General features: G+C 42.3%; 1 long non-coding RNA gene across 1 annotated transcript; it reads right to left on the reverse strand.

The window, feature by feature from the left end:
* Nucleotides 1-53586: 53586 nt before the first annotated feature.
* Nucleotides 53587-116425, reverse strand: LOC143817933 (uncharacterized). Its single transcript, XR_013224213.1, has 4 exons — nt 116343-116425; nt 116166-116258; nt 108397-108490; nt 53587-53654 (listed from the first exon to the last, which is right to left on the reverse strand). It is a non-coding gene; the product is annotated as an uncharacterized LOC143817933 (long non-coding RNA).
* Nucleotides 116426-136302: the final 19877 nt, after the last annotated feature.

Consider the following 136302-nt stretch of genomic DNA (forward strand, 5'->3'; position numbering starts at 1 on the left):
AGGCATAATTCTCTGCCCTGTTGAGGGCAGAGCAAAGTACTGCAGCGCACAGGTGCTGGGAAAGGTCAGAGAGGCCCGGCGCCTGCTCACTGCAGTACTTTACGCTGCCCTCAAGAGAGCAAGTCAGTACGCCTTGGCAGGAGCCGCGACAGAAACAAGGAAGAGGACCAAATGAGATGACAGATTCCCTTTAAGTTGCTTCACAGCTTAGAAGCCTGAGTCGGAGAAAAGAAGTGACAAAACATAGAGCATGTGCACAGCAAGTTGTTTTGACATTGATGTGCATATGTTCATTGTTTTTGGCATTTTTTTGTATTCTGTCAGGCGAGTTCAAGATGTGATCTGCCAGAAAAAGACGACGTGTGCACATACTCCTTAGGATTCATTCAGGCGCCACTTTTTCTCACGTGTGAGAAATAACGAACCAATTATTTTGATCAGACTTTAATCAAAGTTTAATCAGAGTTGGTCTGAGTGTCATCATTTTTTTCTCATAACTGTAAAAAAAATTTCTACACCTTTTCCAATGTGATAGTCGGTGAAAATTTGTCCCTACAATTTTTTTCATGGACTCATAGACTTGAGTTGGTGATTTTGATCTGATGCACGCATTAAATTTTGAAATTTCTCTGGATTTTATGTGAAATACGAATGCCACATGAATGGCCTCGTAAACTATCACAGGTATGAGTGCTATGGTTAGCACTTGTGTGAGAACATCGGACGTCTGAATGAGGCCAAACTCCCCAAATCTGGATGCCAATAATCTACAGCAGTTTCCAATCTCTTACCTGCAGGTTTATTTATTGCTGTGAAATACGAATAATCCTTATTTTATCCCGTAGATGATAAACTGTTCATTTACTGTCAGTAACTTTCTCACATGATGTTTAACAGGTTAACCGGTAGACGCCTGCACTGAACTCATCTGGCAGTTCCCATATCTACACTTTCGTGACTGGGTTACAAAAATACTGGAAGCTGAAGCTGTGCGAAAGCAAATGAACACTGTCAAGAGACAGAACGCACCATCTAAATGTCATTAGGCATAAATTCTTATGGGCGTAACTCTCTCAGCTGTTCCTCTGCGCCCAGAATATGTCTTTATTATCTTATGTAATGTTATATGGTTTCGTTCTACAAGGGAATTCTGGGTAACAATATACCATTACACATATCAGATGTATCTTTCACGACATCCTGTATTACATAATTTAACCATTCACTGTATCAACCTCCCAATTTGTGCTGATTATAGAGAATTACTTAACCACTTTAATCTTAGGAACATTGTATCTATAAGCAATTTCTGTGATTCTAACCAGAACCTAAGGGCGATGTAAGCAAAAAAATATATAGGCCGCTATGCTAGCAATAGATATACAGTGGCATCTAAAAGTTTGGGCACCCCTGGTAAAAATTACTGTTATTGAATTTATGAATGGTTAAGAAAGTTGAAAAATAAATGATATCTAAAAGGCCTACAGTTAAAGATTACACTTTTGTATTTTAGACAAAAAAATGTTATTTTTTTACATTTTAAAAATTACAAACAGGAAAATGGGCACCCTGCATGGTTCTTAGCAAGTAGCACTTCCTTTTACAAGTATCACAGCTTGTAAATGTTTTTTGTAGCCAGCCAAGAGTTTTTCAATTCTTGTTTGAGGGATTTTCATCCATTCTTCATTGGAAAATTCTTCCAGCTCTGGGAGATTCCTGGGTCGTCTTGCATGCACTGTTATTTTTAGGTCTAACCACAGATTTTCATAGATGTTCAGATCAAGGGACTGAGGGCCATCGTAAGACCTTCAGCTTGCGCCTTTTGAGGTTGTCTATTGTGGATTTTGACGTGTGTTTAGGATCATTATCCATTTGTAGGAGCCATTCTCTTTTCAAAGTCAGCTTTTTTATAGATAATGTCATGTTTGCATCGCAAATTTGTTGACATTTCAGTGAATCCAATCTTCCCTCTACCTGTGAAATGCTCCCAGTGCAATACGCTGCAACACAACCTCAAATCATGATTGATCCACCTCAATTCTTAACGGGTGGCGACGTGTTCTTTTGGTGAAATTCTGAGCCCTTTTTTCTCTGTACATACCTCTTTGATCATTGTGGCCAAACAGTTCTATTTTAACCTTATCTGGACTTGTTTCCAAAATGTATCAGGCTTGTTTAGATGTTCTTTTGCACATATGTGAAGCTAAATTTTATGGTGAGGACACATGAGATGTTTTCTGCTGATGACTCTTCCATGAAGGCCATATTTGTGTAGGTGTCTCTGAATAGTAGAACAATGTATCACAACTCCAAAGTCTGCTAAATCTGTCTGAAGGTCTTTTGTAGCCAAACAGAGGGTTCTGATTTGCCTCTCTAGCAATCCTACGAGCATCTTTCACTCAAGTTGTTTGGTCTTGCAGACCTTATATTGACCTCCACTGTTCCTATTAACTGTCATTTTTTATTACATTTAGAACTAAGGAAAGGGCAACTTGAAAACGCTTTGCTATCTTCTTATAGCTTTCTTCTGTTTTCTGGGACTCCACCATTTTCATTTTCATAGTGCTAAACAGCTGCTTAGAAGATCACCTGGCTTCTGCTTTATGCTACAAGGTTAGAGGAGGTTGGGTTTTTATGAAGCTGAGAAATTTGCAATACCTGGCCTTTCCTAACGATGACCTTGATCAAGTCATAACCCTAACAGGCTAATTAAGGACTGAAACCTTGTTCAAGGTTATCTGATAACACAAATCTCCAAGGGTGCCCAAACCTTTGCAGTGGCCCATATTCCATTTTTCAATTTTTAAAATGTAAAAAAGGACAATATATAATTTTTTTTGCTTAAAATGCAAAGGAAATGTGTCATCTTTAACTTTAGAACATTTAGAGACCATATCATCTTCAACGTGCTTAACTGTTCACAATAACAGTAATTTTGACCTGTTGTGCCAAAACTTTTACATGCCACTATAGAATGTTGGTATAATGTCAACGCTTGTCAGTGTCACTCCATCTCTTTCTTCAGGACAACCACAAATGAAGGCACTGAGCAACAAACATGCCGTTAAATACATTAAAAAAAATTGAAAAAGGATGCTAGTTACTTGGGCGTAATCTGAGGTATCACAGGAACCATTTCTATTTAAAAGTTCTGCTTTATTTCAGTCCTCATAAACCACATCAGGAAACTGAAATACAGCCCTTGACCAGCACAAAGTAAAATATAAAGCAAAAGGTTCATACAATAGTGCTGATTAGCCCGCCTGGCTTAGAGTCCAGCTTCTTAGTCCTTTAGCAAAGACCCTCATTCCAGGAGATCAGCACACATCCATATACACAGACATGTGTGAGAAAAACAGGTCTCATTTTACAAAATTATCCTCAACCAGGGGTGGAGATATGTTGAGCAGTTGTCCTCAAACGTTTACATACCTCTGCAGAATTTTTGCTTTCTTGCCGATTTTTCAGAGAATATGAATGTTAACACCAAAACTAATTGCACCCCAAAACATCCAAATGACCCCTATCAAAAGTCACATACTCTGGTTATTTTGGCCTGATACCATGCACAGAAGTTGGCACAAATGGTTTTTTTATGACTACTAAAGGTAACATCCTCACCTGTGACCTGTTTGCTTGTAATCAGTGTGTATGAATAAAAGCTGAGTGAGTTTCTGGGATCCAGACAGACTCTTGCATCTTTCATCCAGCCACTGACGTTTCTGGGTTGTGAGTCATGGGGAAAGTAAAAGAATTGTCAATGAATCTACGGGAAAAAGTAGTTGAACTGTATAAAACAGGAAAGGGATACAAAAAGATATCCATGGAATTGATAAGGCCAGTAAGTAGCGTTCAAACTGTGATTAACAAATGGAAAATCAGGGGCTCTGTGAAAACAAAACCACAGTCAGGTAGACCAACAAAAATGCCAGGAAAATTGTTCAGGATGCAAAGAAAAACCCACAAATAACAACAGCTGAAATGCAGGACTCTCTGAAAACTGGCGGTGTGGCTGTTTCAAAATGCAGAATAAAGAGGGACTTGAAGAAAAATAGGCTGCATGGCTGAGTCGCCAGAAGAAAGCCATTACTGCACAAATGCCACAAAGTATCTCACCTACAATACACAAAACAGCACAGAGACAAGCCTCAAAACTTCTGGAACAAGGTTATTTGGAGTGATAAGACCAAAATTGAACTTTTTGGCCACAACCATAAACGTTACTTTTGGAAAGAGGTCAACAAGGCCTATGATGAAAGGAACACCATTCCTATTGTAAAGCACAGATGTGGATCGCTGATGTTTTTGGGAAGTGTGAGCTACAAAGGCACAGGAAACTTGGTCAAAGTTGAAGGAAAGATGAATGCAGCACGTTATCAGCAAATATTGGAGGCAAATTTGCACTCATCAGCCTGGAAGCTGTGCATGGGACGTACTTGGACATTCGAACATGACAATGATCCAAAACACAAGACCAAGTCGACCTGTCATTGGCTACAGCAGAGCAAAGTGAAGGTTCTCAAGTGGCCATCTCAGTCTCCTGACCTCAATATCATTGAACAACTCTGGGGAGATCTCAAGCACGCAGTTCATGCTAGACAGCCCAGGAATTTACAGGAATTAGAGGCTTTTTGCCAAGAAGAGTGGGCAGCTTTACCATCTGAGAAAATAAAGAACCTCATCCAGAACTACCACAAAAGACTTCAAGCTGTCATTGATGTTAGAGGGGGCAATACACGGTATTAAGAATTGGGGTATGTGAACTTTTGATCAGGGTCATTTGCATGTTTTGGGTTGTAATTATGATTTAAAAAGAGAAAACACAGTAGTTTGACAATAAATGGCTTCACCCAACCACTAACCATGAGTGGAGAAAAATTTTGCTGTTATTATTCATATTCTCTAAAAAAAAAAAAGGCCAAGAAAGCAAAAAGCAAAAATTCTGCTGGGGTATGTGAACTTTTGAGAACAAATGTATCTATGCTGTCTATCTATCTATCTATCTATCTATCTATCTATCTATTATCTAGCTCTTACCTATCATCTATTTCAGCCCTTTATTTCTAAACGACAATAAACGACTTATTCTCTTTGAGTGATTAAGTAATAAAGATAATTAAAATGACTAATAATTAAAAATAATATAAAAGGAATTAGTCCATATCTATGTATAGATAATTCTAGCCACTATAGGAAGCACAGTCTCTATCTTCTGATTATCATGAAGTGATGTGTAATTTGACTTAATATTAAGTCAGACACAAAAATGATATAAAAATAATGAAGGTTACTTCAGAGTCGCTGGAGGAACATGGTGTCTTGCCAGAATGATGTCCTCATCAAGTAGAAATATGTGATCAGAAGTCTAGCAGATGCTGGATGGAGCCAGACAGCATTTAAGAAATTGTGGTGAAATACATAGTTTCCATCTTAACAGCTTTTTTTTCTTTAATTTATCTTTGTCACCATAAGTTCAAAAGGTTCATTATTGTGTCAACAAGAATAAGATCATTTCCAAGATCATCATTTTATTGAAATCTATCTATCTAGTATCTATCTATTTATCTATCTACGGTATCTATCTATTATGTATCTCCTGTCTATCTATCTATCTATCTATCTATCTATCTATCTATCTATCTATCCCTCTATCTATCTATCATCTATTTATCTATCTATCTATCTATCTATCTATCTATCTATCTATCCGTCATCTATTTATCTATCTATCTATCTATCTATTTATCTATCCATCTGTCCATTGACTGCTGAGTACTACGTTTTCATTTTTCTAAACACAATAAGGTATTGGTACTTGTATGGATATTCTATGCAATACTAAGCATGATACATAAGGAACAATCAGTTTTATGCCATGAGTAGCACCGATAGATCTGACAATTAACTGTGGAATCTTTCTATCCTGTTCCTTTCGCACATCATTGTCTGCTGCAATTTCATGGAGTAACATCCTTTCGATAGAAACATCAAAAGAAACAAAAAAACAACCATTCATAAGGTAAAAACCTAAGTGAAGAGCATGCCTAAGCACAATCAAAATGACTTACGTTATTGGACTGTGATAGTACATGCGGCATTCAGACACAGAACTAGTTATTAAGATACAAGGAAATATCCAAGTCCAACATAGACGAGGAAACCAAAAACTTCATACACAACAGGCTCAGGACATATGAAGCAACAACATAATAAGAGCTAAAACAAATATTTCACCAGATGTCATAAAACTCCTTCCCTTTACAAATCCCAAACAACTGTCAGTGTTATGCTCAGTATAAACATTTTTGCTTCTAATCTGCATTCCACCCCATAAATTGAAAACATTTCTCTCCCAACCAACTTCCATAACTGCTTCTTTCTTCGTGGATAAGTTAATTAACTTTCTTTTAAGAGGAGGTTTTCTAAAGTCACAAATCGGGGGCAGCGACCCTGTAAGTCAACTGCACTGATGAGGGGCAAGAACAAGAGTTGGTCAGATCAATTCTCGGTACTTTGGTCCATCGGCAGAGTCAGTATTCTCTAGCTGCTGGAAGACAGGCTCACAAATTTCTTACCCATCGGGATCTCCGATTATGGGTTTATGTGATGCCATCATTGTAGCATGATGAACAGATAACATTCTGTCCAGCTAATCAAATAATGTTGCGTGGATCCCGGTAAGTGAAGGATTCACAAGCCTAGATTCTGCTGAGCTAGCCAATGGATTGCAAATGTATCCACCCATCTCTAGTAAGAACCCTATAACATTTGTATGTGGATGGAGATATTTTCTTCTTGCAGAGGACTCTGGTTGGGTTAAAAATCCTAAGTCCTATGTTAAGGTTTATTAAAGGTTTGACATATGAGGAAGGAACTAGAGATAAGCGAATTGATTTAACGTAAAGTGAAGTCATGTTGAATTTTTAGGAATTCCCTTAAAGGAATCTGTCACCCTATTTTTCGCCTATAAGCTGAGGCCACCACCATCAGGGGCTTATCTACAGCATTCTGTAAAGATAAGAAAAACAAGTTAGATTATAATCACCCAGGGGAGGCCCCGGCGCTGTCCAGTCTGATGGGCGTCGCAGGTCCGGGTCCAGAGCCTCCCACCTTCATACGATGTTGTCCTCTTCTTTGCTTCTTGTCATGGCTCTGGCGCAGGCGTACTTTGTCTGACCTATTGAGGGCAGAGTAAAGAACTGCAGTGCGCAGGCATCGGGAAAGGTCAGAGAGGCCCGGCACCTGCGCAATGCAGTACTTTACGCTGCCCTCAACAGGACAGATAAAGTACGCCTGCGCCGGAGCCGCGACAGGAAGCAAAGAAGTATGGGAGGAGCTGGACCCAGACCGCGATGCCCATTGGACTGAACCGCACCGGGACCACCCCTGGGTGAGTATAATCTAACTTGTTTTTCTTATCTTTCTACAGAATGCTGTAGATAAGCCCCTGATGGCGGTGGCCTTAGCTTATAGGCGAAAAATGTGGTGACAGATTCCCTTTAAGTCAAGAAATTCAATCAATATGAAATTCACTTTGTGTAAATTGGCTTAAATGCTATTTATTACAGAAGAGTTCATCAGGCAAAAACAGGATCACCTGAACTCAGGAATGGTTGGGCAGCTTCTCCATAGAGGCATGCAACTAAGACATCATGGTATACCACAGCCTATCAGGAGGGACTATTACAGTTTGTATAAAAGTTGATGCAGAAAATGCAGCAGACATTTTATGGTCAATCTGGAAAGTTAGAGAACGTCACAGCAATATTGAGATAAAGCCATAAATCACTGAATAAAGTGTAGATATAGTGTCTGACAGTCCAGCTGTTTAAATAAGTTATAGAGTGATAAAAAAAGAAAGAAGCCTAAATAAAGCATTTAAAAGAATGAACAAATGTATTTCTATGTGCAAATGACTTGCTGTTTATATGTTCAGTCTTTGGTTACTTTTATCACCCATTCAGGGTTCAGAAAATGTGGAGCAGTTAAAAAAAGTAACATGTTCATTTTTGGGGGTTCATCTGGTCAGAAGCCACCTGCTTTCTTAATAGAAGATGTAATAAAAAGATGCAGGTAGAGGAACTCTCCGAAAACGAAGGCAAAATGGCCGGTGAAACCACTTCAGGAAAAAAGACATCGGCTTTTCTACATTGTCCCGTTTCTGGTGGTGGAGCCATCACGTATTTTAAGGTGAAGCATTTCACGTCAGGAAAATGCTGACGGTCTTTTTCCGAAGCCTCTTTGCTGTTGTTTTGACATTACTGTGCGCTATGTTCATTTCTTGCGACACTTTTGAAAAAGACGTTGCGTGCGCATACTCTTACAGTGTTTTTTTTGCTGCATTTACAAATTCTTCATGGATGTGTTCATAGTGATTTTTACAGGTAAAACATTGACCTGAACACTCTTTAGGTGTCTTTTTCTTGGAAACCACTCACTAGTAGTGTTGAGCGATACCTTCCGATATTTGAAAGTATCGGTTTGGATCGGCCGATATCCAAAAAATATCGGATATCGCCGATACCGATATCCGATACCAATACAAGTCAATGGGACACAAATATCGGAAGTGATCCTGGATGGTTCCCAGGGTCTGAAGGAGAGGAAACTCTCCTTCAGGCCCTGGGATCCATATTCATGTGAAAAATAAAGAATAAAAATAAAAAATATGGATATACTCACCCTCGGACGAGCCCTGGCTGTCACCGCAGCAAGCGTCTGCCTCCGTTCCTAAGAATGCAGAGTGAAGGACCTTCGATGACGTCGCGGTCACGTGAGCGGTCACGTGAGCGGTCACATGAGCGGTAACGCGACCAATCACAAGCCGTGACGTCATCGCAGGTCCTACACTCACTGCATTCTTAGGAACGGAGGCTGCCGGTTGCACCGCTGCGAGCCAGGGGCCGTCGGAGGGGTGAGTATATCCATTTTTTTTTAATTCTTTATTTTTTACATTAATATGGATCCCGATCCCGATTCCCGATATCGCAAAAATATTGGAACTCGGTATCGGAATTCCGATACAGCGAATATCGGCCGATACCCGATATTTGCAGTATCGGAATGCTCAACACTACTCACTAGTTTATAAAGTACAATTTAAAAAAAATTGTTTTTTGGCAAAGACATTGCAAAAAAATGACACAAAAGATGCTCTAAAAGTCACTTCAGAATAACTTGCATAGTTCATAGTCTTTTTGCTGAGTTTTTTGAGCAGAAATTCTTTAAATCCTTTTCAAAAAAATAAAAGTGGTGTTTGCACTCCAAAAACTCAGCAAAAAATAATATCAGTGTGAATATTCCTCCATATTAACTAGAGATGAGTATCCCATAACAGTTGTCTGTGGATATACGGTATGTTTTTTTTTTATAGAAGGACCAAACTCTGATTGATTTGGTTAAATATTCTAAATGGTGGGCCATTTATATGGATACACCTAAATAAAATGGGAATGGTTGGTGATATCAACTTCCTGTTTGTAGCACATTAGTATATAGGAGGGGTAAAAACTTTTTAAGATGGGTGGTGACCATGATGGTCATTTTGAAGTCGGCCATTTTGGATCCAACTTTATTTTTTCCAATGGAAAGAGGGTCATGTGACACATCAAACATATTGAGAATTTCACAAGAAAAACAATGGTGTGCTTGGTTTTAACATAACTTTATTCTTTCATGAGTTATTTACAAGTTTATGGCCACTTACAAAATGTGTTCAAAGTGATGCTTGGAAATGCGGAGACAAGTTGTCAGAAGTTTATAAAATAAAAGAACAATTTACATTTTACTCAAAAATATACCTATAAAGAGAAAAATCAGTTCTCTTAATTTTTGCCAGAGCTGTAGATGTGAGAAAGACAAGATAAAAACAGTCTCTCTTTGAAAGGTCATCCCCTCGGATTATCCTTCCACATCTAAGGATACTATTTTTTGCTCCAATAAACCTTTCATGAAATAAAATGCATATTTTTGGGGGGTTTGATTATGACCATACATCACAGTGACGTAAACAGTAATATATGAACTGATCCCAGAATGACCTTTGGTTCTTATATCCAGGTGCTGTTCATTGAGTAAACCTTCGCTGGAGATTTGGACTTTTCTAATTAAGAGGACAGTTTACTAAATTATTACCCTGAAATTCGGTAGTTCATATTCATATACCTATCTACAGTGATTAATTTCCTATTTTTTATGGTAGTACTTTAGGAATAAAACTAGGGTGTTCCCCAGGACTCCTGTTTCTTCGAATGATCCTATAATGTGGATACTTGGGAGAAGACTGAGCAAGTAAACCTCAGGGCTTCAAACACCAGAAACTTTGCCGTAAAGCACATTCCTGTTAACCGCTTCATGACCATCCGATGTACATAAACGTCGGCGCTTGCTGGACTTTCTGCAGCGCCAACGTTTCTCTACGGTTGGTGGTCTCCCAGCACTTAGGACCCTCAGGGTCCTGCAAGCACTGCGATTCCTGTGCAGAGCTGTTGCTCTGACAGGTGACATAATCAGGACCTGATTAGATCAGGTCCCAATGATGTTAACCCTTTGCTATCTTCTAGATGCTGCGATCGCGGCATTTGGAAGATAGCAGAGGGAGACCCCTGCTATATTCAACTCTCCGACACCCCCCGTGATGAGATCTGATCACATCACGGGCGATCCGTGTTGCCCCGGCAGCAGGAGGTCACATGACAACCTCCAGCTCCAGTGGCTTGTTAGGCTGTCACTACAGCCCCCTTCTCCCTGAGTTCCAGGCCTCATAAGAAAATAAGAAAAAGTCTATATCTTGCCGGTGTGATTGGTAGAGCAGGGAGCAATGGCTCTCTTCTCCACTACAGCTGTTAACAGCATTGTTATCCAAGTATTGTGATCAATGTAAGTGAGTCAACTTTGCAAATTTCTTATCACCTAGTTTGTTAGAAAGAAAGAAAGAAAGAAAGAAAGAAAGAAAGAAAGAAAGAAAGAAAGAAAGAAAGAAAGAAGGAAAAGACCATATAATTTTCTCATGGTGGCCTACCATGAGGCATGGATGAAATCCTTACATTATGGTAATAATGACCTAGTTTGAGTTTTCTGATAATGATAAAAATGATGAATTGTTACTTGGAACAGAAAATAATATCAGTTCAGATAGTAATTACTAGTAATTACTAAAATTACTGGATAAAAGTGGTCATTGTCATAGTAATTGTCACAAATGATCTGCAGATTGTGGTGGTGAGTTTTAGAACCCATGAATAATTCAGTGCCGGAGTAGATTCATCTCAATAATATTATATCAGAGATTAGAAGAATTTCGATACGTAAGGAGATTTTTGGAGGATGAAGAAATAATCATAAAATAATTCACTAGGGGAATACACTGTTCCTGTGATGTCCCGAATACATGGTTCCTATGAACACCCCATTAAAGAGATGACATCAGTCTCCAAATTCTTCTCATTTTATGTGGAGGCTTATAATAATAAGAGATTATTTGCCGTCTCTTCGGATTTATTCAAGCTTTTACTGTCAACACAGAAATCCGACTAATTCTACACAGCTCCGGGGTCTTTCACACTTTGGCCTCAGATTTTTGTCAATCAAGTCCTGGCATCCTAATTGCATCGCATTGTTGGCTTACTTGGTTTTATATGGAGTATGGAATCAAGGTGAAACATTATCTGATCGCTAAATTAGGCTCCTAGCAACTGGAATTTCTTTTTTTTTGCCTGTGTGAGTAATACATTACAAAGTATGTATCTCTTACCCGTGGCTGTTTCTGTAGAGCAAAAGTCAAGTGGTCGGAAACATTGGGGTAGTCATTAGATAGATTAGAAGAAAAAAAGAAGAAGATGTAAAAGATAAAGATAACAACTTGTCATGGGAGAATCAGAAACAATGATATCGGCAATAGGCTAGAACAAGAATCGGCAATAAATGAAAAGTCCACTTTAGTCAATCCTTTTTTATTAAAAAGGTTTTCCAATGATGAAGCAATAACTTGGGACCTAGAGGAATCAGTGGAGTCTGCGCCTGGCACAAAATGGTTATTCTTCCTGCAGATCCACCACAGTTGTTTTGAGGACTTGCACAGTGCCAACAGAAATACATTTGCTGCCTATGCACCGTACCAATTACAGTAATTGGGTCTTCCAATGATGGACGTCTATTCTCTGGATAAGACCTTGATCTATCAGTTTGGAATATATATACATTTTTTTTTTTTTTTATATATAGTCCGAGACCTGCAAATTTTATCAGACTACAATATGTTATATATGAAATTTTGGCAAAATATTTCACTTAAAAAAAAGATTTCTCACCTCCAATGAATGCCCTTGTGACAAAGAAGAGAGGGAACTAAGGGCACAAGTTTGTAAATCAGTAATACTTTGTACACACCAGCTCAAGTGAAGTAGCATGCATGGGTAACAAGTGCCTACTTCATTCATAGATGCATGTCAGTTAAAAAGGGTGGTACGGACCTTTAAGATGATGTCCTATCTTCAGGACAGGTCATCAATATCTGATTAGTGGAGGTGAGACTCCAAGAACTCAAAAATCCCCCACCAATCAACTGTTCCTGAAGATGGCGATGTCGGGTAGTCCTCAGTCACACAGCTGCTCAGTCAATCAGTTGCGGTTGGGTATTGCATATTCACCCCATATTCATTTGAACAGGTACCGTGAATAGTTGATCGGTGGAGTTCTGCAATCAGATATTAAGGACCTATCTGAAAGACAGACCATCAACGTAAAAGTCCTGGACAAACACTTTACTGACTTAGGGTACTGTCTCACAGTGGCACTTTGGTCGCTACAACGGCACGATCCGTGATGTTCCAGCGATATACTAACGATCTCGCTGTGTCTGACACGCTACTGCGATCAGGGACCCCGCTGAGAATCGTACGTCGTAGCAGATCGTTTGAAACTTTATTTCGTCGCTGGATCTCCCGCTGTCATCGCTGGATCGGTGTGTGTGACACCGATCCAGCGATGTGTTCGCTTGTAACCAGGGTAAACATCAGGTTACTAAGCGCAGGGCCGCGCTTAGTAACCCGATGTTTACCCTGGTTACCATTGTAAATGTAAAAAAAAAAAAACACTACATACTTACATTCCGGTGTCTGTCACGTCCCTCGCCGTCAGTTTCCCGCACTGACTGTGAGCGCCGGCCGTAAAGTAAAAGCAGAGCACAGCGGCGACGTCACTGCTGTGCTGTGCTTTACGGCCGGCACTGACACAGTCAGTGCGGGAAGCTGACGGCGAGGGACGTGACAGACACCAGAATGTAAGTATGTAGTTTTTTTTTTTTACATTTACAATGGTAACCAGGGTAAACATCGGGTTACTAAGTGCGGCCCTGCGCTTAGTAACCCGATGTTTACCCTGGTTACCCGGGGACTTCGGCATCTTTGGTCGCTGGAGAGCTGTCTGTGTGACAGCTCCCCAGCGACCACACAACGACTTACCAATGATCACGGCCAGGTCGTATCGCTGGTCATGATCATTGGTAAATCATTTAGTGTAACGGTACCCTTAGGCAAATCTTATCACTGGCGTGCACCTCTTTGCACATCGCCAGAAATGTTACTTCAGTTAGGGACTGAACTAAGATGCAGGCATAAGTTAAAAAACTAACAGGTGTAACTTTTCAAGGAATTGTTGGCTGGGCTTCCCAATGCCCAATCCCGCCATGCTTAAATTTTGTTTTTGATTGTTCTGTGGAGGGTAGGCGGATGGAGTTATGTGTTTCCTATGTGTTAAAAAGTGTCCCCTCTGATTTACATTAGACAATATTTACTCTCAAGTTTGAGTCAGTCTCAAATACTTTAGGCAAAAAAGACAAAATATCAACCATTTGTGTATTAACCCCCCACTTAGAATACTGTGCACAGTTCTGGTCTCCGGTGTATAAGAAAGACATAGCTGAACTGGAGCGGGTGCAGAGAAGAGCGACCAATGTTATTAGAGGACTGGGGGGTCTGCAATACCAAGATAGGTTATTACACTTGGGGCTATTTAGTTTGGAAAAACGAAGGCTAAGGGGTGATCTTATTTTAATGTATAAATATATGAGGGGACAGTACAAAGACCTTTCTGATGATCTTTTTAATCATAGACCTGAGACAGGGACAAGGGGGCATCCTCTACGTCTGGAGGAAAGAAGGTTTAAGCATAATAACAGACGCGGATTCTTTACTGTAAGAGCAGTGAGACTATGGAACTCTCTGCCGTATGATGTTGTAATGAGTGATTCATTACTTAAATTTAAGAGGGGACTGGATACCTTTCTGGAAAAGTATAATGTTACAGGGTATATACACTAGATTCCTTGATAGGGCGTTGATCCAGGGAACTAGTCTGATTGCCGTATGTGGAGTCGGGAAGGAATTTTTTTCCCCATGGTGGAGCTTACTATTTGCCACATGGGTTTTTTTTTGCCTTCCCCTGGATCAACATGTTAGGGCATGTTAGGTTAGGCTATGGGTTGAACTAGATGGACTTAAAGCCTTCCTTCAACCTTAATAACTATGTTACTTGTTACTTGATACATTTCCCTTTTTTGTGGGATAATTAAGTTATCAGAGCAACAGCTTTCACAAAAAGGAATGCCAGCTTTGATTCTTCATTGCCTTTGTGCCTATTCTTTGACTTGTTTTGTGTGTTTTCAATCTGATTCTCTCACGTGAAATAACATACATTCATTTGACCCCGGTCTCAAAGAGAATCCATTTCTTTAGTTGTCCTATATTATCCACATGGTTGTCCTTTATGACAGAGATTTTATTCTGAAATTACCTGGACTATAATGTCTATAAAAAAGGAAGAAAAATAGAATATTTGTGGATGTGGTCAAGAAAATAAAGACGTGATTACGCGAGGACACTGATACAGATAATGGTGGCAGGATGGAGAAGACTTCTTTTAAGAACTAACTGCTAATCAGAGCAAGTGGCAGAAAATTTCCATGATGCTCTTGGCATCCTGACTCCACCGCTCCATGGTTCATGTCTGAAAGTTACAATTGTTTTAGTGTCTTATGGACTTCACTGCAGTATTTTTACCCCATGCTCATTACCCAACTGGCTGCTCAACCAGAACTCATGAATGTCTCCCATCCCCATGGATGGTCAGCATACACAAAAAATTGTGAAACAAAAAATTCACTCCTATCAAAGTTTTTATCCTCTTAATATATTGCAATCATCGCATTATGTAGCACTGTGTACTTACAATTGCTCATTTTGCCTTTCTACCTAGCTAATTCTTCTCTTTTCTCTGCTCTATGTAGAAATAGGAACTATTTTGTCCCTACATTTATCATTTCCCTCCTGAACTCCTGACCCAGCTGCGCCCTCCTCCACCTTCCACTGACTTTTGGAGTGATTCATGACTCATACAGGGAAAATTGACCTCCTGTTTCTATATAAAGCTTAGAAGGATTCAGCTTGTCAGTGTTTAATCACGTGATGTCATAGACCCAATGGAAAAAAAGAATAATTAACTCGGCAGAAAGGAAAAATGAACAATTGTAAGTACACAGTGCTGTATAATATAATTATTGCAATACATTAAGAGGATACAAATTTTGATGTGAGCGCTTCTTTAATTCTAAAACTGTAGCCATAATTACTTAAATTAGCAATAATAAAAATTATTATTTTTCTTTGTATTCATTGTAAAATATGAAATTTACAGCGAGCATGGAAAGCTGATGGGAATAATTGCCTGTGCGACACTGATGACTTCACCTGGCAATTGTAAGAAATAAGTCAATTAATTTTCACGAACAATACAGCGGTAGAATTACATTATAAAACGCTGTTAGTTTAATTGTGTCGATGATTATGTAGAGGAGGCCGAGCAGAAGGTAATGGGTCTCATGTATTGAATAAAAAATCCCTTTTTTTGCATATTTTATGTATCTTTACTTTGATTTAAAAAAAAAAAAAAACATTTAAAGTAAACTTAACTCAAAACTAGCTTTTTTGCAGATAGCGTATATCAGGAATCAAAGTAAAACCTACTTATACATCTATATTGTGTATTTGCTGAATAAAAACAAATGGGGGTTCATAGTTGTAAATCAAAAAAGAAAAAGAAACAATCTTTATCTGATCTGCATCCAATTCCAAACTCAAGGTCTCTCATACAGTTTCGAAAATTTTACTTTTCCCCACCCCTTAAACTGTTAAAAAACGGTATAATATAGACATTATGAGCAAGATAAAAAAAACACATGGTGAAATGAATTTTATCTATTTCCACTTTAGATCATCCTAAAGGTGTTTCGGTAGAGTTTAAAGTCAGGGCTCTGTGCGGCCGGTCACGTTCTTCCACCAATCTACCCCCAACCTTGTCTTTATGGACCTCGCATTGTGCACAGGGCAGAGTTATAAAAAAAAAAGGGTCTTCCCCTAAATGTTCTCACAACGCTAAACGCCACAATTGTACAAAATGTTTTGTACTGAAAGATCTTCAGTGGAGCTAAGTAATGTGGGCCAACTCATGAAAAACAAGCCTGTAGCATTATCCCTAAATCAGGAAAATTTACAGCTGCCACAATGCAGTCATGTGGGTAACGTTCTCCTGGCATTCCCCAAGCCTAAATTCTTTCACCAGGTGCCAGGTAGAGAAGTGTGATCTGTGACAAAAACTGTAATCTCCTCCTGAGTCCATTGGTGGCGGCTTTACACCACTCCATCCGACGCTCAGCATCGTACTTGGTGATCTACGGCTGCATGGAGCTGCTCCGCCATGAAGATCCAGGCAGGGGCGCAGTGCTTGTGATGATGTTAATATCAGAAGAGATTTGTACTCTGCAGTTATGGAGTCCGCAGGGCGTTGGTGACTTCTCTTCCCTCTGCTCCTCATGACTCAGTCCCCCGCTCTGTAAGGTTCCCTGCTCTGTAAGGTTACGTGGCTGCTGCGGTTCCTTCCACTTCTCAAAAATATCACGCATAGTTGATCGGGGAAGATTCAGGAGGAAGAAATGTTATGAACAGATTTGTTACACCGGTAGCTCCTACTACAGGACTGAGCTGGTATCAGTGAGTCCTGCACCTCCATCCATTCTGTCACATGTTAGTAAAGGCAGACGCCATGAGGAGGGGTTGGGACGGGGACGGGGGATGGATGTTATACACAGGGATGAGGGGCAAGATTTTACACACTGGGGGCAATGGGGCCAGATGTCATACACCAAAAACAATGGGGCCAGATGTTATACACAAGAGAAAATGGGGCCAGATGTTATACACCAAAGACAATGAGGCCAGATGTTTTACACTGGAGACAATGGGGTCAGATGTTATACATCAGAGACAATGGGTCCAGATGTTATTCACTGGAGACAATGGGGCCAGATGTTATACATCAGAGACAATGGGGCCAGATGTTATACATCAGAGACAATGGGGCCAGATGTTATACATCAGAGACAATGGGGCCAGATGTTATTCACTGGAGACAATGGGCCAGATGTTATACATCAGAGACAATGGGGCCAGATGTTATACACTGGAGACAATGGGGCCAGATGTTATACATCAGAGACAATGGGGCCAGATGTTATACATCAGAGACAATGGGGCCAGATGTTATACATCAGAGACAATGGGGTCAGATGTTATACATCAGAGACAATGGGGCCAGATGTTATACATCAGAGACAATGGGGCCAGATGTTATTCACTGGAGACAATGGGGCCAGATGTTATACACCAGAGACAATGGGGCCAGCCAGCTTTTATACACCGGAGAAATGGGGCCAGATGTTATACATCAGAGACAATGAGACCAGATGTTATATACCAGAGACAATGGGGCCAGATGTTATACACTGTAGACAATGGGGCCAGATGTTATACACTGGAGACAATGGGGCCAGACATTATACACTGGAGACAATGGGGCCAGATGTTATACACTGGAGACAATTGGGCCAGATGTTATACATCAGAGGCAATGTGGCCAGATGTTATACACTGGAGACAATGGGGCCAGATGTTATACACCAGAAACAATGGGGCCAGCTGTAATACACTGGAGACAATTGGGCCAGATATTATACATTAGAGACAATGGGGCCAGCTGTTATGCACCGGAGACAATGGGGCCAGATGTTATACACCAAAGACATTTAGGCCAGATGTTATACACCAGAGACAATGGGACCATATGTTATACACCAGAGACAATGGGGCCAGATGTTATACACTGGAGACAATTGGGCCAGATGTTATACACTGGAGACAATGGGGCCAGATGTTATACACCAGAGACAATGGGGCCAGATGTTATATACCAGAGACAATGGGGCCAGATGTTATACACTGGAGACAATTGGGCCAGATGTTATACACTGGAGACAATGGGGCCAGATGTTATACACTGGAGACAATTGGGCCAGATGTTATACACCAGAGACAATGGGACCATATGTTATACACCAGAGACAATGGGGCCAGATGTTATACACCGAAGACATTGGGGCCAGATGTTATACATAAGAGACAATGGGGATAGATGTTATACACTGGAGACAATAGGGCCAGATGTTATACACCGGAGACAATGGGACCAGATGTTGTACACAGGAGACAATGGGGCCAGATGTTTTACACCAGAGACAACGGGGACAGATGTTACAAACCAGAGACAATGGGGCCAGATGTTATACACTGGAGAAAATGGGGCCAGATATTATACACAGGAGAAAATGGGGCCCAATATTATACACAGGAGACCATGGGGCCAGATGTTTTACACCAGAGACAATGGGGCCAGATGTTATACACTGGAGACAATGGGGCCAGATGTTATGCAGTGGGGACAGTGGCGTTAGATGTTATAGAATGTGACTAAGTAAGAAACCTGAATTAAATGATTAACAGGTGTGTCCCAATACTTTTGTCCATATAGTGTATCAACATGTATGTGGGTGTTGGACAATATGGCTATTAGCCATTAAGTTATATGGGCTAATTTAGACTTCTCACCTTGATTTATGTATAACCCAATATCAATACTCTGCTTACCAAATTCATCATAATGCAAAAAATAAAATCCCCCAAAAGATATTCCCATAAAATAAAATCCTTAAAACATTTGTTTTTTTCTGCGGTATCTCCTGATACATTTCTCACTCCTATACTTCGTACACTCATGACTAATCTCCGTCTTATTATAGAATCTCAATCATCGCGTGGTAATTATAGCAGATTCTTATATGGGCATTTTGCATGTAAAAAAAATGTAAAACATATTTGTTCTTATTAAGCATCATTGGAACAGCACGCAATGCCCCATTACAAATATATAATGCTGATACGTAGCATAAAATGGTCAACCTTCCTAATAACTCTCAAGCCTGAGCCCGGTAATTTATGCTCTTCAGTAGATGAAAGTGCGGCCAATGCTTCTCGTTCACAAGACAGAAATGCCATTAACACAGCGGGAGATACGTACACAATCGACTCATGTATTTTTTTCTGATTATACATTTATTATACCCCTGGAATTTCACAATAATCACCTATTCTGCCTTTTTAATATCTGGTATTAGAAATGAATTATGACCCCCATCCCAGCCAAAAATATAAGCAGCAAATGTAGCGGAGGGGGGTCTGAGAGTAGATGAAAGTTTTCATGCCATCTGGTGCGTCCGTCAACATGTGACCAATTAAGGACGATTCCATAAAAACTCACTGTCATCAAAGCCATGTATTTATACAGTGTGTCTACATTCCTCATCTCCTTCCAGTTGCTGTATGTCTATAGCGGGGGCTTATTCAATGTATCCTTCCCAAAATGTCAGGAAATATGATATGGCAGTTGCGAAAGAAATGAAAATAGAAAGGGAGAGGAACGTGAAAGGAGTCGCGAAGCGTTGTCATTTAGCTGCAGACATTTATCATATATTTCGTGCACTGCAGGAATTTCTGACATACATACAATATATATATATATGTATATATATATATATATATATGATATAAATATGCATAATTGCCAAAATGTTATGTGCAATAATAACTATAAAATATATATTGCTAAATACCCAGGCAGATTAGTCATTCAGATGCCTGGGAGACTCGGGTGATGATCTCAGTGGATGATGGTGACCGCAAGATTTGGATGTCACATGTCCGATTTGAATAATCGGGATGTGGAGTAAAAGGCATCCACAGCTCCTCCAAGTCTTTAAAGGAGTTGCCTACTACTCAGATAATGCCTTCCCAATCCCTATGTTTCACTCTTGTAATATACTAATGCCTATGCTCTTCTGTTCCGGCGGTGTCAGCTCTGGCTCTCCCAGGGATTGCGTGACATGTTACGTCATGTGATCCCTGCAGCCAATTAGCACTGGCTTCACTCAGGTGTCACGCAACCCCTGGGAGAGCCACTGTCGACACAGATGGAACAGCACAAGAGGTGAGTAAAGGAAAGGGAGAAACACAGGGATTGAGATGGGATTGTCCTTGTAGTGGAAAAATCCTTCAATATATTCCCTATAATGATGAGTGGATTGCTTGTTAATCAAATTCTCCAATTTGCGCAGAATTTTCCAGAAAATTGTATTTGTTGTGAATTGATTGCTTCTTATTATTTCCTGAAGCCTCACCAGATCCCAGTGCCGTGACCTTACAATACGCAGTGACCCCCGAGGCCTAATCTTAGCCAGAAGTTAGTGAAGAACAGGCAGATGAGGTCCATAAGAGAGCTAAAAGAGGGAGCCGCAGAGACGATCAGTGAGTATTGGTTTCTTTTTACCATTTGTCAGCCATTTTTGGTTTTTCGACCTGTTAGAGAGGGATCACCTAATGGGGTTCCCCTTTTTGCCTTTCCATGTCAGTCTATCCTCCCCAGGTCATTTGTTCTCCATTGGTTTTCTAACACTCAGATGACACTTTTAACAAACTTTGACAAAAGTTTGAATTGAGCGTCATTTGCAGAATCGTCCCAATTCTCTAGCATGAGAGAATAGACACTGGTGTCCGCGTACACAAACGTGGAGAGAAGAAGGCGGAGAGCAGAGAGAGTCATCAGAAGCTCTGAGAGATTTGTAACACAGCAATCAGCTACATAAAGAACTTACAGACACTCTTCAAAAGCAAAATGGTGGACTATTATTTTTAATGCAGTCTATTTAGAAAGTTGCTTAAATTTGCATTTAGGAAGCAATTAAAAAAAATTGGGGAAGGTGTACATTTCATTAAAATCTTTGAAGTGGGGAACCATCCTTGTTTATAGCAAGAGAAAATCTGTCGTTGCCATCTGAGGGACACACTAGTGCATTGTTTGCCATGTGTAATCATGGTGGCTCAGTGGTTAGCACTGTTACCTTGCAATGCTGGGGTAGTGGGTTCAAATATGACCAAGTGTTAATAATTTTTTTCCATGTAGCTTCCGACCAAAAAAAACAAAAGTCAATTGTTTCACTATCAAATAGGCCCTAGTGTGTCTGCATATGAATAACAGCATTATATATCAAAGGACGTAGATTGCAGTACAAGATAGCAGAAAGCCACCAATATTCCCAACAAAAAAGGTACTATCGCCTTACACCTGAATGGGCCCCATCAACCTCGTGGTCCCATAGCAGCCACTATGGATGTAGTTACACCCATAAGAAGGGTCTCTATTTACTAAGATCAAGCAGAGATCCGGAAAACAATTAGGAATTGGGCATTAAAAGGCCACATGTTTCCATTATACTATGAATACCTTTAATTTCCTGAAATTAGAATATCCTTTTTTTCCGTGCTTGAGGTTTTAGCTGATTTGCTTTGGCAGAAAGAGATGAAATGTCATCCATTCTACACTCGTACCATATATGTATCTGCCCATATATACAGAGTTTCACAGTCACTATCACTATCAAATTGGGGCTCAGGAAGGAACAACACCCCTTCTTACGTAGATTCAGGCAACGTTTCATCCTGGAACAAGACCCTGCCATTGACCTCAAGCCCAGACCACCCTTGTTATTTGGTACACTTGCTGATAGCTATAGGTGTACTTCCAATAGACAGAAAATTTATGGAATATTTTCCTTGCCTAAATAGTTCCACCCTTTCTTCCTTGCCAACAATAAGGCTCGCATGCAATGAAGAACATATTTCTAAAGACTGTTAACACCCAGAAGATTCTTGTGTTTAAGAGTCGAGGAAAATCTCCACCTCATTTAATCTATAAATTCCATCCTTACTAAGGCTAAAGGAAATATTTGGCCTGATTCGAAACATTCCTCAAATCACAAAGTATCTTGAACAATTTTCCTTCCAAAGATATGTTGACTTAAGCAATTCACACACCAGGCTGGGAGCAGATCTGATATTACTGAGGGCTGTAGACCGATTGATTCCAAATAGCAACATAAATGTAGAGAGTGTGTTTTGGTTGGGACTCACATAGTTCATAGGAAACGGGTACATTCTTCTGTGAATTCAAAGAGCACTTTACATTGTTGCAAAATGAAGCCAGGAGAGAAGGCACAAATTTACAGGTAAACGCTAGGAATTGTCCGTATAATATATATGTATTTGTATATATACAGAGCGGGAGAAAGAAGTATTGAACATGTCATCAACCAATTTTCTAAGCAAGTATATTTCTAAAAGTGCTATAAAATTCTTACCAGATGTCAGTAACAACACATCCAATCCACACAGGCAAAGAAATCAAACTATAGATGTCCATAAATTATACTTTGTGTAATAATGAGAAATATCACAAGGAAAAAGTATCGAACACGCTTACAGAAATTTTTTGAATACTTCGTACAAAAGCCATTGTTGGTGATTAGAGATGAGCAAACCTTTCAAGGTTTGGTTTGGTTCATTGAACAGATCGATGAACATACCAGAACTTGAATTAAATGGGAGGCAAAACAAAACACATAGATAACACCTTTAGAGGGGCCAAATAGCTTCCCAAACAGCTCAAATTAGGGGTACACCCCAGGAAAAGTATAATATACACCAGAGTATAAACTGAGCAGCATGTTTGCATCAGACAGGGCTTGGACCAGCATTTCTAGATGAAACTTTGATCAGTAAATGGTGGATGAGTGACAGGTGTAGTCCTGGTACACTGAGAGCTCTGCCAAATTCAGGCAACACACATGAAGGAGACTCAACTTGGAGTCCAAACATTTCCAAAAATTAGGGGCAGACAACAGTAAAAGTGGCTTCAATTGACCCACAGCAGAAATTTGCAAATGACATAGCAGCAGTCAGCCATGTGCCATGCATGAGGTATCAGGGTTGGGGACAACATTTCCAGGCTTGAATTTAAGCTTAAATTAAGATGAGATGGGTGAAGGACCAGTGTAAATCTTCTTGATCAGAGCCCTGATACCTCATGCAACAGCTCAAATTGCTTTTTTGCTTAGCCACGCTCAGTTGGCACAAATGGCAGCTTGATAGACCACAAATGTGAGAAAAATTAAGAATTAAAAATTTAAGGATAGAAACACAGGTAGTTGACTGATCAATTCACAGACAGTAGAAATTTCATAATGGCACAGCAGCAGTCAGCCAAAGGCCATGCATGAGGTATCAGGGCCTGAGCCAGCATTTATTGTTTTTAATTTAAGTTTAAATTAAGACTAGGTGGGTAAGGGACCAGTCTAAGCCTGCTTTGCTGGGAACCCTGATTCCTCATGTAACTAAAACTGTTTTTCTGTTCAGCCACACTCAAGTGGCACAAATATCAGCTTCACAGACTATTATTGTTGGAAACATTGAGGGATAGTAACACACGTAGTTGTCACGGGTGTTTCAGAGGCAACAGACAGTCGCTCTGCATCTGGCTGCATAAGGTCTCTGCGTTTGACATTGCAGACACCTTCTCAATCCTTCTGGCTTTTAAAGCCAGTGGCAACCTCCCTCCTGCTCTAATTGACACACCTGGACCTGGATGTTTAGGGTATGTTTCCACGGGGCGTAGCGGATACCCCACTCCGCCCAAAGCGCCACCCCCTGTTGTACGCGCTGTGATGCCGGATGTGTTCTTTGAACACATCCGGAATCACAGCATCGTATTCATAGACTGGGTTATTTATCTTGCAGAGACATGCTGCAGTCCATAAAGACGCGCCGCAAGTCCGGTTATGCAGGACCGCCGGATGCAGCCATGCATGCATAATGGAGACGGGATTTCATAAAATCCCCTCCACTATGCTGTAACATCGGGACGCTGCGGATTGGACGTTGCGGCTGCACGCAGCGTCCAATCTGCAGGAAATCCTGAACGAATCCTTAACGTGGAAACATACCTTTATAGATTGTCAGTCTGCTTCAGGGAGCCACCAGTGATGTTCACATTTTCCCTTGTTAATGCTTGGAGCTGTAGTAGTCGGCTTACTTCCTCTCTGGTGCTCTTGGAGGACGTTTGTTGTTACCTCTCTGGAGTCTGCTCAAGCTAAGTTTCCTCCCCCTTGCTTGTCTCCAATATAGGGACTTTAGGGGAGGTAGGGTGCTATTAGATCTGCCTAGGGGGTCTCCACTCCCCCTTTCCCTAGCGTTTCGGCTTCCTTCCCCTATTCCCCTCGCGTTGCACTTAGTCTTCCCACACTGTGTGTATCAGTAGTTGACTGAAAGTAAGTGCAGTCCTAACAGTCTGGGATCCCTACTGCTACAGAGAACACACATGAAGGAGACACATCATTGAGTCTCCACATTTTAAAAAATTATTGTCACACACCGCTAAAGCGGCATCAATTTACCCAGAGTATAAATGGTATAATGGGCCTCTGGCACCCCTTCCACTACAGGCGACCCACCAGATAGAGACTCAACTTGGAGTCTCCACATTTAAAAAAAAAGTTTGTAACATCAGCAGCAGTTGCAACAGCAGGCACCGAAGCCACGACAAAGGTGTCACAGACTGCAGTAACGCGAGATCAATGCATCACACTAAAAATTACACCATCACCTAGTCTGCCCAGTCTGTGAATCGCAAATCCAAATGAGCTACATTCGTGCCGAATTTGAGATTGGCGAACATTTTCTGAACAGGTTCGCTCATCTCTATTGGTGATGACAGTTTCAAGGCGCCTCCTGTATGGAGAAAGTAGTCGCATGCAATGCTCAGGTGTGATTTTGTCCCATTCTTCCACGCAGACACTCTTCAAGTCCTGAAGGTCCCATGGGCTTCTTTTATAAACCCTAAGCTTTAGTTTGTTCCATTTTCTGTCTTTGAAACCATTTGAGAGTTTCCTTGGCTGTGTGTTTGAGATCACTGTCTTTCCTGAAATGACCATCATCATTTCATCCGGTAGATGGCAGCAGATTTTTATCAAGAATGTCGCTGTGCATGTGTCCATCCTATCCTATCCTAGTCTATCCTTCCTTCAGTAACATGAATTTACCAGTATTGTATGCTGAAAAACAGCCCCACACCATGATGTTCCCACCTCCAAACATAGTGCCATCACTTTGTCTTGAAACAATAAGGTTGCAAAGGTCTTGCAACAGCTCACTTGTTTTATCCATCATGAGATGTTTTTTGTGTGGCACCTTGATAATGAGACACGTTTTTATATGCAGATGAGCCAGCTTATCATTTTTTACTAAGTGCCAGTATTGCTTTTTAATTGCTGATAGATTTTAGCTGTTGTAATGACTTTTCATGGCTTTTTGCACCTCTTTATCTTCATGTGTCATCCCTCATTATTACACATGCCTTAATTTATGGACATCTATAGTTTGATTTCTTTGCCTGTGTGGAGTGGATGGGTTGTTACAGACATCTTGTGAGAACTTCATGTCAATAGCTCCTTTAAAAATATATTTACTTAGAAAATTGGTGATGTGTACAATACCTATGCCACCTAATTTACCCTCTGTTTATATACACAGTATAATATATAATATGCAGATATAATATCAATTTGTAGGTCAATAGCGCTACAATACTAAAAGTGCAAAAAATGACATATGTTCATCTACAGCTTTCAGTTATAGAGGCATGCCCTGAATGGCTACAGTTACTGCCTTGTGCACAGTGATCGCCAGCTGTAATCACACCCTGATACTTTGATTCAGAGCTCACTATGCACAGATGCTCTCCAGAGCGAGCTGTCAATCATAGTTTTTTGTGCATGCTTACAGCCATCCTTCTCTGTGAACAGGACAGTGAATGTAACTGCTCTGGGCACGCCTCTATAACTAAAAACCAGCGACTCCCAGGAGGAACAAAGGTCATTTTCTTACCCTAGCCCTGCCTTCAGTAAGGTGGCTAGACAGCTTTGTGATGCTACTTTCTTGGCAGAGTAACCTTATATCTTCAGGTTTATAGCATTTTGGGGAAAATACAGGTTCCCTTTAATCAAGAAAATACCTAATTTAACTCACTAAATAAAGGTAAGGCCACACGGTGTGGCTAAAAACCTCAGAGACCATCATCAGTCACACGTCTCCGAGTTTGAACTTATTTACAGACTCACATTTCAATGAAAGGTTCATGGTTTGATCAGAAAGCATTCCGATGCCTCCATGCACTGTCCATTTACAATATGAATATGTCACCTACACGTTATAGACATTTTTAGAAATGTCACTTGACCAGTTAGGCGGATTTTAAAATCTATGCAAGTCAATGAATCAGTGGAAAAAATGTTCAAGGATTAACACAATGGAGAAGATGGAGAACTTTTTTTTCCATCTTCTCCTCATCTGTGAAAATCAGATCATAGTTGGAATGATTTTCTTGAAGGAAACCTGTCAGCAGGATTGTGTTCAGTAACCTACAGACAGTGTCAGGTCGGTGCCGTTATGCTGAATAAAATGATACCTGGTGATGAAATCTGCCTTGTGGTTGTTGTTTAATCTTTATTTTCAGTTTTGAGTTAATGAGATGCTCGTGCTCCGGTGCTCGGCTGGAGGTAGGTTCTTTATGTGGTGCTCAGATTAGGCATTCATAAGGCAGACTGCTGACAGGTCACTGATCCTTCACTGAACTGCCCCTAGTTTGCATAATGAATATATCTGTACATACTGAAGAAAAAAAAAACCCTTCTGCAGGCAGGGCGGGCAGCCGTGGCACCTGCGCTGCAGCATAATCGCATGTTTAATGTCACAATAATATATATGGTTGATGATAATCTAATAGAAAAAATCAATATTAAAATGGCACCCGCCATACCTGCGCAGTAGCAGAGATCGGTGTATATAGGTGATCCAATAGCTGGTACTGCACATGCGCCGGTGGCACCATCTTGCTGGAGAATTAAAAAAATGTCCTTCTCCAAGATGGTGCCGCCCGCACCTGCACAGTAGCAGCTATCAGATCACCTATGTACACCGATATCTGCTACTGCGCAGAGGCGGCGGGCACCATTTTTAAACTGATTTTTTTTTAAGGCTATCAGGAGATATGTGTGTAATGTGTAAATATGTGTGTAATGTATATGCATGCATTTTATACATGCATTTTATATATGCACGTGCATAAGTGTGCCTAATGTTAATTTACATAATGTGCATTTTTATATGGGAGTGGGGAATAATGGAGAGGAAGGCAGACACATGTGCACACAGCCCAGTCACTGTCAGTGTGTACCCTTTCATATGGGTCTCTGGATGCTAGGCATACACAATGAAAGCAGTGGTAAGAAAGTCTTATACTATTATACTTTCAATATAAAGTTGAAGGGGTACATTATTAGGAGAAAATATTACAATTTACAGGATATGTAAATTATTTTTCTGTACTGTACTGTATATTACTGTATATAGCTATATACATATTAGGATAAAATATTATATTTATAATATATATATTGTGAGGCAGTGACCCATCTTGCAGCTAGGGGGCACTGTATTTTCCCCTCAGAATATGCACAGAGGCTTATTGAGGCCATGGGAGTGCATGGCAATCGCTTGAATAATGGTGATGGTGAGACAGTGACCGGCATCATTGTGAATGGCCGGTATGGGTCACAGAGGAGATCCTCTGCGCTGTAAGCCAGTAATGTTGCTCTGGGACCTGTAGTACCACAAGTATTTGTTTAGTTTAAAGGGAGGCTTACAGGGTTAGTCGGAGAGCTGGGCGGGTCTGACTAACCACACACACCTCCCACCTCTGGTGGTGGTTACAGTGATATAATGTGACTGAGGTCTGGTCACATGGTCGGATTGTAAGGTCCTGGATGGCCTGTTCGTTGGAAGATCCTGGGAGTAGGATCGGATTCCTGAAGAGCACATGGAGAGGCCATGGATCTGAAGGCCTGTGTGTTGGGCAGTCCTATGAGTGGACGGACGTCCTGAATAGCACACGGAGAGGCCTCTGTGTTGGAAGGTCCTTGGAGTAGGAACGGATTGCAGAAGAGCACGGGGTGAGGCCATGGTCCTGCAGAGCCTGTGGTGGCTACTGTGTTGGGAAAGCTACTGTCCTTCTGTGGGTCTGAAACTGTTGTGTGGCCTGGTGAGTAAGGCATGGTTCGGGACTGTGATCCCAGTTAGGCAGCTTCCCTGGGAATGAGGACTGAGAAGGAGTCAGCAGGAGCTCCACGAATGTAACCCAGAGTTGGGGGACTGTGTGCACTGATGAGGGTCAGTTAATGAACTGTGTGGTCTCCCACGGTAACTGGACAAAGTGAGGGCCGGCATGTTTAGAGACTACAAACTTATATTGTGTAAATGCTATGTGAGTAGAGACATTGATACGGTGCACGGACACCCCGGGAACTAGTCAGAGGAGGACTGGCAGGTGCAGTGTCTGAAAGTGATTGAAGCCAACTGTTATGCTATTGGAACAGACTGTTGGTGCTTATGATGTTCTGTGGATGTAATGTACTGGACTTTATGTTATGCGGTTTTTGATGCCTGAATAAACCGAATTGGACTGTTTAATGGAAAAAATCGTGCCTGTGTGACTGAATCCCATTGCTAAGTGAATGTCCCCCAACACATGCAGTAAGCGCTATCTTACAATATGTATATATTGTAAGAAGGCAGCAGTTAAAGTGGTTGACAGCGTGTATGTATCACCGATGTGTCTGGTCACTGTGATGTAAATCCTGGGAAGTCTGTTTCTGCAATACTATGTAACTGAGTAGTTTGTTTTAAGTAAATTTACGGTCCAGGAATTAGGAGAGACCAGAGAGCTTGAGTGGGAAGGTCGCTCCCATATTCCAGCCATATTCCAGCCACATTTCCATATTCCTTACAGGCCTAATGAAAGGCAGCAGAGACAGCTCAGAATTATTCTGTGCTGGAGATGAACAGTTGTGTTTGTTAGGGAAAGTGCTGCTTAAGCTCCTACTGCATATGACACAGAGATAATTACATTTACTTTGTTTTGCCTTGCCTGAAGAAAAGATTTTTTTTGTTACACCACATTATGCTGAGGAAACCAATTTCAGTTGAAGTGCGAAAAAATGCAATACGTGTGGCTCAGTGGTTAGCACTGTGGCTTCGCAGCGCTGAGGTCCTGGGTTCAAATCCCACCCAGGACAACATCTACAAGGTGTATGTTCTCTCCGTGCTTGCATGAGTTTCCTCCCACACTCCAAAGACATATTGTAGGGAATTTAGATTGTGAACCGCAATGGGGGCCGTGATGATAATGTTCAGAAAGCGCTGCGGAATATGATGGTGCTATTTAGACAAAGCACAATAAATATTAGCAGCTTTGTTGCACTGAAACCTGTGCCTGTTCTGAAATCAGTGCCTGCTTGTTAGCTAAACCCCTACAATATATACAAAGAATGGAGAGATCTGTAATTTTTATCGTAGGTACACTTCAACTATGAGAAACAGAATCTAAAAATAAAAAACAGAATATTACATTGTATGCTTTTTAAATAATTAAATTGCATTTTATTACATGAAATAAGTATCTGATCACCTACCAACCAGCAAGAGTTCTGGCTCTCACAGACCTGTTAGATTTTCTTTAAGAATCCCTCCTACATTGCAATCATTACCTGTATTAATTGTATCTGTTTGAACTTGTTACCTGTATAAAAGACACCTGTCAAAACACTCAATCAATCATACTCGAACCTCTCCACCATGGCCAAGACCAAAGAGCTGTATAAGGACACCAGGGACAAAATTGTAGCCCGCCAAAGGCTGGGATGGGCTACAGAACAACAGGCAAGCAGCTTGTTGAGAAGGCAACAACTGTGGGCACAATTATTAGAAAATGGAAGAAACACAAGATGATTGTTAATCTTCCTCAGTCTGGGGCTCCATGCAGGATCTCACCCCGTGGGGTAAGGATGATTCTGAGAAAGGTCAGGAATCAGCCCAGAACTAAATGGGAGAACCTGGTCAATTACCGGAAGAGAGCTGGGACCACAGTCCCAAACATTACAATTAGCAACAAACTACGCCGTCATTAATTAAAATCCTGCAGGGCACAAAAGGTCGCCCTGCTCATGCCACCACATGTCTAGTCCCATTTGAAGTTCTCCAATGACCATCTGGATAATCCAGAGGAGGCAATGAGAAGGTCATGTTGTCAGATGAGACCAAAGTAGAACTTTTTGGTTTCAACTCTACTCGCTGTTGTTGGAGGAATAAGGATGAGTACAAACCCAAGAACACTTTCCTAACTGTGAAGCATGGTGGGGGAAACATCATACTTTGGGGATGCTTTTATGCAAAGGGGACAGGATCACTGCACTGTATTGAAGGGAGGATGGATGGGGTAATGTAAAGCGAGAGTTTTGCCAAAAACCTCCATCCCTCAGAAACGGCATTGAATAGCCCTTTTTCTTCAGTAACGGCACTGAAAATCGGTCATGGCTGGTTCTTCCAGCATGACAATGACCCAAAACACACACAGCCAGGGCAACCAGCATTTCAAGGTCCTGGAGTGGCCTAGTCAGTCTGCAGACCTAAACCCAATAGAAAATCTTTGTAGGGAGCTGAAACTAAATTTTGTCAGAGACAGCCCTGAAACCTGAAAGATCTGGAGAAGATCTGTATCTAGGAGTGGGCCAAAATCCCTGCTGTAGTGTGTGCAAACTTGGTCAGGAACTACAGGAAAGGTCTGACATCTGTATTTGCAAACAAAGGTTTCGTACAAAATATTAAGTTCTATATTCTATTGTATTAAATACTAATTTCATGCAATAAAATGCGAATTATTATGTAAAAATCAAACAATGTGTTTTCCTAGATTTTTTTAAGATTCAGTTTCTCACAGTTTAAGTGTACCTATGATAAAAATTACAGATCTCTCCATTCTTTGTAGGTAGGAAAACTTGCAAAATCAGCAGTGTATCAAATACTTATTTTCCCCACTGTAAATATGTACAGCCATTTGGTGAATTCAAAATATTGAATTTTTTTCTCATTAATGTACACTCTGCACCCCGTCTTGACTGAAAAAAAACAAAAATGTAGTAATTTTGCTAATTTATTAAAAAAGAAAAACTGAAATATCACATGGTCGTAAGTATTCAGACCCTTTGCTCAGTACTGAGTAGAAGCACCTTTTGAGCTAGTACAGCCATGAGTCTTCTTGGGAATGATGCAACAAGTTTTTCACACCTGGATTTCATGATCCTCTGCCATTCTTAACTGCAGATCCTCTCCAGTTCCGTCAGGTTGGATGGTGAACGTTGGTGGACAGCCATTTTCAGGTCTCTCCAGAGATGCTCATTTGAGTTTAGGTCAGGGCTCTGGCTGGGCCAGTCAAGAATGGTCACAGAGTTGTTCTGAAGCCACTCCTTTGTTATTTTAGCTATGTTCTTAGGGTCACTGTCTTGTTGGAAGGTGAACCTTTGACCAAGTCTGAGGTCCAGAGCACTCTGGAAGAGGTTTTCATCCAGGATAACTCTGTACTTGACTGCATTCATGTGTCCTTCAATGACAACCAGCAGACCTGTCTCTGCAGCTGAAAAACACCCCCATAGCATGATGCTGCCACCACCATGTTTCACTGTGGGGATTGTATGATGCAGATGAGCAGTGCCTGGTTTTCTCCACCCATGCTGCTTAGAAATATCACCTAAAAGATCTATCTTCGTCTCATCAGACCAGAGAATCTTACTTCTCATAGTCTGGGAGTCCTTCATGTGTTTTTTAGCAAACTCTATGCAGGCTTTCATATGTCTTGCACTGTGGAGAGGCTTCCATCTGGTCACTCTGCCATAAAGGCCCGACTGGTGGAGGCCTCAAGGGATAATTGACTTTGTGGAACTTTCTCCCATTTCCCTACTGCATCTCTGGAGCTCAGCCACAGTGATCTTGGGGTTCTTCTTTACCTCTAAAGAAGGCTCTTTTCCCACGATTGCTCAGTTTGGCTGGATGGCCAGGTCTAGGAAGACTTATGGTGGTCCCAAACTTCTTCTACTTAAGGATTATGGAGGCCACTGTGCTCTTAGGAGCCTTGAGTACTGCAGAAATTCTGCTGTAACCTTGGCCAGATCTGTGCCTTGCCACAATTCTGTCTCTGAGCTCCTTGGCCAGTTCCTTTGACCTCATGATTCTCATTTGGTCTGACATGCACTGTGAGCTGTGAGGTCTCATATAGACAGGTGTGCGCCTTTCCAAATCAAGTCCTATCAGTTTAATTAAACACAGCTGGACTCCAATGAAGGAGTAGAACCATCTCAAGGAGGAACACAAGGAAATGGACAGCATGGGACTTAAATATGAGTGTCTGAGCAAAGGGTCTGAATACTTATGACCAAGTGATATTTCAGGTTTTCTTTTTTATTAAATTTGCAAAAATTAATACATTTCTGTTTTATTTCAGTTAAGATGGGGTGCAGAGTGTACATTAATGAGAGAAAAAATGAACTTTTCTTAATTTACCAAATGGCTGCAATGGAACAAACAGTGAAAAATGTAAAGGGGTCTGAATACTTTCCGTACCCACTGTATATATTTATATATATATATATATATATATATATATATATATATATATATATATATATATATATATTTGTACCTTTCGCACTGCTATTCAGTGCATGCTCCTCACCTTCTCTATGTTTCCACATTGCATACATGCCAGCATATTCTACAGTGAATCTTTCTATCACTCCACCTGAGCCTGTTGCTTAGCTACTCGCACGTAACTTGCATCAGATGAAAATATAATGATTTGTATTAGTGATGCAATTAGTTTCATACGAGCGTCACTAAGCACTATGCCCGTTTTGTGTTTACCCTTCTGCAAATTGTACACAAATTGCCGAGAAGCTATTTTCTCCAAACACATTCCTCCAATGCGGATGTGAAGCACATCATTCATCGCCCTACCGCATAAACTTGACTCATAACTGAACACTTACCAAAAACATACATATAATGTTAGAAGGCTCAACGGTGACGACTGTGGAAAATGAGACTATCGAAAAAAAAACTATTCAGTTTACAAGCAAATATAATGGGAAGTTTTTGGCACAGCATACAAGGGTGGGACTAGGAAAAAAACATTGCCTCATTGCCTTCTGGATAATGAAATATCCTGATGGGACACTAAATGTTTTAGTTTCGCAATAATGCAAATTTTCAGGCTTAGTTTTCAAAAATGTGACATCAATAGAGAATAATGAGGGTCATTTACTAAGCAAAATGGGTCAGAATGATTTCAAATTGTACCACAAGTGTGAGGGGTCTGACAAGATATGATAAAGGTCTAGAACATGGCTAATAAGAGTAGAAAAGAGCGCCAATTTGTTTGAGATATAAGGTGAACCTAGAAATGGAAATATTGCTGTGGGCAGTGTGCTGCTGCACGATGGCAGTCAGGTGTGTTTCGCTCTGAAATGAGCTCCGGAGGCAGAGGAGGAGAAGTGGCTCATTAGTAGAGATTATTACAAAATGTCTTGTATTCACTTGTACTATGTACACACACAGGAGAGACCTGTCAGTCAACTGGAGGAGGGTGGAAAGAATCCAGCTGGTGGACTCATCCCGTCTCTCTCTCTATGTTAACTCCTTGAATTTTCAAACTATTTTTTTCTCCGACACACTGGAGCGTTTCAGAGTAAAACATACCCGGCTCCAATCGTACTGCCAGGCTGTAATGCATAATGTCTGTGAGAATCCCTTTCATTAAACTTTGATGAATTTGCTTCTTTCTCTACTTATGAGCTATTTCTTCTCCCCTGTCCCGAAGCTCATCACTCAGCTCTGCTTCTAATTGTGTGAGGAGCATTCAATGTCTTTTTTGCTGTTTTGCTTTTTAGGTCCTTTTCTCATTTATGCAAGTCAATGATGTGTTTTTTTCAATTTTTGGTTCTCTTAGACATATTTCTAGGGGGCAATGGAGTTTCACAGTCAATAAATCTCTAGCCGGTCCAGGTATCTGATGTGTCTTATCTCGGCAGATCTGATGCTGCTAATGAAGAATTTGACTAGATATGTGAGGTTTGCACATCATTTGCAAATGTTTAGACTTCTGAGTCTGTAGTTACATTAAAGGTAAAAATTGGTGTTGAATTTGGGAAAAAGATTTGTTATATTAGTTGCATTTAGATATTTAAATTGTTATCATGCTATTGATTTATTGCCTACAACAGAAAGTTTGTACATTTTGCTACCAAACCTAATTTACAATGGGAGTTGAATAATTGTAATAGAAACTGTATAGCATAAACATCTCCAGACAAAGTATCTCAATATCAGATTTTAAGTTTCAAAGTCTTTTATCACCTAAAGGAACAACTAAGATGGACACAACTGTTGCTCTCGAATGCAGCATTCCCCTATTTCAATGCTTTTCTGTACAATCACTCCTCTGAGATTTAGAAGTCACAAAATGGTGACACAGAACAAAAAGTGAGTGAAGTGATGGTTTGGCGCATTGCATCTGACTTTTGCGTTGAAACCTGAAGGGTTGTGCTTGGTGCTCATGGGAGGGATCTCAGGCAGTCCCTATTGATGGTTTTGAAGCTCACATACCATTACACGTGAGTTCTTTATACATTTCTATGATCCAGTAATAATGAAAAATATTCATATTCGGAGGGTGAATTGATGACGTATTTTCAAAATACTCTGCCAGCTAAATTATATTTTGCAAAACAAAATATTGAGCGGCACTGACCCGCAGTCCAAAAATAATAAGAACTCTAAGTGTGAATCACAGACGTGAACTCCTGATTGCGCCAAAGGTAAAGACTCCGGGTGCTCCTCTCAAGAAACAAAGTCCATAATCCATATAGTCTGAATGAGAAGGAAAAGATGAGGGCACTCACCGGTCTTCCGTAAAACCACTTCTTTATTGATAAAGTAACATCCAGAGATCAATGGAGGCCGGGGGAGAGAGGGAGAGAGGGAGCAGGGATGGACCATCCCTGCTCCCTCTCTCCCCCGGCCTCCATTGATCTCTGGATGTTACTTTATCAATAAAGAAGTGGTTTTACGGAAGACCGGTGAGTGCCCTCATCTTTTCCTTCTCATTCAGACTATATGGATTATGGACTTTGTTTCTTGAGAGGAGCACCCGGAGTCTTTCTCATTCAGACTATATAAATTATATTTTGCACTAAGCGGAGCGGATTTTTAATTAAGAAGTTTCATCCTCCACTTGGAAAGACTTCGGTCACAATGACACCAAACGTGAAATTTTACCACTCGGCCTGAAAATATAAAACAGAGCAAAGTTCATCAAGCTGATATTTTTAATTCTCTATTCTCCGTTTATTGTTTTAAATTCTGACATACAAGTTAAAAAACCTAATTTTGCATTACCTATAAGGGACTGAGCTGCAGTACTGAGTGCCGCCACAACCATACACATGGTGCTGTGACACTGCAGACTTCACTTAGCGAAGTACAAGAGGCGGACTTACACCAATCAGATATCGATTACTTATCCTTCAATTTACTTCCATTTCCTGTCTGTATTGGACCAAGTTTTTGAGCTTGACTCTGGACTTGTCATCTTTCTCCAGTGCACACATTCAATTGATGCAACCTGTGCATGTGCAGAAGGGGCCAAGAAGTAAGAAGACCTACTTCCACCTACAAGGAAGAACTTAAAGAGCTCCATTATGATGAAGTATTGGACTGCACATAGCTCACTTACTATACATGCAAAAGGACCCTTTGTCCATCCCAGCCTCTTACTCATTGATTACTATGAGGACAGCGACTTGAGGATCCAAATGCGTAAGTCCAAATTCCAGGGAAACATTGGAGGAGTATTTTTTACATTCTATAGTCAGGGGATTTGCCATCACAGGATAGGTTGTAAATATTTGATCATGGAGATCCCCACGATCACTAGAACAGGGGTTGGGATTCCCTTTTCTTCATTACTGTGTTGGGATTGAATTGAGAGGCATAAACACACATCATGGTTGGCACTCAATTAATGCCTAGGTAACTGGCAGAGATAACCATAAAGATAACTATCTTCATAAGCTCTGAAATCACTGAATGGAGAAGCAATGGTCATCGTCACCAGGCTGCACCAACACAGTGAAGAAAAGTGGGGAATTGTAGCTCTGTTCTATTGTTTGGGTTGGGTGGTCCAAAAGTTGGTCTTTTGCCACATATCTTGTCTTTTACGGGAGATTTCTTTTAAATGTCCTCAATGTTATTAATGATGCAAATATTATAACTATATTTGTGTTAAAGAGTTCTTCCTAGCTGGGTCAGGTAACATCACAATCTATGGGACTACTGAGCCATGTATTGTACTTTTTCCATCTTCTGCAATCTTTTGGACAATGATTGCAACTATGGTGAACATGTGCAGCCACCGCTCCATTCTAAAGGGGAATTTCATAGTCCCAATTTTGAGATTGGTGGGTTCCCAGGGTAAGGGATAACTTGTGGAGCTCAAATCTTTGCCCATGACCACCCAAGAATGCAGTCTGTTTTTGAAATGTCAGACTGACTAAGGGCTCATCCAGACGAGGGTATAATACAGATGTTGTTGTCCAAATAATAATCAGACAACACATTGACTAATGTAATTCAAACATCTGCAAGGAGTTTTTATGTTCTCCCCTTGTTGTGGGTTTCCTCCGGGTTCTCTGGTTTCCTCCCACACTACAAACACATACTGATAGGGAATGCAGTGTGAGCCACAATGGGGATAGACATTATGATGTCTATAAAGCTGTGAAATTAATGGCATTATATGAGGAAACTAAATACATAGAACTGTTTGGATCACAGTCTTTTCACATGGACAAGTGTCTATGCAAACAAAGTCACAGAATGCATTATTTTCTTCCGTATCTTAGATGAAACTCATCTATACTAGTCTATGGTATAAAAAAAGGTCACATCCTTTACGAATCATGCCTTTGATTTTTACAGATCCATTGCTATCAATAATCGAGGAAACTATATTATTTAAAAATGTTGATATATAAATGCAAATTCCACACCGATGTCACAGGGACATAAACTATGGACACACAGAGAGCACATGGATGGCAATATGGATGAAAAAAGTCAGAGTTTACTGGATGAAAATCAACCGGGTTTTTATATGCTTGACTGAACTCAGCCAAACCTTGTATTAATTATCATAACTGTTATTATTATTGTTAATATTACTGAAAAAACACCATTGCACCACACAAAAATATAGTTTTGTTATATTTAACTATTTTCAATTACCTTTAGAAATATGAAGTAACAAAACATTCTCTAGATGGAACATTTCAATATATATTCTACTTCCGTAAAATGTACACAATGCCTCTACAAGCAAATAGTAGATTTCCCTGCAGACATCATTAAAGAAACTATTTCTACCCATAAATATCGTACCTTGCAGCAGAATACAGCTGCTGATCCATTAAAGCCTCCGCATACTTTCCCATAGTATATAGCTATTGACAGCATGTGATAGGGCCGGTCATTAATGCTTTACCCTAGGCCAAAACCCTCCACATACTGTTATTTATTATACCATTGATGTTCATTAAAGGATACCGCTTCCATCATTACCGTATGGATAAATCATAATCTGTATCTATTCATTATTTCTTAATTCAGTTCAAAGCTTTGTACGACCTCGAAAGCAACTTTGAGAAGAAAATGACTAATCTCCACACAAACGTCATGTTTCCACCATATGGAGGCCTCATCGTGGTTGTTAGATTCTTCTATGGTCAATTTGCGCAAATTATTGTAACACAATACACAATTTCAGCTTCTTGTTTTCAGCCTTTTAATGATCTCAGCATGAAATAACTGACAGAACATGATTAACTGTGGACTTGTCACATTCTACAGATATCTAGAGGATCAACCAATGAATCATTGTATGTTGGATCTATTATTTGATGAAGCTTATTCTATATTTGGATTTTTACATAAATATTTGGTCCAGGTATGAAGTAAGGGTGAATACTGAACCTATAAATATTTCTATAACATAGTTACAAGTATCATCCATACTCTGATCCTTCTAGTCGCTGCCCAAGGTTGGGGAACAACAGAATGCGCTTCCTCTTGGCTTCTCGAACATTTTAGAGCCAATTATGGGCTAATCACATGCATAGGCTTGTTTTCATTCTACATTTCAGGTTGTATATTTAACTTCATATATTGACATATCTTCTGCACTTTTTCCTAATCTGCCACATACCCATCTAGTCTAATACCCCAAATATTTGGCTTGTCCATCCACTCTTTATTTAAGCCCTTTGGCATGACTAACCTTGGTTCTCCTATTACTAGACGTTTGGCTTCAGTGTCTTTCACCATGATGACTGGTTCTAGTTTTTCCTGACTCCTGTTAACTTGTGTAGACTTGCTAATAAGTGGGACTCCTAACATTTGAAGAAGTCTGTAAGTATTCATTTTTGCTCCTTACACACTATAACGACTCATAACTGCATATCATAACCCAATGGTTTTATTTTTCTCCTGTCATGTCTATAGAAGAAGTTCAATAAACCTGCTCAGCTAAGAAAAAAAGAAAATTGTTTTAAGACATTTTATCAGGCCTTGGACCTCCTTGCTGGTTTAGGTCATTCTTATATGATTTCTATTATGCTCCTTTGATGATTACAGACTTGACTGTTGATAGCTGGGACGAAGACCGCAGTTACAGTCGAAATGTGTTGCTTTTTATCTCCTGTTTGTCTATATGAATTAGCCTTAGTGTTTTTTGCTATTTTAGGAATTTTGTAATAAAGAGAAAACCATTTTTCATTTTATATTTTATATATAGCATCTACTATATAATTGTCTAAGGGTACTTCCGTCTGTCCTTCTGTCTGTCACCGTTATTCGTTCGCTGATTGGTCTCGGCAGCTGCCTGTCATGGCTGCCGCGACCAATCAGCGGCGCGCACAGTCTAGAAAAAAATGGCCGCTTACTCCCCGCACTCACTGCCGGCGCCCGCATACACCGCTCACACAGGGTTAATGCCGGCGGTAACGGACCGCGTTATGCCGCGGGTAACGCACTCCGTTACCGCCGCTATTAACCCTGTGTGACCAAGTTTTTTACTATTGACACAGCCTATGCAGTGCCAATAGTAAAAACATCGAATGGTAAAAATAATTAAAAAAATAAATAATGATAATATACTCACCTACGCCGCCTTTCCCGCTCCTCGCGATGCAACCGGCACGTTCCGGTTCACGGATAGTCTGGCAAAAGGACCTGCCATGACGTCACGGTCACGTGACTGCGACGTCATTACAGCCTGGGAACGGAGGCTGCCGGCTGCACCCGACACAGGCGACACAGCTACAACGCGCCAGCGGAAGGTGAGTATGTTTATTTTTTTTTTGTAACCTGTGTCATACATGACTGGGCAATATACTACATAGATGGGCAATATACTACATGGCTCTGTGCTGTATAATACGTCACTGGGCAATATATAATGGAACTGGCCAATATACTAAGTCGCTGGACAATATATTAAGTCGCTGGGCAATATACTAAGTCGCTGGGCAATATACGAAGTCGCTGGGCAATATACTAACTCACTGGGCAGTATACAAAGTCACTGGGCAATATACTAAGTCGCTGGGCAATATACTAAGTCACTGGGCAATATACTAAGTCACTGGGCAATATACTAAGTCGCTGGGCAATATACTAAGTCGCTGGGCAATATACTAAGTCACTGGGCAATATACTAAGTCGCTGGGCAATATACTAAGTCGCTGGGCAATATACTATGTGGCTCTGTACTATATACTACGTAGCTGGGCAATATACTACGTGAACATACATATTCTAGAATACCCGATGCGTTAGAATTGGGCCACCATCTAGTTTTATATAAAGCTTGAGAAAATGGCTGGACTCAGTTATGCTTTGTGTTATTCAGATTTAATCTCTTAATTCAGTTACATCTTGTATTCCAACTGGGAGCACTGGGATTTGGCATGAAGCAAGAAGTTATCCAAACCAGGACCTGGTTTTGGAGGTGTGGTTGTGATCTGTAGGACGTTGGCGAGACAGCTGAATGTGGGAGATAGTTGGAACTCTCAAGTGGGACTCTTGTCAAGTGAATGGGAATTAACCACAAGAAATGACACCATTATTCCTTGGGTGTATCTGTAACCACTAAGTTCTGTGCCTCTGTGGACACACTTTAAAATAAAGTTATCATCCAAAATAGAAAAATACTATTACTACTAAATGTAATAATGCACAAAATTAGGCAACAAGAAACCAGCTTCGCATAATATAGCAATAATTAAGAAATATAAAAAAATCAGATATAAAAAATGAGTTAGAGTTACAGGCAATTTAAATCCATGGTCTTAAAATAAACTCATTAACAACATTTGAAAGTGACTTTTTCCTAGTGTTAGTATAGTTATAGGACTTGACTCATGAAGCAGGTGTTGTGTTTTTCACAACAGGATGCAAAGTGAGACAATCACTTAGCGCAGATGTCGTTTCAGCTCTCTTAACATCTGTGTCATAGATAGTCTACGTGAGAGTCTTAAATCGTAATGAGATATATCAGCGTCATGCCAGCATTTGTGAAATGCAGTACAAATTCTTCCATTTCCTAAAAGCTTTCAAAAGACAGACAAATACATTCTCCGAGTCAGCTGGGTATTGTGTGTCACTGTGAGAACAAACTCCTTTGTAAGCTCCGTGTTATAATAGGACATGGAGGGTTCAAAACACCGGTCCATCCAAAATGTAGATACATGTATGTAACCAAAATCCTAAACAGCTCTGTGAGAAACTATGGGCTGAATGGAAATCTGTCAGTAGGATCAGCCCTCCTAAGCCGTCCATAAGGGCATGTATATCATAGGAAGCTGAATAAACTGACACCTTGATATCTGTGATCCAATGTCTTATTCCCGAGTAATCCACATTTTTCTTAATATGTAAATGAGCTGTTAAGATCTATAGGCTGGACATAGATCTCCCTGAGAATCTATCTGTAGAGCTTATTTGAAATTTAAAGAGGCATTACCAGTGTGAGACATGTAGACCAAGAGAGCAGGCTGTCAGTCATTACATGTCTCACACTGATAACGCCTCCTTTCATATAAAGTAGGCTCTGGAGGCAGATTCTCAGGGAGATCTATGTTCAGCCCATTGATATTAAGAGCAAATTTACATATTAGGAAAAATGCGGATTTCTCTGGGTAAAGACATTTTCAAGCAATGTGAGTTGTGAACAGGCAGAGTATTTAATAACACATCGATAATAAGTCGATAAAAACAATAAAGTGCTAGCTTCCCAAGTTGGTGCAACCCATTTAAACACAGCATACTGTAAATACGAATTTCAAGACTTTGCAGCTAATAATTATTACATCTTTATTTTATTTTTTCCAACCTGTGTGATCTTTTCATACAGCGGAGATACCAAATAGTGAATGCATTATAAGGGTGTGTGCTCAACATTTGTTCAGAAAGAAAAGAGGGAAGGAAGGAAATAGTCACTTGCAGCAGGGTGGTCCAAGCTTAGCCGTCGAGGTCCAGTAACATGCCAGATTCGCAAATGTTTCAATTAACGAGCAGTGAAACAATTAACACAAATATCATTATCAAGACTGGAACTTGCTTAAATATACGTTACTCAGAAGCTTTGGCTTCTTGCAGGCCCTTGAGGAACCAAATCTTAAATATCATTTCCGAGAACGAAAAACATCAAGATTTCGTGTTACACTGAACAGCAGCGTAGAATCTAGGAAAACAACGGCAGCGTCTCCTCCAGGAGTCTCGTTTTTCAGAAGTTAATTATACATTAGACTAATTGAATGCAGAGGAGTCCCATGAAGAAGATTACAATATAAAAAGGTTGTCATCTGGAGTCATACGGCAGGCATTACTCATGATAAAGACGTTATCTACCCTAGTGTAGCAATTGAATTGAATTTTTTTTCTTTTGCTTCCCATTGTGAAAATTTCCAATACATATCAGTGTAAGGAAGCAAGACTTTCCTTACGTGGAATTAAGGGAAACTCGTCTTTTTCTTATAGAGTAGAAAACACAGACTGTTAGAGTTTGCGGATTGCACCAATTGTAAATTATGAGAAGGTGCGATCGCAACCTGGGGTCCACCGTGCGGTGATGGAGAAACCGCAGCTAGAAAACAATGGCGGAGCGTGGCCGCGAGTAAGCTACGTAAACACACCTAGATAAGCGTCACTCAGTGTGAACAGAGTGCAACGTGCCTGACTCTGTTGCTGCACAGAGCAGTAGAAAAGCTGAGAGCACTCAAAGCTATGCCCTGTTAGACGTCACAGGAGCATAGAGGAATTGACCCTAGTTGGGGTCCCTATAACTCTCCCCCCACTATGCTGGTGATTGAACCTGCTCTAACACTCGGTGGCTTTTGAGCACTGCGCCTGAGGACTCCCAGTGTAGATGCTAGGTTTAAGAGGGAGTTCCTGCCCTACGTTGCCTGTCTAGAAATGCACCTGTGGTGCTAATAGTGGAAAACATGCAAACAGGTTGGCATCTGTCCCACCTACACACACACAGCAAATACACATGATCTTAGTGCCCCCACCGATGCGCCAAAGATCCTTTTATAGACTGTGCCAATTAGACAGGACCTTGCTCGCAGGCCAATCCAGAGCCGGCACAGGACCTGAGCAGCTGACGACCGACCACCAATGATTGGTCGCCACCTCACAAGCATGCTCAGTCGAGTGAATCCTGGATTTAATCTCAGGAATGACTGCTCGCTGCTGTTTATTGTTAGTTACCATAGCTGAACCTGGAGAGGTAGCAGTAACAATGAGCAAGACGCTGAGACTGAGTAAGACGCTGAAACTGACATCTTTGCTGAGCAGCTTCTACTGCGGTTGAGACCGAATGGGAGACCTCAGGAGAAGATAAGACTTGGGATCCATCCTGTGCAGAGGGAGAATCCTGGTGCCTAACACAGAGGGTCATAAAACAGTCATTATTAATTGTTGCCAAAAATGCAACATCTGTTGTAAGGACCTCATTTACTGTGCACTATTAATAATGTCCATTTATGTGGCAAATGGCAGCACACCAGGGCTCAAAAGTCACATCTATGCTTCCCATAGTTATGTCACTACTTAATGGTCTGGTAGAGAAATTGTATGTGATTGTTTTCTTTTTTACTTTTAACCAAGTATATGGTATAAAAACTATCCTTGGTTAGGTGGTTACACAACAAACTCAAACTGTGCAGATAATCTATGTGTAGATAGAAATATGTGCATCAGACCGTTCGGACAAAGCACAAAAAACATTTAAAGAAAAACAAAACAACTGTAAGCTCCTAAAGAATTATAGAAACATATACTGTATTAAAAAACCCTTTATTTGGACAAATGGTTGGAGAAGACAGGTGCACACACTGCACAAAACTACAGACAAAAACAACATAAAGAAGTTAAAACATAGTCTAAAAATGGATGTAAGACTGGAAAACATGAATATGAATGTATATTTGGTAATTGAAATTGTAGAGATATAAATATATAGGTTATACATCAACAAAGTCATTATATTTGTATGTACGGTCATGGATATCTGTGCACAAAGTATATGCGTCTATATGAAAAATATCCTACATATAAATTATGCACTAACAAGATCAATATATGAACACGGTCCCATATAGGGCAGTAAAATGGAGACACAATTATGTGTCCCCAATATCTCAATCAGAATGTAAGTAGAAACTATGAATGCAGATTGGGATCAGAGAGAAAAATAGATTGTAGCACAATAGCCATATACAAGTGTGCATGTCACAATGGATACATTTCATGTGTAGCCGGATGCTTCTGTCATGTATAAGCAAAATTAAACATTCAGAAGAACTGAAATAGATGCTTGTGGTAAATCCCACTAAATCATTTAGAGCATCTAAGTATACAAAGACTCTCTAAGTGGTTGAGCATATTACCTGTACAATCTGGTGAGTGTGGCACCCACCCCGACGCGCTTTTCGGTATTGCACCTTTGTCAGGTTTAGGCACCATCCATAATCACTCACTGGATTGTACAGGTAATATTTTGAAACAGTTTCTTTTTTTACTATTATTATTTTTTTCTCCTAGAAAGATCTACTAAACACTATCATATCTGTAGCACATGATGGTAGATTCCATAGATTAGCAAATTTATTTTATTGGAATTGAATTCTCCGCAAACTTTACAAAAATTCGCATTCCCAAAATGCTGATTGTTTTCGCAATTTTGGCAATTGGCTGTAGCCATCTTTTTGCTGACACATAGAGGGCAAGCAAAACATTAAAAACATAATAATAACACTCATTTCACTGCTCACCTGATCCACCACACGCCTAGACCACCTTCTGCTCCTTCGCACTTCTCGTTTATGCTGGCATCCGCTTCAATCTGCTTCAGTCTTTGCCGGGACCTACAGAAAAGACCCCTGATGTCACTGTTTGCTGTGTCATTGCAACGTACGCCGTGACATCACAAGGTTACGATATAACTTTCCACTGAAAGCCACATCAAAGAGTGAAGCAAAATTAAGAGGATACCTGCTACCATGGAAGGCGAAAAGAAACATCAGGAGAACCAGATGGCCGGCTGCGTTCATGGCAGGACAGGTGTGTGATGAGATGAGTATTACTTCTTTTTTACATCTTATGTTTTTGCATCCTATATTTATTATACCCAGATCATAATAAAGAACATTCAATGTGCATCAAATTACTTTGAAGTAAATTGTATTTCCCTGTTATCTTTGCTTTATTTGCAAAATTCAAATTTCGGAAAATCTCTAGTGAGGACTACAATTAATCCTGCATAAACAAGTCCCTATTTTGCAATGGTGCTTCACAAGTAAAACATTATTAGCTATGGAATACTGAAGTGATAATGCAAAAATCCATCTGACAAAAGTCAATTAATATAGATGGTGAATGTGTACAATAACCACAAAACGCAAAATAAAAGGCTCTTAAAGAGAATCTGTCATGCCCAATAATATTATTAAAGGGAACCTGTCACCCCCAAAATCGAAGGTAAGCTAAGCCCACCGGCATCAGGGGCTTATCTACAGCATTCTGTAATGCTGTAGATAAGCCCCCGATGTATCCTGAAAGATGAGAAAAAGAGGTTAGATTATACTCACCCAGGAGCGTTACCACTGCCGTGTGGTCCAATGGGCATTGCAGTCTGGTCCGGGGCCTCCCATCTTCTTACGATGACGTCCTCTTCTTGTCTGCACGCTGTGGCTCCGACGCAGGCATACTTTGTCTGCCCTGCTGAGGGCAAAGTACTGCAGTGCGCAGGCGCCGGGAAAGGTCAGAGTGGCCCAGCGCCTGCGCACTGCAGTACTTTGCTCTGCCCTCAACAGGACAAACAAAGTATGCCTGCGTCGGAGCCGCAGCGTGAAGACAAGAAGAGGACGTCATCGTATGAAGATGGGAGGCCCCGGACAGGACCGCAATGCCCATCGGATCGGACCGCCCCCCCCGGGTGAGTATATTATAACCTCTTTTTCTCATCTTTCAGGATACATCGGGGCTTATCTACAGCATTACAGAATGCTGTAGATAAGCCCTGATGCTGGTGGGCTTAGCTGACCTTCGATTTTGGGGGTGACAGGTTGACATTGATGGCCCACAGACATGGACCACGGAGCTTACCAGTACTGTTTTTTCCAGTACAGGAATCACCAGTACTGGAAAAAACAGTACTGGTAGGCTCCATTGTCCGTGTCTGTGGGCCATCAATGTGTACGTTTGTGACATCCATGTGACAGTGAGCTGTCTGTGTGCTGTGAGTATAACACATATAGAATGAAAAGCAGCATAGAAATTAAACAGCTTTATATATTACATATATTCAAAGATAGAGATACATAAGTACGAGGAACATGATAGAAAATATATAGATGATAGATAGATAGATAGATAGATAGATAGATAGATAGATAGATAGATAGATAGAAAAATGTCAGTGTGATTTCTAAGCAGTGATTTGCGTGCTTATTTTTCTGTACTTGTATTTATTTTCATAACCAGCTGAGGGAAAGTCAACAGCTGGGGGCTGATGTTAATATTCTGGGAAAGGACCAATAGCTATAAAGGTTCCCAGGCTATTAATATCAGCTCACTGCTTTGACTGACAGCTTCCTCTGCAGTGCATCAGTGCAAAGCTGGCTGTCAGTCAGTGTCACGGCATGCTCACAGAGAGCTATGAATGAAGCTGATATGACACACCTGTATAACTGAAATCTGGCAGCTATTAGGAGAAATAAAGTCCTATCAGTACAGTGGCTAGGCACCTTAATAATGCTATTAGTCTACAGATTAACCCTATATCTGCTGCAGGTTAATAGCATTGACAGGTTTCCGTTAAAATCCCAAATTGTGAGTGGATTGAATATCTGTACTCTAGAAAAACCGCTCATGTGTGAAGCATCTGCTGCCGTCTGTCAATGTAATCAAAAGAACAATGTTAATTTATTGGATGACATTTGATGTTTCTACAAAAAGAGGTCAATGATAAAACCACCATAACGCTGCCTATTCAATTACAGAAAAGTGATTAACAATGATATATGACCTCTAAAAAAATCAAATATGAAATGATCAATAACAAATCATGCAGGATACGGCAGCCAGGAGCAAATGCATAAAGTCATTCTATTATGTTAAAACTGAGACTTTGCGGAGAAGAGTTCTAAACAACTACTTAGGGAAAGTGCTGAGCATGAAATGGATAGAAATGGAGTGTAAAGTAATGAAAAGCAAATTTAAGTGACAAATTTACCCTCAGTTTCAGCTTTCGCTGGTAAAAAGTTTTCAGTTAATTTCTTTTAGAGACACACTGGGAGGATTTCATTACCACTGAATATCTATGGTAATTTCATAAATCCCACAGGGATCTATGTTGATGCTGCATCTGATTTAAATGGACTATGACATTATACATATGGTGTAAAGTTTGTCTGCATTCTTTCAGTTCTTTTCATCACCACTTTATACTGCACTTTTTCGGGAATGTTATAAGACTTAATAAAATATACACTTAAAGGGGTTGTCCATGTTAGACAATTCTATTTTTTAGGTGGATCTTTTTTGTTGTAATACAAAACTGATTACAGGGCAATTCACTATTTCTACCCTCAACAATTAACTGTCCTTATTTTGGGAGGAAGTGCTACATTCACCTATATCATTACCATGGGAAAAATGATTCTTCAAAGTTATGTATGTATATCTGAAAAATCCACCTTGGCAACCAAAATGTATACAGATTCTATACAGAACAATTGTATTTGTGTCTCTATGGTAACAGACTTCAAACAAACCCTGTGTAGTCTGATCTGGCAGTTATTTTTTTATATATTTTTTTCCTATTTCTTAGTAAACTACAATCTGGATGATAGTAAAAATTAGAGGAAGGATAGTGTGACTCTAGAATCAAAGTTTGTTTATATTATGTTTACAGTGGAGCAGAAAAATAGGGATTTAGACCTACCGGTAATTCATTTTCCAGGAGTCACTCAGGACTGCATACCAGGAGTCAGTTATTTTCTTGATCTATGACAGGACAGGGTTACAGAGAGGTTAAAAGTTCCCTCCCTCCGCCCTCCAGTGTTTTTTTCAAAGTACCACTGAAGGATGGATGCTAATGGTCTATACAAACAACTAGAAAATCATATTTAAGAAACACTAATGGCCCCAGCTCGATCTTAACTTGGAGAATGAGCGATCTGCAAGAAGATCGATCTTGTGCAAGGCTAAACATAAACCTAAGGGAGAGGAAATAACGGTGCTGTCCTGAGGGACTTCTGAAAATGGAACTACTAATATGTCCCAATCCCTTTTTGCAGTACGTCCATCCGGACAGCACATCAGAAGTAGTGTAGGATGCTAGCAGGTGCACACAGGAGGCAGAACAAGGGTTAACAGGTTCTTTATGTATAGGCACAGTAATGGTACAAGCAGGGGGTTAAGGAATGTGATTGGAGAATAGGGGGAAGTCAAATGCAATAGAATGTAACAGGTTAACTTATCAGTCTCTGTGTGGAGGAAGGTGGCTGGAAGGTGCCACGACGGCACGAGATGTCTCTGATCCGGTCCCGCAGATGAGCGATGCACTTTCTCCTTGCAACGACGGATCCTCCGGGTTCTTCAGCATGCGATCTCCTGATCCGTGCACAAGGTGAGGCAGAGTTGATGGTCGGCGGCACAGAAGAAGAAGCAGAGAGTTCAGTGAGCTAGGCCGCAGTAGAAGCACACAGTCCTGCGGACACACTCACAGGCACGGGACGGTCCTCAGCAGGCACCACAAGGATGGGACTAAGCGGTGCCTCTGCGGTAGTGAGCGGAGCGAAGATCCGTACTCTATCTTAGTCACTACCCGGTAAGGAAGTCTCTCTGGGCTGAGGGTAGGAAGCATCAGTAGTCTGGCTAGCTGGGGGTATAGGCACAGCAAGCAGGCGTGGGTCTGTGAAGAGGGAGTTAACCGTCTTACTACTCACAAGTTCGGTCCCCACCAAGTGTCCTGTCTTCCCGCTCAAATTGCTATTTAAGTCTGACCCGCCCCCATCAGTCAGGTGCCCTGTACTGCTCCGGTCAGCAATCTCTTCCCACTGCAACGCTAGTGACAACCTCGATGGTTCCGGCCCAGATACGCAGGAGAGACCATCAACTTGGCTCTCCTCCCTACATTAGTACCAGAGAAATAGCACCAGAATAGTACAGAAGCCCTACAGAACAAAAGTCATGGGCAAGAATTAGACTAGCTTTAGTAACTGATCTGTAAGATCAGAAGAAAATATACCTTGTGCTACTTTATAGAAATATGCAAAGATAAATAATAGTAATGATTGAATAGTGAAGTATTCGGATTCGGGAAAGTCAGCACAAATAATTTCTAATATCCTTGTATTCGTACCGAATAACGAATCCAATGCAAGTCAATGAGAACGCTGAATATTTTTCTGCTGGACCCAACAAACAGGTCTTGGGGCATGGGAAAAGCTGAAATGGATGGGAAAGAGCTATAACCAATTGGGAACAGCATGGAGAAGATGCCTGCATGCCTTTCTGACTCACATATGGTATCTGGGAATAATGTTGTCAGACTATTGGTCTGGTTTTATGGATTCTTAAAAAGACCTACCATACCAAAAAATTTTTTAAAGGGAAAAATGCTAAGAAACATTATTTCCTTCATAAATAAATGTATATAACGCAAGATAAAAATGAAAAAAATATAAAAACCTCCCCTTTAGCATATGTTCACACGGAGTGTTTTGGCTTTATTTTTTACTTTATTTGTGAGGGCTCTCACTCCTACATTCGGGAGGACCCACCCTCATGAAAAATAGCAAGACAGTGGAATACATATTCCCCATCACTTCACAAAGTCAGATAAAGCATGTTCATTTGAATTTTGGGCATCGCCCGCCACCACCACCATGTCCACTGCTATGTTATTATGCGTCCCTCGCTTTTAATTTTCAGAGGGCCGCCAGGTGCGTTGAAACTTGCATTTTAAAAGCTCCACAGTTCATTTTTTTCCACAGGATCCCAATGGAACCACTGTCATAGTGGGTGAAGCCGCTGTAAGGTGAATATAATACAGGAGTTGGGTGAGCGGTATGATCAATGTCAGTAAATTGGATTCTACCAGACACAAAAAGCATTAGAATTAAATTCAGAATACGGTGTATGCAACAATAATTATACAGGTCCGTGGAGTGTATTAATCAGGTTTCAGGCAGTGCAACAGAGCTCCGGTAAAGGCCTTATCGTGGCAATGACCATGTTTTAATATGTGTAAGGTTGTGGCCTGAATAGGTCTGTGAAGCACATTAACCCAGTATCTTAGACGTACTTAAAATATACAAAAACTAGCCTATACCCCACCACTAGGGTTGAGCGAAACGGATCGGTCATTTTCAAAAGTCGCCGACTTTTGGCAAAGTCGGGTTTCGTGAAACCCGACCCCAGCGTGGGATTGGCCACACAGTCGGCGATCTTCACGCCAAAGTCGCGTTTGCTATGACGCTTTCCCCGCCATTTTTTCAGCCAATGAAGGAGTGTGTGCAGCGTGATGACATGGGTTCCGGCTTGCTTTGTGCGGCGTCACAAGGGGTAAAACTGCCATATTAACGTTTGGGATATAGCAATTCCCACAGTGAAACACAAATTTTGCAGGGATGGAGGGGAGAGAGAGAGAGAGAGAGAGAGAGAGAGAAAAAAAAAAATTGCATTGGGTTTCGTGTTTCGGTCGGCCCCCCAACTTTTCACAATAATCGGCCGATTTCACACGATCCGACTTTCGAGACAGTCGGGTTTCACGAAATCCAACTTGATCCTAAAAAAGCAAAAGTCGCTCAACCCTACCCACCACCATTTTTTTTTGTAAGGAACAAAATTTAGAAAATATAAGTGAAGCAACAGTTTAATAAAGAGACAGAAGTCTCATTTAGGAGCCTGGAAAAGTCAGCAATAGTCTTTGTCTAGCACCGGACAATGCAAATTGCTATTGAATATGTATGCCTTATCTAACTAACAATTTGTGAACAAACATATATGCTGACAAGGGACAACTGAACACTGTGCTGGGACAGCGAACTGGACATGGTTGCTGACTGTTGTGTCTGTGTAACTGCAGGTAGTGGATAGGAGACCTCAGTGCCTCCTTCCTGGACAGCAGAGTGGGAATGACATAAGACACGGAAGGGCCAGTGGTTGAGGATTCAGTTGCCCAGCCTCTTGGCTACTGAGGCTGGAACACGTGGAAGACTTCGTGGTGCTGTTTGTCAACACACTGTAGCCTTTGTCTGCCACCCATCCCAACTCCGGCAGCCTTTAACTAGTCCCTATGACGCTGGAAGGCCAGCCAATCACAGTAATGCCACACCAAAGATGGTGCCGGCATTACTGTGATTGGCAAGCCAGCCCAACATGTTCATTGGCTGCAAATAAAGCATGCTAGGATGGGTCACTCAAATATACGGGGTGAATGCTTATTACTCGCTGAGTAACGAATAGTGGCGAATGTATTCGCTCATCATTAATAAATAACCGTAGTGAGTGCCTGATATATGTCTATACTGTAAAAATATTCAGTATAAATAACACAAATTATACAGCAGAAACGGAGAGAGTGAGACACTCCCGTTGTACCCCAAAAATCTTAATGAACCACAGTGACTGTTAGATGAATTACACTTACAAACCGTGCAGTTAGATGCACAATGCACAATGCCAGGCTCACAAGGCACGAGGAACAATGCCAGAGGCATGAAGCTAGAGGTATAAGGCATGAAGCACGAAGCCAGAGGCACAAGGCATGAAGCACAAAGCCAAAGGTGCAATCATGAGGCACAAGGCATGAAGCCAGAGGCATGAGGCATGAAGTTGCGAGTCTCAAGGCACGAAGCACAAAGCATGAAGCCAGAGGCACAAGGCATGAAGCTAGAAGAACAAAGCATGAAACCACAAGGCACAAGGCACGATGGACAAAGAGGCACTATGAGTAACAGAGGCACTGTGAGGGAATATGAGGCACAGAGGTGCTGTGAGGCACTATGAGGCACATAGGCACTATCAAGCACAGGGACATTATGACAGTGTTGAGCATTCCGATACCGCAAGTATCGGGTATCGGCCGATACTTGCGGGTATCGGAATTCCGATACCGAGATCCGATACTTTTGTGGTATCGGGTATCGGTATCGAAACAACATTAATGTGTAAAATAAAGAATTAAAATAAAAAATATTGCTATACTCACCTCTCCGACGCAGCCTGGACCTCACCGAGGGAACCGGCAGCGTTCTTTGCTTAAAATGCGCGCGTTTACTTCCTTCCGTGACATCACGGCTTGTGATTGGTCGCGTGCCGCCCATGTGGCCGCGACGCGACCAATCACAGCAAGCCGTGCTGTAATTTTCAGGTCCTCAATGCCTAATTCTAGGCATTCAGGATTTTAAAATTACGTTCCGGCTTGTGATTGGTCGCGTCGCGGTCACATGGGCGACGCGACCAATCACAAGCCGTGACGTCACGGGAGGCAGGAAACGCGCGCATTTTTCTGCCTAATTCTGCATTCAGGACCTGAAAATTACGTCACGGCTTGCTGTGATTGGTCGCCTCGTGGTCACATGGGCGGCACGCAACCAATCACAAGCCGTGACGTAATTTTAAAATGCGCGCGTTTCCTGCCTCCCGTGACGTCACGGCTTGTGATTGGTCGCGTCGCCCATGTGACCGCGACGTGACCAATCACAAGCCGGAACGTAATTTTAAAATCCTGAATGCCTAGAATTAGGCATTGAGGACCTGAAAATTACAGCACGGCTTGCTGTGATTGGTCGCGTCGCGGCCACATGGGCGGCACGCGACTAATCACAAGCCGTGACGTCACGGAAGGAAGTAAACGCGCGCATTTTAAGCAAAGAACGCTGCCGGTTCCCTCGGTGAGGTCCAGGCTGCGTCGGAGAGGTGAGTATAGCAATATTTTTTATTTTAATTCTTTCTTTTACACATTAATATGGATCCCAGGGCCTGAAGGAGAGTTTCCTCTCCTTCAGACCCTGGGAACCATCAGGGATACCGTCCGATACTTGAGTCCCATTGACTTGTATTGGTATCGGGTATCGGTATCGGATTAGATCCGATACTTTGCCGGTATCGGCCGATACTTTCCGATACCGATACTTTCAAGTATCGGATGGTATCGCTCAACACTAATTATGAGGTAAAGAAGCAAAGGGACTCTATGAGGCACTATAACGTGCTAAGAGGCACAGAGGCACTATGAGGTACAGGAGCACCAGGTTCCCAAGAGTCTTCCTCAGGGGGATATCCCTGCCATGTTATCAGATATTGGAGCCGATTCCTGCGAATCCTGGAATCAATAATTTCCTCCACCACAAATTGTTCTTGCCCATCACCACAGGCTGCGGAGGTGGCACAACACATCCCTAGAAGGTATTAGGAGATACAGGCTTTAGTAAAGATACATGAAAAACTGGGTGTACCTTCATAGTCCTAGGCAGCTTCAGCCAGCAGGCCACAGAGCTCACAATACCGTTGATCTTGAAAGGGCCAATGAATTTCTGTCCAAGTTTTTGTGAAGGAACGTTTAACTTCAGATTCTTAGTTGCTAACCACACGGAATCTCTTACCTTGAACATGGGTGCAGGTTTACGGAATCTATCAGCTGATCTCTTATAACGTTCTTGAGCTGTGGTCAGGGATTCCTTCAGAACCTCCAGATTTTGCCTAATCGCAGTCAGCCTTTCCTCCACTGCCGGAATCGGAGAATTAATTGGAGACCTAGGTAAGATACACGCATGATAACCCAGATTGGCAAAGAATGGTGTAAATTTAGTGGAGGCTCTCTGAGAATTGTTATATGAAAATTCGGCTAACGGCAGCAACTCCAACCAATCATCGTGGAGATGGCTGACATAGCATCTTAGATATTGTTCCAGCGTCTGGTTGGTACGCTCAGTCTGGCCATTTGTCTGGGGATGGTAAGCGGAAGAGAGACAGACATTAATATTGAGTGCAGAGCAAAACCCCTTCCAGAATCTTGAAGTGAACTGTACTCCACGGTCAGAGATGATCTCATCCGGGACCCCATGCAACCAAAAGACATTCTGTATAACCAAGTTCACTGTATCTTTAGCTGAGGGGAGGCCGGTGCATGGAACAAAATGAGCAGCTTTAGTCAGGCGATCAACTACCACCATGATTGTATTCATGCCCCCCGATTTAGGCAGCTCCACAATAAAGTCCATTGATATAGACCCCCAAGGGTGGGACGGAACAGGTAATGGTTGTAGAAGACTCGTAGGTGCCACATGAGGAGTCTTGTAACGAAAAAAAAAAACACCATTGGAGGAAACCCTCCACTAAACTAAACAAAAAAACACCAGAACACAGGCATGGATGCTTACCTGTTCAAGGCCTCCAACAATTGCACTACCCAGGGTGCACCAGGCCCAAATGAAGATAGCGAAAACACAGGTGCAAATAATACCGATGCAGCCAACCTACAATCAGGAATTGGCTGCTTGGAGCACCCGTGCAAAAAAATAATCTGTATGTGGCATGTTCACACAGGAATGCAAAATATATGGTGAAAAGCCTATTAATGACACCATATATATAGCGGGCTAACCATGATGCATCCTGTGTGAACAGAGGCCACAGTGTACAGAGCCATCTAGGGCCCAGGCGCACCCTGGAAAAATGTACAGTGCACCAAGAACATAACAATGTATGCAAGGTATTGGTTGATATTATGGCCACAATATTGAAGCTGCCAACCCACGTCAAGGGTCCTTGTATCTTGGCAGTCCTAATCTAAAAAAAAAAACACCATTGGAGGAAACCCTCCACTAAACTAAACAAAAAAACACCAGAACACAGGCATGGATGCTTACCTGTTCAAGGCCTCCAACAATTGCACTACCCAGGGTGCACCAGGCCCAAATGAAGATAGCGAAAACACAGGTGCAAATAATACCGATGCAGCCAACCTACAATCAGGAATTGGCTGCTTGGAGCACCCGTGCAAAAAAATAATCTGTATGTGGCATGTTCACACAGGAATGCAAAATATATGGTGAAAAGCCTATTAATGACGCCATATATATAGCGGGCTAACCATGATGCATCCTGTGTGAACAGAGGCCACAGTGTACAGAGCCATCTAGGGCCCAGGCGCACCCTGGAAAAATGTACAGTGCACCAAGAACATAACAATGTATGCAAGGTATTGGTTGATATTATGGCCACAATATTGAAGCTGCCAACCCACGTCAAGGGTCCTTGTATCTTGGCAAGCAAGCCGTGACGTAATTTCAGGTCCTGAATGCAGAAATAGGCATTCAGGACCTGAAATTACGTCACGGCTTGCTGTGATTGGTCGCATCGCAGCCACATGGGCGGCACGCAATCAATCACAAGCCGTGACGTAATTTTAAAATGCGCACGTGTCCTGCCTCCCGTGACGTCACGGCTTGTGATTGGTCGCGTCGCCCATGTGACCGCGACGCGACCAATCACAAGCCGGAACGTAATTTTAAAATCCTGAATGCCTAGAATTAGGCTTCCAGGACCTCAAAATTACGTCACGGCTTGCTGTGATTGGTCGCGTCACGGCCACATGGGCGGCACGCGACCAATCAGAAGTCGTGACGTCACGGAAGGAAGGAAACACGCGCATTTTAAGCACAGAACGCTGCCGGTTCCCTCGGTGAGGTCCAGGCTGCGTCGGAGAGGTGAGTATAGCAATAATTTTTATTTTAATTCTTTATTTTACACATTAATATGGTTCCCAGGGCCTGAAGGAGAGTTTCCTCTCCTTCAGACCCTGGGAACCATCAGGAATACCGTCCGATACATGAGTCCCATTGACTTGTATTGGTATCGGGTATCGGTATCGGATTAGATCCGATACTTTGCCGGTATCGGCCGATACTTTCCGATACCGATACTTTCAAGTATCGGACGGTATCGCTCAACACTAGTCGTAATTTGAGAGGCTCTTTGCCGAATTTCAATACCATGTTCCTTGGCAAATGTGATATCCATGAAATTGCCACCTGTACCAGAGTCAATCATAGCTGCACTGGAAATCCACTGTCCTGAACACAGGATCTTAATAGGGAGAGAACAGTGAGAGTTCTTTTCCTTAAGCTCCTTGGGGGGTGAAGTCATAGAAAGTGAATGGAATACAGCATTTAAAGGCAGGCTACATTCAGAGATGTCAGATTCATCATCACAGTTGTCATACTCCCCTACCGCTGCTAGCACCTTGTTAGGCCATCTGGGACACTTAGGACAATTGATCAGAAAGTGGTCAGACTGGCTGCAGTAGGAACATAGACTTTCACGAAGGCGATGCTCCCGGCGCTCATTGATCTCACGCCTCTGAACGGAATCAATTTGCATGGGCACCTCTTCCACCTCCAGAGATGTTTTACCTCTAGGCTCTTTGGAAGGAAGGGAAAAGTTAGAGATACGGTTAAAGGCAGCAAACTTCTCCTGCCTACGCTCAGTAAGGCGAATGTCTATGCGCACACAATGCTGTATAAACGCTTCTAGCTCTTGTGGTGACTCAGAGCGAGCTAATTCATCTTTTACAATACTAGACAGACCCCTTTTAAAAATAGGCAATTGTGCATAACTGTCCCAATTGGTATCTACCGCTAATCTCCTGAATTCAGTAGCATGCTCAATAACAGAACGTTTAGCCTGGCGTAAAGAAAATAAAGCAGATTCAGTGGTTGCACGGCGATTAGGATCATCAAACATTAATGCCATAGTGGCCAAGAAATCATCCAAGTTATTTAACCGTGGGTCACGAGATTCAATCATCGGATTTGCCCAGGCGAGCGCTCGTGAGGTCAGCAGAATTAATACACACACAATACCTTGGATCTATCATTAGCAAAACGGTTGGCATGTACATCAAAACATAGCATACATTGATTCACAAAGCCACAAAATTTGTCGCGATCACCATTAAATCTGAATGGGGGCAACTTAGGTGGGCTAGCTCGTGGCGGTTGCCAAGAGGGTAAAGTCACTTGTGCAGCTATTTGCGTGCTTATGTCTTGAAAAGCCCGTCCATACTGGGACTCTATACCAGCAAGTTTGCTTTCCTGGGTTGCCATGCGGGTGAGTAAGTCATGCAAAGTTTGTCCAAACACTTGTTGATTGTGTTCAATGCTTCCAAACTTCTTTTGCAGACCTTCCACATCTTTCTGCAGTGATCTAATTATGGAAAAATCCTGCTCTAATCTGCTTTCTGCAGTCATTGTTCCAGCAGTCTCCTTTTTTTTTAGGCTAGAGTATCCTGTAATAATTATAGGGGATAACTCAGGAGACTCTTTGCGTGGAACAAGACAACTACAGGACACAGTTTTATAAGTGGTAAAGTCTATATTATCACACGGTGATTCAAACAGGTGCAGAGAGAAACTCAAGTCCACAACACTTGGTGTAAATATTAAACGCAGCTTAACAGTCCATAGGGAAGCTCAGAGGAAAATGCAAACACGCAGAAAGTCTATGAAGCACAATTATTCTTGAGGATACTTGACATGAATAAGTCCTTGTTAGTCCAAACACAGATAGATATGCTTATAAGGCAGTTCAAATAATATCTTAGCTCAACCAGGGAGGCCTGGGTAATAGTCTCAGGTTTTTGCAGAGCAGAAACAGCTTACATGGCTAATGCAGATGGAGAAAACACAAGCAGCAGATGAAGAAGGATTACTGGAAACTGGTGTATGCAGCAGGAACTCAGAGCAGAGTAGCAGGATCACCACACAGGTTCACAGGAGCAGGTATATAGCCAGGGAGTCACCAGGGTCAAGAGCTGGATGCAAGGCAGAATACTCTAGCACAGACTGAAGGCTGGGGTGGAGTTTTATAGCTGGAAGACACAGTGCACATGAGACCAAAGACGCCATCTTGGAAAAGGGAAGTAATGCACAAAAGGTAATAAAAAATGTTCAGAGTCCTGACAGGAACATATCATTTGTCAGAAGAGCCACACCTGAAAGAGCCAATTAATGAGGGCATTCTTCACAGAGATTATGTGCTGTATTAACACCATGTGCCCTACCATGGATGGAGTAATTACACTGATACTGGTCTAGAGGACAATAGTGAAAACATCTGTTTATTCAACCACAGAATGAGAATAAACCTGCTTGGCATAAGATAAAATCTCTGAAACCTAATCATGATGTTCTGTGCAGCCATGACATGCGGTTAACTGAAGTCAAATCATGAGACTTAGCCCAGACATGCGGTCCAATTTTAGTCTAGAGATCCAAGTCCTAGCTTCCATACATGAAGCCAAACTTAAGCACATGAGGCCCTAGTTCCAGCTTCTGCATAAAGGCATGAGGCTAATATCAGCGCAGAGGTCTAGCCTTTTGAGACAACATTTACGCAGTGCACTTACCAGTGCTGCCTCCACACCATCCTGTAGCTCCAGCCATTACAACAACAAGGGAAACCAGTAATGCTGAGAGCCCACCATGGAGGGAAGCAGCATCACAACCAGGAATACTGTATTATTGAAGCTGGTGCACAAGCTTGATGTTGCCTTAGGGACCTCTGCCCAGAGAGGTGTTAGCCCCAGGCTGTTTGACAGCGGGAAGTGAAGGTCATGATCCACTGATTCCCCTGAGTCCATACTCAGATGCAGAAATTGATGGCTGAAGGATCTCTACTCAGATAGGTGTCAGCCCTAGACTGCTTAGCAGGGAGTGGTAGGCTGGGATGCCCCATTGCCCAGGAGTCCACACAATAAATCTCCACAGACTAAGATATCATCACTCTAGGAGCACCTCTCATGTGACTATCCCCTGTGGGAGACAGGAAAAACAGTCTTTTAACCTCTCTGCGATCCTGTCCCATCATAGGTAAAGGAAGGACTACCTCCTGGTGTTCTGTCTGGAGGAACATACTGGAAAGATTTTTGTTTTACTTTATTTGCAAAGTTGCTTTACTTTTCTATTTGATCAAAACTGCTACAAACTTCCCTCTCCATGCTTCGATATCTTTCTTCTTTTATGGTCGTCGTCACTCTAATCACTGCCTCTGGATTGTGCAGAAGATGTCTTCTTTAAGGGTTATACCTGCTATTTGATATATATCAGTTTGTTCAGTAAAAGTTTATTTTTTGACTCTGGTCTTTATTATTCATCTCTACTTCATCGGATGTCATACGGCAGCAAGTGGTCTGCAGTGGCGTATCACTAACATGAAACCATTAGGACCCAGCCAGGATCCTGATTTTTTTTCTGCAGCGTGGAGGGGCATGGATTCAACCTTTGGCCATGGTCTCCCTGCCGGTTGCACAGCAATAGTCTCCTTTTGGGCCCTGTTAGTCTATAAGGTCTTTATGCGATATCAACACCTATGCCTATTATCGTTATGCCCCTACTTGGAGCCCCTGCCACTAAGTCTAGATGCCTAGAAGGTAAAAACCAAGGAACTCCTGACTGTGACGATGGTAACTTGTTTTAATCTAATTGTTTAATGCATAAACTTAGTAAAACTTTCCAAACTTTTTAGCTGAATCCATAATGCTATTTCTTATCTGTGTCTATAACGGTGTCTATTCTGTATGACATATATTATGTACAGTTTTGGCATCAGCCTTTCAGTTCATGCCAGAACTCCCAGAGAGGATACGCTCCTTGCAGATAAAACTAATCAATGATTCAGCTTGTCTCCTCAGAGAGTCTCCTATTATAATTCCTTCGCAAAGTGTCAACTTATTCCAAACAGCTGCATAATTACGGAAGAAGTGTATAAACAGATAAGAATGCTACACAACAGGCTCACATTTACTCGCCTTTGGCAAGACACAAGTAGAAATCAGTAAAAGTAGAACAAATGATAAAATTCACTGCCCCTTTTTGACAAGTCGGGGAGAGCTCAGCAAATAGAAAGACAAATGTTACCTTCTGGGAAGATAAAACATACAATAAATCTTATATAAATATAGCACCAATAAGTTATCTGCTCCGGGATGTCGGAAACAAGCCAGCCAAGTTCCTATGGGGACAATGAAGAGGAGCAGTAACTAATTTTAAAGGAGTGCCAAGGGCAGGGGATAACTTACTGATCAAATGGTGATTGAGCGATTGAAGTTCCATTGATACTGTAAGGAGGAGAGCCGACCCTGGTGTGCCTTGTCCGGGACGAGTCTGGAACCATCAGTGCTGTCACCCGAGCTGCAGGTGGTAAACTTAGTTTTCTGGACAGACCTTTGAACTTGAGACTGGGGGGCATGGAGAATATAAAAGGGCGACAGTGCGTGGGAACAAGCAGAGTGGCGGTAGGAAGCTGTAGTGCACGGAGGTCGACTGTGAGTCCTCCCTTTCTGTATAGTCAGGACAAAGTAGGCCCAAGCCTGAGAGCCTGTTGTGAATTCTGTTCTCGAACTCCCTCCTGTGGTCATGAATGGTACTTCGGCGAGTTCTGTCCATGGACTCCCTCTGGTGGCTGTGAGTGGAGCTGCTGGTTCTGAGGTTCCTTCTCCAGCTGACCTCGTTTAGTTCTAGGCTGGCTGCTCTATTTAACTCCACTCAGACCGTTACTTGATGCCAGCTGTCAATGTTGTAGTACTGGTTCAGTTCTCTCTTGGATCTTGCAGATGACCTGTCTACTCCAGCAAAAGCTAAGTCCCTGCTAGTTAAATTGTTTATCTCTGTTTTCTTGTCCAGCTTGCTATCATGATTTTGCCTAGCTAGCTGGAAGCTCTGGGATGCAGAGTGGCACCTCCGCACAATGAGTCGGTGCGGGGGTCTCTTTTGCACACTCTGCGTGGTTTTTATAGTTTTTTGTGTTGACCGCAAAGTTACCTTTTCTATCCTCAGTCTGTTTAGTTAAGTCTGGCCTCCTTTGCTGAAACCTGTTTCATTCCTGTGTTTGTGACTTCCATCTTAACTCACAGTTAATATTTGTGGGGGGCTGCCTGTTTCTTTGGGGAACTTCTCTAAAGCAAGGTAGGCTTTATTTTCTATCTTTAGGGGTAGTTAGCTCTTAGGCTGTGAAGAGGCATCTAGGCAGAGTCAGGTACGCTCCACGGCTATTTCTAGTTGTTGTGATAGGATTAGGGGTTGCGGTCAGCAGAGCTCCCACTTCCCAGAGCTGGTCCTGTATTACTAGTTTGCTCATCAGGTCATTCCTAGTGCTCCTAACCACCAGGTCACCATAACAGTACAGCTGGCCAGTAAAGTGTTAATGCATCTCAAAAGAGGGATAAGAGAATTTCTGAGACCATTTTTTTTTTCTTCCTCTGCAGCGTGTTTTGTTTTTTCTTTCCCCTAAATCTCTGGGTGGTTCAGGACACAGGTGTAGATATGGACATTCAAGGTCTGTCCTCTTGTGTGGATCAACTCACTGCAAGGGTACAAGGCATTCAAGATTATGTAGTTCAGAATCCGATGTTAGAACCCAGAAATCCAATTCCTGATTTGTTTTCTGGGGATAGATCTAAGTTCCTGAATTTCAAAAATAATTGTAGACTGTTTCTTGCTTTGAAACCCCGCTCCTCTGGTGACCCCATTCAGCAAGTAAAAATCATTATTTCTTTGCTGCGTGGCGACCCTCAAGACTGGGCATTTTCCCTTGCGCCAGGAGATCCTGCATTGCGTAATGTAGATGCGTTTTTTCTGGCGCTTGGATTGCTTTATGATGAACCAGATTCAGTGGATCAGGCAGAGAAAATCTTGCTGGCTTTGTGTCAGGGTCAGGATGAAGCTGAGGTATATTGTCAGAAGTTTAGAAAGTGGTCTGTGCTTACTCAGTGGAATGAGTGTGCCCTGGCGGCAATTTTCAGAAAAGGTCTTTCTGAAGCCCTTAAGGATGTTATGGTGGGATTCCCCATGCCTGCTGGTCTGAATGAGTCTATGTCCTTGGACATTCAGATCGATCGACGCTTACGTGAGCGCAAAACTGTGCACCATTTGGCGGTATCTTCTGAGCAGAGGCCTGAGCCTATGCAATGTGATAGGACCTTGACCAGAGCTGAACGGCAAGAATACAGACATCAGAATGGGCTGTGTTTTTACTGTGGTGACTCCACTCATGCTATCTCTGATTGTCCTAAGCGCACTAAGCGGTTCGCTAGGTCTGCCACCATTGGTACTGTACAGCCAAAATTTCTTTTGTCCATTACTCTGATTTGCTCTCTGTCGTCCTGTTCTGTTATGGCATTTGTGGATTCAGGCGCTGCCCTGAATTTGATGGACTTGGAGTTTGCCAGGTGCTGTGGTTTTTTCTTGGAGCCTTTACAGTATCCTATTCCATTGAGAGGAATTGATGCTACGCCTTTGGCCAAGAATAAGCCTCAGTACTGGACTCAATTGACCATGTGCATGGCTCCTGCACATCAGGAGGATATTCGCTTTTTGGTGTTGCATAATTTGCATGATGTGGTCGTTTTGGGTTTGCCATGGCTACAGGTCCATAATCCAGTATTGGATTGGAAATCAATGTCTGTATCTAGTTGGGGTTGTCAAGGGGTACATGGTGATGTCCCATTGTTGTCAATTTCGTCTTCCCATCCTTCTGAAGTCCCTGAGTTCTTGTCGGATTACCGGGATGTATTTGATGAGCCCAAATCCAGTGCCCTACCTCCTCATAGGGATTGCGATTGTGCAATTAATTTGATTCCTGGTAGTAAGTTTCCAAAGGGCCGACTGTTCAATTTGTCTGTACCAGAACACGCCGCTATGCGGAGTTATATAAAGGAGTCCTTGGAGAAAGGGCATATTCGCCCGTCGTCGTCACCTTTGGGAGCAGGGTTCTTTTTTGTGGCCAAGAAGGATGGTTCTCTGAGACCTTGTAAAGATTACCGCCTTCTCAATAAAATCACCGTCAAATTTCAGTACCCTTTGCCTCTACTGTCTGATTTGTTTGCTCGGATTAAGGGGGCTAGTTGGTTCACTAAGATAGATCTTCGAGGGGTGTATAACCTTGTGCGTATTAAACAGGGCGATGAATGGAAAACAGCATTTAATATGCCCGAGGGCCATTTTGAGTACCTGGTGATGCCATTCGGGCTTTCTAATGCTCCATCTGTGTTTCTGTCCTTTATGCATGACATCTTCCGAAAGTACCTGGATAGATTCATGATTGTATATTTGGATGATATTTTGGTCTTTTCGGACGATTGGGAGTCTCATGTGAAGCAGGTCAGAATGGTGTTCCAGATCCTTCGTGCTAATTCCTTGTTTGTGAAGGGGTTAAAATGTCTCTTTGGAGTTCAGAATGTTTCATTTTTGGGCTTCATTTTTTCCCCTTCTACTATCGAGATGGACCCTGTTAAAGTTCAGGCCATTTATGATTGGACTCAGCCTACTTCTGTGAAGAGCCTTCAGAAATTCCTGGGCTTTGCTAATTTTTACCGTCGCTTCATCGCTAATTTTTCTAGTGTTGTTAAACCATTGACTGATTTGACCAAGAAAGGTGCTGATGTGGTCAATTGGTCCTCTGCGGCCGTTGAGGCTTTTCAGGAGTTGAAGCGTCGTTTTTCTTCTGCCCCTGTGTTGTGTCAGCCAGATGTTTCGCTCCCGTTTCAGGTTGAGGTGGATGCTTCTGAGATTGAAGCAGGGGCTGTTTTATCTCAAAGAAGTTCTGATGGCTCGGTGATGAAACTATGTGCTTTCTTTTCTATAAAGTTTTCGCCTGCTGAGAGCAATTATGATGTGGGCAATCGAGAGTTGTTGGCTATGAAGTGGACGTTTGAGGAGTGGTGACATTGGCTTGAAGGAGCCAAGCATCGTGTGGTGGTCTTGACTGATCACAAGAATCTGACTTATCTCGAGTCTGCCAAGCGGTTGAATCCTAGACAGGCTCGATGGTTGCTGTTTTTCTCCCGCTTCGATTTTGTGGTTTTGTACCTTCCGGGTTCTAAGAATGTGAAGGCTGATGCCCTTTTAAGGAGTTTTGTGCCTGATTCTCCGGGAGTTCCTGAGCCGGCTGGTATTCTCAAAGAGGGGGTAATTTTGTCTTCCATCTCCCCTGATTTGCGGCGGCTGCTGCAGGAGTTTCAGGCTGATAGACCTGACTGTTGTCCAGCGGAGAAACTATGTCCCCGATAGATGGACTAGCAGAGTTATCTCTGAGGTTCATTGTTCGGTGTTGGCTGGTCATCCTGGAATATTTGGTACCAGAGATTTGGTGGCTAGATCCTTTTGGTGGCCTTCCTTGTCACGGGATGTGCGTTCTTTTGTGCAGTCCTGTGGGATTTGTGCTCAGGCTAAGCCCTGCTGTTCTCGTGCCAGTGGGTTGCTTTTGCCCTTGCTGGTCCCAAAAAGGCCCTGGACGCATATTTCCATGGATTTTATTTCAGATCTCCCTGACTCTCAAAGGATGTCGGTCATCTGGGTAGTTTGTGATCGCTTCTCTAAGATGGTCCATTTGGTACCTTTGCCTAAATTGCCTTCCTCCTCTGATTTGGTTCCATTATTTTTCCAGCATGTGGTTCGTTTGCATGGCATTCCAGAGAACATCGTGTCGGACAGAGGTTCCCAGTTTGTTTCAAGGTTTTGGCGGTCCTTTTGTGCTAAGATGGGCATTGATTTGTCTTTTTCTTCAGCTTTCCATCCTCAGACAAATGGCCAAACCGAACGAACCAATCAGACTTTGGAAGCATATCTGAGATGCTTTGTTTCTGCTGATCAGGATGATTGGGTGTCCTTCTTGCCTTTGGCTGAGTTCGCCCTTAATAATCGGGCCAGCTCGGCCACTTTGGTTTCGCCCTTTTTCTGTAATTCTGGTTTCCATCCTCGTTTTTCTTCAGGGCAGGTTGAGCCTTCGGACTGTCCTGGTGTGGATTCTGTGGTGCACAGGTTGCAGCAAATTTGGACTCACGTGGTGGACAATTTGACATTGTCCCAGGAGAAGGCTCAACGTTTCGCTAACCGCCGTCGCTGTGTTAGTCCCTGACTTCGTGTTGGGGATTTGGTTTGGTTGTCGTCTCGTTATGTTCCTATGAAGGTTTCGTCTCCTAAGTTTAAGCCTCGGTTCATTGGTCCTTATAAGATTTCTGAAATTCTTAATCCTGTGTCATTTCGTTTGGACCTTCCAGCTTCTTTCGCCATCCATAATGTGTTCCATAGGTCGTTATTGCGGAGATATGTGGCTCCCATGGTTCCCTCCGTTGACCCTCCTGCCCCGGTGTTGGTTGAGGGGGAGTTGGAGTATGTGGTGGAGAAGATTTTGGATTCTTGTATTTCGAGACGGAAACTTCAGTACCTGGTCAAGTCAGGAGGATAATTCCTGGGTTGTTGCCTCTGATGTTCATGCTGCCGATCTGGTTCGTGCCTTTCATTTGGCTCGTCCTGATCGGCCTGGGGGCTCTGGTGAGGGTTCAGTGACCCCTCCTCAAGGGGGGGTACTGTTGTGAATTCTGTTCTCGAACTCCCTCCTGTGGTCATGAATGGTACTTCGGCGAGTTCTGTCCATGGACTCCCTCTGGTGGCTGTGAGTGGAGCTGCTGGTTCTGAGGTTCCTTCTCCAGCTGACCTCGTTTAGTTCTAGGCTGGCTGCTCTATTTAACTCCACTCAGACCGTTACTTGATGCCAGCTGTCAATGTTCTAGTACTGGTTCAGTTCTCTCTTGGATCTTGCAGATGACCTGTCTACTCCAGCAAAAGCTAAGTCCCTGCTAGTTAAATTGTTTATCTCTGTTTTCTTGTCCAGCTTGCTATCATGATTTTGCCTTGCTAGCTGGAAGCTCTGAGATGCAGAGTGGCACCTCCGCACCGTGAGTCGGTGCGGGGGTCTCTTTTGCACACTCTGCGTGGTTTTTATAGTTTTTTGTGTTGACCGCAAAGTTACCTTTTCTATCCTCAGTCTGTTTAGTTAAGTCTGGCCTCCTTTGCTGAAACCTGTTTCATTCCTGTGTTTGTGACTTCCATCTTAACTCACAGTTAATATTTGTGGGGGGCTGCCTGTTTCTTTGGGGAATTTTTCTGAGGCAAGGTAGGCTTTATTTTCTATCTTTAGGGGTAGTTAGCTCTTAGGCTGTGGAGAGGCATCTAGGCAGAGTCAGGTACGCTCCACGGCTATTTCTAGTTGTTGTGATAGGATTAGGGGTTGCGGTCAGCAGAGCTCCCACTTCCCAGAGCTGGTCCTGTATTACTAGTTTGCTCATCAGGTCATTCCTAGTGCTCCTAACCACCAGGTCACCATAACAAGAGCCCATGGAGACTTACAGGAGACGATAGGCAGAGACGCCTCCGGGTATCCCTGACAGTTCCGACTCCCATAACGCCACTGAGCGTGAGTGATTCCGCTCCATGACCCGACCGCAGGGGGCGCACCACTAGACGATACAACCAGGCCGCAGACCAAATACAGCTGCCTGATATATCTGCTCCCGCATACTGCAGTGCTGTGCCCCCACTTAACAGAAAGGACTGCCACCTCTCCAGCAGTTCTCCTCTTGGATCCAGGACCTGCGACTGGACATCTCAGGATCACCGACGACATCGGGACCCAGGACTTCTTCCGGGACAGGATGACTCTTCAAGTGCTCAAGCCAGAATGCCACTGCCATCATCGCAGAGACTGCTCTTCATCTACGTCAGATTGCTAAGTTTGATGCCATTGAACTCTACCCTACCCAATCTTACAACTGTTGCCCTTAAGTTTGCCAAGTATAACTTGCTCATCCTCCCCTCCATTTATCCTCTCCCTGTGTGGAGTAACTCTGTTACTTTAAATCCCTTTGTTAACCCTTGTTCTGCCTCCGACCGTTACTGTATCCTGGTACCTGCTTCAATATGGAAAAAGTGGCTCTAGGAAGCATGGTCGGAATCAAGGATCAAGTATATGCACCTTTGTTCTATTCATTGGCTGTAGGACTGTAGATGAAAGTTGAGTACAGCACTAGGCAGTGGTGTAACTTTAATATTGCGGGCCCCAATGCCAAATCTCCAACAGAACAGGACCCCCAACTATTGAAGGTCTTTTTTTATAAATAATATTTTCATATAGGCCACAGGGACCTTTAGGGTCCCTTAGGCTCCAGGGCCTGGGTGCGATTGCATCCCCTGGATCTATTATAGTTACGCCCCTGGCACCCGGATATTTTGTACCATCACATAGACAATAAGTGAAACCTCCATTCCAGTCAGATGGAGCTCTGCAGAAACACCATCTCTGAATTGCTGGGAGTTGGAGTTCTAGACATCAGTAAGCTAACTTTTAATTTAGGTAAATCCACTTCATGGTCAGAAATATGAGATTATGGGCTTTGGTTGTTAATCAAGTATTTGTCGTAGAGCTTCACAACCCTTCACATATTGTGTTATTACACTAATATTCTCTTTCAGAAGCATTTTAGAGAACAATAGTGTGACCCATGATGGTAAGATACAGTTGCACATGGAGCATTATAATTCAGTCTTGTATGGTAACTGGAGAAGACCATATGTAATATATAGATGGGTGGAAAAAATATGTATTTTGAAGCTCTAGACTTTAAAATAAACAAATGACCATAGTCATCTTAAAAAGGTAAATGAGAATTAGAAGGGAAACCTTTAATTTAAATTAATTATCTTATGTTCGCATGAAGGAGTGCACTGCTCCCCTACCTTGGGGCTTAATGCCTGACAGTGCACTTCTGCTTGATTAATAGTTCTGAACAGTGGCTTGATTGTGCTACTTGTCCAGGATTTGACCTCACCGATAGATGCTGTCAGCAGAGGCGGCTTTTGCTTCTTCAGCTTTGGAGGACCACAGTTGCACTGAAGCTGCCTGGATCCAGCGATCTGGTTAGCTACAGAGCTCTATTGTGTGGTGCTTCTTATGGTGCGTGCCATCCTTGCGTAGGAACCTGGCCACCGCTAGTAGGATATTTTGTACAAACCAATGGATAATTTCACCTAAAAAACGAGTGTCTTGTTCCATTCATTTGGTGATCGGCAACCTGTTTAGGCTCTAAGTTTATCATGAAATTATCTTTTTTAATGAATTGTGCAGTGTAACTGGAAGCGGCATCGTAATATCCCTGTGTGTAACATACACTGTTTACTCTATTAGAGAAAAAGAGGAAATCTCAGCCATTACTAATAACTCCAACTATATCAATAAAGATATATTAGTAGCAGCAAAATGTATGACCCCAATCCATCTCCATCCTCTCTCTGCACATATCCAAGGCACAAGGATCGATTTTTTTACTCATCTATGTATTTTTAATCATCCATCTCTGTGCAACGTCTTTAAAAGTTACCTTTACCTCTGCAGTAAAAGTGAATCGAAAATGCTCACAACTATTTTTGCCGAGTATGCATATTCAGTATTCGTTTATGTTCATCAATGCGAAGGTCGTCTAAACTATGAAAATTAGATGCCCAGATCAATAACGGCAGTTATCACATCCTCGTATTCCTGAAATGGAGCGTAGAGCTGGATCCTGGCAGAACTGTAACTGAAAACCGGAGATGCAATCATAACCAGTTATATCCTTAATTACAATAGTCATTAAAGGCACAATTTATGCTTAGTCTGATGAATATCACAACACCACAGGAAGTATAGGCTTCAAGACCCATAGTTAATGTTCTCAATGAAATAACAAAAGGTTTCCAGGGCTTGTACAGTATTAGTCAAACATGGCTGCTTTCTTTCATAAAAATTATCACATCTGTTTATTGGTTATGTCTAGGACTACAGCTCAGCTTCATCTAAGTAAATAGGGCTAATCTGCAGTACCACACAGAACCTGCTGACACAAATGGCGCTGTTTTTGGAAGTAAGTAGTAGAGATGAGCACATGTTTCCAAATTCGAATTCGCCAAATTTTTCCCCAAAATTTAATTGGTGGCAAATAAATTTGCTCAGATCGCAATATTGGACAACTCGTAATTGTTTGGAAACTACATAAGGGGCAGAGAGAGCGAGAACCCTGTTGTCCATAAAAGTTTACACTTTACAAGGAAAAAAGAGTGAGAGAAAGAGAGAACCCTGCTGACTACAAAAGCTTACTCTCTATAGGAGAGAGAGAGGACCCCACTGTTCATAAGAGCTTACACTCTACAGGAGAGTAATGGAGAGAAGGCCCTGCTGACCATAAGAGCTTATATTCTAGGGGAGAGAGAGAAAAAGAGAGAGAGAGAACCCCAATAATCATAAGAGCTTACACTCTACAGGAGAGAAAGAGGACCTCGCTGACGATAAGAGCTTACACTCTACAGGAGAGAAAGAACTCTTGCTGACCATAAGGGCATACTCTCTACAGAAGAGAGAGACTTACCCAATAACTCTGCCCTACAAACTGTGAACCGCTGATCTGTGATGTCCCAGGTATTGAGCACCACTGTACCAGGCATGATAATCTGCTAGATGTCATAGAGGCAGAGCATTATGGAGAGGCTACACAGCAATGCAAGATGACATTAGCCCGCTCTCTAATGCTTCAACAGTTTGGGAAATGGTGCCAGACAAGGTTTTTTTTTTCCAAAAGGCAAATCAAATCTCAAAATGTTTAAATTTGCATGAAACCACGAATTTCAGGAGATTTGCTTGGAACTCGATCCTCCCTGGATCAATCCAGTCATCTATAGTAAGTAGAATCGGTATGAATTGATTTGCAGGACTGGGTCCATTGGCCATGTCATTAATTTGTGGTCGATGAATGCGAGCCGTGAGAAGCACCTCTTTACCTGATGGCTTCCCTATTCATTAGTTGTTCTAGTGCAATGTTATATGTGTATTTCGCCAAAACTATGACTTTACACCAAGCTGGCTAATTAAAAGAGAAGCCATGAATGGCGGAGTTAGGAAACAGTTTTCAATGCTCCCGTCTGCCAGCCACAGAGCACTGACACGGCCGATGGACCGAGTCCTGCGAATCAAATTGTACCAACCCTAAAAGTAAGTAATCAGGTTTCTCTGTTCCTGTATAAATCTTCAGAGCTATTCCCATCTCAGCCTCTTCATGACTTTGGGCTGCTCTACACCGTTTCCAGACCTTCCATTTATCCTTTACACATTTATGATGCCATGATAAGTAAATTTGAATCAAATAGCTTAAAAATGGTTATAATGAAAGAATAAAAACAGCAGAAAATGTTATAAAATAAGCAAAAAAAAATCACCACCTACCACTTTAACCTAATCAGTAGCTTGTGTGGCCACATTATGTGCTGTCATCAGTGTTTATTAGTGAACCCTGCTGCTGATATGTACGGCAACAAATCACTGTGAGTAGCATTTTTTAGTTTGTTTACTTTGCTGTTTTTGCCTCCTTTCAAGGGGTTTTCCAGTTTCAAAAAATACTTTCCTCTGGAAAATTTGTTTTGAAGCGAACAAACTGAGTTTTAGTCACCCTCCACTGGTCCAGCGATGCGTCCCTGCTCCCAATGACTCTTATTGTCTGCAGCGCTGACATTTTGTTGCTCAGTGGCTCTGCCCAAGTTCACGGTAAAAGCCGCTGAGCTCCTCACTGATTGGCTGCAGTGCTATCAACGTGGCTTCAGCACTGTAGAGAATAACAGACACAGTGAGCAGTGGCAAAAACTCAGCTCTGGACCTGGAGAGTGGCCACCACCTTCAAAAAGCTGAACAGCTCCTTCATTTTAAAGTGTTATTCTAAAAGAAGAAAGTTAAAGACTATCCAAAAGATGACATACTTAATGCTGGGTGTCTGACTGCTAGGACTCCAACATAAGGAAGCTGAAGAATAGGGCCAAGTAGAACCTCATCTTGAATTCAGCATCGGCATGCACGCTCCGCCTTCGCCCTATTCATTGTCTATGAGGCTACTGGAGGTAGCCAAGTTCAAAACTCTAATATTTCCAGCAGTCTCCACTATTTCTGGCAGTCTCATAGACTGTCTTGTCTTAGACAGGACAAGTACTCTTCAGTGTCTCATTCGTGGGGTTCCAAAGCCAAGTTCTCTAGATCGCTTGGATCGATTTATCAATATTAGATTAATTAATATCTTGGCAATAACCCTTTTTTCTATGTTTTTGCTGAAAATTAATGACTTTTACAGCCAAATATTTTATGCCTTCTCAATCGCATGATCATTGATAGTTTAACTGAAGACATGAGAATTTTTGGACAGTCATATCTGGACAATTCTCCGTTAGAGTAAAGATTGGCTTAGAAGCTACCTTTTGAGATGACTTTAAGGGTTGTCCAAGCTTGGCGCTCAGGTCTGCAGTAACCCTGTGAGACTGTATACTTGTGAATCGAGACATCGCGCACAGTGTGCACTGTCAGGATTTTACAGTGCTGGCACGGGAAGCAGGTGGGCGAGCAGGCACATGAACACAAGTATGCAGTTTGTATACATGCATATGTGATGACTAGACGTTCACAGCCTCGTTCAATGGAAGTGAATTAAGTAAGGCCGGCCATGTCTAATGGCTAGAAGTATGCAAATCACATACTGGCCATCACATGACTGTCCTTTTCCGGTGCCAGCACCAGAGTATCCTGACAGCATGCACTGTGCGCACTGTGAGGATTCACAAGTCTATAGTTACATACAATGACTGCAAACTTGAATCCAAAGCCTGAACAACCCATCTAAGAGCACTTATGTTTACATGGTTGCCCATTCAGATGAACAAGTTTCATGTAGTGACATGGCTCTCCTGCTGTCATTGCTTGAAGTTTAAGCTTTCGGACCACATAATTTAACTGATCTTTAGCAGATTTTTTTTTGGATAAAATATTGTCTCCATTGGGCAACCAGTTTAAGTCCTTCTAAAACTATTGTATTATTTGAAATATATGAAAATACATTTAGATTAAAAATGCTATGGCATATTATGTTTCCCCCATTTGGATCAACTGTATGAACGGGTGATAGGTGGAGGAAATGCAGACTATGTCCTTGTCACTACTATGTCACTGTTATGCCACCGCCGGCCTCGCCGCATACTTACCGCTTGGCGGCGTCTCGGCGCGTCCCTCCTCACTTCTGGTCTTCTGCTTTTCCTGCGTTCTCGGCTCCTGCTCCTTCCCGGGCACACGCGCGCTCTGGTTTCCACGGCGCGCGTGCACACATCTCCCTCTGATCCTGGCCTGCCTTCTGCGTCGCTCTGTGACCCCGACCCGGAAGGTATGTCTCCACTCCCTTTATCAGGCCGCCTCTTCCTCTCGGCGGTGCCTGATGGTCATTTGTGTTCCGCAAGTGTATCTGGCTCCACTTCTCCTCTGCATTGTCGCTCGCTGCCTGTTGCTGCGCTCTGTAGTTAATTCTTGTCTCCTCTGTTGTTTTCCTTTTAGGTTGCTTCCTCCTGTGTTCCCCGTTTAGTTTGTTTCCCAGTGTTCTTGTTTGCCAGCCCATTTCCGTTCTCCTCCTTTTCTGTGTCCTTCCTCCGGCCTCTGAACCTTTTGTCCTCCGTCTGGTTCCTGTCCGTGTTTTTCTCCTCTCTGCCCATCCCCTCTGTGCAGTCCGTATTTACTTAGTTCCCTATCAGTCTCCTTCCTCTGTTGTTCTGTACCAGCTGCCCTGGCGATAGTCTCCCTCGGGCCTGCCCCTAATGCTCCCTGTATAGGGTGTGGTTCACTTGGCCAGCTCGCCCGTGGGAGGTTCGTTGTCGGGGTCCAGTGGGTTCACTCTTTAGTCTCCACGGTTAAACGTCACAGTACCATCAGGCCATGGACCCCACTGGTACTCCTTTTTCTGCTCAGAAAGAGCTTGGGGTTCTTTGGGAAAATCAGACTAGGATCAAGGCCTTTTTAAAAGCCATGGAGTCCCGCTTATCAGCGTTACAGCCTTCTGATCCTGCGAACGCGTCCCAGATGGCAAGTCTTCAGCAAGAGCTTGTTCAGCAACGCGACACCCAGGGTCACATACTTAATTTCATTGCTTCGGTAGATAATCGTCTGCTAGCCTTGCAGACATCCGCTTCGGCTACCGTCCCCGCCCCGCACCCGCAACCTCACCTGGCCAAACCTCCACGCTACAGTGGAGATCCTAAGTTATGTCGTGGATTTTTAAATCAGTGCCAACTTCACTTTGAGTTATTGCCGCAACTATATCCCACTGATCGGGCTAAGGTGGCGTTTGTTGTGTCACACCTGGAAGGGGAGGCTTTGTCCTGGGTTAACCCACTCTGGGAACGGGACGATCCTTTAGTTTCCCAACTGGCCAATTTTTTGGAAACCTTCCGTAAGGTGTTCGATGAGCCCGGACGCTTGGCCTCTACCACTGAGTCCCTTTTCAATCTTCATCAAGGCTCTCTATCTGTCGGTCAGTACGCCATTCAATTTCGTACTTTATCATCTGAGCTAGGTTGAAACAACGAGGCCTTGGTGGGGGCCTTTTGGACGAGGCTTATCTTCTCGGATTAAGGACGAGCTGGCGGGCCGTGACACGCCAACGTTGTTGGAGGATCTCATATCCTTAGCAACTCGCATCGATCTTCGTTTCCAGGAATGGCTTCGTGAAACAGCTAGAGAAAGAAGACCTCCTCGTTTATCCTTGGTTGCATTCAGCTCTTCCTCTTCGAAGTTGGTTTCTCCGCCTCTGGCTCCGGCTCCTGAACCCATGCAGGTGGATCGTCTTCGCTCAGCAGAACTACGCCGCAAGGAGAGAATCGCTCAAGGTCTCTGCTTCTACTGCGGCAGTGCATCTCATCTCCTGCATTCTTGTCCGGTGAAGCTGGGAAACGCTTCCGCCTAGGTCAGGTAAGAGAGGTCTCCCTAGGTACTTGTGAATCCTCTCTACCATTAACTCTTTTTGTTTTAGTTTGTCTTGGTGCCAGTTGTTTTTCTGAGGTAGCTTATGTTGATTCCGGTGCTTCAGGCAACTTTATACAGCTTGAGGCCGTCAAGAGACTCCAAATTCCTGTCAAGTCCTTGGAGACTCCCCGGCAGTTAGCTTTGGTCGATGGTAGGCCCTTGCGGGAGACCGTTACCCTCATTACTGAAGAGTAGGGTTGAGCGAAACGGGTCGGCCATTTTCAGAAGTCGCCGACTTTTGGCAAAGTCGTGTTTCATGAAACCCGACCCGACCCCTGTGTGGGGTCGGCCATGAGGTCGGCGATCTTCTGAATCTGGTATCGGAATTCCGATACCGAGTTCCGATATGTTTGCGATATCGGGAATCAGTATCAGAATCCATATTTAAGTGTTAAATAAAGAATCAAAATAAAAAATATTGATATACTCACCCTCGGATGCGCCCTGGTACTAACCGGCAGGCTTCCTTCCTAAGAATGAGCGCATGAATGACCTGCGGTGACGTCGTGGCTTGTGATTGGTTGCGAGCGGTCACATGGACAAGCCGCGACGTCATCTAAGGTCCTTCACGCGCTCATTCTTAAGAAGGAAGGCTGCCGGAAAGAAACAGGGCGCGTCCGAGGGTGAGTATATTCCTATTAGGTATATACTCACCCTCGGACGCGCCCTGCTTCTTTCCGGCAGCCTTCCTTCCTAAGAATGAGCGCGTGAAGGACCTTAGATGACGTCGCGGCTTGTCCATGTGACCGCTCGCGACCAATCACAAGCCGCGACGTCACCGCAGGTCATTCACGCGCTCATTCTTAGGAAGGAAGCCTGCCGGTTAGTACCAGGGCGCGTCCGAGGGTGAGTATATCAATATTTTTTATTTTGATTATTTATTTTACACATTAACATGGATCCCAGGGCCTGAAGGAGATTTTCCTCTCCTTCAGACCCTGGGAACCATAGTATCCCATTGCACTTCATTGGGTTTCGTGTTTCGGCCGACCCCGACCCCGACTTTTTTATAGGATCGGCCGATTTCACTCGACCCGACTTTTGAGAAAGTCGGGTTTCGTGAAACCCGACCCGATCCTATAAAAATAAAAGTCGCTCAACCCTACTGAAGAGGTAGAGTTACAAATCGGAGCACTGCATCGTGAGAAGATCGCCTTCTATGTGTTGCCTTCTTTGTCTCATACGTTCCTGTTGGGTCTTCCGTGGCTAAGAACTCATGAGCCTGTCTTGGACTGGCGGTCTGGTGATATCCTACGCTGGGGTCATGCCTGTCAGACCAAGTGCCTTCTATCCGTGCAACCTGTAAAGATTCTTCAATCTAACCTGGTACCTGCAGGATTACCTTCGCCCTACTAGTCCTTCTCGGACGTCTTCGACAAGAAGGAGGCGGAGAACTTGCCTCCACACCGCCCGTTTGATTGCCCGATCGACCTGGTACCTGGCGCTATTCCACCCAGGGGGGCGAATTTACCCACTGAATCCTCTTGAGTCTCAAGCTATGTCTGAGTATGTCCAGGAGAATTTAGCCAAGGGTTTTATCCGCAAGTCATCTTCTCCCACAGGTGCGGGTTTCTTTTTTGTCAAGAAGAAGGATGGGTCTCTTCGTCCCTGCATCGATTATCGAGATCTCAATAAAATCATGATTAAGAATAAGTGTCCTCTTCCTCTTATTCCGGAACTTTTCGATCGACTCCGAGGAGCACACATTTTTACGAAACTAGATCTCCGTGAAGCCTTTAATTTAGTCCGTATTCGTTCTGGTGACGAGTGGAAGACTGCTTTCAACACCAGAGATGGGCACTATGAGTACTTAGTCATGCCCTTTGGATTATGCAATGCTCCTGCAGTGTTCCAAGAATTCGTGAATGAGATTTTTTGTGATCTTCTGTACACCTGTGTGGTGGTTTACTTGGACGATATCCTTATTTTCTCTTCGGATCTGGTTTCCCACAGAAAGCATGTTCGTCTTGTGCTAATGCGCCTGAGACAGAATCACCTTTATGCCAAGCTTGAAAAATGCGCCTTTGAGCAGCCGTCCCTTTCCTTCTTGGGTTACATCATATCTGACTCAGGTCTTTGCATGGATCCGGAGAAGCTGTCTGCCGTGCTCAACTGGCCGCGTCCTCATGGTGTCAAAGCTATCCAGCGATTCCTTGGTTTCGCAAATTACTATCGACAGTTCATCCCTCACTTCTCTTCTTTGTCCGGACCTATCACCGCTCTTATACGTAAAGGGTCCAATCCTCTTATCTGGTCATCTGAAGCCTTAGATGCTTTCTCCTCTCTGAAACAAGCCTTCGCTTCTGCTCCTGTACTACACCGTCCGGAGGTGAATAAGCCTTTTGTTCTGGAGGTTGATGCGTCTGCCATAGGCGCAGGAGCTGTACTTTCTCAAAAGTCATCTTCAGGGAGGCTGTGTTGTGAACTCTGTTTTCAGGCTCCCTCTTGTGGTCACTGGTGGTATGGTGTGACTTTTGCTTTGGGCTCCCCCTGGTGGCTTTGTTTGTTATCCTGCTGGTCTCTGGCTATCAGCTGGTTTGTTATCCTCTGGAAGGTTCCTATATAGCTCTGTTTTGCTTTCACTTGTTGCCGGCTGTCGATGTAATCAGTGCTACTCAGATTCCTTCTGACTACCTTGCTCCCAGTCCATCCAGGACAAGCTAAGTTCTGTTTGTTCATTTTTTGATCAGCAGTGTTTATCATGTTTTCTTGTCCAGCTTGCTAAAATGTGATTCCCTCGCTTGCTGGATGCTTTAGTGGACTGAGTTTCTCCCCACACACCATTAGTTGGTGCGTGGGTTCTTGAAATCTCAGGATGGATATTTTGTAAGGGTTTTTTATTGATCGCATAGACCCCTGCTCTATTTTCTGCTTTCTAGTACTAGTGGGCCTCTTTTGCTGAATCTGATTTCATCCCTACGTATGTGCCTTCTTCTTACGTCACCGTTAATATTTGTTGGGGGCTTCTATATCTTTGGGGATTATTTCTCTGGAGGCAAGCGAGGACTTTCTTTCTCTTTAGGGGTAGCTAGTTCCTCAGGCTGGCTCGAGACGTCTAGGAATTTTTTAGGCACGTTCACCGGCTACCTCTATTTGTGTTGGATAGGTTCAGATTTGCGATCAGTCCAGTTACCATCTCCCTAGAGCTTGTCCTTAGTTTATTCACTTGCTGGTCTATTCGTGATCCTCAGCTACTAAGGATCATAACAAGGCTGGTTCCCTGCGGATTCTTTTCCAAGACATTCTCTTCTGCTGAACGGAATTACTCCATAGGTGACAGAGAGCTCTTAGCCATCAAGTTGGCATTGGAGGAGTGAAGATACCTTCTGGAGGGTGCTGTCCATCCATTTCAAGTTTTCACGGATCACAAGAACCTAGCATATATACATTCTGCTCAGAGACTTAATCCTCGGCAAGCTAGATGGTCTTTGTTTTTTGCTCGTTTTAATTTTGAGTTACATTTTTGTCCGGGTAACAAAAACCTCAAGGCTGACGCTTTGTCCAGGTCTTTCTTAATCCTCTGACTCTGAGGAGGCCCCCTCGCACATCTTGGATCCTTCAAAGGTCCTCATGGTGGCACCTGTTACTTTGTCTTCGCTACCTCCTGGTAAAACTTTTGTTCCTGTGTGCAAAAGAAGACAAGTGCTTCGTTGGGGACATTCCTCCAAGTTGGCAGGTCATGTCGGTTTCAAGAAGACTCTCTCATTTGTGTCTCGCTTTTATTGGTGGCCGACTCTTCTTCAGGATGTCCGAAGTTTCGCATCCTCTTGTCCGTCTTGTGCCAAGAACAAGATTCCTAGGCATTTACCCTCTGGTTTGCTTCATCCACTTCCAATCCCATCTGCTCCCTGGCAGCACATTGCAATGGATTTTATCACCGATCTGCCTCGATCTTCCGGTTGCACTGTCATCCTTGTCGTCGTAGATAGGTTCTCCAAGATGGCTCATTTTTTATCTCTTCCGGGTTTACCTTCTGCACCTGAGTTGGCGAAAGTCTTTATCCATCATATTTTTCGCATTCATGGTCTTCCTAAACATATTATTTCGGACAGAGGAGTACAGTTTACCTCCCGCTTTTGGAGGTCTCTCTCCAAATTCATGGACATCACGCTTGACTTTTCTTCTTCCTACCATCCACAATCCAATGGTCAAGTGGAACGTACAAATCAAACGTTGGTAACCTATCTTCGTCACTTCTCTAACTCTCATCAGAACGATTGGGTAGATTTGCTTCCGTGGGCCGAATTTGCTTATAACAATCATGCTAGCGAATCTACTTCCAAGTCTCCTTTTTTTATTGTCTACGGGCAACATCCTGGTGTACCTCTTCCGGTTCCTCCTGTTACTGGTGTCCGAGCGGCCGATCTTTTGTCCGGGGAGTTCTCTAGGATTTGGCAGGAGACCAGGACCGCTCTTGAACTGGCTTGCGCCAGAATGAAAAGACTTGCAGACAAAAGGTGCTTGGACTCTCCTTTGTTTCAGCCCGGAGATAAAGTGTGGCTGTCTTCCAAGTTTGTCCGCTTAAAAGTGCCTTCACACAAACTGGGTCCTCGCTACATTGGGCCTTTTGAGGTCTTGTCCTGTATCAATAATGTCTCTTATAAGTTGAAACTTCCCGCTTCGCTCCGCATCCCCAATTCTTTTCATGTTTCCCTCCTGAAGCCTGTGGTTCTTAATCAGTTCCATTCCAATCTCAATCGTTCTCCTCATCTAGATTTTTCTAATGAGATTTTTGAGGTTAAGGACATTCTTCTATGAAAAGAATTAGAGGGAGGACCTTTTTCCTGGTTGATTGGAAGGGTTTTGGTCCTGAGGAGAGGTCTTGGGAGCCTCGGGAAAATATCCAGGCTCCTCAGATCTTGGCAAAAATTTTTTCGGGTCTTAGGAAGGAGGGGCATAAGGAAGGGGGGTACTGTTATGCCACCACCGGCCTCGACGCATACTTACCGCTCGGCGGCGTCTCGGCGCGTCCCTCCTCACTTCCGGTCTTCTGCTCTTTCTGCGTTCTCGGCTCCTGCTCCTTCCCGGGCACGCGCGCGCTCTGGTTTCCACGGCGCGCGTGCACATATCTCCCTCTGATCCTGGCCTGCCTTCTGCTTTGCTCTGTGACCCCGACCCCGAAGGTATGTCTCCACTCCCTTTATCAGGCCGCCTCTTCCTCTCGGCGGTGCCTGATGGTCATTTGTGTTCCGCAAGTGTTTCTGGCTCCACTTCTCCTCTGCATTGTCGCTCGCTGCCTGTTGCTGCGCTCTGATGAAAGCATGCGAAGAAGGAGTCAAACAGCTGTCACTTACCGTGTAAAAAGGTAAATATTTATTAAGTAACAACATGTATTTAAGCTATCAATACAAAACTAACTAAAAATATAAGTACAACATGGATACAGGTAACAAGAAGCCCCACACTCCACCTATATTGTACGGCTTAAGGTGACAGATTCACTACAAAAGTGTTAACACTATAAGTATTGAAACACTAGATACCGCATTGGGGACCCATTCAAAGTAAAAAAAGTAACAGAGTCAATGACTGCACCTCACCCATGATAGCCGTGGTGTATCTGTGGAGAAAGCCAGCTGTTGCTGCGCTCTGTAGTTAATTCTTGTCTCCTCTGTTGTTTTCCTTTTAGGTTGCTTCCTCCTGTGTTCCCCGTTTAGTTTGTTTCCAAGTGTTCTTGTTTGCCAGCCCATTTCCGTTCTCCTCCTTTTCCGTGTCCTGCCTCCGGCCTCTGAACCTTTTGTCCTCTGTCTGGTTCCTGTCCATGTGTTTCTCCTCTCTGCCTATCCCCTCTGTGCAGTCCGTATTTACTTAGTTCCCTATCAGTCTCCTTCCTCTGTTGTTCTGTACCAGCTGCCCTGGCGATAGTCTCCCTCGGGCCTGCCCCTAACGCTCCCTGTATAGGGGGTGGTTCACTTGGCCAGCTCGCCCGTGGGAGGTTCGTTGTCGGGGTCCAGTGGGTTCACTCTTTAGTCTCCACGGTTAAACGTCACAGTCACTTGTCACCACTATCATTGGACATACGGACGTCATATGTCCGGTCACATGGCCATAAAAGGTCCTGCTCTTCCCAGTAATATTATTCCCCTTGATAAAGCGGTGCTTCTGTCACGCGAAACGCGCGTCGGGGTCTGCCTACACCCGGCCTAGGGTCCTCTAGCTCTGCCCTTGGTAAGCTTTGCCTCTTTGATCTCTCTCTTTTGCTACTATTAATATATAGACTTGCTTGTAATGGCGATCTTACCACAGTAATGATATTCTATGCACTGACAATTTACCTATTGATTTCTATATTTATCTATGTGGGCATGTGCAATGACGGAATTTCTGGGAATCTCTGCTTCTATCCTGTAATTGTATTGTATCTAATACTTTGGTATCACTTTTTGGTTTATATATTTGGTACTATCATTAATAAAAATAATCATTTTTTATACCTAGTTGCTCCGGTGTCTCCTTCTCTTATGATTTTTGGAGTGGGTATTTGCTCTTTCATGTGGGGAGGTTTTTCTTATCCCCATTTTCATGACATTTAAAATGTCTCTGAGGTTTTGTCATTTATATCCTTGTCACTGTTGGATGTCAAAGAATTTGCATCCATCAATTCCATCAATTTCATTTAATTGTTTGTAAAGGCTCAGAATAACATTGTATGTGACTCTTACAACCCTTTTAAGCCCCCCAAATCCTATATATTTACTACATTAATGACATTGTTGCCCACCTCTGGGTTACCCTAATCAAATTCTAACACCCTAGTGAATAAATGCATCAATATTCTTATGTGCTTTTTACAAACCTTATCCACAAGCCCTGTTCAGTGCAGAAAGCTCCACAGAATAGCACAAGATCCAGCACATTTTTTCATGGGTGTTCTTCTCTTCGATTTAATTGTTGTCGCATGTTTCTTGGATAGTGGTTAGTGTTTTCTTAGTGTTTAGGTCAAGATAACTAGATATGTTGTGTTTGGTATGGCGAGACCACATCAGAGAACGTACGTTACTGACAGGATGTCTGGTCAGACCACTCCATTATGATGCAGATGTTAGCCTTCATGATGGCTCTGTGATAGCTTGAGAATTGAGGAGCTTCCATGGCCTGTAAAGTGGCTTGTGGTTTTCAGAACTTTCTGGATGATTCATGTTGCACAAGTAGGGACACTGACTGCAATGTACAGTATCTACAGCTCCTCATGCATGCGATATATTAAAAGGGTATTTCCATCAACAACATATGTTATCAATATTTGACCAGCAGATTTTTTTTTCTGTCAGTGGCGGTTCATTGGCATCCTTGACGGCTTTTACATTCATAGGTATTACTGCCTAAACTGAGAGCCATTGGCAGAAATTAATCCACAACTGGCGGGAAGAATTGCTCCCCACTTTCAGCAAGGAAGTTAATGATGGAAATATGTAAGGCCTGCTCTTTGCATAGAGTGCAGCGGCTCTAATCTCGCACCCGGCACTAACTGACATCAGCTTATTATTAGGGCCGGCTGTAAGTTTACAGCTGCTGCTCTCTATACACTGAGCGGTGACGGAACCTGCGCCAGTGCAGCCCCACTGACTGAAACTCGAACGATACTGGTAGGAATAAAGTTCATTTTTTCCCGGCGGCAGAGGTCTAAGTAAAGGAGCTAGGATGGTTCAGAACGCTATTAACATGGAGATGAATCCCATATATGCAAGTTAATAGTGTTTTCTTATATCTCGGATTCCCTTTAAAGGTATCTTCCTCTTTATAATCAGCCCATTTTGGACCTTAAAGCAGTTAAAGACCAAGCCCCTTTATTATTTTTATTTTTTTATTTTTTCATTTTCTTATTTTCACAATTGTGAGGTTTTAAGTTTGTGGGTTGTAAAAATCACCTAGGCAGGTTAACAATGCAAATATTTTTTTATTCCATACATCCATGGTTGTACAACAAATCCAGGTAGATGGCCAAAAAGTCCCAGTATCCAGGTATCAGGTGATACTCACTGTCTCTTAACTTTTGGTTGGCCCACAGATTTCATATCGCCTGCCAGTATAGTCTGTACTCACAGTCCAGGCTCCTCCAAATGACAAATATCACAACCGACATCCATATATCCAGGATCAATCTATAAAAAAATTGTTAAATCCAGACGACAGATCCCTCAACCTTAAGGTACCGTCACACTAAACGACTTTATAACGATATCGCTAGCAATCCGTGACGTTGCAGCGTCCTCGCTAGCGATATCGTTTAGTTTGACACGCAGCAGCGATCAGGATCCTGCTGTGATGTCGCTGGTCGCTGAATAAAGTCCAGAACTTTATTTGGTCGTTTGATCGCTGTGTATCGTTGTGTTTGACACCAAATGCAACGATACCAGCGATATTTTACACTGGTAACCAGGGTAAACATCGGGTAACTAAGCGCGGGGCCGCGCTTAGTAACCCGATGTTTACCCTGGTTACCAGCGTAAAATGTAAAAAAAACAAACAGCACATACTCACATTGCGTCCCCTGCAGTCTGCTTCCTCCTCTGACTCAGCGCCGCAAAGTGAAAGTGAAAGCAGCACAGCGGTGACGTCACCGCTCTGCTCTCACTGTACGGCGCTCAGTCAGTCAGGAAGTGGACGCAGGGGGACGTGAATGTAAGTATGTGCTGTTTGTTTTTTTTACATTTTACGCTGGTAACCAGGGTAAACATCGGGTTACTAAGCGCGGCCCTGCGCTTAGTTACCCGATGTTTACCCTGGTTACCAGGGGACCTCGGCATCGTTGATCGCTGGAGAGCGGTCTGTGTGACAGCTCTCCAGCGATCAAACAGCGACGCTGCAGCGATCGGCATCGTTGTCGTTATCGCTGCAGCGTCGCTTAATGTGACGGTACCTTTAGCAGGAGGATCTAGTCCAGCGCGCAACCGATCTCCAAAACTCCATAGGCCATCCATCCATTCCAGCTTGGATCCTCTCCCTTCAAAGTCACTCTAACAACTGCCTGATTCAATCTGTGTGTCTTTTTCTCCCTCCCCCTTAAACATTTTCCTTTAGCTCACAGAATGAAGCATATTCCATCTCCTTGGACTGCACATGAGACCCCCTGTGATGACGGCTCCTCTGGGTCTGCAATACCATCCACACAATGGGCCTAGGACTGGGATACAGTGGTGTGAGACCTTGAGATATAGAATGATAGAGTCTGGCCTTAAGGTACCGTCACATTTAGCGACGCTGCAGCGATCTAGACAACGATGCTGATCGCTGCAGCGTCGCTGTGTGGTCGCTGGAGAGCTGTCACACAGACAGCTCTCCAGCGATCAACGATGACGGTCCCTGGGTAACCAGGGTAAACATCGGTTAACCCGATGTTTACCCTGGTTACCAGTGAAGACATCGCTGAATCGGCGTCACACACACCGATTCAACGATGTCTGCGGGAGTCCAGCGATGAAATAAAGTTCTGGAATTTCTGCTCCGACCAACAATGTCACAGCAGGATCCTGATCGCTGCTGCGTGTCAAACTCAACGATATCGCTAGCCAGGACGCTGCAACGTCACGGATCGCTAGCGATATCGTTCAGTGTGAAGGTACCTTTAGGTGTACATAAGATCTATCCTGCACATCCTCCTCTGCTTGCTGTCACAGAATAGAAACATTGATTTCTGAGGATGAGCTGACAAGAAAGCAAATCTTTAATAAAACACAGCAAGCAAATATCTATGACATTACAATAATATTGATGTAACTGGTGCTCCATGCTGGAAAAAGTCTCGATCTCTTAGAGCTATGGACTCAGCTCTACGTCCTTTCGTCCTATAGTCTTCAGTAAGTGGTCATGTCCTCATAACAATAAAGAGCTGGTACTTTATTATTTTCTTTTTAATGTAGTTGTTTTCAATATTTGTGGAACAAGTTGTAGTTCTTGTCACCATATTATTTTGTTAATTACTTATCAATTTAGATGAGTGATGGCTGCAAATATTATTGATGTTGAATTTTTAAAAATTCACTGAACCTGCAAATTTGAACATGGTCCCATGACCTCAGGAATGTTTCTCTATAATGTCTTGCAAGTATCACATCACATGGTATAGCAGCGTAAGTTAGGAGGGACTATTAAAGCTGGTATATAAATCCGGAGCAGGGAAATCAGAAGACATTTTGTGGTGAATCTGGATAGAGCGATGACATCTCAGCTCACAGGTTAGCCATAAAGATGGGAGAGAAAGCCATAAACTAATGAAGAAACTGTACAGATAGTATGTGACAGCAAAGCAGTGAAAAATATTAGTGCATGAAGAACAGGCTGTTGGTTACCACTAGTGTTGAGCATTCCGATACTGCAAATATTGGGTATCGGCCGATATTCGCTGTATCGGAATTCCGATACCGAGTTCTGATATTTTTGTGATATCGGAAATCGGAATCGGAAGTTCCTATAAGTTCCCAGTCATCTTCGGCGTGTGCGGTGCGTATGGTTCCCAGGGTCTGGAGGAGAGGAGACTCTCCTTCAGGCCCTGGGATCCATTTTCATGTAAAAAATAAAGAATAAAAATAAAAAATATGGATATACTCACCCCTCCGACGGACCCTGGACCTCAGCGGTGCAACCGGCAGCCTCCGTTCCTAAGAATGCAGTGAGTGTAGGACCTGCGATGACGTCGCGGTCTTGTGACTGGTTGCGTGACTGGTCGCGTAACTGTGACGTCATCGCAGGTCCTTCACTCACTGCATTCTTAGAAACGGAGGCTGCCGGTTGCACTGCTGAGAGCCGGGGGGCCATCAGAGGGGTGAGTATATCCATATTTTTTTTTTTTTATTCTTTATTTTTTACATGAATGTCATGATCTCCATGGCCAGAGAACTAGCATAAGCCTCTATAGGAACAAGCTCTTGGAAGATGTAACTATACTGACCATGAACTAAACCTACCGCATCATCTAGAAGTAGCCAGGTAGCATGTCCTACTTTTTATCCCTATATGCCCAGCGCCGGCCGGAGAACTAAATAATGCTAGCAGAGGGAAATATAAGACCTGACTCACCTCTAGAGAAATGCCCAAAAAGGAGACAGAGGCCCCCCACATATATTGGCGGTGATATGAGATGAAACAACAAACGCAGCAGGAAAATAGTTTTAGCAAATTTGAGGTCCGCTTTCTAGATAGCAGAAGACAGAAAGCATACTTTCATGGTCAGTAGAAAACCCTAACAAAACACATCCAGAAATTACTTTAGGACTCTGGCATTAACTCATAATACCAGAGTGGCAATTCCTGATCAACAAGAGCTTTCCAGACACAGTAACGAAACTGCAGCTGTGAACTGGAACCAAAATACAAAAACAAAACATGGACGAATGTCCAACTTATCTAGTAGATGTCTGGGAGCAGGAACAAGCACAGAGAGGCTTCTGATAACATTGTTGACCGGCAAGCATCTAACAGAGAAGCCAGGTTATATAGCGACACCCAGATCTAATCAGAACAGGTGAACAGGGAAGATGATGTCACAAGTTCAATTCCACCAGTAGCCACCGGGGGAGCCCAGAATCCAAATTCACAACAGTACCCCCCCCTCAAGGAGGGGGCACCGAACCCTCACCAGAACCACCAGGGCGATCAGGATGGGCCCTATGAAAGGCACGAACCAGATCAGAGGCATGAACATCAGATGCAGTGACCCAAGAATTATCCTCCTGGCCATATCCCTTCCACTTGACCAGATACTGGAGTCTCCGTCTGGAAACACGGGAGTCTAGGATTTTTTCCACAACGTACTCCAACTCACCCTCAACCAACACCGGAGCAGGAGGCTCAACGGAAGGCACAACCGGTGCCTCATACCTGCGCAATAACGACCGATGAAAAACGTTATGAATAGAAAAGGATGCAGGGAGGTCCAAACGGAAGGAAACAGGGTTAAGAATCTCCAATATTTTATACGGACCGATGAACCGAGGCTTAAACTTAGGAGATGAGACCCTCATAGGGACAAAACGAGAAGACAACCACACCAAATCTCCAACACAAAGCCGAGGACCAACACGACGGTGACGGTTGGCAAAAAGCTGAGTCTTCTCCTGGGACAACTTTAAATTGTCCATCACCTGCCCCCAGATATGATGCAATCTCTCCACCACCGCATCCACTCCAGGACAATCCGAGGATTCCATCTGACCGGAGGAAAATCGAGGATGGAACCCCGAATTACAGAAAAACGGGGAAACCAAGGTGGCAGAGCTGGCCCGATTATTGAGGGCGAACTCCGCCAATGGCAAAAAAGCAACCCAATCATCCTGGTCAGCAGACACAAAACACCTCAGATATGTCTCCAGGGTCTGATTAGTCCGCTCGGTCTGGCCATTAGTCTGAGGGTGAAAAGCAGACGAAAAAGACAAATCTATGCCCATCCTAGCACAAAATGCCCGCCAAAATCTAGACACAAATTGGGTTCCTCTGTCAGAAACGATATTCTCAGGAATACCATGCAAACGAACAACATTTTGAAAAAACAGGGGCACCAACTCGGAAGAAGAAGGCAATTTGGGCAGGGGAACCAAATGAACCATCTTAGAAAAACGGTCACACACCACCCAGATGACAGACATCTTCTGAGAAACAGGCAGATCTGAAATAAAATCCATCGAGATGTGTGTCCAAGGCCTCTTAGGAATAGGCAAGGGCAACAATAATCCACTAGCCCGAGAACAACAAGGCTTGGCCCGAGCACAAACGTCACAAGACTGCACAAAGCCTCGCACATCTCGTGACAGGGAAGGCCACCAGAAGGATCTTGCCACCAAATCCCTGGTACCAAAAATTCCAGGATGACCTGCCAACGCAGAAGAATGCACCTCAGAGATGACTTTACTGGTCCAATCATCAGGAACAAACAGCCTATCAGGCGGACAACGATCCGGTCTATCCGCCTGAAACTCCTGCAAGGCCCGCCGCAGGTCTGGAGAAACGGCTGACAAGATAACTCCCTCCTTAAGAATACCTGTGGGGTCAGAGTTGCCAGGTGAATCAGGCTCAAAACTCCTAGAAAGGGCATCCGCCTTAACATTCTTAGAACCTGGTAGGTACGATACCACAAAATTAAACCGAGAAAAAAATAATGACCAGCGCGCCTGTCTAGGATTCAGGCGCCTGGCGGTCTCAAGATAAATCAAATTTTTGTGGTCAGTCAATACCACCACCTGATGTCTGGCCCCCTCGAGCCAATGGCGCCACTCCTCAAACGCCCACTTCATGGCCAAAAGCTCCCGATTCCCAACATCATAATTCCGCTCAGCGGGCGAAAATTTACGGGAAAAGAAGGCACAAGGCCTCATCACGGCGCAGTCAGAACTTTTCTGCGACAACACTGCCCCAGCTCCGATCTCAGAAGCGTCGACCTCAACCTGAAAAGGAAGAGTCACATCAGGCTGACGCAACACAGGGGCAGAAGAAAAACCGCGCTTAAGCTCCTGAAAGGCCTCCACAGCATCAGGGGACCAATTAGCAACATCAGCACCCTGTCTAGTCAAATCGGTCAATGGCTTAACGACATCCGAAAAACCAGAAATAAATCGACGATAAAAGTTGGCAAAGCCCAAAAATTTCTGAAGACTTTTAAGAGAAGAGGGCTGCGTCCAATCACAAATAGCTTGAACCTTGACAGGATCCATCTCAATGGAAGAGGGAGAAAAAATATATCCCAAAAAGGAAATTCTCTGAACCCCAAAAACGCACTTAGAACCCTTGACACACAGAGAATTAGACCGCAAAACCTGAAAAACCCTCTTAACTTGCCGGACATGAGAGTCCCAGTCATCCGAAAAAATCAGAATATCATCCAGATACACTATCATAAATTTATCCAAAAAATCGCGGAAAATATCATGCATAAAGGACTGGAAGACTGAAGGGGCATTAGAAAGACCAAAAGGCATCACCAAATACTCAAAGTGGCCCTCGGGCGTATTAAATGCGGTTTTCCACTCATCCCCCAGCCTGATCCGCACCAAATTATACGCCCCACGGAGATCAATCTTAGAGAACCACTTGGCCCCCTTTATGCGAGCAAACAAATCAGTCAGCAACGGCAATGGGTATTGATATTTAACCGTGATTTTATTCAAAAGCCGATAATCAATACATGGTCTCAAAGAGCCGTCTTTTTTTGACACAAAGAAAAAACCGGCTCCTAAGGGAGATGACGATGGACGAATATGTCCCTTTTCCAAGGACTCCTTTATATATTCTCGCATAGCAGTATGTTCAGGCACAGACAGATTAAATAAACGACCCTTTGGGTATTTACTACCCGGAATTAAATCTATAGCACAATCGCACTCACGGTGCGGAGGTAGTGAACCAAGCTTGGGTTCTTCAAAGACGTCACGATAGTCAGACAGGAACTCAGGGATTTCAGAGGGGATAGATGATGAAATGGACACCAAAGGTACGTCCCCATGAGTCCCCTTACATCCCCAGCTCAACACAGACATAGCTCTCCAGTCAAGGACTGGGTTGTGAGACTGCAGCCATGGCAATCCCAGCACCAAATCCTCATGTAGATTATACAGCACTAGAAAACGAATAGTCTCCTGGTGATCCGGATTAATACACATAGTCACTTGTGTCCAGTATTGTGGTTTATTATTAGCCAATGGGGTGGAGTCAATCCCCTTCAGAGGAATAAGAGTTTCCAAAGGCTCTAAATCATACCCACAACGATTGGCAAAGGACCAATCCATAAGACTCAAAGCGGCGCCAGAGTCGATATAGGCGTCAGTAGTAATAGATGACAAAGAGCAAATCAGGGTCACAGACAAAATAAATTTAGACTGTAAAGTGCCAATGGAAACAGATTTATCAAGCTTTTTAGTACGTTTAGAGCATGCTGATATAACATGAGTAGAATCCCCACAATAGAAACACAACCCATTTTTCCGTCTAAAAGTCTGCCGCTCGCTTCTGGACAGAATTCTATCACACTGCATGCTTTCTGGCGTCTTCTCAGTGGACACCGCCAGATGGTGCACTGGTTTGGGCTCCCGCAGACGCCTATCGATCTGAATGGCCATTGTCATGGACTCATTCAGACCCGCAGGCACAGGGAACCCCACCATAACATCCTTAATGGCATCAGAGAGACCCTCTCTGAAAGTAGCCGCCAAGGCACACTCATTCCACTGAGTAAGCACAGACCATTTACGGAATCTTTGGCAGTAAATTTCAGCTTCATCTTGCCCCTGTGATAGGGACATCAAAGTTTTTTCTGCCTGAAGTTCCAAATGAGGTTCCTCATACAGCAAGCCCAAGGCCAAAAAAAACGCATCCACATTGCGCAACGCAGGATCCCCTGGTGCCAATGCAAAAGCCCAGTCTTGAGGGTCGCCGCGGAGCAAGGAAATCACAATCCCAACCTGCTGTGCAGGGTCTCCAGCAGAACGAGATTTTAGGGACAAAAATAGCTTACAATTATTTCTAAAATTCTGAAAGCTAGATCTATTCCCTGAGAAGAATTCCGGCAAAGGAATTCTCGGCTCAGATACCGGAGCATGAATAATAAAATCTTGCAAATTTTGTACTTTCGTGGTGAGATTATTCAAACCTGCAGTTACACTCTGAAGATCCATTATTAACAGGTGAACACAAAGCCATTCAAAGATTATAAGGAGAGAGAAAAAAAAGAAAGACTGCAGCATAGACAGACTGGCAAGTGATCCAATTAAGAGCACAGAAAAAAAAAAAAAAAAAAAAACTCTCAGCAGACTTCTTATTTCTCTCCTTTCTCAGCCAAGGATTTTAACCCTTTAGTTGGCCGGTCAAACTGTCATGATCTCCATGGCCAGAGAACTAGCATAAGCCTCTATAGGAACAAGCTCTTGGAAGATGTAACTATACTGACCATGAACTAAACCTACCGCATCATCTAGAAGTAGCCAGGTAGCATGTCCTACTTTTTATCCCTATATGCCCAGCGCCGGCCGGAGAACTAAATAATGCTAGCAGAGGGAAATATAAGACCTGACTCACCTCTAGAGAAATGCCCAAAAAGGAGACAGAGGCCCCCCACATATATTGGCGGTGATATGAGATGAAACAACAAACGCAGCAGGAAAATAGTTTTAGCAAATTTGAGGTCCGCTTTCTAGATAGCAGAAGACAGAAAGCATACTTTCATGGTCAGTAGAAAACCCTAACAAAACACATCCAGAAATTACTTTAGGACTCTGGCATTAACTCATAATACCAGAGTGGCAATTCCTGATCAACAAGAGCTTTCCAGACACAGTAACGAAACTGCAGCTGTGAACTGGAACCAAAATACAAAAACAAAACATGGACGAATGTCCAACTTATCTAGTAGATGTCTGGGAGCAGGAACAAGCACAGAGAGGCTTCTGATAACATTGTTGACCGGCAAGCATCTAACAGAGAAGCCAGGTTATATAGCGACACCCAGATCTAATCAGAACAGGTGAACAGGGAAGATGATGTCACAAGTTCAATTCCACCAGTAGCCACCGGGGGAGCCCAGAATCCAAATTCACAACACATGAATATGGATCCCAGGGCCTGAAGGAGCGTTTCCTCTCCTTCAGACACTGGGAACCATCCAGGATAGCTTCCGATATTTGTGTCCCATTGACTTGTATTGGTATCGGGTATCGGTATCAGCGATATCCGATATTTTTTGGATATCGGCCGATCCAATCCGATACTGATACTTTTGAATATCGGAAGGTATCGCTCAACACTAGTTACCACTAATTACCATTCATTTACCCATAGCTGTATATGCTGAGGTCATTTAGACATCAGTAAGACTGTGTTTTGGATTAAGAGGCTGAAAGGGGTAGAATATAGTTCGAAGAGACCTTGTAAGAACGTCCTTACTGAGAATTGAAAAAGCCAGGAAAAGTTTGTAGACAATCCTCTTATCAAGCTGAGACTGAGGTTTATTTGGAGATTTGCAGCAGAACAGCACATGGAATAGTCAGTAAGATGAAGCATGCAGGCATGAACAGAAGTCCAGACAGACAAAGTAACGCTGGGATATCTGGTGATGGTCAGGCCCTTGCCTGGCCATGGTGTGGCAGTATAGCAATGGAATGGCCCCGAACAACAGTAACAGGGGCTTTTCATACATGATACAGACAAAGAAAGCACATTGCAGCGAAAAAGGCGTCTACATGATAACATTATACTGCATAGAAAAACTCACATTCAAGGACGAAGTATAAAATGGTTAAATGTAATGACTTTGAGGCTCTTTTCCCCAAACTCCATTAGAACTCGTAAATCTCCATGTTCCTCTTGGTTACTGTCATTGATCACTTAAAGTTAATACACTTATTTATTACCATATGTTTACCCTTTTTCTATTCTCATGGCTCTGCAGCAGATCCGATTAAGCCATGTGTATGTCCACTATACCTGCTAATGGCTATGATCTCATCTTGTGTCTATGACTATGACTTTAAGAAGTACAGGTCCTTCTCAAAAAATTAGCATATAGTGTTAAATTTCATTATTTACCATAATGTAATGATTACAATTAAACTTTCATATATTATAGATTCATTATCCACCAACTGAAATTTGTCAGGTCTTTTATTGTTTTAATACTGATGATTTTGGCATACAACTCCTGATAACCCAAAAAACCTGTCTCAATAAATTAGCATATCAAGAAAAGGTTCTCTAAACGACCTATTACCCTAATCTTCTGAATCAACTAATTAACTCTAAACACATGCAAAAGATACCTGAGGCTTTTAAAAACTCCCTGCCTGGTTCATTACTCAAAACCCCCATCATGGGTAAGACTAGCGACCTGACAGATGTCAAGAAGGCCATCATTGACACCCTCAAGCAAGAGGGTAAGACCCAGAAAGAAATTTCTCAACAAATAGGCTGTTCCCAGAGTGCTGTATCAAGGCACCTCAATGGTAAGTCTGTTGGAAGGCAAAAATGTGGTAGAAAACGCTGTACAACGAGAAGAGGTGACCGGACCCTGAGGAAGATTGTGGAGAAGGACCGATTCCAGACCTTGGGGAACCTGAGGAAGCAGTGGACTGAGTCTGGCGTGTGCAGGAAATGGGCTACAGGTGCCGCATTCCCCAGGTAAAGCCACTTTTGAACCATAAACAGCGGCAGAAGCGCCTGACCTGGGCTACAGAGAAGCAGCACTGGACTGTTGCTAAGTGGTCCCAAGTACTTTTTTCTGATGAAAGCAAATTTTGCATGTCATTCGGAAATCAAGGTGCCAGAGTCTGGAGGAAGACTGGGGAGAAGGAAATGCCAAAATGCCTGAAATCCAGTGTCAAGTACCCACAGTCAGTGATGGTGTGGGGTGCCATGTCAGCTGCTGGTGTTGGTCCACTGTGTTTCATCAAGGGCAGGGTCAATGCAGCTAGCTATCAGGAGATTTTGGAGCACTTCATGCTTCCATCGGCTGAAATGCTTTATGGAGATGAAGATTTCATTTTTCAGCACGACCTGGCACCTGCTCACAGTGCCAAAACCACTGGTAAATGGTTTACTGACCATGGTATTACTGTGCTCAATTGGCCTGCCAACTCTCCTGACCTGAACCCCATAGAGAATCTGTGGGATATTGTGAAGAGAAAGTTGAGAGACGCAAGACCCAACACTCTGGATGAGCTTAAGGCCGCTATTGAAGCATCCTGGGCCTCCATAACATCTCAGCAGTGTCACAGGCTGATTGCCTCCATGCCACGCCGCATTGAAGCAGTCATTTCTGCCAAAGGATTCCCGACCAAGTATTGAGTGCATAACTGAACATTATTATTTGATGTTTTTTTTGTTTGTTATTAAAAAACACTTTTATTTGATTGGACGGGTGAAATATGCTAATTTATTGAGACAGGTTTTTTGGTTTATGAGGAGTTGTATGCCAAAATCATCAGTATTAAAACAATAAAAGACCTGACAAATTTCAGTTGGTGGATAATGAATCTATAATATATGAAAGTTTAATTGTAATCATTACATTATGGTAAATAATGAAATTTAACACTATATGCTAATTTTTTGAGAAGGACCTGTACATCTTATTAGCTTTTTAGAAGAAAAGTTAGTTAGTTTATAACTTTGCACAAGATGGCTGCTAGAGCCAACATGGCTGTTCAGTATATTATTACTGACCATTCTCTTACAGACCTCAGAGTTTAATTCACTTCTTTTCAGGGTTATTGGGAGCTTTGGAGCACTTTAGAATCTATTTGTCATGAATCAAATTTTTTAAATAAAAAATAAATCAACAAAACTGGCAAATTTGAATTTCAAAATATTTGCTCATATCTAGTTATAACATAATTTTATTTTGCAGGTGGAGTGCAAAAAAGGGTATTAATTCCATTTTGTTTTTCAAGAGTTTTTATTACACTTTTCTTGCAATTAAAAACTGTACATTTGTTTAGGATTATCTCTTTTTTTCCTGTAGGCTAGTATGATGCAGCGATACCAAACGTGACTATTTTTGTACTTTATGATTTTGAACAATAAAAACATTTCCATTTCATGGAAAACAACGGAATTTTGGTGTTACCACATTCCAAAAGTCATATTTTTTTTATTCTGCTTATTTAGTAGATTTTTGCCAACTTGACCAGACCAGTTTTTCAGTTTTAAATAATACCGATGCAGCCAACCTACAATCAGGAATTGGCTGCTTGGAGCACCCGTGCACAAAAATAGTCTGTATGTGGCATGTTCACACAGGAATGCAAAGTATATGGTGCAAAGCCTATTAATGACGCCATATGTATAGCGGGCTAACCATGATGCATCCTGTGTGAACAGAGGCCACAGTGTACAGAGCCATCTAGGGCCCAGGCGCACCCTGGAAAAATGTACAGTGCACCAAAAACATAACAATGTATGCAAGGTATTGGTTGATATTATGGCCACAATATTGAAGCTGCCAACCCACGTCAAGGGTCCTTGTATCTTGGCAGTCCTAATCTAAAAAAAAAACACCATTGGAGGAAAAACCTCCACTATACTAAACAAAAAAAAACACCAGAACACAGGCAGAGATGCTTACCTGTTTTTTTTGTTTAGTATAGTGGAGGTTTTTCCTCCAATGGTGTTTTTTTTAGATTAGGACTGCCAAGATACAAGGACCTTTGACGTGGGTTGGCAGCTTCAATATTGTGGCCATAATATCAACCAATACCTTGCATACATTGTTATGTTTTTGGTGCACTGTACATTTTTCCAAGGTGCGGCTGGGCCCTAGATGGCTCTGTACACTGTGGCCTCTGTTCACACAGGATGCATCATGGTTAGCCCGCTATACATATGGCGTCATTAATAGGCTTTGCACCATATACTTTGCATTCCTGTGTGAACATGCCACATACAGACTATTTTTGTGCACGGGTGCTCCAAGCAGCCAATTCCTGATTGTAGGTTGGCTGCATCGGTATTATTTGCACCTGTGTTTTTGCTATCTTTACTTGGGCCTGGTGCACCCTGGTTAGTGCAATTGTTGGAGGCCTTGAACAGGTAAGCATGCCTGTGTTCTGGTGTTTTTTTTTTGTTTAGTATAGTGGAGGTTTTTCCTCCAATGGTGTTTTTTTTAAATTGAAAATATGACAAAGAAGGAATATTGTATACCTGAGTTTATCCACCTACCATCCATAAAAGAACATAATGCAGATTTAATAATAGATGAAACATGAGAGTACATGAATGTATAATAATAATTTCTGAAAAGTGGTGAAAACTGAAGCATTTTACTTCTTTGACTGCGCTTTCAAAATAAATTGGAAGGTCTCCAACCCTTTCCAGTTTTTATGCTGCTGTTTCCATGGTTATCACAGAAGAAAGTAACAAAAATCAGCATAATTATTGGATTAAACAATTAATGGTACATTGCATAATGACAAGAGGACCAATGGGTGGCAGTGGTGTACAAAGGAGGCAGGCCTCATGGCCACTATGGGGTCTGTGAGCCAGGGGGGCCCGGCTCCAGGCTCCATGCTGGACATCGGATGTTCAGCTATATGACATTTGCAGCAAGCGCATCAAAGTTCTCTCTGCAGAGACTGGGGCAGCGGGGAATGAGGAGGAGGTATTTTTTTAAATCAGTGAATGCATTTTGCTGGCAACAATACTGTATGGAGGACTATGGGGTGCATTGTACTATTTTGAGAACTATGTTTTGCACTATATTGTATGTAGGACTAAGGGGTGCATTATACTGCATGTTGAACTATGGGGAGTTGCACTCCCTTCCTTGTGAGATTATTGAGCTACCAACCTCTAGCCAAGGTTCCTTTTACCTGCTCCTTCATTCTAAGATTATACTACTGCTTCCATGTAATGAATCCTTGGCTATCACTGACTACACTACCTGCTGTTGCTGCCCCTACTGGTTGGAATACCACTACTCCAACCCAGGTCAGTCCATAAAAGAGTAATCTTGAGCACAAAATGGAGTCTGTTGCAGCCCAACTGAGGCAAAAAGTTTCTGAACTCCAGAATTTTGGAGTCACATACCAAGAAAAAATTTCTAAGTTGCAAACTCAGGTGTTGGGTCAGAAAAAAGAAATTATTAAGTTACAAAGGCAACTTCTGAATTTGAACACCTATGGCCCTGAAGTGCATGCATGCTGCTGCCCGCAAGGTTCTTTGGGGAGCATTTTATTACTGTGGATGTTAGGGGTCGAGTTCCCACCTCTGCACAGGGGGAATCTCAAAGCCATCTCTGCTACGGTCTCCCATTCTTCTCCTGCCGCAGTGGAGCCTGCTCAGCGGAGGCGTCGGTCCCAGCATCATGCTCAGTCTGACACTGTCCAGCTTCTGCCATTGTAGCCAGTACTGGTCAGCAGCAAGCAGACGTCTTTGGGACTAAGTCCTACTTTTCCCCTTCTGAGCATGCCCAGGGTAAGCTCTCTCATTGGAGATCAAGGGTCACATGCTCAGGTACTGCAGCTATTCCCATTGGTCCTCTAGGAAGGTCCTGCAGTTGCTCAAGTTCTCTGGCAGCTTTCCATTGGTCCTTCTTGGGAAGGTCCTGTAGTTGCTGCAGCTATAAAAGGTGCGCATGACCACACGGCCATGTGCTAGTATCTTTCTGAGTTATGTGCTTTGTGCCAGTGTGGTCATGTGAGATTGTATTCAGGGACGCGGCTTAAATAAGCCCTTAGAATACCGGCACCTCCGGTGAGGAGATTGTGTGCATGCATGACCACTGACTGCTCTCTGTTGGGCAGTTAGCCTGTGCTCCTGTGAAGTCTAACAGGGTGCAGTGCTTTCCTTTCACGGCTACTCTGTGAAGTAACAGAGCTAGTCTTTACCGCCAAATAGTGCCACCATTTACTAGCAGCAGGTTCCCCTGCACGGTGGACCCCAGGCTGCGAACGCATCAATAATAATAAACATCTATATTTACTCGGTGTGTTCCGCTAGCCCTAACAGTGGATTTCTAAATCAATGTTGTAACTATTTTCAGATGCAACCTTCTCTGCTTACCAGTGACTTGAAAAAGTTTTTGTTCATCATTAATCTCCTGATGGATGAGGCTCTTGTATGGGACTCACCTTATGTGGAAAAGAATTCTGACCTCCTTAACGACTTAATTTCCTTCATCACAGCTATGAATCAAGTGTTTGATGTTGGAATTCCATGATTTTCAATCCATAACCCTTCTATCGACTGGGCATCGAGGACCATTACCTTTCCTTCTGACTACTGTAAGAACACTTGCCTTGCTAATGTATGTGGTTACAAACATTTTCAAGTATCCAAGATTTCTCATCACAATCATGATAAATTACTACCTCAGTACCAGCAGTTCAGTGAGGTCTGCAGTAAGGAGAAAGCCTATCAACTGCCTCCTAATCATTCTTACGACCATCCCATTGAATTGTTCCTGGAGCATCCATTCCGTTTGGGCACATTGATAATATTTCCGAATTGAAACTACTAAAATAAAATCTAGACAAAAATTTAGAGAAATGCTTCATTCAACCTTCTTCTTCACCAGCTGGAGCACCCTTGTTTTTTGTAGAAAATGAGTCAACCCTGCGGCCAGAGGCTTAGGTTTTGGTTCGGGGGCCTGAAACTTCAGAGTGGGCCCCTAACCAGGTAACCTTGATTACAACTGGGTGATGCATCCTAATAGTGGAGGAAAACCTCAGCAGATGACCGCGCTATTGCTGAAGATAATCTCTATACAAAGAGCAACATGGATATTACCACCATATGGACAGTGGTAGATACCAGCCCTACAGAACATATAAGAGATCACAGCACAGTTACAGATGGTGACTTACCGCTGACGTTCTTTCTGATGGAGTTGTCCACTTTTCCGGACTTTTCCATCTGGCCCAGACCGACATGACAATTTCTTCCACTCAGGACTCGTCTGCAGAGAATACAACAAAGACATATTTCACTTCTTATATTTTCATCACGTCACCATCTATTGCCAACCTGCACAAACTCATCATCCTACTAGTACCCCAATGCTGCTGCCGTATGTGTCCCTATTACTGCACCTGCTGGTTCTCTGTGCCCTCTAAATTCTAAAACAACCCTCTAGAATATAGTAATGCCAGGTGCAAGTGCCCAAGAAAACAATGCCCACATTTTGCTCCATCGAAAGTAATATTGCCCTGTGTGCCCCTTTGGTAGTCACAGTAACCTGAGTTCCCCTATAACAATAAGTGCCCACTTAACATTGAATAATGTGCAAAGTCTCCCCCCTGTACAGCTCCCCTATACACAGCATGATGCTCTCTTATACATAACATGATGCCTCCTCACTGTAATGTACCCCCACACAGTATATTGACCCCTTAGTAGCCCAAAACTGCTTGATGTCCCCAACAATGTGTGATGGCCCCCTAGATAGCCTCTATATAGTATAATGTGCCAAATAGTCCTCAATATAGTATAATACATTCCCCATAGGCCTGTATAGTATATTGCATTCCCCATAGGCCTGCATGGTATAATGCCCTCCCCATAGGCCTGTATAGTATAATGCACTCCCCATAGGCCTGTATAGTATAATGCACTCCTTATAAGCCTGTATGGTATATTGCACTCCCCATAGGCCTGTATAGTATAATACATTCCCCATAGGCCTGTATAGCATTATAAATTCCCTATAGGCCCGTATAGTATAATGCACTCCCCATAGGCCAGTACAGTATAATGCACCCCCATAGGCCTGTATAGTATAATGCATCCCATTAAGCAGCCTGTATAGTATAATGCACCCCAATTATGCAGCCTGTATAGTATAATGCACCCCCATTAGGCAGCCTGTATACTATATTGCACCCCCATTAGGCAGCCTGTATAGTATAATGCACCCCCATTTGGCAGCCTGTATAGTATAATGCACCCCCATTAGGCAGCCAGTACTGTATAATGCACCCCCATTAGGCAGTCTGTATAATATAATGCACCCCCATTAGGCAGCCTGTATAGTATATTGCACCCCCATTAGGCAGTCTGTAAAATATAATGCACCCCCATTAGACAGCCTGTATAGTATAATGCACCCCCATTAGGCAGCCAGTACAATATAATACACCCCCATTAAGCAGCCTGTATAGTATAATGCACCGTATAGAAAACAAACAAACAATACTTGCTTTTCTTACTTCTTGTTTCCGCGGTGCTCTGAGCACCTGCTCATCTCCTGACAGTGGGCGCCGGGTACTGACGTCATCGCTAGCCCGTCAGTGTCAGCATCAGTGACATCAGACGCTGACAGGGGGATAATGGGAGAAAGAGCGTAACGCTCCCTCTCTTATCAAGCTGACCCTGCGATGACTGGTGATGGGCCCACTGCTGGCACAGGGCCCCCCACCACCTCCTCAGGTGCCACACAGCGGCAGGCAACAAAGCAGGGAGATCGTGTCTCCCTGCTCTGCTGCTGATTGTAACTGTATCGGCGCTCTGTGCACCCCAATACAGTTAAAGTAGCGTAGCTCCTGGTGGGCCCTGGGCCACCACCCCCTCTGCCCCCCCCCCCCGGTGGCTACTCTATGGCCTGCGGCCATGTATTGATTATAGAGAAATGAATAAGTTTACCATTAAAAATCGCTAACCCACCCCCCTTAATTACTGAGTTGCTGGAGAGACTGCGTTCTGCCAGACGTTTTACCAAACTTGATCTATTACAGGGGCTTATAGTCTCATACGAATCCACCAGGGAGATGAGTGGAAATTTTGAATATCTAGTTATGTCTTTCGGCCTTAGCAATGCCCCTGCCACCTTTCAGCATTTCATTAGTGATGTTTTTTTAGATTTCTTGGATCAATTTCTTGTTGTTTATCTCGATGACATTCTTATATTTTCATATTCCTTGGAGGAGCATTGCAAGCATTTCCAATTAGTCCTAGAATGTCTACAGTAGAACCATCTTCATACCAAACTCGAAAAATGTGAATTAAAACAAACCAGAACTCAATTTCTGGGAGTTATCATCTCCCCAGAAGGTCTGAGCATGTATCCCAGTTAAATTAAAGCAGGCGTTGACTGGCCTACGCCAAGAAATTTAAAAGACATTCAGTGTATTATAGGATTTGCAAATTTCTACAGAAGATTCCTTTAAAACATTTTCAAAAATCATTTTACCAATTACTTCACTCACAAAGAAAACCAAAAGGTTTTTCTGGTCTCCAGAGGCACAATTGGCTTTCAACAAGCTAAAGACACTTTTTACTTCCACACCATTACTAGTCCATCCGAATCCTGAACTGCTTTTTGTTGTTGAAGTAGACGCCTCAGACTCTGCAGAGGGAGCCGTTTTATCACAGTGAGTTGGAGACAAAATGCAGCTTCATCCATGTGAATTCCTTTCTCACACCATATCACCTGCAAAAAAGAACTATGACATTGGAAATAAAGAACTTTTGGTATTAAAGTTGCCTTTTCTGAATGGAGACATCTTTTGTAAGGGGACAATCATCTGGTGACTGTTCTTACTGACACAAAAATGTAGAATTTTTTCGAACAGCTAAGAGGTCGTCTGCAAGACAAACATGTTGGGCCTTAATTTTCTCTAGGTTTAATTTTATAATTTCTTATCGGCCTGGCTCAAGAAATGGCAAAACTGACGCCCTGTCCATGATATTTACTGAACCTGGACCTCAGGAGGTGTCTATCACTAATTGTATTGTACATTCTACGTCTAAAAATTTTTTGGGGAATACTGGACTGGATTTTTGTAACAAAAATTAAAGATGGATACTAAATTGACATTTTTCTTAACCATCCTTCTAAAGACATTGATCTTTCTTTTAAGGAGGAATTTTGAATACTGAACCACCAAATACATGTCCCTATATCTGCTTGACTTGAAATCCTCAAGCTTGTCTATGATTCTAAACTTGTAAGACACCCTGGAGTCATGAAAACACAAGAACTACTATTCCGTTCTTTTTGGTGGCCTAATTGCAGGAAGGATGTGAGAAAATATTTTTCCTCCTGTTTAACATGTGCACTGAACAAGACGCCCACGATGTTCTCCTGTAGGACTCATTCAGCCTCTTCCAGTTCCATCTAGGCCTTTGGGACCATTCTCAATGGATTTTAAAGTGGACCTACCTCCATCTACAGAAATTACTGTTATCCTTGTTATGGTGGATCGGCTCACAAAGATGGCCCATTTTATTCCAAATAAAGTGATTCCTCCCACTGAATAAACTGCAGAATTAATATTCAGAGAAATATTTAGGCTGCATGGAATTCCTGACAATGTCATTTATGATAGAGGTGTTCAGTTAGTTTACATCAAGATTTAGGAAAACCTTTTGTATAGCTTTAGGAGTTACTTTCAATTTGTCTTCTGCCTTCCACCCTCAATCCAATGCTCAGACTGAAAGAACAAACCAAACCCTTGAACAATTACTGCGCTGTGTTTCATGTATCCTTGCTCAAGCCATTCAGCAAGAACCCATTTCCAGGAAGAACTCAGCCACCTCCTCCACCTGAAAAAATCCATGGTGAACAAGAGTACATTATGAATGAAATTCTGGACTTTAGATGATTTAAAGGAAGACTACAATATTTGGTGCAATGGAGGGGTTACAGACCAGATGATGATTCATGGGAGCCAGAGGGCAGCATCCATGCACCCAGGCTTACAAGAGCTTTGCACCAGGCGGTAGCTCTTCCCTCTGAGCTATTCAACTTGCATGACAGTTCAGAACTAACCAAGAAACTTGTACTTGTGTTGTTTCTGATTGTCCCCACTTTGAGTTCCTGATTGGCTCCACCCTGATGAACATCCTATTTAAACCTGGCATTGCATCCTATTTAAACCTGGCATCCCTTCCTTGTGAGATTATAGAGCTACCAGCCTCTAGTCAAGCTTCCTTTCACCTGCTCCTTCATTCTAAGATTATACTGCTGCTTCCGTGTATCAACTCCTTGGCTATCGCTGACTACGCTATGTCCTGCTCCTTTAAACTACACTTCTGCTCAGAGGAACAAGAGAATCAGAACAGAATACATTACTATAACATCTAAAATATAGTCCTCTGCCTTAATTCATAGGACTTGAGTGATACCCATATGGGCACTCCTTACTAATGTCAATAGAAGAAATGCCTGGAGTAACAGTCCAAAAAACAGTCCAAAAAAACCAGACATACAATAAGCACTATAAAGTCACGTTATAGTGCTTATTGTTGTCTGTTTTTGTTTTTTTTGCTACCTGATGAAGGCTGCACTGTAAAAATAGCAGCCGAAATGCGTTGCTCTGTATTTTAAAAATATAATTTATTTATTTATTCAATTATTGTTTCCTTTTTTTGTTTTGAGAAAATAAATTTTTCTTAACATTTTTCACTGGAAATGGATGCATTAAAAATTCCTAAGGTGCTTAGCGCCACATTTGCTTGGAGTTTATTTTCCCTTTGAACCCGGGAATTGGGCACATATGGAAAAGAGTAGGTCACAGTAGAAAACCCAAAACAAAAGTCTCAATATCCCCCCACCACAAAATAAATAACAATTACTGTAATTAAAATAATCAGAACATAATGTTCACGTCTTCTAACTAAAACCAACCATATAAACAAAAAAATAAAAGTTTTATTTAAAAAAAGTCCACAAAAAAGTTTGTTTAGACAATGAAGACAAATAAAATATTATAGCTAGGCTATATTATATACAGAATATATGTATTAGTTGGTATTACAAAAAAAGAAAAGAAATGATTTAGGACAGGCAGCTGTAAGGATACGTGCTCACATCAGATTTCTCTGCTGAGAAAACTAGACGCACGAAAAACATATAGCAGCTGTGTGATTGACCTGTATTGGAAGTATGCCACTGTAGCAGGTTCAATGTTTCAGAAGTGTAGGAATTTGGTGAAGCAGTTTGTGCAGCGTTTTTTTGGGTGCTATTGTGCCAGACAGCAGGATAAGATGGGGAGAGTGAGAATTCAGATCACTGTAAATAACCTTGAGAATAGAGATGAGCGGATTGAGTTTGTGTCAATCTTCCTCAATTTTGCTGCAGATTTAAACATTTTGAGATTCAATTCTTGGTTTACAAATAAACATCTTTAAAAAAAACTTTGCTTGATACAAGTCACAAACTGTTGAAGCATTAAAGAGGGACTAACATTATTTTGCTCCCCATAATGCTTTGCAGCTATGATATCCAGCAGATTATCCTACCTTGTACAATGGTGGTCAGTACCTGACACATCACAGATCAGCGGTTCCCAGTGGAGCACAATTTGTATGGCAGAGAGATTTTTCATCTTCAGAGTCACTGGGTAAGTCTCTATAATCAGTAGATTGTAAGCTCTTATGGTCAGTAATGTCCTCTCTCTCTCTCTTTGATAGAGTGTAAGCTGTTATGGTCAGTAGGGTCCTCTCACTCTCTCCTGTAGAGTGTGAGCTCTTATGGTCAGCGGGGTCCTCTCTCTCTCCTGTAGAGTGTAACCTCTTATGGTCAGCAGGGTCCTCTCTCTCTCCTGTAGAGTGTAAGCTGTTATGGTCAGTAGGGTCCTCTCTCTCTTCTGTAGAGTGTAAGCTGTTATGGTCAGTAGGGTCCTCTCTCTCTCCTGTAGAGTGTGAGCTCTTATGGTCAGTAGGGTCCTCTCTCTCTCCTGTAGAGTGTGAGCTCTTATGGTCAGCGGGGTCCTCTCTCTCTCCTGTAGAGTGTAAGCTCTTATGGTCAGTGAGGTCCTCTCTCTCTCCTGTAGAGTGTAAGCTGTTATGGTCAGTAGGGTCCTCTCTCTCTCCTGTAGAGTGTGAGCTCTTATGGTCAGCGGGGTCCTCTCTCTCTCCTGTAGAGTGTAAGCTCTTATGGTCAGTGGGGTCCTCTCTCTCTCCTATAGAGTGTAAGATCTAATAATCAGTGGGTTCTTCTTTCTCTCTGCCTCTTTTTCTCCTGTAGAGTGTAAGCTCTTCTAGTCAGCGGGGTCCTCCTTCTCTCCCCTGTATAGTGTAAGCTCTTATGGTCAGTGGGGTCCTCTCTCTTGTAGAGTGTAAGCTCTTATGAAGAACGGGGTCCTCTCTCTATTTCTCCCTCTTCTTTCCCACATATATATTTTGCAAGCAAGTACAAGCTTTTCAGTATTGACATTTTTCACTAATTTATTTGCCACAGTTCAATTTATTTGGGAAAATTAGGATAATTCGAATTTCAAAAGATCTGCTAATCTCTACTTGAGAAGCCGATTTTCTAGAAACATTGAAAATAAAGTGGGGACAGAGAAAGGACATTGAGCGCCTTTCATTCTGTGGGTAATGCATCCCAGAGGAGTAAAGCCTGAGAGTTAACTGTATCATCTTTACATAATTTCTGGCTCCAAAGAATTCCTGGAAGGCTGGCAGGGGCATACCGTGACTATACTAGGTACTGAGGCTACAATCTCACTCGGGTGCTGGAGTCTAGGGAGACCCAAAAGGTCTCTTTGCCCCATATAATAAGACTAAGACCTATAAGAGCTGGAGGCCCTGTTGGAGATTTTCCATTGGGGTTCAGAAACTTTAAGTTATGTCACTGGAGCTGGGGATGGGAAAAAAACAAACAATGCTGGAGATAGGAAGTCCACTAAAAACCTAGTATTAAAGAGGAATCAAGCTGCACAAAGCACTTGGAGTGCCGATATCACAGTTAGGGACCAAAAAGAAGATATAAGTAATGCATGCACATGGCTGACACTGGGTCTTGTTACAGATTTCCATCAGTTACATCTCTACACCAAAAGTAGATATTTTATGAAATGTCAAAGCTAAAAAAGAATTGGGGACCTTTAGTAAGTTTTGTACTACTCATCTTTTCATCCTACCAAATGTCATTCAAAGCTTTGAGCAAAGGAAACTTTTCTTTGTGTTCCATGAGTAAGTCTTCTGCCTTTGTCATCACATTCTTTTGTTTTAAAGTTTATATATGTCTTGACCTGCTCCCGACTTTTGTTCCATGCAAAGATAGTTTCACAATAAAAAATAGCTTGCGAAGCAGCAGTAGACCAGTAAACTGCGATCTCTCTTCTGACGAATTGTATGCCATTGCCAATAGATCTGATTCATTCACTGACGTCTCTAGGAAAAGTTCAACTAACAGCTCAGAGATTAGTCTACTTGATTACAATATTTAAGTGTCAAGCTTTAAAAGTGGAAAAAGGAGGGGGTGGACAATATATTTTCCCGAGGTGAGAAGATAAAAGATTCCAGGAAAGCTGATGTGCTGTATTGTTTTTTTTTTTGGACCAAGATTTTTTTTGGCATGGTGGGTAGATTGGTAGTTGGACCTTCCCCTGCTCTAGTACAATATAGGTTTCAGGACTCAAGGAACTTTGCAACTTAACTCCTAAAAATCTTCTCAGACCTTAAGAACAGAAGCATTTTTAATGCAATAATTGACTGCTCCTTGCCTAGTCTATAAGAAATGGATGATTTCCCAGGGAAGGAGCTCACACTTGCAAGCTCAGTGGCCAGCTTCGGTGCATCTGCAATGCTGGAGATGAAACACTGCTTCAGAGAGCGTGCAGTTCAGGACGGCGGCTCAACTATGCCGCCACTCCAAATTATCAATCATCAAAAGCACATCACCCCCTGTTCAAGCAGGGAGTTGGGGATCGGGCCACTACTCAAGATCGATCATGTAGCATCCCCTTCCAAGATTGCATGTAGGTGAGGAATCCTGTTTTAGCTCAATTGTATCTCAGACTGGCAGACATTTTAATTTCTCTTGTTTCTTTGCATGTGTTATATCCTGAAATGTGACCTCAGAACTTTGTTGCCATTTTCATTTTTGGACTAAATTAAGCCAGGTTTTGACATATTGTCTTTTTTATTATTCTCAGTAGAAATCTTTATTAAATTTCAGTGTATTACATCTATATTTAAACATTAATATTAATATGTGGAGCGGAACAGAAAAGAGTTATCGCAGTGGGTGACTTCTATAAAGTGGGAGATGAAAAACAGAACCCTGTTTCTTGCTGAAAGATGCAATACTCACACTTTTGATCCATTCACTATGCACAGAATTGCAGGAAGACGTCCATGTACGAGGCTGTGGCCACATCATTGTTACAGAACATTGGATGCACGATTCCAATTTTTGGATTATGAAGTGGCTGCAGGTGCAGCTCTAGAATTTTCTGTATGCTAGTACCTATTCTTCTGTGGATTACCATGTGTGGTTAGATAAAAATGTGCTTCATTGGACAAGATGTTTTGAAACGGGTCCAAAAGGCCATCTATGATCATATCCAATAGCCAACTACAATATATTGCAAACTTCTGTTTAGACCCTTCATAGAAAATGGAATAGCCTTATCAACACCAGGTAAGATTACCAAAGCACTAGCAGGAAGCACCAAACCCCAATAATAAAGGCGGGGGCAGCACAGGTGCAAAATACTGATGAAGCAACCATACACAATGAACTAGTAGGATGCCATCAATTCATGGTAGTATCCTGCTTGTGCATTGGTAATCAGACCTGGTGTTGGTAAGGCAAAATCTTTTGAGTGATGTTTTAGGAATTGTGTCTGTGAAGAAACCAGATTGTATCTTAATTTCCCAGACAACCATGTTTTTGCAAAACCAAAAGAACTGGCTTTTTTATCTGTATATTGGCTTGTGAATTTAAGTGTTTATGTCTGGTGGGTCAAGAAGACAGACTTGCCAACTGATATACTATCTAACGTCTGTAATAGTGACTGTACATTGAGTGTGTTAAGCTTTGTTTATTGATGTGTGCTTATATGCTAATAGTGCTACTTAATCCCATCACCATTGTTTACCTTATCTTGATGTTGGACTGAAAGACCCTGGGAAACTCTAAAAATAGCTTACATGCCTTGGGTATAAAAAGACTCAGAGTTCACATCCTGGGAGACTGAAGTAACACAGAGCTATCAGCCAGACATTCTGCAAACCACCCAACAGACAAGAGAAAGGACTGCAGCCAATTTATCATGGCACCCTCACGAGGGACACTGATCTATGATTCTATAGGAAACAACCCAGGGGTTTTCGGCTTCGGTTGGAAGGACACAGATCTGATCCAGTGACCATCTCTGAACCATGGATATGTTTGGAGAAAGCCAGGGTTGAGACCCGCTGGTCGCCTGGTTCCATGGAGATGGTCAGATAAGCCAGGTGGTGACTCTCGTGTCAACTGGCTTTGGACCTTGTATGGACTTTATGGACAGTTCTTGGTCATCTCCCTATGCTTGTTGTTACCCCTTCTCTGTGCGTGCATCCACAGATGGAGTAGCGACCCTGGGAGCTCTGACATCATGTCAACTGGCTTTGGACCTTGTATGGACTCTATGGACAGTTCTTGGTTATCTCCCTATGCTTGTCGTTACCTCTTCTCTGTGCGACCCTGGGAGCTCTGACATAACATCTACCATTATCTCGGCGAGTCAGCGGAAGGGTGAGGCCCTGTAATGTGCACCATCTTGGGGTAATTGGTGGGATTGTTCTGTTTGCTATTGTGTGTTGTGGTTCAATAAAGTATTGCCACACTGTTTTACCTTAACCCTGTGTTGTCTGTGTAGTGTATTGCTCACTAGGAGATAGAGTGGGCGTTCAATGGTATGGGCCGTGGTCCATGCAGTATTGCTAAAGACAGCCAAGCCAGCGGACGAGAGCACCCACTGACCCCGTTTCTCCACAGTGTCCTTCTGTGAGATTTGTATACCTTTCATTTAAAGTGTTTGTCTATCATTAGGACATTATCAGATGCTAATTGACTGCAAGTTTCACCTGGCATAACAATGTCTTGTGAGCCTTGGGAGACCCGGTGCCTACATCATTGGAACAGCCATGGTACATTTTTATTTCACATGGGAGAACATGGTATTTTAGATTGAGGTTTTTGTCCTTTCTTTTGCAAATTTGCTTTGTTAAACGGGGAGGAATTGTATTTTTAAATCCTTTCTGACAATTTTACATTTTTGTTTTTTTCTTCCCTTCTTCCAAGAGCCATAACTTTTTTATTGTTCCATCGATATAGCCATATAAGAACTTGATTTTTGTTGAATGAGATGTATTTTTAAATAACACCATGCATTTCATCATGTGATGTACTGGATAACGGGAAGAAAAATTCCATGTGAGGTAAAATTGCAAACAAAAGTGGCAGTCCACAATTGTTTTTTTTCTTTTGTTTTTACAGCATTCATTATACAATAAAAATGACCTTGCACCTTATCCTCCAGGTCAGTTTGATTAGTAGTACTAGTAACACCAAATGCAGCCCAGGATTAGCTTCCGTATGCTAGAGCCAGCATATTAATGGTGTGATATGGACTACATGGCACATCACTCATTTCAGTCACAGCAGGATGATGTTACCTCTGCCAGGGGCACTGTCAGTTTATGTCAGTTCTCTGTCTTCTGCAAAGAGCAGTCTGTGGGATAAGGATTGACTAAGAGGGATAATTTTTGGACTGTTTATTAATTTTTAAACTATGAAAAAGTCTTTCAGTGTGCTGTGTAATTAAATAGGCTAATTACTACTGGATTACCATCCATTTCTATGCTGAGACATTACTAAGGCTATATTTGTGACAGATAGCTTAAAATAGGTTGAATATAGTCCTAGGAAACCTCAGAGTGTTATAAATTTAATTTTAGGGTAATTACAGGCTTTGCAGTATGGCAATTCATGGTTAATCGATTCACCTTTTTTTTGAAAAATGAGACAAAACTGGCCAATTTGAAGGCCAGAAGATTCATCTCCATTCCCAACATGTGGTTGTCTAATTTTTGTTACATCACTTCCATATAAAATATTCTGCTTTTAGTTGGAACTGGAGCTCCCAGAAATTAATGAAAAAGCCACGTGTTTCTGTTATTAGGACTGTCAAAATAAAGGTGTCCACAGTCGCAATTCGACATGTTGAATGTACAAATACACCCAACACTACTGTCTTCCACGGAGCGTATCACATATCTGGCAGGAAGGAGATGATGGACCTCATCAATTTCTTCCACCGCTTTGCTAAAATAAAAGCAGAGCTCTGGTTGTTTGCTTTGGGAAAAAAAGACAGTTTACTGTAAGATAGTTCTGATGAATGAGGCCCAATGAGCAATTACCCTGTATAAGCCAAGCAAAGGAAACTGTGCTCTATGGCTGTCCCTCTGATGGAGCTTCTAGCATCTAGCTTTTAGACTCATGCTAGAGTGACCTTCTAGCATGTCTGCTTAACTTGTATTGACGCACTAGAAAAAGTGCCTCAGCAATGTTTGTTTTGCATATAGAAAAAATTTGGTCTATACATTTGTTTTTACCAACAGTCTATTTCCACTTAGTAGAATTTTAACCTTTTGATCAAATTCTCTAAGTTGATTTGTTATTTAATACCTGCTGAATCCAAGTGGCTTCCAACAGCACAGCAAACACTTTGAATCAATGAGTTGATTACTCGTCCATCCAAGGAAAAGAAAGCATGCTTAATCTACATATCAAAAATTGAAAACAAAATTTTCCACACGTCAAATTTAATTAAAGTAGCTATTTTATAATTAGCACTTCAATATTTTATTCGATATTGTCATAGCATTTTTATATGACTTCGCTTAATCTCTGTAAAATTCACTGTCACCATCAGAAAAATTGCTACTATTAAGTAAGCATTAATGCTTTTGGGTCCAAGGCCTTAAATAATGAGAAAAACCTACTTTCTACTGGTATTTTGATCACAGTCCCAGTAACAATGGATTTTGGCGGAATTTTCAATTTACAAGTGGTCTTTTCTGACCGCAAACTGGTTTCTTATTTCTATTATTACATTTAATGACTCTGCCACTGTACTGTGACCCCATTACATTAATGATCGATCCAATAATGATCTTTTCTGCCAGCAGTTCTCTCCTGGGGGTCTCCTACACCCCATTACTTTCACAAATAGTCTAAAACCCCTGGAACGTTCCAGCTTGTTGAGTCACTATAGTTACAACAATAACAGTCTGTAGAAGTACTCTTCTACGCTAACGCTATCCACTGTTGACTAGACGAAAGAGGACTTGGCACAAGTTAGATCATGAATATTCAAGCCAAAATAATACTTTTATATGTTCACCTTTGATTTAGTTTTTCTTGAATTTTCCAAGGAACTATAGACTTACACCATGCTCAAACTGAGAAAGCTTGGTAACCCAAACTTCGATGATGGCACTAAGCATACACCGCTAGAGAATCTAAGTGGTCACTGTTGAGTAACATATTAAAATTACAGAAACAAAGTGCCTCAACATAGCTCCAGCATAGTAAGAAAAAAAATCTCCATGCATCACAATATGAAATTGGATACATAAAGAGCTCCAGTAGAGCTCCACAGAAGTCAGAGGCCCCAATTCATAAAAACAATTTTGACAAAATTTCTTGCATTGAAAATGTCTCACAATTTCTGTACAATTTTGGCATTTTCACACCAGTTTCTCCCAGATCTGCTAAAATAGGGGCACAGCAGGGCATGATGCCACAGCTCATCTAATTCTTGAAAAGCTGTGGCATTCTTTAAAGGGAACCTGTCACCTGAATTTGGCGGGTCCTTTTTTGGGTCATATGGGCGGTGTTTCGGGTCTTTTATTATCCCCTTTCTGTCCCGCTGACCGCACGCTGGTCGCGAAATAGACTTGACGTTGATTCGCTTTCCTCCCTAGTTAACGCGTGCGCAAAGCAATCTTGCCTTGCACACGCACAATATGCTTTGCCCAACTGCGGGCAAAGCCATAAACCATTAGTGCGCATGCGCCAGCGCACTATGTCCCGGAAGTATTTTGCTGTGTTCCAGGACATAGTGCGCCGGCGCATGCGCACTAATGGTTTTCGGCTTTGCCTGCAGTTGGGCAAAGCATACTGCGCGTGCGCAAGGCAAGATTGCGTTAACTAGGGAGGAAAGCGAACCTGTCATCATATGCACTCACTATGTGATATTCCGCCTCCCCCCTTCACCATTTGCATTTTGGATCTCACAATATGAATATTTGGTTACATGTAAGTTTTTATATTTTTGCATATTAGATAGCGTTGAAAAAGACCATAGTACTGGTGGAAACATTGCAATTCATCTGTTTTCACTAATATTGAATCCTAATACATGTACTAACCTTTGCAAAAGCATAATGTCTTCATCTCATTATGAGCTGAGGTTAAATTTTATGGCACCAAACCTTTACTGCAGTGTTGCCGATCCCGTTACCATTTAAAATGAATCTGTCACCAGGTTTTTGCCACATAATCAGAGAGCAGCATAATGTTGAGACAGAGACCCTGATTTCAGCAATCAGTTACTTTCTGTTTCAGCTTAATAAGTTCATGATTTTTTACTACAGGACTATTAGACCTGCCCCTGTAGTGCTCCATATTTATGAGCTCTTTATAACGCTGCCCCTATTGATTGTCAACTTTCTGCCTATGCACAGTGTACACAGAAAGCTGCTATTCAGTGGTGTGAGTGGGGATATACAGAGATCAGAATTCAGAGAACTGTTAGATCAGCAGCAGAGAATATAGTGATTTTATCAAAATTACAGCAAGCAGCTGAGTAAGTCACACATAGCTGGAATCAGGATGGCTGCACCAATATTATGCTGCTCTTAGATGGGGTAGCTGCAAACTTTTAAGGTCTATCTAAGCATTTGACACTGAAGGGGTCACGAAGAGTTCCACCACAGGCCCCAATTGGCAAAGATCGCAGCCAGGGGGGTCTTATATGAACCAGTCATGCTGTCATCTTTGTGTCACAAACAGCCTTCTGCTGCCCACTATTGTCCAAATAATTACACAATTGATCAATGATTAACAGAGGAGGTTGTGTCTGTTTCTGCTAAGGCTGTTATTGGAAAGCTAACAGGGAGCGTATGGTACATACACCTCTGATTCCCACGCATGGGATATCTGTATATAACCCCCCTTTATGGTCATGGTTAGCTCCACAATAAACCAAGAACTACCTGCTGCCATCACTAGTCATTTTTTATAAAGGCTGATTGGATGCCTGGTTATGAAAGCTTATGGCTTCCGGGTGCGGTTTACAAAATAAAAGGAACAGAACTATTACATTTTGTATTTCATCCAGAAGGATAGGCAGTGTTTATAAAAAATATACAAAAAACTTTACAAAGAGGACAAAACAATACAGCATATAAAGTTCCATGAAATAAAAATGGATTAAAAAAGAACTTGCTAGGCTGATCGCAGAGATGATTCAGCTTAGCGAAGGAGATCACTTGATTGGAAAATATCTGGTTAAAGGGAATCATGCATACAGTGATATATATCTCTCTACCTGAGCACAGATCATAATTTGCCTTGACCTTTTATCAGCACCTGAGTTATACCCACACCCCACGTCCCCAGTGATGACCTCACATGAGTTGGGTTGAGGGATGTCCTCAGCCCTTTAGGATTTTATGAAATTCCCAACATTAACAATATCTTCACTCCTGACAATTGCAGAAGTTTGATATCACTGCCGTATTTTTTATTGGGCTTTTATCTTTCCATAGATAGTAAACATGACGTGGCTCTTGTCAGCGATCTGGCAGCTATTGATTTAAAGTTTACAAGCAGGTGTCCCAGTTATGAAAAAATATGCATGTTCTTCCCCTATTAGTCCTGAAGTTGAAAATGTATGTCCAATCACTATCGGCTCTGTACACACACCAATATTCATAACTTTCCTTTGGAGACATAAAGTATGGTGTAAATGTATAGCATTTCTTCCAAATGGACAAAAGTTTGATTTCAACTCAGGATGTACTTCCTGGGGACCAAAGAGGCTTTTCCACTTCTCTGTCTATGCGCAAGCACATGTCCATTTTGTTACCCAACCCTCTGAAAAGACATATCCTGTCTAATTACCTGTACTCTGCAAGGAGTTTTGGCTTCAAAGGGAATTTTAATTAGATTTGTCCCTTCCCATCTATACTTAATTTCCTCTATGTCAACTGGGCAATTTAATTTCAATTTCAAGGCAGCTTACATTGCAAGCTCTTGTCCTACTGCAAAAGAGAAAGGAAGTGGGAGGTGGACCCTCACTATTAACTTCAGGATCTTAATATTTTCTATGGCAGGTGCCCATACAAATTAGATGCAAAATTGGAAAAAAAAATCCTAATTTCTGTGGAACCAGCTAACTATCTAATGTGTATAGTGTCCAGAGTTGTCCCCTAATGGGAAATGTAAAGAAAAAAAGAGATTTGGGTAGGTTGACCCTGCAACATTTGTTCCCATGAGAGATAAGCTACTGCTTGTGGAGTCTGGCAGTCACATATTCCACTTTCACCTTTGAGAACACATCAACCATTGTAATGGTTTCAGGGACGATAAGCTACTAATGGAAAGCCATCTAGGACAGAGGTGTCAAACTGCATTCCTCGAGGGCGACCAACAGGTCATGTTTTCAGGATTTCCTTGTATTGCACAGGTGATAATTTAATCACCTGCACAGAATGATTCCAGCACCTTGCGGAATGCTAAGGAAATCCTGAAAACATGACCTGTTGACGGCCCTCGAGGAATGCAGTTTGACACCTCTGATCTATGATGTCTGGGCATTTTATGCTTGCAGAAGTAGGTCTTAACAGGCATTTTGAAAATAAATGAGTGACCTGCCATTTATATGTGACATGTCCTTTACAGGCTGAAGGAACAAAAATTTCTCCAATGATGAGACAGAGTTCACTATATTTTAGCACTGTGTCCTAGATTGTGAATGCAGCATTTTGTCACAAATATGCACTAACTCATTCACATGCAGAACTTGGGAATCCCTGCTCTTGTGAACAGTGGGATCCCACAGTTTGCATCCACCACTAAACCCTGAGGCACACTCATTCAAGTGAAGGGGTCCATGAAAAAAACAGCACTTGGAGGCCATCTGTGTTCAACTGACTGACTACTGACTGTAGTCTGTCTCTACTGTTTAATATGTAGGGGAAAATTTGAATTCTTTTTTTCTCATACAAGAAAAACTTATGCTGCACTCATGGTAAAAAATAGACACAATGAAGAAAAATGGTTGAAAATCACATACGGCACACTGATAAAAAAAAATGGTCTGTTTGTTTCTCATTCGTGAAAAAGACCAAAATGGACAACTGAATGAAGCCTGAGCAAGAGTGAATGCTGTGGATGGAGGACATTGGGGACACAAGTACAGATGGCAGAAGCAGTGGCACGCTATCACTAAAGCCGCAGTCTACAGTTGCTGGTGATCATCAGTATATTGTTCCTCATAGTGTTACTATCCTAGTGATCACCTGGAAATGCTAAGGCACCAGGACACAGTATATTGTGGTAGAGGGTAGCTAACCTTTGACTCATAGCTTCCCAGCTGGTGAAGGAATCAATAAATGGGATGTAGTCGTTTGTTGTGTTTTATTATTATTATTTATTATTATAGCACCATTTATCCCATGGCGCTTTACATGTGAGGAGGGGTATACATAATAAAAACAAGTGCAATAATCTTAAACAATACAAGTCACAACTGGTACAGTAGGAGAGAGGACCCTGCCCACGAGGGCTCACAATCTACAAGGGATGGGTGAGAATACAGTAGGTGAGGGTAGAGCTGGTCATTCAGCGGAGTGGTCAATTGGTGGTTACTGCAGGTTGTAGGCTTGTCGGAAGAGGTGGGTCTTCAGGTTCTTTTTGAAGGTTTCGATGGTAGGCGAGAGTCTGATATGGTGTGATAGAGAGTTCCAGAGTAGGGGTGATGCACGAGAGAAATCTTGTATGCGATTGTGGGAAGAGGAGATAAGAGGGGAGTAGAGAAGGAGATCTTGTGAGGATCGGAGATTGCGTGCAGGTAAGTACCGGGAGACGAGGTCACAGATGTATGGAGGAGACATGTTGTGGATGGCTTTGTACGTCATGGTTAGGCTTTTGTACTGGAGTCTCTGGGTAATGGGGAGCCAGTGAAGGGATTGACAGAGGGGAGAGGCCGGGGAATAGCGGGGGGACAGGTGGATTAGTCGGGCAGCAGAGTTTAGAATAGATTGGAGGGGTGCAAGAGTGTTAGAGGGGAGACCACAGAGCAGGAGGTTGCAATAGTCGAGGCGGGAGATGATGAGGGCATGGACTAGGATTTTTGCAGATTCTTGGTTTAGGAATGTACGGATCCATGAAATATTTTTGCATTGAAGGCAGCAGGAAGTGGAAAAGGCTTGGATATGTGGTTTGAAGGAGAGATCAGTGTCAAGGATTACCCCGAGGCAGCGAGCTTGGAGGACTGGGGAGAGTGGGCAGCCATTTACTGTAATGGATAGGTTCGTTGGGGGGGTCGCGTGAGATGGGGGAAAGATGATGAATTCTGTTTTGTCCATGTTAAGTTTTAGAAATCTAGTGGAGAAGAAGGATGAAATAGCGAACAGACATTGAGGGATTCTGGTTAGCAGGGTGATGATATCTGGTCCAGAGATGTAGATCTGTGTGTCATCAGCATAGAGATGATCCTGAAAGCCGTGAGATTCTATGAGCTGTCCCAGGCCAATGGTGTAAATGGAGAAGAGCAGGGGCCCTAGGACTGAACCTTGTGGGATTCTGACAGATAGGGGGTGAGGTGAGGAGGTGGTGTGTGAGTGGGAGACAGGAAAAAAAAGGAGGACTTGCTCCAGCTCCATATTCAGAAAATTCAGGCTGGCACTTTATTATGCCAGTTTAAAAACAGTGGATATATGCCCTCCAAGAGCACAACGGGAAAAGGGTGACGCGTTTCGATCACTAAAGATCTTTGTCAAAGCTATATACAAACAATACAATACACAATATATGGACACCACTGACCAATGAAAAATAGAAAGACCGATCATGTGATAAGTCAAAGGTCCTTCAAATACAAAAACCATACTGATTGACAAATTCACAAAAAGAAATACAAATATACAAACATCATTTCAATTGAAAAAGTAAAAAGCATACCAAACTTTAAAAACACGATATACGAATATGATTGACACTAATAGTGATACATCAATTCATTATGTTTGTTGAGACCAGTTGGAAATCAAGTATTGAGGTGATAAATCCATAATGCCTTACGTGTGAGAAGACGCCGTCTGGCGTCACCCCCACGTAAAGGTCTATTCACATGTTCTATGCCATGTATGCGGAAAAACTTAGTGCTACGAGCATGCTGTGTGATAAAGTGTTTGGAAGCTGCAGAGACAGTGCGGCTTCAATGCCCACTCAAATTCAAATCCAAAAAATTAATTTGACTGTAATCATGTCTGTGAGTAAAACGAATATTGTACCCGTTTGAATTGAGATAATCCATAAATTCAGGTAGTGGGAGACGCTGAATGTCCGGTCTGTTATGATGGATTGATGGATTATCTAAAATGTAATAGGTTTGGTTGTAAGTAAAGATGTGCGAATTTCGTAAAGTTAGTTTCTGACAGTCTTGCTCCAATCGGGCAATTCGATTTGGTAGAAATAATATGAATCCAAAATTCAAAAGATGAAAAGATGTTTATTATACTCTGATGTATCTCCCACCTAAAGGGAAGGTAGGGAAGGTTTTAAAATATAATAATGCTTAATCTATATCGGCAATTAAAGTGAATGTGTCAGGTCATTTTCATGTAGTATACTAACAGTATCCTAAAATAGGGCTTGGGCAGCCCTTTTAGGATATGTGACTTATATTTCTCTATGTTGCCTTGTTGTATTCCTGTAAGCCCCAGACAAATGTATTGTTTAGTCAAACATATGTAAACTGCAAATGAATATTCACCCCTTCCCCTGTCCTTAATCCCGCCCACCCCTCTGCAATGACATCACTGATTCAGGCAGACTGATCTCCTGACCTGAGAGTGGGAGCTGTATAGAAATACAAGCTCTCACGCTTAGGTTAGTAAGGCAGATGGCCAGTCTGAGGATTGCGATGCAATCCTCGGGCAAGTTATTTGTCAGTCTGACTGAATCAGTGATGCCAGCATGGAGGGGTGGGTGGAATTATGGTTGGGGGAAAGGGTGAATATTCATTTTGCATTTACAAACACGTCGGCAAGTCAAGCGTATATAAAACCCAAATAAATGTTCACCTCTTCCCTGCCCATAATACCGCCCACCCGTCCCAGTCAGCATCACTGATTGGATGCAGTCAGACTGCTGTTACTTACTCAAGGATCGCATCGCATTCCTCGGACTGGCCGTCTTCCTTCCTGATATGAGTGTGACAGCATGTATTTCAATTTTCTTATTATGAATGTTTTCTAGGAAAAAATGTAACATTGCTTGTCAAACTTCTAGTACATGAACGGGCTACGTCTAAGAGAGCCTCGGGATTACCCATATACCTCGATAGAGCACAAGGACAGGCGTCATCTTTACAACTTCATTTTAGCAAAAATTCAATACCTGGATACAAACAACAGGTGCGTGATTCTAATGACTATGCCACGTTAAGAATGATAAATGGAAAACTCAGTAAACATGTTGCATAAGATAAATTCTGTACATTAGTTGGTGTCTGCAGTAACAGATCTTTATCAGGGAAGATAAATGTTCAGTGAAAGCTGAAGGAATTCTTTATCTAAATGTCAATCTGAATAATCTTTCTAATACACTGAAATTCAACTTCTTTAAATGGAAACATGTGATTCCCCTCCGGCCTCCATGTGTATTCCACCCATACTCTGCTAATATCATTGGTGCAGTGCAAGGTCTGAAATATTTTCCCTGTCTGCTCTTATTTCTACCCGTTGACATAAAGGCCGAGATAACCTATGAAAGCTGCTGACATGTAGGCACAGATAACCTTTTATGAGTTTGTTTAACTTGGCAAATCACCCCTTGAAAAAGAAGTTTCGGTAATAAAAGGACAATGCGACCTGTGATTATTCTGCTGCAAGCCCGATGTGTCTCTGAGAAGTAATGTCTGGTATATTTATGTGAGTTTATTATAGCCCCCGGCAATGGCGGCTGCAGATGAAGTGCATATTTTTATACAGATATTACATTTATAGGAATGTGATGAATGTATCATTAAAAGATTGTAGATTTCACATGAGTAATGCACTTTTTTGTTTTAAAAAATGAAGTGAAAAATGTAAAAATTAAACATCTAAATACTGACAAAAATCTAGTAAGGCAAATGTTTTTGCTTTACTAGTTGGACAATTCTTAAGACCTGGGGTTAGTTTTTGGAGTGGAAGAAAGGACAATTGCCCAGGGTCCTCATCTTCCAAGAATCCTAAAGTTGAACTCATAGCAGTAATCTGACAGTGAAATTGTTAGGCTTTACAATCCACAGGCTTTACAACACCAACATGGGGACAGTAATGACATTACTTAAAGAGACTTTCTCTAAAGACCTCAGCGCATAATAAACCTGTAAAAAATAACAAAATCGCTATAATCACCCTCTGCTTACCTCTTCGGGTCCTCCGCTGCTCACCAACATTCATCCTGATCCTCGCTGCATCTTCTGATCTCCTGCCGTCAGTTAGAATCTTCGGGCCTCTCGTACTGTGCTGGACTTCCAGCTATCATGACGCCCAGGAGGGTTCCGCTCAACATTACGATGTGTGCTATGCTCATCCAAAGATTTGCACAGAACCTTCCCATGCAACATCAGAGTTCCGGAGTTTTCATTGAACGTGCTATGATATCAGAAGATGCGTAGAGGACTGGAGGGTGCTGAGTAGCAGAGAGGCCAAAGAGAAGACCGAAGAGGTAAGTAAATAGCTTTTTTATTTTTTCAACTTTTGATGGCCCATTATGGTTCATAAAAAATGGAGACCAGTGACCACTATTTTGCTGAACACATGCAGAAGCAAATTACAAAAAAGTCCACATTTTGGCAGTTTGGCAGATTTTTGTAAAATTCGAGTTGAATTCAATTCCACTTGAATTAATTCACTCTTTTCTATTGGCGAACCTATAAGTCACTGTCTGACCCTTTATCAAGGCCCAATAAAGGGTAGAAAGGCTAGCTAAATGGTAGACATCGTTCCCCGCTTGTACTTTGCAAGGTAGTCTTTTGTTCTACAAGCAAGCTAATTTGCACACTTTTCCACCCAAAACCACTAAAAATGTGGCTCTGAGAAACTGAATGTTTTGAGTGCAATATGATAGATTTATATTATTATTATATTATGTCACCAGTGTCAACATGAGTACTGTTTGGTAGCACTGTATCTTTTTACGATACACTTTACTGATCCCGGGGGGAAATTACAGTATTACAGCAGCAATACAAACAGCAGTACTTAAAATTTTAGGGCACAAATCCTGCACAAGTATACCAACATTACATAACAAATAAATGTGGGTAGTTCAGGTATATAAGTCACTGTTAATTGACATCAGTACACCAGCAATCAGTCATTGTTGTCTACCACCCTTAGGAAATTATTATACATCCCCACAGTAGTAGGTACAAACGATTTCCTGAATTTCTCCTTCTCGCACCTTAGTAGGATTAGGCGGCTGCTGAATGTGCTCTTCTGCTCCAAGAACAGCTCATGTAGTGGGTGTGTATTATTGATCATTATAGCCCTACACTTCTTCTGAATTCTATCCTCCAACAATCTCAACCTCCTGGCCAGCAATATTGATCGGTAAGTAATCCTCCTTTTTCGTTCTCTAACTTACCACCAACTCCTTGATTTTCTTTACATTTAGTTCTAGACAGTTAGTCCGGCACCAATCCACAAAGTCAGAAAGCACCATTCTATATTCCTCCTCCCCCCGGCCCCCCACAATGCCCCCTACATTACACATTTATGTGTTATCATTTAGAGACTGTATGTGGTGTTTTTTGTTGATACATACACTGTCTGCTTCTACTGTCAATTGCTACCACTCAAATTCATGAAGTAAAGTTGACATCTGAGGAGTAAACGCTGACATCATCACTGACAATGACATCATCAGCACCAACCTGAAACCCCAACTGCTCCTCCTGCTCGCTTCCTTTGTCCTCGGCACTTTCTCTCTGTTTTCTTTTATCTGGTTTCACCCTGGCTACCCTCTTTACTTGGCCAATGATTTTATTTCTTGGTTCCAATTCTCTGCATTTGATCCGGCTTGTCCACTATTAAATTGCCATAAGGCTCCACTGACAAGCAGCTACTCTGTGGACACAACCCAGGGGGCTTTTGCAGAGAAAGGCTATATTCCTGTATAAGGGAGTGATTAATGCAAAGAAGTCTCTTTAAGAATTGCCTGAATCCAGTACAATGCAGTATACAGTTCCCATAGCATTTGGACAATGCATTACGGTTGTATATTGCACCATTTGTTTTTATTATATGTGTAATGTTTGATAGCACTTTTCTTAGATTTGGCAACTATTTGTCAGAATTTTTTGACCACATGAAAAAAGTTTTGCTGTATTTTTATGACACCGACTTACCAACTGTTGGTGAAGCATTTCTGTTGCAAAAAAAGGATGTTAAAGTCCCGTTCCCAACCCCACCCAGGACAGACCTAAAACCTTTCATTATTTGCCCTCTCCCAAACATGGAAAGCCCACTTTCGGGCGGGATTTAAGCAAAGCCCATTCCTCTTATTGTCCAGTGCTTCCCAATTTTGCGTCTCAAAATTCCATGAAACCCTGGCAAATTTTGAGTCGATTGGCAGGTATGCAGCACGTTCATGTGTGTTACATGTACAGCTTTTGAAGAACAAGAAATACTGTAAAATGGTAATTGAGGCCCTGCTTTGACTCTTGCTCATGACTCCGCTATCATTTGTAGCAAGTTGTAGAATCAGGTTTTATTGTTAGAAGATGCTGTAATGTAAAAGTTACTTCCATTGAAAATAACAGACATCCATCCGTTGATTTTTATATTTTAGCTAATAAAGCGGAGTCCTGGCGGGGGCATGTCCTTTATTGTGCCCTAATAAAAGATTTTACAATTGACTAGAAGACTAGAATGAGAGGTAAAGTTGCAGCAACAAGTCTTCCCTGAAAAAAGTGAATGAATGAATGAACAAATGAATGAATAAATGCATTAATCAATAAATGCATGAATGAATGAATAAATGGATGAATACATTAAAACATCTGAACAAAAATTTGTAGTGACTCATGAGTCACACTGTTAAAATTGACCTTCTGTCTCTACATAGAGCTTAGAATGATTCAGCTAGTCTGTTTTTAATCACATGATGTCACAGACCTAATGGAAAAGAGAAGAATTAGTTGGGTAGAAGGGAAAATCAGCAATTGTAAGAACACAGTGCTATATAATATGATGACTGCAATATATTAAGAGGATAACTTTTTTGATGGGAGGAGAAGGGCTTCCCTAACCATGAAGATACTTAAGTTTACATAGGAGCTGTAGGCATCTTCAATGACAATGAGGACTATGTATGGCATGTTGCAATATGTTACATAAGTCACATATTGGTTTGTCATTGAACTAAGACTTCAGGTGAATGTTCCATATTTACCAGTAGTTCTGTAGAAATCTATAAATCATATTAAAGTTAGGTGCAGACGAGCAAATTTGCTCAAATTTTTTAACCTCAATCAAAGCTGATCTGAGGAAAAAATAGCAGCATGCCCAAGTTTGATCAGAAATTCGGATTGTACTTGACCATGCATGTCAATGAGTGTGTGAAAAACATTGGACTGCACTTGGAAAACTTCTGAGAAAAGTCCGATTTTCGCACACTCACAGAATGGAGAAGATGGAAAAAAAAGTCTCCATATTTTCCTGACACAATCGGATCTCACTATGATCATAAGCTGGGAAACTCTAATCAGTGTGATCAGAGTGCGATTATCATAATATGCCTGATTTTCTCAGAAGAGAGAATCTACGGCCACCTGCACCTGCCCTAAAATGCTCCAATAAATTGCGCCAAATTACAATTTCAAACTTTTCTTCAATGACATTTTGCAAATGCCTGTTGTTAAGCATCAGAATATGCAGAATATCTGATTTATAGGACTTTGATCTTTATATAGCAAAGAAATAGATAGAGTGGCCATAAGCGAATCTTGCAAAATTCAAATTCAACATTTTGTTTGAGTTTAAACATAGAATGAAGAAAAATAAAAAAAAAGTACTCACCTCACTGCTCTTCTGCGCTGCTGCCGCAGCCCCCCATCTGGGCATGCGTTCAGCTCCTTGCAGCATCTTCTCTCCTTCTACACCAAGTGGAACAGCCTATTCCAGGGTCTCCACACTGTGCCTTGGCTTCCAGCGCCATGACATTACAATACATGATGCAGATGGGGGGCTGCAGCAGCAGGATAAGCTGAGCGGCAAGGTATTTTTTCCATCTAATTCTCACTCGGCTACATATTTGCAGAATGGGCCATTTTATTTAATTAGAAACCAAATAAAAAAATAATTTGAGTGATTTTTTTGTTTGTTTTCTTTTTAAATTAGAATTTGCCTTGAACTGACTTGGTCATCTCTAAATGCAGTAGATGAGACCCTTATAAAGAGTTTCCAGGCCATGATATTTTGGAAGATACATTGCTTATTTTTTATAACTAGTTTCTGTTTGTGGACATTTTAGAATTGTCTTTCGGCAAAACAAATGACTGGTAAAGACATTTTCTGTTTATTTCAGTTTCTCTCTGCCTTTTTATGATGCAGATGTTCCATTTATTAGACATATGTTGCCAGATTAGTGCTGGCTACAAACTGTGGAACCAGCAGAAATGAGACTTTATCGTAATCCATGCACAAAACCCATCAGGGTTGTGATGGTTGTGATTTATGATTTTCCCAAAAAACTATTTTCTATTGTATTCTAAAATGCTTTTGTTTTCCTTCTCTTTTCATATAATGCTTTAAAGGGAACTGGTCATGAGGATATTAGACCCTTACCTAAAGGCATATGAGTAGAGGTTTTAATGATTTTTACTTTCATCCCTTGATTGTACAATTTATTTGAAAAAGTTAGATAAATCCATCCATGAAGTTTTATCGCAAGTACAGGGAGGTGGATGCTAATCTTCCAGCTCTCCTGCTTCTTGTCCCATTTCCAGCTTACTGCTGACCAGCAGCAATCAGTTGTAACATGTGTAGAAAGTTGCTAGTACATGCTCAATTTTGTCCTTGATTTTGTCCTTGATGGAACTGTTTTGATTTGATCCTGCTTGGCCACCCTTTCTACCTCTGGTGCACTCCGGCAGAGATGCAATCCACTGGACTCCGTTGTAAGAAAAGATCCTGTACAATGGTTAATGGGTGGTCGAGGTTCCTCTGGAATTTGCCAGAAGAAGTGGCTTGTGCCAAGCCTGCACGAGGTAGTTTTTTGAGCTAGAAAACAATCCAGCTCACCGTAGTAGACATCGTTAGGTGTTCGGAGCAGGGAGAACGCTTTGTCAAACCGTAGGGCAATCAAAACATGAGAAATCCATCTCAATGAACTTGTGAACAAACTCCTTCTTTATTCACCAAGAGGTGCTCAGCAGAGGATAAAACAACATCAGCGTTGACAGTTACATGATATGTGACAACGCTGCGTTTCAGGTGACAACGCACCCTTAATCATGCCTGTGGCCTCTGACAGGCTATGAAGGAACAGATGAATGACCTCGGGGAGACCAAAACATCCAACACTGCGGAGATACCATCACGTGTTTCTCAACGCAGTGATCCAGAACACTGCCCCCATCCCTTATGGGAAATATGCAAACGCATGTAAAGTAAGCTGCGGAGACACCATCACGGGTTTCTCAATGCAAGCAATGAATAGCAATATAGAGAAACACGTGATGGTGTCTCCGCAGTGTTGGATGTTTTGGTCTCCCCGAGGTCATTCTCCTTTATTGGATGCTGCCCTTCCCGTGGTTGTTCCTTCCCGGAGAAAGGCCTGGCTATTCATTGCTTGCGTTGAGAAACACGTGATGTTGTCTCCGCAGCTTACTTTACATGTGGCCTCTGACAGACATAACAGATGCATTTTGATTATTTCAGCTCATGTTGGTGTCAACTATTACTGTCATAGTTTACTCTAGGTTGAATTTCCTAGATGAAACTTCACAACCTCTTGTGGAAATTAAAAGGAACTTGCCAACAGCTTTTTTCATATATGAACCAATACCACCACCTTCTTCAGCGACTGCTGAATTCCAGAAAGTTGTATATTATGTTCTGACTTCCCTGTATATCCCCCCAAAAACATTTGAAGTGCTCCAATGACTACAAATTTGGGGGGTCAGGAAATCTCACACCTGCACAGAGACATCACCGGCTCATGTAGGAGCCTTACTGTGGGCAGAGCCTAAAACCTAACTGTGCATGCACTGGCACTAATCTTTCTGGCTCCTACTTACGGGAACCATTTCATCCATATTGTTTTGTTTTGCTCCTTGCCAACAAAACTCGAATCCACCGGCATGGAACAAAACATAATGGACGAATTGGTTCCAGGAAGCAGGAGCCACAAAGGCGTATGCTGGAACATGCGCAGTAGGGTTGGAGGCTCTGCCCACAGTAGGGAGAGTGTTGTGAATTAGACTTTTTGGCTCCCTCTTGTGGTTACTAGTGATATGACTCTGGGATTTTCTTCCCTCAGTTTGCACCCAGCTGGGTCGTTAGTTCAGGGGTGTTGCTATATAAACCTCCTGGAACCTTAGTCCAGTGCCTGGCATCGTTGTAATCAGACACATTCTGTTTGCTCCTATCTGCTGGTCCTGGTTCGTGCAAAATTAAGCTAAGTCCTGCTTCTTTGTTTTTTGGGTTATTTGCTTGCTCTCATTTTTGTCCAGCTTGTACTATATGTGATTCCTGACCTTGCTGGAAGCTCTAGGGGGCTGGTGTTCTCCCCCCGGGCCGTTAGACGGTTCGGGGGTTCTTGAATTTCCAGTGTGGATATTTTTGATAGGGTTTTTTGCTGACCATATAAGTTATCTTTCTATATTCTGCTATTAGCTAGTGGGCCTCTCTTTGCTAAATACCTAGCTCATTCTTATGTTTGTCTTTTCCTCTTACCTCACCGTTATTATTTGTTGGAGGCTTCTATCCAACTTTTGGGGTATTTTCTCTGGAGGCAAGAAAGGTCTTTCTTTTCCCTTCTAGGGTTAGTTAGTTCTCCGGCTGGCGCGAGACATCTAGGATCAACGTAGGAACGTTCCCCGGCTGCTGGTATTTGTGGTGCTAGGATTAGATATATGGTCAGCCCAGTTACCACTGACCTATGAGCTGGTTTTCTGTGTTTGCAGACTTAGCAATTATTCCTGAGACCCTCTGCCATTGGGGTCATAACAGGAGAGCAAAGTGCACCTGCACGAGTCTGTGATGTCCCTGTGGACCTGGGAGACCTCATTTGGCTATGTGTAAGACGCAGGATGAGTCTTCCACATCAATCACAGAGGAAGGACAGCGTTTAGCAGTGGAGTGAGGGGACAGGTGTCACTGCATTCATGCCCCTCAGACCAGACCATCCAAATTTGCATATGTCACTGTAGCACTTCAAATGTTTGTTTTGCGGATATATAAGGGAGTCAGGACATAATATACATCTTTCTGGAATGCAACAGAGGTGCTGGGGAAATGGTGGTATTGGTTCATACAAGAAAAAACTGGTACTTAACAACATATCCGAAACCAACAGATCAGAGGGATAAAGAGTCTTGAACAAGAAGGCTTAAAATTTCTAATATTTTATTAACAATTTTAAAATAATCTATCAAAAAATTTAAACAAAGGGTATTTCATTAAAATAGCAAGGGGCAATCTGTTAACAGGCTGGGGACTTTGGCAACACTAAAAAAATGTCTCTCACGGATAGTTCATAAAAAACGGCACATGGACAGAGTCACTTAGATCATGATACAGATCAAAAAAATGCACACTGCATTATCATTGTGAAATATTTTTTTTATATAATTAATGCCCAAATGGATGTAAGCCTATCTACTGCTAGTGCATATAGTAGTATTAAAGTCAAGTGACCAAAGAAAATTCAAGTATAATGCAAAATCACTAAAAGAAAAAGTTGACCTGCCGTGTGTGAAAGTGCCCAGTGCTAGAGACGAATGTCAGACATATTTAAAGCTGGTTGAAATGCAATAAGAGCCATGTGTCCAATAAACAGCAGAAAGCTGCAAAGTAATCATAAAGATGACAAATTACTTACGGTACATTAAGCACCCTCACTATACCCTGACAGCGCCGTTTCGCCTACCAGGCTTCTTCCAATGGGATATGTATGAGGTTGAAACATACTGATTTAGGATTTTGTGATATAAAAGAAAAAACTGGTGACAGGTTCCCTTTAACATTGGAGAATGCACAATTCCTTAGACTTTGCTCCTTGATTTAGCGCTCTATCAAATTTGCTTGTGACTCAATGGCTCTTCATCAGTAGATGGCCACTGTTACACTTTTAGACAACTCCAATATCTATCAGAGCTTTCATGGAGCTTGGTTCTTTGAGGAACCGTGTTCAAAAAAGCAGTTCATATTGCATCATCGTAGGCATAAACAATATGTAGGGCTATGGCCCCGCTATCAGTATTTGGTGAGTATTTTTCCACCGTATTTGTAAGCCAAAACCAGGTGAGGAACAATCAGATGAAAAGTATAATAGAAACACGTCACCGCTTCTGCATTTTTGTCCCACTCCTGGTTTCGGCTTACAAATACTGAGGAAAAATACTGACCAAATACTCATAGCGGAGCCGTGGCACTACACATTTTTTAAACCTACCAGGATGCAATGTGAACTACTTTTTTTTAACAAGGCTCCTCAAAGAACCAAACTCTATGAAAGCCTATTGTGGCTCTTTAATAGAACTGGTCTTCTCATATGGGTCAAAGGGACTGTTTGGTCATCCACTGCCAAGCTTCAAGTTCTAGTTGTGACTGAACCCTCTATAATTACTCCTCTAGCTATGATGTGACTCCACTTTCCTAGAATTAGGAACATTTTGCATCCCTTCTCTCCCAACTGATCATTGTCTTTGACACATTTTATAGAGGGGCTATTTGAAGCTTTCCACAAGGACCTTGTGTCACGCCTACACTTCGAATGTCTTTTTGAAATTGCCATTTTAGTAGTCAAATTCCAGAGAGAAATATGCAATGGGGAAACTATGTGATAAAGCTTTTCTACTTGCATGAAAATTGAAATTCATGTCCAAACCTTTTTTTTTTTTAATGGTGGGGGAGCGGGGGACAGTTTTAGCTTCACTGATCCTCGCAATCACTTCTTTCAGTTGTAAACCGAAATGTTGATCATAACTTTCATGCTTGTTTTTCTCTGACAGAGCAGATTTTCCCTTTTGCAGATTGTTGGTAAATAGCCCCCTGTATGATCATATTAAGCTCCATTTCGTGCCTGGTTTTGATGTAGCGGCACAGCTTATTGCGGTGATATTAAAAGTTGTCCTTAGCTAGCACACACCTCATCTTCTGCATGCTGAGCAGTTGCTCTCAGGATGACAGACTACAGGGCACGGTTGAAAAAAAACTAATAAAAATATAAGAAATAACTCTTGCTGCTTAGCTCACAATATAGTCATGAAATGGGGGATATAAATAATGCGCTGTGTATGTAAAGGGCTGCAGAGAGTTTCTGTCAATGTCTTCTAATCGTCATCCGTACACTGTGGAGGTTCATATCATCTAAACTTGCAATCAAATGACTATGGGTGAAAGATGATGTTAAATTTGCTTGTAAAAACCTCAAATCTTCAGTTGCTCTTAATGAAAAAAGCTGCATAAAGTGACAGTCACACATTTTTGTTGTGGTTTTTAGTGCTTATTGTGGTTTTTTTTGGGGGGGTCAAACATTCTCTCTTTTTTACATTTTTGCTAAACAAATGTTTATTAAAAAATCTATATCTAGCGCATGCTACTACAGTGTTAAAAAATTAACCTCAAAAATGCTGAGAGCGAAGACAAAAAACGACAGAAAAAAGCAGACGAAAAACATCAAAGCCTTGACAAAAAAGGCAGAAATGCAAAAATAAAGTCTTATTGTGGCATTCTATTTCACTTACTGTAGTAACTTGACTACAGCAATCTACAAGTTTTTGGGGTCCCCTGTTGTAGATCACGCAGTGCTAATTTATTTTTATTGCCTGGAATTACATCTGAAAGGTGTTGTCCAGGGTACAAGTCTTCAGTCACTGTGATGGTGCAAAATTGTGAATCTTCACAGAAGCACTGGGAGCGGGCAACACATGACAGCAAGTATGCAATTTGCATATATGCGGTCACATGCCAACTAGACTTGAGCAACCTCGCTTAATGCAAGCGTATTGAGCAAGGCCGGACATGTCTAGTCAGAATGTGTCCGAAAGTATGCAAATCACAAACATGCATTCACTTGACCATTTTTCCCCACTGCCGGCATCACAGAGTTTCCTGACAGTATGCACCATGCGTTCAATGAGGATTTACAAGTCTGCAGTCACTTTATGTATACCCCAAGCATGGAAATCTCCTTTAACAGATCAAACTGTTTCCAGGTTGACAGATTATAGATTAAACCCCTGCTTTCTTTTCTCTCTATGTAAAGGAGAAAGGGAATGAATTTAAAAAAAAAATTCTAAAGGAAAAAAAAATGACGTATTATATATCTTCATTTTTGATCAGGATCGTATCTAAATAGGAGAGAAATCCATTCAGAAGCTGAAAGGAGCGGGTGCAGCTGTGAGAGAAAAGCCTCACAATTGAAACAATTTTACATCCCTTCAAATAATATCACTGCATCAATTTGCCTCCAAAACGAGCAGATAATTCCGCTTTGTATTATGTGATCAGGAGGAAAAGGGAGAGGGGAAGCAGAAAAAAAACAGTCAAGGCAATTTGTACAAAAGAATGGATAATGTGAGGAGATCTGGCTGTTTGAATAATACATTAGACTAAAGAATGAGACTGGTAAAAAAAAAAATATATATATATATATATATAAGTAAAATAAAAGAAAATAAAACTCACCAGGCTTTTCTTGAACTCATTCTTCCATCTCTATGGACCTCTAATTTAAGACCCGGCTCTATCCTGTCTGAAAGAAAAACAATCAGTCTCGCACCTGCAAGATATAAAATGTGTTCGCAAGGAAGCCAGAGTAAGTTTCTCATAGGATTGTGAAGAGAAAAGGTTATGGGGGAAGTGGGAACAGTGCTCCGGTAACGGGTAAAGCTTCACACCACCCATGATGGAAAACCAGTGGCAACAGTGAGACTTCTTGCAGGAAATAAAGGTCATCTTTCCAGCGAATTGTATGAGGTGGTTTAGATTAGAGTGACTCTAAGCCTGTAAATGTGATTCTGTATATATAATTATTTAGATTTATCACTATTAGAACAAAAGTATTGGGATACTACACGCTAAAGAAATAAAGGGGTTATGCACCTGAAACGTGTTGATGTTTTAACCATGTCTCTATCATGATATTTTAGCTTTTGCACGGCTATTCGTACTTATCCGCTAATAAACATTCCTGCGTGTTTATGAAGCTTGACCTCCTTTCTCTTCATTGGACTTTCTGCATTGAAGCATAGATGCCATCTTTGCTCCAGACTGCTTGAAGATCACATGGAGGTAAGCTGGATACTTGTTCATCCCAAAGTTGTTGAATGAGGTTGAGGTCCAGGCTCTGTGCGGCCGGTCATGTTCTTCCACATCAAACTTCACCAACCATGTATTTATGGACCTTTTTTGTGCACTGGGCAAAGTCATAGTCATTTGCATTTCTGGGACACAGACAGATGTGAAAAATTTATTAAGCGGGCTATGTCTCTTACAAATTTTGTCACATTTTAGTCAACTGTTCTTTTCATTAAGAACAACATAGAAATGTTTGACGTAAGTAAATGTCTCCCATAATGTCTATACCAATCTTACTACTATGGGCAAACCCATTTTTCCATTACGACACATTTCACAATTCGAAGAACCTTTGTGTTGGGTTGAATTACACATTTTATAATTCTTGCCTAACTGAACTGTGATGACAAGAATATTCGAGCAGGTTAAATTGCAATTGCCTTATGCTTGTGTACTGCAAATTTTACTTATCTAAGCAATCTGATGCTGAGAAGTCAAAGGAACACCAAGGTTTTCACCGTCTGCTCAGAAATATGGACTTAAATGCCATGTGGTACCCAAAGTAGTCATGAAAAATGTCAGCAATAGGGCTGTGACATGGTCAGAAGCAAAACTGTTATGACCCCAATGGCAGAGGGTCTCAGGAATAATGCTAAGTCAGTAAATACAGAAAACCAGCTCATAGGGCAGTGGTAACTGGGCTGACCATATAACTAATCCTAGCACCACAAATACCAGCAGCCGGGGAACGTTCCTACGCTGATCCTAGACGTCTCGCGCCAGCCGGAGAGCTAACTACCCCTAGAAGGGAAAAGAAAGACCTTTCTTGCCTCCAGAGGAAATACCCCAAAAAGTTGGATAGAAGCCCCCCACAAATAATAACGGTGAGGTAAGAGGAAAAGACAAACATAAGAATGAGCTAGGAATTTAGCAAAGAGAGGCCCACTAGCTAATAGCAGAATATAGAAAGATAACTTATATGGTCAGCAAAAAATCCTATCAAAAATATCCACACTGGAAATTCAAGAACCCCCGAACCGTCTAACGGCCCGGGGGGAGAACACCAGCCCCCTAGAGCTTCCAGCAAGGTCAGGAATCACATTTAGTACAAGCTGGACAAAAATGATAGCAAACAAATAACCCAAAAAACAAAGAAGCAAGACTTAGCTTAATTTAGCACGAACCAGGACCAGCAAACAGGAGCAAACAGAATGTGTCTGATAACACCGATGCCAGGCACTGGACTAAGGTTCCAGGAGGTTTATATAGCAACACCCCTGAAGTAACGACCCAGCTGGGTGCAAACAGAGGGAAGGAAATCCCAGAGTCATATCACTAGTACCCACTAGAGGGAGCCAAAAAAGTCTAATTCACAACAGTACCCCCCCTTAAGGAGGGGTCACCGAACCCTCACCAAGACCACCAGGGCAATCAGGATGAGCAGCGTGAAAGGCACGAACCCAATCGGCCGCATGCACATCAGAGGCAACCACCCAGGAATTATCCTCCTGACCATAACCCTTCCACTTGACCAAATACTGAAGCCTCCGCCTGGAGAGACGAGAATCCAAGATCTTCTCCACCACGTACTCCAACTCGCCCTCAACCAACACCGGAGCAGGAGGCTCAGCAGAAGGAAACACAGGCACAACGTAGCGTCGTAACAAAGACCTATGGAACACGTTGTGAATGGCAAACGAAACCGGAAGATCCAAGCGAAAGGACACAGGATTAAGGATTTCCAATATCTTGTAAGGACCGATGAAGCGAGGCTTAAATTTAGGAGAGGAGACCTTCATAGGAACAAATCGAGAAGACAGCCACACCAAATCCCCAACACGAAGTCGGGGACCCACACCGCGGCGGCGGTTGGCAAAACACTGAGCCTTCTCCTGTGACAACTTCAAGTTGTCCACCACATGATTCCAGATCTGCTGCAACCTATCCACCACAGAATCCACTCCAGGACAGTCAGAAGGCTCCACATGTCCCGAGGAAAAACGAGGATGGAAACCAGAGTTGCAGAAAAATGGCGAAACCAAAGTAGCGGAACTAGCCCGATTATTTAGGGCAAACTCAGCCAACGGCAAGAAGGTCACCCAATCATCCTGATCTGCCGAAACAAAACACCTCAAGTAAGCTTCCAGAGTCTGATTAGTTCGCTCAGTTTGTCCATTAGTCTGAGGATGAAAGGCAGACGAGAACGATAAATCAATGCCCATCCTAGCACAAAAGGATCGCCAGAACCTGGAAACAAACTGGGATCCTCTGTCAGACACAATATTCTCAGGAATGCCGTGTAAACGAACCACATTCTGAAGGAACACAGGAACCAGATCGGAAGAGGAAGGCAGCTTAGGCAAAGGCACCAAATGGACCATTTTTGAAAAGCGATCACATACCACCCAGATGACAGACATACCCCGAGACACCGGGAGATCAGAAATGAAATCCATGGAAATATGTGTCCAAGGCCTCTTCGGGACAGGCAAGGGCAAGAGCAACCCGCTGGCACGGGAACAGCAAGGCTTAGCTCGAGCACAAGTCCCACAGGACTGCACAAATGACCGTACATCCCGTGACAAGGAAGGCCACCAAAATGACCTAGCCACCAGATCTCTGGTGCCAAAAATTCCTGGATGACCTGCCAACACCGAGGAATGAACCTCGGAAATGACTCTGCTGCTCCACTTTTCAGGAACAAACAGTCTGTCAGGTGGACAAGAGTCAGGTCTACCAGCTTGAAATCTCTGCAACACACGTCGCAAATCAGGAGAAATGGCTGACAAAATAACTCCTTCTTTAAGAATACCAACAGGTTCTGTGACTCCAGGAGAGTCAGGCACAAAGCTCCTTGAAAGAGCATCAGCTTTCACATTCTTTGAACCTGGTAAATACGAGACCACAAAGTCAAAACGGGAGAAAAACAATGACCAGCGGGCCTGTCTAGGATTCAAGCGTTTAGCAGACTCGAGATACATCAAATTTTTGTGATCAGTCAAGACCACCACACGATGCTTAGCACCCTCGAGCCAATGACGCCACTCCTCAAATGCCCACTTCATGGCCAGTAATTCCCGATTGCCCACAATATTAATTCCGCTCAGCAGGCGAAAACTTCCTAGAGAAGAAAGCACATGGTCTCATTACCGAGCAACCAGGGCCTCTCTGTGACAAAACGGCCCCTGCCCCAATCTCAGAAGCATCCACCTCGACCTGAAAGGGAAGTGAGACATCAGGCTGGCACAAAACAGGCGCCGAAGTAAACCGGTGCTTCAACTCCTGGAACGCCTCCACGGCTGCAGGAGCCCAGTTAGCAACATCAGAACCTTTCTTGGTCATATCCGTCAAAGGTTTAACAACGCTAGAAAAATTAGCGATAAAACGACGGTAGAAGTTAGCAAAACTCAAGAACTTCTGAAGACTCTTAACTGACGTGGGTTGAGTCCACTCATGAATAGGAATAGCTCGGACCTTGACTGGGTCCATCTCCACAGCAGAAGGGGAAAAAATAAACCCCAAAAAGGGAACTTTCTGTACTCCAAAGAGACACTTTGAGCCTTTAACAAACAAGGCATTCTCACGCAAAACCTGAAACACCATCCTGACCTGCTCCACATGTGAGTCCCAATCTTCAGAAAAAAACAGAATATCGTCCAGATAAACAATCATAAATTTATCCAGATACTTCCGGAAAATATCATGCATAAAGGACTGAAATACTGAGGGAGCATTAGAAAGCCCAAAAGGCATCACCAAGTACTCAAAATGACCTTCGGGCGTATTAAATGCAGTCTTCCATTCATCACCTTGCTTAATGCGCACAAGGTTGTATGCACCACGAAGATCTATCTTGGTGTACCACTTGGCACCCTTAATCCGGGCAAACAAGTCCGACAAGAGAGGCAAAGGATACTGAAATTTTACAGTGATTTTATTCAGTAGCCGATAGTCAATACAAGGTCTCAAAGATCCGTCCTTCTTAGCCACAAAAAAGAATCCCGCACCAAGAGGGGAAGAGGATGGACGGATATGCCCCTTCTCCAGAGACTCCTTGATATATGAACGCATTGCGGCATGCTCAGGTACTGACAGATTAAATAATCTTCCCTTAGGAAATTTACTACCTGGAATCAAATCTATGGCGCAGTCACAGTCCCTATGAGGAGGCAGAGCACTGGATCTGGACTCACTGAATACATCCTGATAATCAGACAAATACTCAGGAACTTCCGAAGGAGTAGAGGAAGCAATAGACACCGGCGGGGAATCAGCATGAATTCCCTGACAGCCCCAACTTGACACAGACATTGCCTTCCAATCCAGGACTGGATTGTGGGTCTGTAACCATGGCAGACCCAAAACGACCAAATCATGCATTTTATGCAGAACAAGAAAACGAATCACCTCCCGATGTTCAGGAGTCATGCACATGGTCACCTGCGTCCAAAACTGCGGTTTATTTTCCGCCAATGGCGTAGCATCAATACCTCTAAGAGGAATAGGATTTACTAACGGTTCAAGAACAAAACCACAGCGCTTGGCAAATGACAGATCCATAAGACTCAGGGCGGCACCTGAATCCACAAACGCCATAACAGGGTAAGAAGACAAAGAGCAAATTAAAGTCACAGACAAAATAAATTTAGGTTGCAAATTACCAATGGCGACAGGACTAACAACCCTTGTTAGGCGTTTAGAGCATGCTGATATAACATGTGTAGAATCACCACAGTAAAAACACAACCCATTCTGACGTCTATGATTTTTCCGTTCATTTCTAGTCTGAATTCTATCACATTGCATTAAATCAGGTGTTTGTTCAGACAACACCACCAGAGGATTAGCGGTTTTGCGCTCCCGCAAACGCCGGTCAGTTTGAATAGCAAGCGCCATAGAATCATTCAGACTTGTAGGAATAGGGAAACCCACCATCACATTCTTAATGGCTTCAGAAAGGCCATTTCTGAAATTTGCGGCCAGAGCACACTCATTCCACTGAGTAAGCACGGACCATTTCCGAAATTTTTGGCAATACACTTCAGCTTCATCCTGACCCTGAGAAATAGCCAGCAAGGCTTTTTCTGCCTGAATTTCAAGATTGGGTTCCTCGTAAAGCAAACCGAGCGCCAGAAAAAACGCATCAATATTCGCCAATGCCGGATCTCCTGGCGCTAGCGAGAAAGCCCGATCCTGAGGGTCGCCCCGCAAAAAAGAAATAACAATTTTAACTTGCTGAGCAGAATCTCCAGATGAACGGGGTCTCAGAGAAAGAAACAACTTACAATTATTCTTGAAATTCCTAAACCTAAATCGATCTCCAGAAAACAATTCCGGAATAGGTATTTTAGGTTCAGACATAGGACTACTGGTAACAAAATCTTGTATACCCTGCACACGAGCTGCCAGCTGGTCAACACTTGTAATCAAGGTCTGCACATTCATGTCTGCAGCAAGCACACGCCACTCAAAGGTAGAGGGGAGGAAGAGAAGGAAGAAAAGAAAAACTCAGAGTTTCCTTTCTTATTATCCCACTTCTGCAATGCTTTAAACATTCAATATTGGCCTGGCATACTGTTATGACCCCAATGGCAGAGGGTCTCAGGAATAATGCTAAGTCAGTAAATACAGAAAACCAGCTCATAGGGCAGTGGTAACTGGGCTGACCATATAACTAATCCTAGCACCACAAATACCAGCAGCCGGGGAACGTTCCTACGTTGATCCTAGACATCTCGCGCCAGCCAGAGAGCTAACTACCCCTAGAAGGGAAAAGAAAGACCTTTCTTGCCTCCAGAGGAAATACCCCAAAAAGTTGGATAGAAGTCCCCCACAAATAATAATGGTGAGGTAAGAGGAAAAGACAAACATAAGAATGAGCTAGGAATTTAGCAAAGAGAGGCCCACTAGCTAATAGCAGAATATAGAAAGATAACTTATATGGTCAGCAAAAAATCCTATCAAAAATATCCACACTGGAAATTCAAGAACCCCCGAACCGTCTAACGGCCCTGGGGCAGAACACCAGCCCCCTAGAGCTTCCAGCAAGGTCAGGAATCACATTTAGTACAAGCTGGACAAAAATGATAGCAAACAAATAACCCAAAAAACAAAGAAGCAAGACTTAGCTTAATTTAGCACGAACCAGGACCAGCAAACAGGAGCAAACAGAATGTGTCTGATAACACCGATGCCAGGCACTGGACTAAGGTTCCAGGAGGTTTATATAGCAACACCCCTGAAGTAACGACCCAGCTGGGTGCAAACAGAGGGAAGGAAATCCCAGAGTCATATCACTAGTAACCACTAGAGGGAGCCAAAAAAGTCTAATTCACAACACAAAACCATGCGTCTTCCCTAGAAAATCAATAAAAATGCAACAAGTTGGAGGAAATAACTATGAATTTAGTCAGTAATAAGTACGGTTCAGTACCAGGTAGACGTCAACAAGTACCAGATTGGCATACCAAATCTTAACTCAGAGGCATGGTCAAGAATAATAAATTAACGAACAAGTAAAATAACCAGAAAAAATATAGTTCAAGCATCATTTGTAACATGACAAAATGATTTCCCACTAATAAATCTACAAGGTCTAACATGATCTTGTAAGGCTGGTTGCCACAACCACTTGATGCCACTGTTCATGTAGAGCAAAACTACACAGTATGGGAAGGGTATAATGGGCATTAAAGCAGCTATGAAGCAACCAAACAATAAAATGAAGGGTTGTTAAAGACAGGTACCTGCTTTATAACCTAACAACTAGTGTTGAGCGATACCGTCCGATATTTGAAAGTATCGGAGTATCAAAAAATATTGGATATCGCCGATACCGATACCCGATACCAATACAAGTCAATGGGACACAAATATCGGAAAGTAATAGGAGCGATCCTGGATGGTTCCTAGGGTGTGAAGGAGAGGAAACTCTCCTTCAGGCCCTGGGATCCATATTCATGTAAAAAATGAAGAATAAAAATAAAAAATATGGATATACTCACCCTCGGACGGCCCCTGGCTGTCACCGCTGCAAGCGTCTGCCTCCGTTCCTAAGAATGCAGAGTGAAGGACCTTTGATGATGTTGCGGTCACGTGAGCGGTCATGTGAGCGGTCACATGAGTGGTCACGCGACCAATCACAAGACCGCGACGTCATCGCAGGTCCTACACTCACTGCATTCTTAGGAACGGAGGCTGCCGGTTGCACCGCTGAGAGCCAGGGGCCGTCGGTGGGTGAGTATATCCATATTTTTTTTTTTATTCTTTATTTTTTACATGAATATGGATCCCGATTCCGATTTCCGATAACGCAAAAATATCGGAACTCGGTATCGGAATTCCGATACAGCAAATATCGGCCAATACCCGATATTTGCAGTATCGGAATGCTCAACACTACTATCAACCAGATAAGGACATTATTAGAAAATATGACCATCCATTAGAAAGGGCAGTGGGATGCATACAGGTTGAATCATAGTTTGCTTACTCAAGTGAAAGAGTGGTGCATGAATTTTCTATCTTTGGAAATCATTGAGTATTGCCCTCTCTGGTCTTAGGCATAACATAGCGGAGTTTTATTATTAAATTGTTCCTTTAAGGCACCCAAGCTTCATCCTAATCTAAATTCTAAAGAGAACAAGGCAGAAGATGATAGTATGGAATCCATGTCCCATTTGTAAAACTGGCCTTATAAATTAGGGTGGTTGTCTGGTAAAAATTAGTTAACGTATTGATCAAAGGGGTCCGACTGCAAGGTCCATCACCGATAATC

This window comes from Ranitomeya variabilis, chromosome 3 (genome assembly GCF_051348905.1).
Source record: "Ranitomeya variabilis isolate aRanVar5 chromosome 3, aRanVar5.hap1, whole genome shotgun sequence".
In the NCBI taxonomy this organism is placed as follows: Eukaryota; Metazoa; Chordata; class Amphibia; order Anura; family Dendrobatidae; genus Ranitomeya; species Ranitomeya variabilis.